This window comes from Dipteris shenzhenensis, chromosome 15, assembly GCF_047967505.1.
Source record: "Dipteris shenzhenensis isolate YYH24624 ecotype China chromosome 15, Dip_SZ_1.0, whole genome shotgun sequence".
In the NCBI taxonomy this organism is placed as follows: Eukaryota; Viridiplantae; Streptophyta; class Polypodiopsida; order Gleicheniales; family Dipteridaceae; genus Dipteris; species Dipteris shenzhenensis.
The window spans coordinates 2,042,532-2,186,710 of NC_141610.1; the positions used below are offsets into that span (position 1 = coordinate 2,042,532).

The 144,179-nt window shown below is 41.9% G+C and overlaps 2 protein-coding genes and 1 pseudogene across 4 annotated transcripts; 1 reads left to right on the forward strand and 2 right to left on the reverse strand.

Moving 5' to 3' along the window:
- Positions 1–14,924: 14,924 nt before the first annotated feature.
- On the forward strand, positions 14,925–67,399 carry LOC147893202 (GPI transamidase component Gpi16 subunit family protein). 3 transcript variants are annotated; one of them, XM_087385751.1, is made up of 6 exons: positions 14,925–15,630; positions 15,780–16,224; positions 16,399–17,949; positions 37,363–37,524; positions 65,956–66,136; positions 66,335–67,399. In XM_087385751.1, the coding sequence occupies exons 2-6, from the start codon at positions 16,009–16,011 to the stop codon at positions 66,496–66,498; spliced, it is 2,274 nt and encodes a 757-aa protein (XP_087241877.1). In that variant the 5' UTR covers positions 14,925–15,630; positions 15,780–16,008; the 3' UTR covers positions 66,499–67,399. The 3 variants fall into 3 exon arrangements, with proteins under 3 accessions (XP_087241877.1, XP_087241876.1, XP_087241875.1); XM_087385750.1 differs by having other exon boundaries at positions 15,857–16,224; XM_087385749.1 differs by having other exon boundaries at positions 15,934–16,224.
- A 24,979-nt stretch (positions 67,400–92,378) lies between these two features.
- On the reverse strand, positions 92,379–92,487 carry LOC147893203 (U6 spliceosomal RNA; annotated as a pseudogene).
- A 6,889-nt stretch (positions 92,488–99,376) lies between these two features.
- LOC147893204 (uncharacterized) lies at positions 99,377–102,785 on the reverse strand. The gene has a single exon (XM_087385522.1). It carries the CDS (start codon positions 102,570–102,572, stop codon positions 100,482–100,484), a length of 2,091 nt encoding a protein of 696 aa, XP_087241648.1. The 5' UTR covers positions 102,573–102,785; the 3' UTR covers positions 99,377–100,481.
- Between the last annotated feature and the right edge of the window lie 41,394 nt (positions 102,786–144,179).

The following is a 144,179-nucleotide window of genomic DNA, read 5'->3' on the forward strand; positions in this document are numbered from 1 at the left end:
ATTTGTAAACAAAAACTATCTCCAAAAAAGACATTATCATGTATATGTTGAAGCAAAATGACTACTTCTCTGCGTTACTCTCACGAGTTTGTCACTCTCTTCATCATCGCTACGGGGGTCACTCGTGACCTGCTCTTGTACATCTTGTTGTATGTATTGGTACTCTTCTTGTACATCTAGTTGTATTTATTGGTACTCTTCTTGGATGATGTAATCATTGTCCATGAAGATATCCACACAAGCCATCATGTCCATGTGAAGCCCTTGCAGATGTTGGGCATGTATTGGTTTCTACAAAACTTCATTGGGTCCCTCAAGTTGGTTCTTGCTACTTTCAATGCATGCTCCTCCAAGCATTCTTTCTCTTGATCCCAACCATGTGCATGCACTTCCACATTAAACTTAGTCCATTGTTCATTGTGTTTCATTTTAGTCATGACATGGGACATAAGAGTATCCACATGCTATATGGTGGCAACATGAGAGAGATCGTTTGGGTTCATTGAAGACTACCAAGGGTTTGGGTAGTCTGTTAATCTAGTGGAAAACAACAAGCAAGTAGGGGACATATAAGACACATTACAAACCATGGCACTTCAACAAACCAACAATGCTAAAAATAAACCACTCATCACATATAATCGTACTCGAATTCACAAATGTAGAGACTATCAAGAGCAACCATACTCACAAGCATGATTGTAACTTCATATTCATATTTGTATGGGTAGTCATGTTTTCAATCTGATGGAAAAGAGGTAAAAAGTGAGGGAGTTGAATGAAAGGAGAGTAAATGAGGAAGGCAATGCAAAAAAGAGAGGGATATGTATAGAAAGAGAGGGGAAAGAGGGGGGAAAAGAAGAGCAAATGAGAGGACAAGAGATAAAAGAGAGGGAATGAAGGGAAAAGAGAGAAAAAGAGAAGGAAAAAGAGAGCAAATGAGAAGACAAGAGATAAAAGAGAGTGAATAACATAAAAGAGAGGGAAAGATAGGGGGAAGGAGAGGGAATGAAGGGAAAAGAAAGCAAAAAAGGAGAGGGAAACATGCAAAAAGGAGGTAGAAACAATAGGGGAAAAGGGAGGAAGAGAGTGAGGGGATGAAGGGAAAAGAGAGCAAATGAGAAGGCAAGAAGAGGAGAGAAGGAAGGAGAGAAAATGAGAAAGGCGATGCAAAAAGATGCAAAAAGAGAGGGGCAAAGAGAGGGAATGAAGGGAAAAGAGGGGGAAAAGAAAGGGGGGCAAAGGGGAAAAAGAGAGAAAAGAAGAGGGGAAAGAAAAGAAAAGGAGAGGGAGAGCAGAGGGAGATCCTACACCCATCTCATTTGCTAACACTTAAGGCATTGCAAATGGTCGATATAAAACACAACATGAGCAAAAAAGAGAGAAAGAGAAGAGTTTCTTACCTAGAGCTCAAATTGCCATAAAAAATTAGAGATTAGGATTCCCTGTGGGTGTTTACAAAAGGAAAAAAAACACACCATTTTTCATAAGATCTAGTGAGAAGAAAAGGAGAAACTAAAGGAGCAAAGCAAAAGAGAAAATAGAGCAAGGAGCAAAGCAAATCAAGGCAAAGGAGGAGCAAAGGAGCAACGCAAAGGCCAAAACAAAGCAAAAGGGAAACAACAAAGCAAGAGGTATTCTTCTTCTTGTTTTAAATTGGAAGATGAGCATTGGGTTTCTTAAAAATCTTTTTTTTACCTTGATGAATGCTAAAAACTAGAGGGAATAATGTTAGACACAAAAAATGAAATTTAACACTTAGAATACAAAGTGGGATGAAAGAAGCACTATCTTTAAAGAACTTGGAGAAAAAGCTTGGTGAAAAGCAAACAAGGTAGAGAGGGAGCTTGGGGTAGAGGGAACAAGGAGGAGGAGGGTGCATAAGGGAGGAAATGCAAAGATGAAAAGAGCCAATTTCTTCAGAATGAAGTGGCGAAATGTGATTTGGGTTATTCTTGGGTTCCTAGACCGTCACTATTTTTGTTGGTATTTTTGTTGAAAATTAGAAATCTGTAAGTGTCGATAAATTCCTAGTAGGCATTTTTGTTGGAAAACAATGATGGATAGACCGACCAAAATAGGGATTTTTAATCATAGTTAGTCTAATTTTTCCTCTTTAAGGGCTTTAATTTTGATCTTTGGCATGGTTTTGAATGTGAGCATATAGATAGGATCAATGGGACCTAATTGGATGAAGAGCTAATGCCTGGAAACTCAGGGTGGCTTGACTAGAAGTTTCATTAGTTTTGCACATGTTGAGTTTCCATGAGAGGCTTGACTAGAAGTTGCATTAGTTTTGCACATGTTGCAAGCAGCAAATTTGAGTTTCCATGAGAGCATTTCAAATTCTAGATGTTACTTATGCTAGATCATCAGTGAGTTGATGGTGCTTAAGTCATGGTTGCATGCATATTGCACATGTGTCACATTATTTATATAGGATGAGGAGAGCGAGAGGGGACCTGCACGTCCCATGGTGGTCCTCGACCTAGCCATGGAGTCGAGCAGATTCAAGAGAGCTTCAAGGCATGCAAGAGAGAGACATGGATCATGCTTGCAACCTAAGGATAGTCTCCCAGGTGTGCAAGATGATGATAGTGTCCCTAATGTGCGAGATGATGAGGAGGAGGGTGTGGTCAACATGATTTTAATGCAATTTTCATAGGCATGATGCCACATGTCCATGTGATATTCAAGTTTGAGACCATCATGCAAGAGATACAATCAACACCCTTGTATAACGGTGCTTGGACATTAGAATTGCAAGCTTGCCTATCAATCTTAAATTTGCAAGCAATGTATGGTTGGTCAGACACGAGTGTCATGACCTTACTGAATTTAGTGCATTTATACATTGTTGATTTTTTATCTTATTTCAATAATTATTATTATCATGTTCTTAATGTTCCTTGCATATGGCAATTGCAACAGGTTGCTCCAAAATGTGTTGCCTACCCCAAATATCTTGCTTGCATCAAGGGCTGAAACAAAAAAGATGTTGACAAGTGTTGGGATGGATTATAACACTATCCATGCTTGTCCTAATGATTGAATTCCCTTTCGTCATGCACATGAGGATTTAGGTAATTGTCCTCCAGAGTGTGGGGCACAGTGTTATGGAAGGACTTGCAAGGTGAGACCATCCAACTAGTAAAGATGTTGAGACACTTCCCAATCATCACGAGAATATAGCATATGTTCAAATGCAAGTCTTGATGATATGGCATGCTACACATCAGTTCAATGATGATACTTTTTGGATTCCTTTAGATTGTGTTTATTGGAAGCACATAGATAACATGTGGTTGGACTTTATAGTGGGCCATGTCATTTACATCTTGAGCTTGCAATGGACGACGTGAATCCTTTTGGATTATGCTCAATATTTTGATCAACATTGCCTTTAGTTTTTGTGAATTACAACATCCCACCATGGCTGACAATAAAGAAATGGCACCTCATGCTTGCCCTCCTCATGCCAAGGAAGTACAAAGAAAAGAATATGGATGTGTACATGGCACCTTTGATAGAGGATCTCTAGACGCTATGGAGAGGCATTTGTGTTTAGACATTTGTAGAGCTCTGATGCATACGGTATGAAGAGGCATTCACATTACAAAAAATTTGGACTCAAAAAGGGCCTTGTAAGGGAGCCCTTGGGCTGGTGACATGGAAGAATAAGGTGAATAAAACCCAATAGAATATTGGCTGGTGGAGGGCAATAGAATATTGGAAGCAGCCTAACTTCTCTATTTCTTTATTCAATGGCCCAAACAATGAGGTGGAGCACCCACTTGCTACCTCAACTCTCCCATCACGTTTTTTAACTGTAACCAAACTGAGAAACCTAGTTTCTCAACCAAACTTGTACCATTTGACCTGAAACCAAATCCTCCCATCCAACTACCACACTCCTTTCATTGTCTCTCATTCCTCTTGCTTCCCCCTCATTTCTAAGCACCATTTTGAATTTTTCTTTGCTCTAGCCATCTTTTCAAATTTCCTGTTGGCTCCTGAGTGGAAGCTTCTTTCTCTATTCTCCCTCTCATGGAATGGACTCTTATGCTAAAATCTCATCACTTCTCTTCTCTACCTACATTTCCCTCCCATTTCACTCTCATTCTTTCAAAATGTTCAAGATTTTTGAATGAGATTCAACCTACCTTCTTCTTTCTCTATTTTGGGCACTTCTCCTTCAAATCTTGCCACTTCCTCTCTCATCTAAGATTCTCCCATGATCTGAAATCATTTCAATCAGAAAGGCAAGGCAATCAATGTTCTGAGCAAGCCATGAATGATGCAAGGTGTTTGGAGCTTAGAAGGAGCTATTGGACGAGATTCTTTGAGAAAGGATTAAAGAAGATTGACTTTCAAGCATTGCAATTGCTGATGCATGAGAATCAATCTTTCTTTTGCCCATCTCTCAATGCTAGTTATACTTTCCCTACTGCAATCTCTAATGGTGCATGATTTTGAACCATTTGTGAAGGTTTGGGGTCCATCCAGACAACTTGTATGGAGGTTCAGTTGAGATAATCTTTGGAACAATGCAACACAGTGATTATGACAAGATTTGTTTGTTAATGATGTAACTTTGAAGAAACAGTTAGTTCATAGTTCATTTTGTGTAGTTGTGTTGTTTTGTTTATTTCATGGTTTGAAAACGTTGAAAATTTTGTTTGTTTTGTAAGAAATTCCATGAGAAATGAGTCTTTTTCACTCTTACTATCAATGGTTTTTTATAGAATATTGCTTGAAATGGATTTCGAGATGTTTGGGAGCATATAATTTGTTTTGAAGCAAGAACCATCAACTTCATCAATCCTAGAACACATTTGGGACCACTGGGAGGGACAAGTTTGAACACATTTTTATTTCAAAGAACCTTGCTCCAAGAATCAAGTACTGTTCATTCATGTAGTTTTAGAATGTTTTTAGTTTTCAACTCAAATCAGGGTCTATCATAGCAACTTGCATGGAGATTCGGGTGAGAAAACCTTTAGAACAATGCAAGACAATGAAAATAACGAGATTTTATGATGCAACTTTGAAGAAGCAGTTAATTTGTAGTTTGTTTTGGTAATTTTGTTGTTTTCTTTTAATACATGATTTAAAGGGAAATCATGCAAGCCACTCGGAATTCAAAAAAGGTGGATATCCATTTTCAAATAGATGCAGAGAATGCACCATTTTTAAAGAGGAATGAATCCTCCTTAGCAAGTGAAAGTGATTTAGTAGCTCTTCGAAATCAAGGAAAAGCACATATGGATTTGTGGTTAGAAGGGAAAATATATCTAGTAGATCCACAAACTTGTCAGACTCCTCAATTCCATGGATTGACTAGCTTAATAAAGTTCCTATGTAAGGGTGAGAATGGTTTGTTAGGATATTGTCGAAGGTTGATTGGTCATGGAGCAAGTAGCCTTCACAGCCAATATTGAAAGAGACCAAAGGATCGCAATGTTGGAGGCTTAGAATCAACATTTGGTAACATCTGTGCAAGCTACAAGTGTTCAAATGTCTGCATATGATGGCATAGAGAAGAAAACTCAGGAATTATAGGTAAAGGTTCAAACGTTAGATGCTCAATTGGGAGAGAGCACTATAAATGCAATTCACTTACAGATGCAAAACACTGCTCTGAAGGATGAGATCAAGAAGTTAGAAAAAACATTATCATTCATGAAGGATACTCCAATGGATCCAAGACTACGTAAGAGGAAATCGCATCCAATGGATGAAATATCAAAGAAAAGTGGTCATTGGAAGCATCGAGTGAGAGCTTGTAGGACTATTTCAAAACTCATGTCTATCCATGATGAACACTATGGTGCTATGGGTGAAGTGTCTACAAAAAAAATATTGGAGTTTGCTGTACAACATCCGAAATTCAAAAGTCTAGAATCAGAGATGACATCTGAGTCAATGAACAAAGTTGTGGAGCATTTCAATGCAACTAGTGCACAGGGATTGATACTGCAGGGATAAGTACAAGGGCATATTAGCTCATATTTAAGAGCTTAAAAATAGCATGTCTTTCTGCGGAAGCAAAAGTTAAAGCCCCACTTCCTAAACCGACTGATGATAAGGCCAGGCATGCACTCAATTTGGGCGTACTTGATTTAGTCAGTGAGCCCTAGCATGTATGTAGTACACTAACTTCGAAAACAAAGGCTGGAGACTCTAAAGAATTGGAATTGATAGTCAACAATAACTTTGTGATGGATGTTTGAAGAGTTCTACAAGCCATGGTGAAGTTTTATGATATGCCTATGGAGGAATGCAATGGTACTCTGAAGATTGTACTAAAGCTTGATGAAAGTGAGGTGGCAAAGGTCAAAAATTAGAAAGAGTTAGTTTGACAATGATGAATAGAATACTAGACCTTGAAGTTGAGCTTGATAATGCAAGACAGTTCAATGTGCAATCAGAACAGGAGATTTGGTGGTTGGCTACCTTTGAGGTATGATGGAAATTTGAATTTTAATGCAATAATGCAAAAAGATTTAGAATATTTTGAAATAACATGTGAGTTTTTTTTTCAGGAACCGAAAGTCACATTCAATTTTGAAGTGGTTGACCAAACCGATATCCCAAGTGTGATCAAAGGTCATAACAATGGTGAGCTACTTGAAGTTGAGGGCTATTAATCGTATTGTGTAGAATGGCATCTAGTTGCTGACCTCAAGACTATTAAATGTATGTTTAATGTGGCACATGTAGCAAGTACAAGCCATCCTTGTCCACTGTGCATTCAAACAAGAGTACTTGCAAAGGGTGGTAAAAAGAATCAAAAGCAATGGGCCTCTAAACTTGTAGAGATAGATCAAACTAAGGCACCAGATAGGGATGCTCTAGGGAAAGATCCATCATGGAGCCCAATTCTTGAAATTCCTCTTGAGCGAGTACACATTTGTACGCTTCATGCTATTGTGAGAATAATTGAAAAGTTGGTGCATCTGTACATCATTCATGCATATAACTTAACGCCCCAACAATAGAGTGAGAGGATGATTGCAAGAATTGAAAAGGTTCTTTCAGATATGGGACTAGACTCTAGGAAAGTAAAGATTACAAAAGATGAGAAAAGATAAACAAGCAATGCTCCTTATAAGCCAAGCCTTGGTGGTGTCAAGGCTTTAAAATTCCTTTCTATAAAGAAGAAGAATGACAAGCTTAAACGTGCTAATGAGTTTGATGTATGGAGAAAGTTACACGATGCCGGTTGTGAATGAGGGGGGAAGGGAAAAAAAAGACTGGAAAAGGCACGAGTGTGGTTAGCTCTTGATAGCTTGGTACCTTTACTAACAAAAGAAAAGATTCAAAGAAGATGATGCATAGTGTTTCATCAATGCTGTGAATGACTTTAGCCGGAATATGGAGATATCTTGGGGAAAGAATCATTTCACACAGTACATGGTAATCTCTAACTTGGACATTGAGACGTGCATATTGAATGGTCCTATATTTACTGATTTGTTTTTCCATATGGTAGCACATTTTATATGCTCATGCACCATACATGGCATGGAATTATGGAAGCATCGAAGTGTGTTCCACTCAGAGCATGGAAAGATCGCATTGGCAATCATGTTGTGCATATAATAGAGTGACCCAACACGGGGCTGGTAGAACTAAAGTCAAGCCCAATGGTTCAATTGGTTCGATGGTCGTACAGGCGTATCAAAATAAGAGCAGTTGCAACACTAGCATTCAAAGAGTCCTTAGTGTCCCATGCAGTGCAACATGTTAACGCGGAATGTCAAAGAAGAATATACAACTCATTGAATGCAAGACAGAGTCATGCAAGGTGGCATGCAACCCGTCATAGACAAGGGCGGATATAGGTGGAGACAGATGAAAATGATGGTGTAGACTCTTCCAATGTGGATGCCCATGCATAAGTTTCAAAATTTCTTTGTAATTTTAGTTATGTGATATGTAGTAAAGCCAACATATAATGGACATGAGTTGCAATATAAATGAGAAATTTTGTGTTATTGGATGTTAATTATAAGTATGTAGCTCAAGGTAGCACTAATTTTACTTTTTTTAGGGTTTTTATTGAAACAAGTATTTTTTAAAATTAGGGTTTTGGGCCCTATATAAAAGAATGGGCCCTCATTTTCATTTCATTGTTTAAAGAGCTTTCCACTCCCACACCACCTCCCACTTGCCCCTGACATGGCCACCCTATCTCTCGCACCTTTCTCTCGCACACTCTCTCATCCCCCATGGGCCAGGCCCAAGATCAAGGCACCATGGAGATTGGCACAGCCAGACCCACCTCCAAACTCAGAGACAGAGAGTGATAGCCTCCCCCCCTCTCCCCCCGATGATCCCCGTTGACGGGAGAAACTACCAATTCGGAAGCCAGACAGAGAGCAAGAGGGATAGAGGAAGGCACAAGAGGAGGGACAGAGGAAGTAACAAGAAGATCCTCATGTAGAGACAGATGACTCAAAGAGCACAAAGGAGGAGCATGAGTAAGAGGAACAATGAAGGACAAAGCAGAGGACCAAGAGCGCTCCACATCAAGGGAAAATAGGCCCTCATCTAGTGAGGCAATACAGATTCAAGCCAGGGACGATGACACTTCAGGAGATCAAAAAGTTTCAGAAGTCCATCAATTTGCTCATCCCGATGGCGAGCTTCGCAAGGGTGGTATGCGAGGTCATGTAGGACCTCAACCTTAGCCCAACGTCCCAGTTTTATAAGCATGGAGTTGTGGAGGCTCCTTGGCATATTTCTAAAGATGCCTTGCTTGCTATGTAGCATGTAGTTAAGGCCTACCTAATAGACCTCATGGATGACACCCAGTTGGTTGCCATCCATAGGAAAAGGGTCACGGTGACCGCCGTAGACATGCAGTTTATTGTACGTTTTAGGAAGCCCAAGGGCACTTAGGGATTTTGTATGCTCCGCCTTGTACTCTACCTACGGGCATCTATCTTGTACTCTACCTATGGGCATCTATCTTGTACTTTGCCTACGGGCATCTATCTTGTATCAGCCTCTTTTCAATGGAATAAAATGTCTTTTTTAGAATTGTCTTTGTATGTGCAGTCTCAAATTTATTTTCAAATGTATTTGCAATCTATTAATTTGCTTACATGCAATCTCAATTTACTTATACGAAAGACTTTCTGATGACGTATACAATAGCAAAATGAAATAATAAACATCAAATCTCAATAGAACATGCAAAAGGAAATAATATTCAATTTTACTTAACATGGAAAAGGAAACAATGTTCTGTAGCGGGAAGAGAAAATAATTCGAAAATGGTATTCTTTATTGGCATAGAGTAGTATCACAAAGATCACCCACTTGAATGCATAAGCTACTCTAGTCTACGCTTCTTACTACTTGGCTCAGATCCCTTTTTTGATTGCTGAAGCAGAGAGGGCTGCACAATTTCATTCTCTATAGCCTAGGGATCTATAATGCCAGCTAGCCCTGCAATAGCTATAATACTATGGAGAGGATCGAATCATGTATCCGAGAACAAAAATAAAGCTACACTATGCCTAATTAGAACAACACGATCTGCAGTAGGATGGATGGGCCTCATCTTCACCATCCGACTGAGGACCCTGAACTTCATGATGTTCATCTTTCCATCTAGCAATAATTGTCGATGGAACACTTAAATGTGTTGAGCCACTCTGTTGATGTAGTGGTCGATCGAAGCCATCCCCCCACCAGAAGACCCTCTGGTTCCACCCTTGCGTCCGGTATATTCATCAACCCATAAGATATCCTACAACCAACATATAACATCAAAACCCAAAGATTATATAAATTAATAAAATATTATTTTTCAAGAATTAATAAGAATAAGGGTTTTCACAGAAACTAGGGGCTCTAGTCGCACGATGTCAGATTTTGGGCTTGCAAGGGTTTTTTTTGCATAAAATTGATGCACATCGCTGCTAGGGTCTCAGTGACCTCCCAAATATGATTTTTTAAAGATATTATTTTTCATCTGTGAAAAAACCATAACCCTAATTGTTTCCACAAATGGAGTGGGAGGGGCAAGTGGCAGGGGCATGTGTTAGGGGCAAGTGGCATTGGCAAGATGTCCTGGGTTTAAAATCATAAAACTTTGTTGGGTATTGTACTCTAAACCCTAAACCCTAATTTTGATTCCCTAAAACTAATTGTATTCCATGTGGCCTGAATAAAAACCACAAACCTGTTATTTTCCCTATGTTTCAAAACCATAACTTTTTTCCACAAATGGAGTGGCAAGGGCAAGTGGCAGGGGCAAGTGATAGTGGCAGGATGTCCTAGGTTTAAAATCATAACATTTGGTTGGGTTTTGTACCCTAAACCCTTAACCTTATTTTTTATTCCCTAAATCAAATTTGGGAGGCCACTGAGACCCTAGCAACCACGTGCATTATTTTGCAGGGCTCTGGTCGCATGATGTCAGATTTAGGGTTTTTTGCTAGGGTCTCAATGGCCTCCTAAATTTGGCTTTTTATTTATATTTTTTTCCTAAATTACAAAACCATAACCCTAATTGTTGTCTACAGGGGCAAGTGGCAGTGGTAGGATGTCCTGCGTTTAAAATAATAAAATTTGGTTGGGTTTTGTACTCTAAACCCTAAACCCTATTAGCTCAAAATATCCAATGAAACCCATTGGTGAGGGGAGTTAGCAATCGCGACAGATTGCTCATGGATAAGTCCATCAAAAATTTAAAGAGAGGGATTATCAACAGGAAGGAGAGCTCTCAAGTGTGACTCAAGATGAAATGCCTTGCAGAAGATAGGATAAAGCTGATTTGCTGATGAGGCACGGGAATCAGTGGATGAAATCCACTAGTCAAAAGCCTCTCTAGGGGAAGCCATGAGTGTAGGAGGATGCTTAGGAAGACGAAAGAGGCTATGGAATGCAAGGTTACTCAAGAGTGGGAAACTGAAAATGTGAAAATGACCTTAGAAGTGTGCTTTATAAAGGGGCATTGCCCTTAAAAATGCTCTTAAATACAATATTTTTATATTTATTGTTTTTTCTTTGGAAAGTCTCTCTCTCTCTCTCTCTCTCTCTCTCTCTCTCTCTCTCTTGCTCTCTCTCTCTCTATCTCCCTCCCTTTGTGTCCCTATTTGCTCTCTCTCTCTCTCTCTCTCTCTCTCTCTCTCTCTCTCTCACCCGATGATCATCTTTTCCCTTGTTGCCCTTAGCCATCTATGTCATGGACATTGATTTTACATATACAGTTTTTGTATTTCGTTAGTGGCTCTACCCTTTGGATCAATTGTATTTGGGTTTTTTTTCAATCTCATAGTCTCTCAAAGACCTTAATTAACTTTCTTATTTTTTTCTTTCTCAACTTGAAGGTGCAAATGAATAAATGCAATCTCAACTCTCTCTCTTTTCCCATTCTCTACCTCTCTCTCTTTATATCCCACTCTCCATCTCCCTTTTTTTGTCCTCGTCTCCATTGTCATGGACATTGATTTTACATATACACTTTTTGTATTTTGTTAGTGGCTCCACCCTTTGGATTAGTTGTATTTGGGGTTTTTTCAATCTCATAGTCTCTCAAAGACCTTAATTAACTTTCGTATATTTCTCTTTCTTAACTTAGAGGTGCAAATGAATAAATGCAATCTTAACTCTCTTTGTCTCTCTTTGTGTCCCTCCCCCTCCCTCTATCTCTTTCCCTCCCTTTGTGTCCCTGACTACTCTCTCTCTCTCTCTCTCATAGTATATTGCTCTCTCTATTCATACATCTAACAATGTCTCATGGGGCCAGGTGTATTATTTGTCCCTGACTGCTCTCTCTCTCTCTCTTGCACACTCTAATTGCTATCTCGCTCTCACACTCTCACTCTTGCACAATACAGATATACAAATATCCACAGATTTAAAATTACAAATATTTATCGCTTTATCATTCATAGACCATAGAGAGCCATCAATCTAGAGGTGCAAGTGAGAGAGTGGTGAGAGATTGAGAGTTCTCAAGTGATTGTGAGTTCATTTCATTCACTTCTGTTGAGTGAAATTTTCCATTCATGTGAGAGATTTCCATCCATTCAGTGTTCTTTATTCCATTCATTGTTCCATGAGAGAGTGAGTTGTTCTTGTACTCTATTGTGAGATAGAGTAATAGTTATTTATTCCGTTCATTCTTCTTTAGGAGTGAAAGTTATTCATTGTGTTCATTCTTCTCTCCTTTGTGTGAGAAATAGAGTCAGATTGAGGGAGAGAGATAGGGAGAGACTACTTTGGGTCTACTCTTAGAGTTTTCACACAGAGAGCAAAGACGAATCACACACCCTTCACTTCAATTAGTAGAGGTGCAAGTATGAGCATAGACTTGGATGACACACAATAGACTTGAGCATCATGAGCCTAGTATCTTACAACAAGCTCATAAGACGAGTCAAGCACATCTAATGCGACATCTCTATTTGAGCCGATTGAGTAGCTAATTAGTCTCCAACTACATCAATGACCCAGACATAAAAGCAAAGGAACATAAACAAAGGCATTACATGGACTATGACACCTAAGCTTTACTCAAGCTTGAGACAAGGCCATCTACAAGCACATGGCTAGACAACATCAAGTAGTGAGGCAACTAGCTGTTAACTCAAAAAGCATACAATGGAGACTAGGAATACATAAATTCAAGATCTAGACTAGCAAAACTAGAAGCAAGAATTGATGGTCCTAAAATATGGTAACTCATGAGGATTCCTTATCTATATACAAATTTCTTATTAAAAACTCATTAATAACTTTATTCATAAAGGAAAATATAGCAATTCTTATATATATATATATATATATATAAGGTCAATCCAATATTATAAGCTAACTTTGGACCCAAACCCACTCTCTTGGGATTTGAAAATTAGGTCCATCAATGCCCAAAACCCAAATTAGAGGATCCCAAATCTAAGGACCTGAAATTAGAGGACTCAAAATCTAAGTTCCATAAGGATTTCTATATAGATGTATAACTATGCCAACAGAAACTATAATGAAACCATATAAGGACAAGGGTAAGGGCATCAATAGCATCTTATACATTACCTCATCCTTTTCTATCTTCATTCGAATGTTGAGTGTAGACCAACTCACCTATGATTATCCCACACCGGATCAAATTAGAGATTATAATGCCATTCAAGGGAAGACTGGCTTCAATGCTAGTCTATAATCATTATTCAATTCATCAACATATCATAGATCTCATAAGGACAAAGCTACTTTAGGTACTGAGATAGAATAGACAGAGGAGGGCATATTTCGAGTAAAACATGATATATTGACTCAATATTGGAGTAGTTGCCATCCTTGTGAGTACACCTAGTGAGATCATGCATAAGATGCTAAAGTTGCAGAGTGTAGATTTTTCAAATCCTATGCTTTACCAATAGGCACTTGGTAATATCATTTACTTGATGGCATTAACATGGCATAATATGTGCTATGAAGAGATACTTTTGAGTTAGTTCATGGCAATGGGGTGATGTAGATTTCTAGATACCTTAGTGGGACAGCCAATCATAGGATGGCATATCTAAAAGAGAGCCCATATGCAGAACCACAACTGGAAGGGTTCTATGATGAAGATTGGGGAGGCAACCCCAAATCTAAGTCTATTTCAAATACACATTCATGTTGAATGCTCATTCTGTATCTTGGTCTAGCAAGAAGCAAACCACTATGGCATTGTCTACAATAGAGGAGGCTGAGTCTATAGCTTGCATGACGTGCATGTGGCTTCACAGGCTCTTGGAGGATCTTGGTGTACTCCAATATGGTACTAACATGATCTTTTGTGATAGCCAAAGTGCCATTGGGTTGGCGAAGAATCCAAAAGATCATGGGTAGTCAAAGCACATCGATGTCCACTACCATTTCATATGACAGGATGGAATTGTCTAGCTACTTCAGTGTTTCTCTGAGGACAATGCAATAGATTTGTCCTGCAGTTTGAGAAGTTTAAATATTGCTTATCTCTTTGTGACATAGAGGCCATCCACCAATGACACAGGAGTGTTGAAGTATATGGGTCATTGGGCTGGTCACCATCCATGTACATATGTGTAACATGTGTTCATATGGTGTATACATGGATAGATAGATAGGAGGATAGAGGACTCTAGAAGGGATCTTAAATCCCTGTGTGAATAGTCCTTATGGACAAGTTAGGCCAACCCATTTAGGGTTCAATATATATTGTATCATTTTCATCTTTTTGCCTATGTGAGAGTCTACATTTTTGTATAGCCAACTATGTGTGATCTCTCTCATTCTCTTTTTGTTGTATGCATTGAATGTTGGATTGTGTGTCCTCATTTAAAGTTGTGCTCTTTCACACTAACAATTGCCAAGAAACACACACACATATATGAGAGAGAGAGAGAGAGAGGGAGAGAGAGAGAGAGAGAGAGAGAGAGAGAGAGAGAGAGAGAGAGAGAGAGAGAGAGAGAGAGAGAGAGAGAGAGAGAAGTTACCATGGAAAACAAAAACATGACTTTGCTTTTCAAAAGACTCCTTGAAAAATGAAGATGTGAAGTGAAGTACTTGTGCTCTTTTCCCATCCACATAATTGGCTAAAATTTACCTATGCAAACTTATGTTTGGCTTGGTTGCTGGGCTCCCCATTTACGAAAGGGTTACTCACTAGTGTGCGATATAACTTTTGGCTCCCTCTTGTTGAATATAGCTTAACATGTGCGCCCTTTAAAGATAAATTGAATGTTAAATTAAAAGGCTAACTAAAGTGCTAATGAGATGGGGGGAAAAGGGTTAAAAACTAATTCCCCATGTTGAATATTGTAATGTTTGGTGAAAATGTGGATTTTATGTCTCATATGCTTCACACAATCTTTTTTCCCAGTTAAACATTGAGCCTAGGAGCTCCCTAGTTTTGTGGGGAAAACATGGGAGACAAGATGCCAACTTGGCATTAAATTTCTAAAAACTACCTCATTGTCATAAGGCCTTGACATAGGGTTTCTTGATTGTGTAGGAAGAAGAAATAGCAATAATGGTGCACTTTTTGCAAGCAAGGCAGGCTAATTTGCTGCACTGAGCTAGTTTTTCTCACATGATTCAAGCCAAGAGTTCAAATCTGCACATCTTTGACACTCCAAATCTGTGGAAAACTCGATTCAATCAAGGCAAAGTCGTTGATCATCTGTTGGTTTGGTCATAGGAGGTCTGTTTTTGTAACAGTGATCAGTGATTGATGATTCATGAGACTCTCAATTGTCGCCGAGAAGCTGGTGGACATAGGAATGTAGTATTTGATGCGAAGTTTGGACGGCATGAGAGACATGGAACGCCGTTTTGCAATGACCACGAACCAGAGAGGAGATCTACGTACTGGCTCCTTGAGAGGATGGGAGGTGGAAAGTAGCGCAAAATCATAGAAATGCAGCACTCGTAGTAACCGTACCTTAGATCTCCTATTTGTTCGAATCAGAGCGCCATTGTCCCACTTCGATCTTCGGATGCTGCCTGAGCGGAACACGCACTTGGACTCGATCGCCTCTAATGTACTTCGAGCTTACAGAGCGTTGGGTGCTGAGATTCTCCAAGTCAACAAGGAGCTGCGAAGCTGTTTCGCCAACCTGAATGTTTCTCTTAGAAGAGGTGGACTGCTTTTCATGCGCTTTTCTTGCATTCCAATTTGCCATGTGTACTCGTTGATTCTTAGCCCGTCTTACGTGAAAGACGGTATAATTTTGGTAGCCTCTTCTTGACAATCCACTAGTATTTATTTCAGCCTATATTTTCCGTAGGATCTTCCGTCTTAGGATTGAAGCAATGCGTGAAGGTAGTTTTTGTGTTTGTAAGTGGGTTTCTACATGACTCACAGAGACCTGGTCTACATAGCTCATACGGAGCTCCAGATTTTCAGCAAGATGTTAAAGTACCCTTTTTCAAGGGTGGCAGGAAGCGGTGGCAGCGGCTTACTGGGAGGCAAATGACGGGCAATCCCTCATTTCCAGTCTTCTCGGGAAAAGAACGATGATGCATTTGCCTCTGTACGTTCTTTTGCTCACATGTTGTGGAACGTGGACCTTGTCATTAACTCAGAGTGTAGAGGAGTTTTCAGAAGAGCTGCTCTTAAGGCCTTTGCCTGATGGCAAAGTGCTGACGCATTTCCACTTTACCAATAAGTTGCCACCGACTAACACATATGGACAACACCATCGGCTTTTCCCAAAAACAATTTATCAGCTGGTGAGTGATTGTACAAGGGGACCTTTTTACATTAATGTCTTTTGGGATTTCGAGTTTAAAGGTGGCAACAATTTTGTCCAATAGATGTAAGAGCACTACTTGTCTGCTTGTTTATGTTGTGTTATAGTATTGGCAGAGGTGTTTCCCATATGCTCCTTGCCTTCATTTCTGCAGGTTCGAAAATTTCAGATACAGGAAATGGAGATTTCTTTTACACAGGGAAGGTGGAACTATGATCGGTGGGGAGGTATGGATCCTTTGGCGAGTTCAAATGCTAAACCGTCCGGTGTTGAACTGTGGGCTGTGTTTGGGGTGCCAGATGAGCTGATCGATGCAACTTGGCGAAATCTCACTCATGCCTTGTCTGGACTTTTTTGTGCCTCTCTCAACTTCTTGGAGTCACCTGCAATGATTGCAAACCCAGTTCGCACATTTAGGCCTGATCTTGGCAACTGTGGGCCTTGTAATTTGGGCACAGGAACTTCTGAAACAGCTGTAAATTGTTGTCAGCAGCCAACAGGTCCAGCTTGCATTCCAGGTCAAACAGCAAAACAGAGGTTAGATATTGGGGGTAGGAAGAGAGAACTTCTGGGGCGCATGAGATACGGGGCATTGCCTCGAGAGGCAGTCTGCACAGAGAATCTAACACCATGGCTAAAATTGCTGCCATGTAGGGACAAGGCTGGACTAGCCACACTCCTTGACAGACCTGTGATTTACAAGGGCTGGTATCATTCATTGCGCCTGTATGTTAGATCTGATGAATTTGAGTTACAAGCAGTGGGTGGTCATCAGGGGACCCTTTTACAACAAACTTTGACCCTTGTCATTCAACCTTCTCAGACAACATCTTCAAGACCTGGGACGAAGACTACAAGGATGCAACCTGATTGGTCGCTTTCATCACTTTTTGGAAGAGATTTATCAGCAGGCTGTCCTCTTGCTAAGTCTAGTGTTGTTTACTTGGAGTTGGAAGGGCCGCTTGTTGAGAAGCTTGAGCAGTCTGGTGCTGCTGGAGGATGGAAGGAAAGGAGTGCCACACATGTGGCACATTGTAAAGGTGGGCTTTCTACTCATTTGGAGGAAGCACAGGAAGACTTGACAAAGCCACAGAGAGAATGCCCAATGGATGGACAGGGTTCTGCATTACTCAACGAGCTTGTTGAAAACAATGCATATGTTTTACATGGATTACCAGAAAATGTTTTCTGGGATGCCAAATTTGTTGGAGATATTGGAGAAAACAAAGTCCTTTCAAATTTGCTACTTTCTTTTGCAGTTCCAAAACATGCAAACGTTCATTCTCTGGATGTAGGGATATCATGGAAGGTTCCATTTGCATGGACTCCAACTCGAGGCCCTTTCCGAGCAACTCGCTTCTTAGTTGGAAGTGGCAATGCAAGGGGTGCCATTGCAATAGTTTTAAAATCCAATCAACCCCAGGCAAACAGTTCAGTAGATATGGGAGGACAGACTGTGAGCAAAAGTGCATCCCCACACTCTGTAACAGATGTGATGATCTTTCAAGTTGTTCCATGGTACATCCGTTTATATCTTCACACCTTGCAGGTTTTGGTAGATGAACAACCACAGCCATTTCAGGAAGTTGTTAAATGGATGCAAGTTATTCCTTCAGAGGATAGAAGATCACCAGGAGTAATAGAAATGGAGCTCAGAATTCCTTCCAATGCTTATATGATCACACTCATCGTGGATTTCGATAAGGTTCTCCTCTTTGTCTGTTTTTCTCAGTATTCCATAATTTGTTCAAATTAGGGTTAAAGGCTGATTGTCAGATGCAGAACTTTTTGGACTGCTAGGTTCTAATATGTAAAATCCTTGTAAGTGATGCTGTCAAGACTTCAAAGGAATCTACCTTGTTCGATTTCTTATGTATATTGGGCCTCCTCTCCTGTTTTGTGATTCCTTTTATATCCCTTTTTCTTATTCTTCTTAAAGTACCCTTTATGTTTTCCTCTTGGGATGTTAGCTTTCTTGTGTATATTGGGCCTCCCCTTTATTGTTAGCTTTCCTGTGTATATTGCCTTCTCTCCTTGTTTTGTAATTCCTGTTTTCTTTTACTTCTTAAAGTACCCCTTTATGTTTTCCTCTTGGGGATTTCATGGCAGCTCTCTATCCCACTCGGCTTGTTACGATTGAGAAAAAATGCCTAATGATTAATTGAAATTACTTCAACCATAGAAATATCTCACCTGCCCTTCCAACTGCCACTACTTTCGGCATCAACTTATTTGTTAAGGCCAGGCATAGAGTACATTGAGATATGCTAGATATGATTGTGCTGTTAGATTTGGAGCAATGCCTTACGTGCAAGTCCTTAGGAGGCATCAAAGCTTGCATCCTTCTAAGGTGGGTGTCTGAAGGCATCAGCTAGGCTGTGATTGCTCTGTTACATTTGGAGCAATGCCCTATGTGTGAGCCCTGAGGAGGCATCAGAGCTTCTATCTGTCTTAGGTGTCTGTCTGAGGCATCAGCTACGTTGGGCTCTGATATTCTGATACGCCTCTCGATGATGAGCAGTTGTGATCCCGTAGCCCACCCCTTGAAGAACGTGCTCCACGGCTCCTTAAGAAGAGCGCTTAGGAACACGTTGAAGATGTCCTCCATGTAGAGTCCAAACACCTGTAGATCATACTCCAGCATCTGCTCTTTGATGGTGTGGTCCAAGGCATATGCAAACCCCCTCTGCATGATCACATTTTACCTGAGGTATCTGCCCTCCAAGTTGTAGCAACTGTTTTACAAATCTCTCTGTGGAAATCTCCATCCAGGATCAATGTTCCCTGTGAGCAATCCTCAAGTTTGGATCTCGAGCCTTCCAAGGCTCCATCCGTACTCTCCCTCACCCTTGACACAAAGTGTTTGACAAAAGTTTGCTCCATGAATCTCCAGCATTCTGCAACTAGATCTCTTTGGCAAGAGTTCTTTGACAACTGACCTTGCCAGCGTAAAAGCCTCCAAGATGTCTGTGTTGCTAACTCACTGCCAAGCAGGAGGCCTTACATGTATGTGCTATGAAGCTGCCCCTTCTGGCTGTGCTGGCTGTGTGGCAAGTCTTTAACCTTCCAACCATACACTCCAAGCAGCTTATTGAATTCAACAATAAATAAATGAGAATACATACTCATACTGCTGCCTGTTATTGCAGCAATCCCGACACACCTCTTGGGCACCATCTTCGTGTGACTCTAGAGCGGTCATTTTGTTCTTAAAGTCTCCACTCAGTGTATTGTGAATTGTCCAAAAAGACCAATGTAATTGTGATTAATCTCAATGGGCACAATATTAAGTGGCATGCATTGTATAAAATAAAAGCGCCAAGGACCCATGGTTGGCAACTTACTTATGTGCCAACCTTTCATGCAGATGGCCCCATGTGTGCATTGAATAGTGTGGTTGTGCATAATCCAAGCATATAGTATATTATAAGAGGGAAGTAAGATGAGGTGGCAAGCATCTTTGAGCTAACCCTCCACTTGTTCTTATAGATGCTTGTATGCATATTAAAAGAGGTGAGTCATCCATCTTTACTTACGGGATAGGATCTTGATTTATGAAAATTACGAGGCTAAGGGTCGTCGCATTCTTGTCGTCCTAGATGCTTTGTGTGCATCTTAAATTAGGGGAAGAGTGTAGGCTAGGACAAGCAATGGAAGCTCAAAAATGAAGGAGAGAAGACAAAAACGAGCTGCTGTAATGAATTGCTGCAAAACTGAGTGGAACCTCAAGAGAGAGCCAATATAACAAAACCTTAGGGCTAAGTGCCCTAACTTGACTAAGTGTCCTAATTGTTCTAAGTGGTGCATGTACTAAATGTACCAACTGACCTAACTAACTATAACTAGGCCTACAAGGCACATACAAAGGAATGAGTGGCACTTATGGATAGCCCATAGAATGGCCTACAAACCCCCCTCCATGGTATGGGCTGAAGTATCCTGGACATGGGTCAGGATACCTAAATATCTAATGTCATGGTTGTACATGTTCATCTTGTAGGGATATAGCAACCTACGATTGTACAGAGTACAACAGATCAAGTCACAAAAGGTACTAAGGTTGCAGCTTGCCGAAAAGCTTCAAACTTAGGTCGAGGTAGAGCCTTCGTAAAAAGACCTGCCAAGTTGTCTTCACAGTGGGAACATAAGACAACTGAATATCACCTACTGATAATCTCTCTCTGACATAGTGATAGTGAACCTCAATATGCTTTGTGCGAGCATGGAAAATAGGATTCTGTGCAACAACCAAAGCATTTGACTATCAATGAAGATGACGGTAGGAGCAGTCTGACATGCATGAAGATCTGCAAGTAACTTCCGGAGCCAAACACACTCCACAGTAGCTGAAAAAGCTGCTCTGTACTAAGCTTCACAGCTAGAAGTAGCAACTGTAGTCTGCTTCTTGCTGAACCAAGAGATGCTTGAAGTACCAAGCATGAAATAGTTGCCACTGTGACACACGGGTTTCCGAACAGCAGCCCAATCACTGTCAGTGAATCCATGCATAACAAGTGAAGAATCAGCCTCATAAAGGAGGCCCAAATGTTGAGTGCCTTTGAGATACGTGAAGACACGCTTCACGGCCTGCCAATAGTGCTTAGAGGGCCTGTGCATATATCTGCTCAACTGTGAAACATCATACTGAAGATTGGGTCTCGTATGGCATAAGTAAATCAAACAACCAACTGCCTGCTGATAGAGAGTGACATCACATGCACTGCTGCCATCCTCAGAAGATAAGTGAAAACTAGGCTGTAATGGTGTGGATACCGGCTTGCAATCTTCAAACCAAAACATTGCAAAAGCTGTCCAATATACTTAGATTGTGACATCAAAATGCCCCCCTCACTGCTAGCAAATTGAATGCCCAGATAGTAATGCAAAAGACCAAGATCAGACATAGCAAATGACTTGTGCAAGTCAAGCTTAAAAGCTGCAATTTTCTCAGCATGTGTCCTAGTCACAAGCATGTCATCCACATAGAGTACTAAAATCAGCAAATCTGTCCCACTCTTGCGGATGTAAAGGGTAGCCTCAGTAGGGCTGTTCTGAAAGCCAAGGGTAGGCAAACGAGCATGTATCCTGGAATACCAAGCCCGGGATGCCTGCTTCAATCCATATAGGGATTTCTTTAAGCGACATACCTTATTTTCAGAACCTTCAACCTCAAAGCCAGGAGGTTGGAAACATGGACCTCTTCCTGAAAATCCCATGAAGGAAAGTTGTCTTGACAATGAAAGTGGGCAGCAAAGGCAATAACAATAAAAGTGGGGGCAAAAGTCTTCTCAAAGTCAATGCCTTACTGCTAAGCATAGCCCTTTTTAGGCTCCTGTGCACAATATCGTGATCAAGGTGAGGCATATCAGGCTGTAAATGGGGCTGAATATTATGCTACACGTGTGGCTGCAAATGACCAACACATTTAGGAGGAGCAATCTTAGATGTGACATCATCATGAGCATTTGATGGAAACAAAGGCCTTAAGCTGTCAAAGAGATATGGGGCATCAACAACGGGCTGTTTTTGACAGTCCAGGAAAGGCATAGTGGAGGATTCATCAAATACAACATCCCTACTGACAAACACTTGCCCATGGGCTGGTAGAGCTTATAGCCCTTGCTCTGTGAGCTATACCCAATAAAAATGCATTTGACAGCTTTATCATCCAACTTGGTGCGTGTCTGAGAAGGCACATGGGCATATGCCAAGCATCCAAAAGTCCTCTCGTGAGAAATCCTGGGCTTATGGTTTGCAATGCCTTTGTGGGACATGTGTTCAAAATGTCATTAGCACACATAACGGCGTCCAACCACAACTTGTTAGGCAAGTGCTTGCCTTTTAACATACACTTGTCCAGCTCCATCACTGATCTATCACTGATCTATTCTTTCTTTTAGCCACGGAATTCTGTTGAGGAGTGTAAGGCACCGTGCATTGATGATGAATGCCACGTGAGGTCAAAAAGACAGCAAACTCCTTTGACATATATTCACCACCCCTGTCTGTATTAAGGTGAGCAATTTTTAGCCTCTCATTCTCAGCCAAGGCAATAAAATGCCTGAAGCATGGAGAAACTTCAGATTTGGATTTCAATGCGAAAATCCAAGTATACTTGGTGAAGTCATCAATGAATGTGACAAAATAATAGAATCCCCCAAGAGCTCAACCCGCATGGGTCCACAAACATCACTATGAACTAAATAAAGCTTGCGTGAGGCACCATCCTTGGGAAATGCAAAACGGTGCATCTTACCAAGCAAACATGGTTCACAAACATGCTTTGAAGGTATATGAATTTTTGGAAGATCAATAACCATACCATCCTTATGTAGCTTCACCAAAGCCCCAAGGTTGAGGTGTCCAAACCTCTCATGCCACAAATGGGTATCTGCCATGGTAGAGGAATCAACAACAAAGGCATCTGCATTTGCAAGTGCAGCATCATTCAAGCATCTGTCATAGGCATCAAGTCTAGACAGCCCTCTAGTCAATGTGCCATTCAAAACCATGGTAAAGGCATGTGTAGCATCATAAACCGCACACTGAACACCATGAAAGAGAACCCGATAGCCACAAGTAGCTATGGCTGAAATAGAGATGAGGTTCTTGCGAATGCCTGGAACATAAAGCACATTCTCTAGAGTGACTAGACCACCACAAACAGAAGTAAGAGCAACTTGCCCAATGCCTCTCACTGTATATGATGCATTATTGGCACATGTGACTGTCCCCCCCTTAGATGCATGCTCAAGGGAGCTGAATAACTTCCTGCAAGAAGTAACTTCTTCTCAGATGCAATTCTCTTCATACATTCAGAAATATCATGCCCAGGTTTCCTGCAATAGTTGCATCTCTTCTTCTTCTTCTTATCCCCCGAAGAAGCAGCATCATGGGAGTGACCAGCATGTGAATGAGGGGGTTTACCAGTTGAAACCTTGCCTTTGCCTTTGTTTTTATGTTGGGGAGAGTTACAGCAAGAGAAACTGCTCCACGAGGAGGAGAGCACTTGGAAATGAGAGGAGAGTGATCCAATGGAGAGAAACTCGTAGCCCGAGGCAAAGGGAAGCCAAATGCGAAGGAATGGGCCGAAGGAGAGACCTCCGGATCAATTCAGCAAGCTCCAAATGTCTTCTAGCACTGGCATGCACCACGAGAAAGCACGGAAAGATCTTCGGAATGTTGGCACGAGCTTCGAGGCAGGTCAAGAAGGTAGAAATGCACTGGAACTGCTTGGAAACTGTCAGTACAGATGATACCCTCAATAAATGAGTCCCTACAGCATTAAATGATGATCCCCAAGTCCGTACAGCCTCCATAAATGCATTAAATACTGGCACACTATTCCATACAACGTCAAAACTGCATCAAGTGCTGTCGCTGTGTTCCGTACAGCATCAAATGCTGCGTTGTCAGATCCATACAGTCCGTACGGCTGTACGGAACTGCATGTGTGAGGTAAATACAACAAAAAATGCTCCGTTATGCGACTCCCTTCGTGGTAGCTGCTCCAAAAATGCGGTCTTCCCGTGTCAAATCGTGACAGAAGTGCTTGGAGAGGCCACAAACGCTCACGGGTGTGAAGAAAACCAGTAAACCAGCAGAAAAGAGAGGTCCAGTGGCTGCCAAACAGCTTGAATAAGCTGCCAATGGCCGTAGGAATGAATCCCCAACCTACTCTAATACCATTGTAGGCTAGGGCAAGCAATGGAAGCTAAAAAATGAAGGAGAGAAGACAAAAACGAGCTGCTGTAATGAATTGCTGCAAAACTGAGTGGAGGCTCAAGAGGGAGCCAATATAACAAAACCCTAGGGCTAATTGCCCTAACTGGACTAAGTGTCCTAACTATCCTAAGTGGTACATGTACTAACTGTACCAACTAACCTAACTGACTGTAACTAGGCCTACAAGGCACATACCAAGGAATGAGTGGCACCTATGGATAGCCCATAGAATGGCCTACAAAGCTTCCAAGGAGGCAAGTCATCCACTCTTGACTTGGGGATAGGATCTTGATTTATGTAAAAAATGAGGCTAAGGGTTGTCGCACCCAATTGAGAGATATTAGCAAAGATGCTCACATGGAAAATATCCCCATCCGCCTTGTAGGTGGGATGTCAATTAATGAGGGAAGAATTGGCTATAAAATGGGGGCCTCTTGCTTGATGCGACACACACTCACATTCATACTCTCCCACGGTTCCATCTATTATGCGTTCTTGTAATGGTTGGCCTTAATGCAGTAGCTCTTCACAACTTTACCCCATGGAGCCGCTCTCACCCCCTTCCCCATGGTGTCTCTTTCTTTCCTTGTATATTCCCCCACATCATCCCTCTTTCCTTTTACCCCTTCCCCTTCGTAATCACACACTCTCTTTACATGCATTTCCACACTCCCATGTCCATATTGTATCCCTCTTCTCACTTGCGGTGCTCATAACGTACCACCATTACAAACGCCGGCAAAGAAGCAGCCATGCCATGGTGCCCTCCAAAAATCTCTCACAATTTTGGTGTGGCTGTTGGGATGCAGAGCATGATGTCATGCATGTCCTTATGGAGGCAGAGATAGTCTTTATTTGTTCCTCCACATGATGCATATTTCTTTTTTGTAGGCTAAGTGTTTTATTGGAGGGGAATTAAGCCTCCTCAAATCAATTCCATCCCCCCCCCCCCCTTCTCTCTCTCTCACTCCTTGCCCCTCTCAAATCCCTCTCCATTCCTGTTCTTTTCTTTTCCCCGTGTCTTCCCTCTACTCTCCTCTCTTTCATTCTCTCTCTCTCTCTCTCTCTCTCTGCCAACCTCCGCTAGCCTGCTCCCTCACCCCCGCGAGCTACTTCCCTTACCTTTGCAGGCTGCGTCCTCACCCCCGTGTCCTGCCTCACCCCCGTGGCCTGCTCTTCTTCGCTTCCGGTACCCGCTGCTGCTGCGCGACCTGCCCCCATGGCCTGCTCTTCATTCCCTGCCCGACTCTGCTGCTACGCCTTCAATGGCACCTTTGTTGGCACCACGGGCCTCTCCTAGGCCCCATGGAATGAGCTACGCCTATTGCGTGGCTGCTCACTAGGCCACGTGACTGCTAGGAGCAGTCACTAGTTTGGTGTGGCCAAGCAAGGCTGCTCAGCGCAGCCCCTAAAGCCTTAGGCATTGCCTAGGCCCAATCAAAGTCTGCACAAAACAGTGCACACAAGGCGCACTGCCCTACACACCCTCGACCTGCTCCAGGCTCCAAGGCTCCATCCAAAACATCTTGGGCCTGCAAAAAAAAAAAAACAAAAAAAAAAACAGTGGAGCAGAGAGGTCAGTTTTCACACAATTGACAGCTCATGACCAGAAAACAAGAGGCAAGAAAGACATAAAACACAGTGGTGAGCCAGTTGAGACAGAGGACCATGCCTACAAGAGCGGGAATAGAAGACACATGGGGCAAACTAGCTTTGGAGACAGCCATGGCAGCCCTCTCTACAGGGACAGCTCACAAAGGCATTACAGAAGTGCTCACATGCCTTAACAAAATCTGCCTTGTGTTGATAGAGAAAATAGATAGCTTGGAGGCCACCAATGTGGCCCTATTGGCTGAAAAAGCACGTGGACAAAACACTGGCTGAGATTCGGAAACAAGGTGGGAAGGTACAAGAGGAATGGAGAAAGGAGAAAGCCAAGAAAGAAGAATGGGAGAAGGAGAGAACAGAATGGGAAAATGAGAAGACCAAGCTACAAGACCAATTATACACATTGGGGACTGAGTTACAACAAATGAAGGGCAAACAAACAACATCAGATGGTGGCTTCAAAGCTATAAATGAGCTCAAAGCAGAAAATGCAGCTCTTAAGAAAGAGATGGAGGCCATGCAGACTACCATGAATGGTAAGCATGCTGAATTTACACAACAGCTCAACAAGGGGAAAGCAGTAATGCTTGAATGGACAGAAGTTGTTAAAAAGGGATCAGCAGGCCCCAAAAAAGAATTCATTTCTGAGACACTAGAGGAAGAGAAGAGATGGGCCAGTAAAGTAATGAATGTGCTAGTTAGAGGTTTCATAGTGGGAGACACCCCAATGGCAGATGCTCAAGCCCTTTTTGCAAAGATGGGAGTCAACCTCACATGTGAGGCAGCTTGGAGGGTCGGGAAGATGGAGATGCAAACAAGACCGTTAGTGCTGAAACTTCGGATTGCAATTGATAGGTCCAACCTCATGAGCATGCGAGCATCCTTGAAGGGGACCAAGATCTACTTGGATGATGACCTCACCCTTTTACAGCAGGAACATAGAAGGGAAGGCATGACATGGGTCATGGCAGCAAGGGAAGCGGGGAAATGGGCTGCCTATAGGGATGGCAAAGTGATTATTCGAGAAAGAGCTGACAAAGGGACGGGAGAAGCGGCGAAGGAAGAGGGTGAACTATGACGGTGTCAGAGCCGGGAGAGGAGTGCACATAACAAGCTGAGTATGGCTGTATGGAACTGTAATGGTACACTTTGGTCTGACCCAGGTGGCTTCTCGGAGACGTACACAGGCAGAGACATCATCTTCTACACTGAGACACATGAGAGCCGAGAGAGAGGGCTGCCCACAGTGACAGGGTACATTTGGGAGTTTGCTCATAGGAGAGAAATGTGGAGAGAGAGTGGAGTACGAGGCTCTGGAGGTGTAGCTGTCGTTTTCAAAACACACTTGAGACCACTCATATTTGTGGTACAGAGAGAGGAACATGCACGTCACATGTGGATACGAGTATAGCTACTAGATGCCCGACTGATCTTCATTGCAATATGCTATTTTCCTCCACACACGTCCTCATATGCCCATGATGTCACGATAGAGGGGCACAGTCCTTATGAGACAATACATGATGATATCAGAGCTCTCCAGACAAGGAGACGCCCTCCTTCTGGGGGATTTCGATGCAAGGACGAGGGATAGGCAAGTGGACTTACTTGACTTCACGTATGAGAGAGACCCCAACATGGTGCCAGAGTTAGATGCAGGAGAACTTGGGATTCGGAGACTTTCTGCAGAACTTCACATGTGACAGCATACATGCGACACGTGCTTGAGTTGGGAGCTGTCCACGACCTCATCATCTACAATGGCCTTTAGAGATGGCCATCATCTGAGGGTTTCACATGCTTTCCACATGGAGGCGGAACTAGCACAGTGGACTACCTATTGGGCCCATTGGCTTTTGTCTCATGGGTACATGACCTCACCATCCCCCCCCCCGCCCACCACTGGGAGCCGACCACTCATATCTGGCCTTCGATGTTCTTGCTACTACAACAGGCACAGGGAGAGTTCCTACCGCTACCCATACCCAGTTCCACTTTGACCATGCCCTTGATCCAGTGTATGTGTGTGTTCACTTAGCTAGAGAGCTTCTAGCCTTATTGGAGGCTGATTTAGACCTTGCCCATGCCTCAGCCACCCTTGTCACAGTGATACACGATGCTGCCACCAGATCCTTTCCTACGACCCGATCTTCACGGGTACAAGATGGGAAGTGCCTCAAAACCCTTGGTTTGATGATGAGTGCAGAGAGATGCGGGTCCACCTCACACGAGAGCGAGCCTTGGGTCAGTTGACGTCACATGGGGCACACAAGATCTTTCAGTGGTTGACACGTCATAAGAGACGAGCCTTCCTCTCACATTTGATGGATGAGATCATCAGATCATTTCGAGGGGGAGACCCAACCATTGGGTGGGGATTCCTCTCGGAGGGGAAGCCACCCATCCCCATCACCGATCCGGGCGATAGTCTCTCTCTTTATCAAGCCATGGCCTCCCAGCCTCTCCTCGCAGGCCGCGTTGCCATCGTTACGAGTGGCTCTTGTGGTATCGGCTGCTCCGTTTGCCTTGCCCTTTCCCGCTATGGCGCCTCCGTTGTTGTCTGCTACCAAGAGCTGCACTGGTGATGGTGAGAGGCGTTGGAGGTTCTTTGTCACCACTTGATATGGCGGCTCCCAGCCAGGAATCGGAGGCCCAGCAGGATCCCCCTACATGCAAAGCCTATCGAGTCATTTTGAAAGAGCAACAGACCACCTGGATGGGGCAGGACGGGCGGTGCTAGATTTGTCAGCAGGACGAGGAGTCCCTGAAGCACTGCCTTTGGGGTTGTACACATGCCCAGGCAGTGTGGAAGGGAGCCATGGGGATCCTAGCGCGGGCTGCACCTGAGCTAGGACCGATCACCTGGGGAGCCTTCTGTTGGTGCAGCACAGAGATGGGGCATCACCTGGCCTACGAGTTCTCACCACAGGACCCGGTTTTCCTCATTACCCAGGGTACATGGGCACGCATGGAGAGCTTCCCCTGGTAGCTGACAGAGAGAGATGCAGGTGCGATGACCCGACACCTTGTTTGGGAGATCATCAGGAGCATTGTGGGTTGGCACATTTGGACCTCCCGATGCTCACAGATACTGGGAGACCAGGCACCATCTGCGACACAAATCCTGGCTGACACCTGGAGCACGATCATTCATACGCTCAAGGGTCAGTGGGATCAGATCCAAGGAGACTCTCGGGCAAGGAAGGAAAAGGATGTCGTTTCCTTCGAGACTGGGATCATCAGGAGCTCTTCTTCCAGCACACCGCTTAGAGTCTTTAGTGGCGATACTCGCCCCCACTTTGGCTGTTTGTCCACACCCAACTGATTACGCCCTGAGAGGCTTGTACATCTGTTTTTGAGTTTCTCCAGGGCTTTATCCGTTTGGTGATAGCAGCCCACCGGCGGTAAGGCCTTCTTGTATTCCCGTCTTCAAAGTAATATAATTAGCACTACTTTTTGCAAAAAAAAAATCATTGATCTGGGCACGTGGCACACTTATGCATGCTCCTTATATAATGTCCCGAGGTAGACACCGCTAGACATGTCCTCTATTCCCAGGCCCACTACCTGTCATCTAGTCACTACGCAGAATGTGTGGGCTACACTTCACCGACTCCACAACTGGAAAGCACATGATCACGAAGGGCCTCGGACAGCAGAGCACTTCACACATGGGCAGGAGGTCCTAGCACCGATCGTTGCACATATGTTTAACGTTGCAGTTTGTTACGGTTCCCACTAGCATGGAGCACCACTACTATTGTACCGATACACAAGGCAGGAGACCTCATGGACAACGGGAACTATCGCACCCTCATGATTGGCCACACCCTGGCCAAGATCTATGGATCGGTACTAGAGAGAGAGATCAGCAGTCATACAGTGGCACGGGGGCAGCGAGCACTAGGGCAGGCAAGATTCAGGAGGCAACACTCTACTCTAGACCACATTTTCACTCCGAGGGCTATCGTTGAGGAGGCGAGATCTAGACATCAAAGAGTCTACACATGCTTCGTAGACTTTTGAAAGGTCTTCGGCACTGTTCCACGATCCTGCACGATCAGGAGACTATAGGAGATGCAGATCCCAGAGATGCTGATTTGGGGTGTGATGAGCTTATATGAGTCAGTCAGAGGCAGGGTCCGTGCCCCAGCGGTCTATCGGATTGGGTCGAGAGCACCATTGGGGTGAAGCAGGGCTGCCCTCTCTCACTGACTCTTTTTGGATTGATGAGATCACATCTTTCATAGATCGTCTAGGTGGCGAGGGCTCATTACTAGGGGATCTCCTCATACAGATATTGTTATATGCTGATGATATAGTCCTCATATCCTCTTGAGTGGAGGGGCTGCAGAGAGACTTGGAGGCATTAGAGGTGTTTTGTAGAGAGAGAGAGAGATGACGGTCAACCTTGGGAAAACTAAGGTTATGATCTTCAACACCTCACGAGCAGTGACTCACCGACTTGGTTTCACCTATCTTGGTGAGCTAGTGGAGATAGTGCAGTCATACACATATTTGGGAGCAGTCTTCACAGGACCCATCTTCACGATGAAACATGCAGCCCAGGCACGGCTCACATGAGGGCATAGTGCTTTGGCTAGACTAGAGCGGCAATGTTTCCAGGCGCACTTCCAGGATCCACCGACGAAGGGTTGGCTTTTGGACACACTGGTGCGGCCGACTGTCATGTATGCAACACCTTTCTGGGGGTGCGATCTTCCGAGGACAGATTGGAGGAGCTTTGAGCGGCTACAGGTGACGTTGGGATCCAGGATGATCCGATGTAAGCCCTCAGTTCCACATGAGATAGTACAGGCAGAGTTCGCCATGACCCTTCTCCAGGTTGATGCCATCTTTTAGACAGTGACTTTCATCCACAGAGTCTAGGACTTACCCCATTGGAGACTTCTGAGGTTGGCCCTAGAGTCATCTAGACGACTCGCAGAGAGTGGGGCAGACACATGGTATGCACGCGTATCTACATGGCTTGCCAAGCACGGTATCTAGATGGACAGGCTCCCCCCCTTTTAGTATAGCATGGATGCACCTCCTGAGTCGATCCCGCGAGATGAGTTCAATTGTATCATACGGCTAGACCTTCTCCAGCTTCACACATCCCAGACTTAGGGAGGGGACCAGGAGCTCCCCACCAAGACCCAGTTTTATCGCGACCACTTCCTGAGAATATCAGAGGAGGGATTCATTATCAGACCCCAATATCTGGAGGATAGAGGAGCCTCTCATGCACTGAGGATTGCCATTGGTCAGATGTGGGTTTCGTCCCATCAGCTGAGGATCGAGGCAGGGAGAGAAGCGGGTATACCTAGAGAGCAATGGATCTGCACGCTACGGTTGAGACAAAGGAGCATTTTCTTTGTGTTTGCTCGGCCTACTACAAGATTTGGGGACGTTGCCACTGTCTCTACCGAGAGGGGAGTGGTTTCGATCCTTTGTCACGACTGATCCATTTCCATGACTAGGTCTGTATCGGGCTTTATCTGATGGAGATGCGGCGACACAGGGAGACGCTTCTACGACAAATCAGAGAGCAGCAGGGGATGGACAGACCGCTACAGGACATAGAGGGTGACCGGGCACAGCGGCACATCACAGACTTCTATACATTTGAGTCAGCTCCCGGACACAACGGAGTTGAGGAAGAGGAGCTAGCCGATCTGAGAGCAGTCTGGATGAGCAACTGGCACAATACCACTGGGAGAGGGCGTAGAGGCCACATGTGCGACAGAGAGCCCCCAGAGTACACTCTATTGAGGTCCGACCTATCACAGCTTTCCTCAGGGGAGACCGATAGAGACGAGGGGTCACTCTAGACACAGCCCAGAGAGTCCAGAGAGTGAGGAGACCGCGTCCCCCCCCGCAACGCGAGACAGCTCGACAGACGTAGATACGAGACATCTTCGCAGCCCACCAAAGAGCCATCACTGTACCAGGCTTTAGTCTCGTCCCAGCGCGTGGATAGATTGATTGATATGGCCCACTCTGCAGCCGTAGTTGACTTTTTTTTTTGTCTATGATTATAATGATGTTAGCATAAATAGTACTCAACAAGGGTCCTAGCATACCCTTTGCTTCAGCCCACTGAGGCTTGTATGAGTTTGCTTTTTTGTGCACTTTGTCCCATAGGCCCGTGAGGTCTCCCGTGGACGTTAATATATCTTTCTTTCTTTCTAAACCCTCCTCATAGGAGACGCCAGAGACGAGGCGTCACCCTTGACGTAGCCCATTGGATACAGAGATCAAGGAGACCACACCCTTTGCCACCTCGAGAGACAACTCAACAAACATATATTTGAGAGCTCCTCACTTCCCATTAGAGAGCCACCAGGGTACTTGGATATATGGAGCCTGGTCGTGTACTAGGAGTGTTAGCTCTGAGCACTTGATTCTATTTTGCTATTTTACTCTCTAGTTTAGCACTTTAGCTTCAGCAAGGGCCTTAGTGTAACGGAGTTTAGGGATTACACCTCTGGGCATAGCAGGCTCCCTTCCAATATAGCATGGATGCTCCGTTTTCTCCCCTCCTATCACACGAGGTCAACCAGGTTATCCACAAGGATCTATTACAGCTACATACATTTCAGACTTGGTTGGGACCGAGTGAACTCCCAATGAAGCTTAGCTTCTACAGAGATCAGTTCATACATATCACAGCGGAGGGTTTCATTGACCCACCAGGATACACACAGATTTACTTACCCCACTCACTGAGGATCTCTCTTGGGTAGTTCCGGGTCTCTTCACATAGACTTCGTATCGAGAGCGGCAGAGCACATCGACTACCCAGGGAGAGGCGCATATGCACTTTGTATGACATGCAGGAGGTGGAGACAGAGGAGCACTTTATCTTCAGGTGTCTTGTTTACTATGAGATCCGCGGACGTTTCTACTGCCTCTTCAAAGACAACTATGGGATTTTGGCTCGATTCATCTCCTACCTAGACCAACGATGTTTGGCAGGTTTCGTTCATGAGGCTCTCAGACACCGCAAGAGGATACATCGGGCACGGAGACAGGAGTAGACTTCTTCCTTGGTTGATCCCTCTCAGAGCTCTATCATGAAGTTTTTTCAACCAGATCACATGGACCCCCGCGAGACGAGGCCTTGACATGACCGTGACCGAGAGCCTGTGACCCGACAGCACAGACAGAGGGTTGACACACAGATCACACTTGGGGACATCCCCTCCTTGTTTAGAGTTGGAGGTACGACTAGGAGACATACCAGAGCTACACCTCTAGGTGGCCGACAACACTCTATCACCGATTTCATGCCCCCATTGCCTCATCCACCCTGATGTCCTGATGATGATGATGATGATGATGATGATGATGATCATGGTTGACACATATGATCACGTTCGATGCGTACTGTTTGATATTAGTGCGGTACTAAACGAACTAAAAAATATTAGGCGTACGTCCGATGGTACGTTTGATACAAAAAAATAAGAGACATATTTTAGAGTTTTGGAGTAGGTACTTATACAAGCTTTAAAACTTGTACAAACATGTAATATAGGTGCTTGATGGAGATAAAGAGGGAGAGAGGTGAAGATGCTTGATGCAGCTTGAGCCTCGTCACTTGTTGGAGATGGAGAAGCGAGAGTCGAAACTCAAAGTCGGAGGTAGATGCTTAGTGTGAGATCATAGTGAGGAGAGAGGGGGTTTATATGAAACCTTGCCATTTGGGAGGCCCAAAATCAGTTTGGTAGAACCACCACCAATAACAAAACCAATCATCCAAAACAAATGAACGAAAAAAAAAAGTACGGATCGTAGGGAACGTTCTGTACGTTGAACGAAGGCAACCATGCATTGATGATGATGAGATTGATATATAGTCGACCACTGACATGACTATGTTGTACTTCGGACTTTTGCATTCTTTGCATTCCTCTCCACCTTCTCACGCCCTTCCCCTTTTTCACGCTCTCTTGTTCAGTCTGCCCAGCTCCCTAATCCTCTCTCTCTCTCTCACCTCTCTCTCCCTTGTGGTTGCCTAGCATCTCCACATGGTGCATATTTCTTCTTTGCAAGCTAAGTGTTTTATTGGGGGGGAGTTTAGCCTCCTCAAATCAATTCCATTTCCCCCCTCCCCCTTTCTCTCTTTCACTCCTTGCCCCCTATCAAATCCTGTTCTTTTCTTTCCCCTGTGTCTTCCGTGTGAAGCTCCAAGCTTTTCAAGAATGCAAATGTGTGCAATGCATGCAAAATTCGAATGCCAATTGGCCCTCCAATAGGAAAGAGCGCCCTCGTGAGAGTACTCGTCCTACATGTAAGGTGGGAGAGAGATGGCGGATGAATGCTAGGTGAATATAGAATGCTACGTGAGATTGAAACTGCACTATGTTGTGTTTTTAGAGGATGAGTTTGGGAATGTTCCTGGATTCATCTAGGTATATAAATGCTACGTGAGATTCATAATGAAAGGTGATACCCTTTCATTAATGTCCCTTGAGATCACTCAAGTTCCATCTTCCCATTTACACCTACCCTTATCCTATGACCCATGCATCTACCATTCAATGCACCTTAATGCACCCTTCCCTTCCTCTTGCCCCTAGGACCTAGACACGTGTGTGCACATTTTTATTAATAGAATAAGTGTCACATGTTCAAATTTGATGCCATTTGAAGCAGTGGCTCCAGCTCGACTAGTTCTATCTATTGAGATGATCCACCGCAATAACAAATTGGTCGGTATCCATCATAAACACAAATACATGTGTCACCATTGGTGTATAATAAATAATAATCTTCTAATGTCTACTAATCACGGATTAGTGATTTCTCTTGTCATGACACTCCCTCCTACTTGAATGGGGAAGTCTTCTTCTTGATCCTCTCTCGTCTCTTTCTCTTATGTACGCTTTTCTCTTGTACTTCTACATTTGCATCTCCTCTTGGTAGTACACGATCTCTTGTGAATCAAAACTTAAATTTCATCTTTAAGTTATGGTTCCTCTTGATGCTGAATATTCAAAATCCACAAGTACCACTGCAGTGCCTCTTCAGCATCTCTTCATGCTCAGAATCCTCTTGTGAATACTAAGTTGCTGAAATCTCTTTATAGTAACTTGTTCAATAAGCTGAAACATATTCTCAACAAGCTGGTCAGTATTAAAACGATTCTCTCATCCAAATGTTTCATTGAGCTGGGTAGACCTTGGTTATAGATGATTTTGCAATGGAGAACTAATTAGTCTTTAGAAATTATAAACCTTCAATCTTAAAAATAAAAATAAAAATAACTCTTCCATTTCAGCCCTATTCATCCTATATGGCGCTCTACATGGAGGAGAAAATTCTTTATTCTCTGTCCATACTCTACAATGAATATGCTTACTCTCTATTTAGCTCACACATCCATACACTAGTATTGGCTGAATGGATAGCATTTACTCTTGGTTCGATGTTCACCGTAGAGTCTTGGGATGAAGGGGTAGAAACCTCACCCTCCTTTGCCTTTCCCTGTTACAGAATTGGTCTGCTGAATTTTGGCTAATAGAGTTTCGAAACATTTACCCTCCTTAATTAGCCTTTTCTTCTCATCCTCAATCATGGAAGGAAATGGTATCCATCCAGGACGTGATTGGCTGTTAACATGACTTCAGTGTAAGGATTGCATGACCTCTATAGTGCAAAATAGAAGCTGGCTTGGAGTCATCATCATCCTGCTCATCATCATTCACCCATTCGATGTTGGGCAAACTTGATTTGATCTTTGTCAATATTTCACTATATGTATCCTCCTCTTTGTACCAATCTTTTGGGAGCCCCCCTATTCTGATCTTCAGCGCATTATCACATCTAGCTTCATGTTCTTTAATCTCTGCTTGGATATCAGACTTACTTTCTTTGTTGTCCACTTTCACAAACACTTCCTTCCTAGCAGTTTGTACTTCAGTGTGAACAAGATCTTTGACTGTACAGACTAGTTGTGGGATAGGGGGGGAATCGTTACAAGATTTTACAGCCTCATCAATTACTGCCTGCTTACGAGGCCCTTCCAAGATGTGAAGTCGGGCCTTTACTTTTGCCAGCTCCAATCCTAGCTCTCTCACTACCTGTTGCAAATAAAAAATCTGATCCTGTTGCCCGAGGATGGGCCGTTTTGAGCCTTCTTGTTGGTAATTCAGTGCGTATGGAGAGGGTGTCATGGCTGCAACTGTAGAGTACCGAGTCCTGATGGATGTTGAAGGAGTTGAGGGGGTTGAGGGGGACTTGGAGGAGAGGGTAGGCCAATCCATAGTTGGCTGTATGATGAACCCCCTGGCTTAACCTAACCCCCGGGTTGGGTTGGGGGTTTAGCCCAACTCGGGGTTAGGAAGGATTAGAACTAGACTAGGATTAGACTAGACTAGACTAGGTACGGACGGGAGATATTGAGGATGGAAAGGTGTTGACGGGTAGAGGTACGGCTGTACGGCTGTATGGGAGGTACGGGAGAGGATGTACGAGAGATACGGTTGTACGGTTGTACGGATGTACGGGAGAGGCTGTACGGGGAGGTACAGCTATACGGAAGGTAAGGGAGAGGTTGTATGGAAGGTACGGTACAAAAGGTACGAAGGCTGTACAAGAGAGAGGTTGTACGGGAGAGGTACGGAAGATACAGGGAGGCTGTACGGAAGGGATGGTACTAGTGAGGCTGTACGGGAAGGTACGAAAGGTACGATGGGAGAGTTACGGAAGGTTACGTACGGAAGGTATGGGAGGTTACGGAAGGTATGGGAGGTATGGGAGGTTACGAAAGGTACGGGAGGTTACGTACGGAAGGTTAGGTACAATAGCGGCTACCCAAGGCCGCCTGGGTTACATTGTTTCAGTTGAAGGAATCCAACTAGATCTTGAGAAGGTAAAGACCTCCCTCCTTTGACCACGAAGTGTTAAGTAAATTTGTTGGAGGTTTAGTGCTCAGTATGCCGTGATGACTTGCCCTATGACATCACAATTGAAGGAGGGAAAGGAAGTTTCTTAGATGATGAATGTAAACAACGTTTTGAACAGATCAGCATTGCACTCTCTTCCTCCCCTATTCTTCGGAATCCGTATTGGTCCAAAACTTCTATCTCAATCCCAGTTTCAGAATTCAAACTTTTATAGGATTTCTTTGCAACAGGAAGACAACATGTTCATGTATTCAATAAGGTATGCTTTTAGGCAAATATTGGATGAGATATACTATGGCCGACAAGCATGCATCGCGAATTTTAAGAGTTATGTAATGGGCTGGTCTTTTATAATTATCACAAGTAATGATCATGCCAAACATGCATTGCAATATCCCAACCACATGGGAAGATTGGCTAAATGGTTACACTGCTCCAGGAGTATGATTTCACTTTTAAAATTGTAAAGGGAGGATGCTCTAATTTGAAGAATGCACTAATTGATCTAGTGGATAATCTAGAGGTGAACCTCTTGTCAGCCATAACCATTGATGATCACGGTATGGAGGGATTCTTCGGATTTTGGCAACCTTCTCTTTGCCTCCAGGTGCTGAACAATATTGCACAAGACTACTCAAATGTGCCTTAGACATCATGAAAGGTCGATTGTTTTCTTGCTGTGTGACAAGCTGTAGGTGAATCTGTCATTGCAGAGAATTATGCTTACAAAATAAAAATAAAAATTCTTTGGAATTTTCATGTTTTCCTGTTTTCTGAAAATTTTTGTATGTTGCTGAGTTAAGATAGAATACAGTAGCTTAAACGCTCTTTGGCCTTCAGGACCCTCTCAAATTGTGATAAAATTGCAGGGCTTTTTGCGAATTGATGAACATCCACCAGATGCTAATAGAGGCTTTGATCTCCCTTCTGCTTTGATAAGTTTCCCACATCAACGGAGTGAGAGACAATACCAGCTCGCTAGTTCTGAGAGTTCCAAAGCTCAAGATACTCCCTTGCTTCAAGATTTCTGGGTACGATGCTGACCTCTTCTTAAAAAGAAAGAAACTTTATGGGGTGTCGGACTTTGCCTTCAATAAACATTATTTTTTTTCTGATGTGTAGTCCACCTAAGTAAAGAATTGTCACAAAGTGCACCGTTAGCTACTGTCAATGGCAAAATCCTACTTGCTTAGCCCAGATTTAGCTGATGTAGATGCTATTTGGGAAGCTGCATAGGTAAATATATAATCTACGGAGGAGTGGGCTAATCCTGCTAATTATGCTTGCTGATTTTTTAATGCTTTTCCCCGGGCTGCTCATGATTCTTCAACTGACTATGCTAATTTGGGCTAGCACTGGATTTAAACAGCCTTTGGCAACCTAAGCAAACCTTTGCTTTTTTTGGTCTGTTAGTTGTCTCTTTGCAGCACAGGATTCATCTTATAGTACTTGCAACCAATTATAAAACTACACGTAGTCTTGATACACGTAGGCACCCAACCTTGAGGTCCAGGCCATCTCTGACAGTAGTGTGTGTATGTGTGTGATACTAGGGGCCCTCACCCTTCATGCAGAAAATAACGTCTTCATTGAAGCTTTTGTGAGGCTATGTGCTCAAAGATAGATACATGTCTCTTTCCTGGAGTTTCTCCATTCAAGGACGGCACCAATCTTAAGAGAAGCTATTGTGTGCCTACAACCATGCATCTAGCACACCACTGCCCCTACATCCATTGAGTGCCTATAAGATTGGTTGTTTTTCATTTTTTATTATCAATATAAAGATTTGGTTACTAATATGGGCATAACCAAAAGCTGCTATGTATTAGCAATTACATAGATTTCATATTTAACACATGCCACATATACTTTTAACTTTAGAGTCTCCGCACTTAGCGCACTATATATTCAAGATTTACATTAAAGACTATAGACTCTAGTCTCCAGAGCTTGCAAGTCACAACTCAGAATTGAATTTCCAAAATCTGAATAACAACATGACTAGCTGGCAACTACTACCAAAATGAACATGAATATTGAAGACGAAAAATTTATGATAGATCATCGTAGGTATCATAGTTGAAGTCTGCAAGATATTAAATCAAACATCGAGATGATAATTGAAATGGAAGTCTCAAGTCACATGTCAAGAGTGAGGTACACCCATTGAGTGCGAGGATTACCAACTAGCGAGTGACAAAACAAGCCAAAAAAAGCGAGCGCTACAAAAAATAAAAGATTTATAAATCCCCTATTTGAGTAGCAAAAAAATATAATTTATTTGAAAGTCCATATGTTTCCTCAATGCTAGAAGGTCAAATAAGCTTATAAATTTAAAGCCACTAACACTAATTTCACATTTTTTATAAGAGAGTTGATATTTTTTATTGCCAAGTCATCGTTAGTATCAAATGCAAACCCTATTGCACAATCAAGGTCTCTCTTTCCACCATAGTAATTGAGATCATCAATACAACCTTCCATACAAGTGGGGTGTTTCCAAGGACTCCTTGAATAGATTAGTCTAAATTCCATGCATATGTAAATGCTTAGCTTTTTTAACTCTATTCACTCTTGGAACAATTCTTTGTTACTGCAAAAACATCCCTTCCCAAATTTTCACTCTTACATCCCACTAATCCAACCCATGCAACAAATTAACCACAATTCATATTTTGGTGTATGCACTTTTACTAGATGGTGCAAAAAGGCATGATAATCATATAAATCACGCCTTGCCATTTGATTTGATATGTAACATGACAAAAGATACAAAGATGTGAAAATATCATCTTTTGGGCAAAAACAGGGAGCACATTAACATCCCTCTATCCTTGGAAGTTGTCAAAGTTTGGTTTTTTTGGCCCAAAAGTTGTTCTTTTAACATCCCTGCATCTTTTCATTGTAAAAAACAAATGGCATAATGTTACATATCAAATCAAATGACAAGGCATGATTTAAATGAATATCATGCCTTTTTGCACCATCTGAAAAAAATTGTGTGCATTAGAATATGATTTTTAAGTCAATTTATTGCACCGAATTCAAAGCAAGGCTTCCCATAATAGGGAGCGAGAAGACACTGTTTATTTTGGCAAAAAAAAAAAGCCAAATCTTAACATCCTCTACTTGCAGTCGGGGAGTTACTCTTCATAAACCCAAAAAGCATGTGTGAGCAAGCATGGGTTGAAAATTATCCCTATTCTTGCATTTTTACCTTTTCTCATGTTATTGATTAAACCCTTGTACATGTTTGCTTTTTCAATCTTAAAATTGTGATACTCCTTCATAAATCTACATATACAAATTACATCAAGTTGCTATTTTATAATCCCCTCATGCAGATAAATGGCTTGTAGGTCTCCCCCACTGCATGAAAGTGCTACGTTACATGTTTTTGAGTAACCCCCCGGGGTAATTCAAGAAATGTGACACATAACCCCCCTTTTGTATACTTTCTACCTCAAGCAATTATTTTATGGGATACTTAGATCCGTTCTTTTCTTTGCTTGATTTTCCTATTAATTCAACAAATTGTCGCTCGCTTTTTTGGACTTGCTCGCTTTTTCCCGGTTGCTCTATCGACTGCCTCAAGCATGATAAGTGACAGTGGGCACAAGAAGATTAGAAAATGGTTTCAAAACACTAGCACAAGATTAATCTTTAAAAGATGAAAAAAATATTCCCCACTTAACTGCCATACAAGAAATTTATAAAAAAATTGGAAAAAAAAAAATCCACTCAATTGCCAAAGAAAGTTTATAAAAAATTTTCAAATAGATTACACACTTTTTTTTGAGGGTGAAATCCATGTATTTTGTATTACAAGAGGCGGTCCCCAAAGTAGAGACCACAAATACAAGGTCAGAAAATTTCATTGTAAGACAAGTAAACAACGTAATCTATTAGATGAATATACATGCAATCATAAAAGGATTGCCTGAGCAACATCTGGAAATAGTAGTACATGGAAGAAGTAGGTTCTCCAAAGACTCAATGATTCCGGTCTTTCCACAGAGTCCAGAGTGCCCAATATCAAACCCAGGTGGAAAAAATATCAAACTACGCTCTCCGTGGAACAAAAACACACACACACACACACACACACACACACACATGTATATGTATGTATGTACAGAGAGAGAGAGAGAGAGAGAGAGAGAGAGAGAGAAAGAGAGAGAGAGCACACGCAAGCACATGTATGCGTGTATATGTACATATGCATACATACATACACACAAACATGTGTGTGTGTGTGTGCGCGCGCGTGATCCAATGCTTCAATCCATGGATCATCTGGTGGCAACAGACATGCTGCATGGTCTGGAGATTCTTGGAAGTCGCACTATGGTTGCTCAAGCTTATGTAGATGATTCCTTTTTATGCCACAGAATATCTTTCTTCCCTTATGCATGCTCTATCTTTATACGGTTTGGCTTCTAGACTTCATGAGAATTTTCAGAAGTCTAGGTTGTTGCCATTGCATCCTAAAGATTGGCATAGTCTTTTATGGCCGGGAGAAATTGTCTCGCCTACTCAGCTGGTTCACCATCTCAGTTATCCTTTGGGTTGGATGATTACTCGTTGCCAAAAGTGTTAGAAACATGGCGAAGGGAGAGAGAGAGAGAGAGAGAGAGTTAGGGTGTGAGGAAATAATGCTCAAATGAAGACATGAAGAAGGCTTTCATTCATTCATCAAGTGTAACAAGACAAGTGAAGTACAAGCCTTATATAGGCTACTCACTCACACACTAGCACCTAGTACATATGGGATATGTCCCATGATGACACGTGGCACTCACACAAGACTCACTCAGATAGACTAGTACTAGATCACCTAGTACTTCACACTAACACATCACATCACACCACTCTTTGGCTATGATATCTCCAACACCCCCCTTCAGAGCAAAGAGTGTGAGACCCAACACGCAAAGAGTAGACCGATCCCCCCCCACCCAACTATCCAACACCTCTCGTGTGATAGTGACTTCTCAGTCGCTTGCGACCGGCAAGGGTAAACCATCACTCGTCATCCCCCCTTACTCTGAACTGGGTGGTCAATACCATCAACTAAAGTAAAAGGCAATACATTCATTTTTAGGGCAACCCAGGGCAGAGTACCTCTTATTGACTCCAAATACATTCAATTGAGAGGGACAACTCAAGGCTGAGAACCTTTATGTGACTCAACACAAACACACATAGAACTAAGCATCATCTACCTCCTCAAAGAGGAATAGATCATGCAACATAGTAGATGAAGCTTCCTGCTTAGGTCCAGTAGATGTAGCGTATAGATTCTTGAGCTTGTCCAGTGTCTCCTTGGCTGAAGTAGTGAGGTCAAGATGATGAAGTAGTTTGTTAGCCAACCTCAAACCAATAAGCGTAAGACTGAGTTTGCCCTTCACCTCCGGAGTGCCGACAGAAACTCAGTACGAAGACTTTGTATAAATGGATGCTCAAGTATGTGTGGGTGTGTGGATTTGTATGTGTGAGAGCATACTTTTATACTATGGTCTACACCCACTGTTGGCACTGTTGGGCGCTGATGATGTTAGTGGGGATGTCATAGTAGCTAGTCCCTCCTATGTGTGATGGAGTTTATGGTTTTCAATCTTATGAGTGACTCTCGTGAGATTGAAACTGCACTATGTTGTGTTTTTAGAGGATGAGTTTGGGAATGTTCCTGGATTCATCTAGGTATATGAGGATGAGGCTCCATGTGGGCAAACTCAGGTAAGAACTTGGCAGCACCAGATGAAGAACCAGCAAGTATGGTGGCTAGTCTAGGACTCCAAAACGCAAAAGTAGACTCCACGTATGCAAAAGTATGGTGGCTGGCGGTGCTCCAAATACCAACCCTAATCAAAACATAGCAAGAATATGCTCCAAAATGTAGAACTGAACCACGAAAGGCCCTTGTGGTCGAGATAACTTCTCGAAATGCTGCAGGTGTGTAGGTGTTCCAAAGCACAACAGAAGGTCTGAAATCTGCAAAGCGGCTCATTAGGGCACTCCAAAGTGCTGCAGCAGGTCACTGATTCAAAAAATCGGCTGATGTAGATGTACTAGAGGCCAAGAAACAGCCCCGAAATGGCTCTGTTATAGGTGGTTATGCAGTAGCTGCTCAGAAATCACTAGATTCGACGATGAAATGTTCCAAAAGATCCTCGAATGACCACACGTGCAGGAAACACTTTGGGAAGTGAGCCGACTGTAAGAAATCCTAGATTTACTATATTTAGAACTGTGCTAAGGAACAGAAAGGAGACTGAGATAGCAGAGAACAAGGAATAACTGTATTGCTTTAATGTCTGTAGGGTGGATGTGATTGTGTCATGCATACAATTTGGCCTCTCTTATATAGAGAGTGAAGAGTCACACATGAAAAGGTGTGTACTCCAAAGGGTATGTGCATAAAGAGGTGTGTACCCCTTGTGAAGGGTGTGACCCTTGATGAGAGGGTACATTACAATAGGAATGTCTCTTCATTAGAATGTCTCTTCATTAGAATGCCTCTTGTGAAGGGTTATGCCTCATTAGGAAGTGTCCCGTCGAAAGGGCAAGTGTCCCGTCGAAAGGTCATACCCTTCCATAAGTGTCCATTCATTAAACCATCCATAAGGCTAGAAAGAGAAAGGAATACGTCACAGATCGTGACATCCCCTCCCACTCAAAAGAAGACCCTGGTGGAGATAATGAACTGATGTAGAAAATATCATGGTAAATTCTGAAAATACTGCTGTAAAAGATCAGGGTACTGCTGTAAGTCTTCATCGGACTGCCAAGAAGCGTCGGAGTCGTCCAGATCTCGCCAAAGAACAAGGAATTCCGTGATAAGTCAATGTCGAGTCTCTCGCTGTCGATGGTCCAGAATACGCTCAGGAATAAGGAGAACATAATCGTCTTCGATTTCTGGGACATAATCACCTGCAGGAGGAACTGCTTCATCGCCTGGAATGTACGTTTTTAGCCAAGAAATATGAAATGTTGGATGGATTTTACCCCATGATGGTGGTAATTCCAATTTGTAACTTAAAGGTGAATTTTTCTTGACGATCCGGAAAGGTCCATAGTATCTTGGTCGCAACTTAGGAAACACAGACTTAACCGTCTTATAGCGATGTGGGGCTACAAATAATAGCACCATGTCACCAGTGTTAAATTCCAGGTGACGTCTATGTTTGTTGGCAGACCGTTGATACCGCTCTTGCGCTTTTCGCATATGATCCCTGACTTGCAGTAAAATGTCTTGCATTTCTTGAACCAGTTGATCAGCTAGGGCCACTCGATGTTGAAGTACAAAATTTGTTGGTACAATCGGAGTGTGTCCATAAGCTGCTTGGAATGGAGTCATGCTGATGGCACTATGGAAAGAGTTATTATAAGCAAACTCAAGGAGTGGTAGATACTCTTCCCAGGCTGCGAGGCGTGACTGAACATAATGTCGAAGCATTTCTTCCAGAACTTGGTTGACTCTTTCAGTCTGGCCATCTGATTCTGGGTGGTAAGCTGAACTGAACAGTAGAGTTGTACCCAAAGATTCGAACAGTGAAATCCAAAAGTGACTGGTAAACTTAGGATCTCTGTCGGATATGATATTCTTGGGTAATCCATGGTGTCGGAAGATGTGTTGTATAAAGAGTTTGGCTATGTCCGGGGCCTGTGCACTGCTTTTGCAAGCAACAAAGTGTGCCAATTTGGACAAGCGATCAACAATTACCATAATCTGAGTGTTACCTCAGGAAGATCGTGGTAGTGTTGTAATGAAATCCATGGAAATACTTTCCCACCTTTCAGTTGGAACTGGAAGAGGCTGAAGAAGTCCTGTTGGAAGTCGTCGACTTGCTTTCATTTGTTGACAGGATAAGCAAGATGTAACCATTTTGATGACATCTCTTTTCATCTGAGGCCAGTAGTATGTTGCACTGAGTAACCGATAAGTCTTATTGATGCGTGGATGGGCAGCATAAGGAACTACATGATGCTCTTTTAACAAAAGACGTCGAACATCCTTGTCATGTGGTACACAGACGCGATCTTGATAATACAGAAGGTCGTCCGTATAGGAATAGGATGAGAAAATCTTTTGTTCGGAAGTCGAAGGTTGATCTTTGGAAAGAACCTGTACTGCTGTGCCGAAGTCTTTATCATTGAAATACTTTCCTTTGAATGAATTCGGAACATCCACAGATAATGTAGAGATTACCATGGCTGATGCGAGAGGTAACCTGCTGAGAGCATCTGCAACTACATTGCGTAGTCCTGGTATGTACTCAATGGTCATGTGAAAGCTGGCCAGAAACTCAACCCAGCGTGCTTGTCGAGCGTTCATGACTGGCTGAGTAAAGATGTACTTTAAAAAGTGATGGTCTGTTTTGACCACAGAGTCGGCACCCATGAGATAATGTTTTCAAGAGCGATAAGCATGTACAACAGCAAGAAACTCCTTATCATAGACTGGATATCGGGTTTGGATATCAGAATGTTTATGGCTGTCAAAAGCAATAACTCTGCCTTCTTGCATCAAGACTGCTCCAGTAGCGATGTCGGAAGCGTCGGTCATGACTTCAAATGGAAGATTTGGGTCAGCAATAGCCATAACTGGTGTGGTAGTGAGTGCTTGCTTGAGTTGTTGGAAACTATACTCTGTTTCGGGAAGCCACTGAAAAATTGCTGTGCTTTTCAATAATTTGGACATAGGAGCTGCGATTTCGGAAAACTGATAGACCTTTGTATGGTAAAAGTTTGCCAATCCGAGAAAAGAGCGGACATCATGAACATTCTTAGGAGTAGGCCAGTTTCGGATTACCTCGACCTTCTTGGGATCCACAGAGATACCTTGAGCAGAAATAACATGTCCCAAATATTCGAGTTGGGTCTTGAAGAACTCACTCTTCTCAATGTTGATGTAGAGAGAATTTGCACGGAGAACTTCAAAAACTTGGTGAAGATGTTGTTTGTGCTCATGTAGTGATTTGCTGAAAACGAGGATGTCATCGAGGTAAACGATGACGAACTTATCGAGGAAAGGCCTGAAGATGTCGTTCATTAATGTCATGAATGTGGCCGGGGCATTGTTTAACCCAAAAGGCATGACCAAACATTCATAGTGTCCATACTTTGTTCGAAAAGCTGTCTTGTATTCATCACCTTCTCGTATACGAATTTGATGATAACCTGAACGAAGATCAATCTTGGAGAATTGTGTTGCATGTAGAAGTTGATCGAAAAGGTCATCAATGCGAGGCAATGGATACTTGTTTTTGATAGTGAGCTTGTTGAGGGCTCGGTAGTCGATGCAGAGGCACATAGACTTGTTCTTTTTTTCCACAAGTAGTACAGGAGATCCGAAAGGGCTGCGACTGGGCCGAATGTGACCTTTGTCGAGTAGTTCAGTGACCTGTCTTTGGATTTCTTCATTTTGAGTATGAGAAACCCGATAAGGAGGTTTCGACGGTGGATTACTGCCGGGAATAAGCTCGATTGGGTGATCCACTGGTCGTCGAGGTGGTAACTACTTTGGCAATTCCTGTGGAAAAAGATCCAGGTAAGGCTGGAAAAAAGGTTGGTTGAGGTACTCAGGAGGATCCGTTGTTGGTGTCTCCTCTACTGCCGTAACCAACAGAAGTGAAGTCTTTGCTTGGCGTTTACGAACCCACTTCTTTACTTGTAGGGCAGAGGCAATTGGGGTTGAAGGAGAGTCCCTAGAACCAGTTAGCTCAATAAGTTGTCCCTGGTGGACAAACTGGATAGTATGGCTGCGAAAATTGATTGATGGATCATAGTCGTAGAGCCATTGTTGTCCGAGTATGACATCGTACCGAGAAAGAGGCATAATGTCAAAGTTCAACTTGTCCGTATAATGTTGGATGCGAAAAGACAAGTTTTTGATCCTGGTATTGCACAAGAAAGTTGTTCCATTTGCGAGTTCAATCTGATAGTCCACGAGGCTAGGACTAGTGGTCAACCGAAGTTTATCGACCACAGAACTGGCTAGGAAATTATGAGAACAGCCACTGTCGATGAGGATGGTGAACGTTGTTCCACGAATCGATCCTTAAACACAAAGTACTTGAGTGGCCAGGGAAGGTTCGGGGTTGTTGGCAAGGCTCAGGTGGATGGTATTCGCCATTCGAACAGCTTTGCCTTTCTTGTCTTGTGCTGAGGTAGCATCTTCTTTTTGGGAAGTGCTAGGTTCCATATTAGAATTTTGCTTTGGTCGCTTGGGACAATCGAACCATCTATGGTCGCCTGTACAGATGGTACAAAGTCCTTTTGTGCTGGAGTTGTTCTTCTTGTCAGTGGCCGCACCTTTATGTTGGGGATGTCGGTAATGACTTTGTGAAGAAGAAGAAACACGATCCTTGGGGGAGTGCTTCTGTTGGAATCCAGCAAATGATTTCTGAGGCTTCTGGGGATCTTGAGACTGTCGCTGACCTTGATTACCGAAGTTTTTTCGAAACCTGGTGTTATCTTGAGGGCGAGCACCTTTGGCCATCGGAGAGTTCTGTGTGCGATTAGCACTTTGCTTCCCTGTGTTTAGGAAATCTGTAATGCGCTCTGCGTAAGCAATAGCGCCATCTGTGGTGGTGATATTTGCTTTAAGAACATCAATGCGTAACGAGGGATGTAGGCCTGAGATGAAAGCATGAAGGCGATCATCCTCAGTTAAACCATCAATCTCTAGCACCAATGTGGTGAACTGAGAGATATAAGAAGACAGGGAACCCGTTTGCTCCAACTGTCGGAGTTTTGAACGTGCTTGGAAGTCCGCATTGGCAGGTACAAACTGCTTACGGAGCACGTGTTCAAAACGTTTCCATGTTAACACACTTTTTCCGTCTTTTAAGCATCTTTGCCACCATAGAAATGCTGTATCCTTCAGGAGGGAGGCTGCCAAGGCGATCTTTTTGCCTTCCGTGAGGTCAACAGTGTCAAAATACATGCGCATTTTAGCGAGCCATTGGTCAACTGTTCGGCGATTACGTTGACCAGTGTAGGCTTCCGGAAGTTTGACGTCAAGTCGTTTAGTTTTGGAAGCTTGAAGTAATCGGTAGAGAGCACGCAGTTCAGTGTTTTCTACCTCTGGTGGGATAGAGTCCGCATCGTCGTCGGGTTGCGTCACGTCGTCCTCTGTATGTGCTGGACTTCGAGAATCTTGGAGTTGTTGAACTTTTTGAACCAGGTCGGAGATGCTGTCTTGAAGCTGAGATATTTGAAGTTGCAATAGAGATTCACTTTGGACGTTGCCTTCAGGGGTCTTTTTGGGACTTGATTCTTTAATCTCTGGAGAGGCTTCACGCGAGTGGTGCGACATGTCGGAAATCCCTGTGAGAAAAGCGCGAACTTGCGCTCTAGTTTGTACCATCCCTGAAAGAGGATTCGGGCTGCTCCCTGAGGTTGCTCATATTGGAGGGGGCAGGCGAGGCAGGATGGAACCACCCGTGGAAATCTGGTCAGGGAGGTCCTGTCGGAGGTAACACTGGAGATTCTGAAAAAGGTGTTACTGCTTGTGATAAGACAGGGGTAGGTAGCAGAGTCCACGGATCTGAAAAAGGGTAAGGAGCTGCTGTCGGCAGAGGAGGATATCCAGGAGAGGGAGTGCCTTCAGAATGTAAATACTGACTTGGAGAAGGTACAACCTGTAGAGGAGGATATCTGGGAGCTGAAGGAGGTGGAGAGTACCTTGGGGATGCCGAAGGTGAAGGGTAAAACTCTCTCCAAAAATGAACAGCAAACTCCTGAGGAATATCGTGTTCCGGATATCTTCGTGTCTCGTGGAACACAACCTGTACTGTGCTGAGGAAATAATGTAACTGAGGTGCCTCACGCAGAAGGTAGAGGATGTGATCCAAGTCACTTGGAGGGCACGTGACACAGAAGACCCAAGATGCAAAGGCTCCAAAATGGGCTGGCTGTGCAATTTGAACACGATATTGTGTAGTAGCAGGTGCCTGAGGTGTCCTTGAATGGCCGGGTGAATTACCAGGGGTTTCCATGCTTTAATGTGGATTCTTTCATTTGCTGTAATTTGTTAAAGAGAATCCGTAAAAAGTAGATTGGAAAGACTCCACCTGGCAATACTTTAATCTGCCAAGTGATTGCGTAGAAGAAGGCTGCAAATCGTTGTCCAGAGGTCCATGTTGCAGTGTTTTGCAGAAGTGCTCGAGGCTTGTCTGGTCCGGGCTGTCAACGGGCTGTCTTCATCGCGAGAATAGTTGCAACTGGTGCTGAAATGGCAGGGTGAAAATGGCGAAACAAGGAGAGGGCAGCAGGCTGTCAGGAAAAGTGGTATCCAGGGCTGCAAATAGTGAGTGGACTGTCAGCGAAAATGGCGAGGCAAGGGCTGGCAGTAATCAGGGACTGGCAGCGCAGGGAACAGGGACTGGCAGCGCAGGCTGATGAAGAGCGGTGCTGACCGTACGGCTGTACGGTACAGGCTGTACGGTACAGGCTGGCGGCCTGTACGGCCTGTACGGCAGACTGGCGGGAGTACTGTACGGACTGTACGGTCGAAATTTCGCAGGCTGGTGGCGAGGAATGGCGCAAGTACCGTACGGACTGTACGGCGAGGAGTGGCGCAGGCTGGTGGCTGGCCGTACGGCTGGTTGTACGGTTGGCTTGTACGGCTGGCTGCGCAGGGGGGTACGTAAAGATGGCGCAGGGCTGTACGGCTGGCTGCGCAGAAGGTACGGAAGTCTGTACAGTTTTTTTTTTTGTAGAAGGAGAGGCTGCGTCTTTTCGCTAGGGCTGCCTAATGGGTTAGTTGCCCCAAAAATCAAATGGGGAGTTTAGTTAACCCTAGGTAGCTAGGGTAAACCTAGGGGTAGGGGATGGGTTTAATTTTTGTCCCTTTTTACCCCTCTAGGTACCCTTTTGTAGGTACTTGGGGCCTAGGAGGTGTGCCTATTCGAAGGGGTGTGACCCTTGGAATAGGTGCACCTGTTCATGAGGGGATGTGTCCCTATTGTTAAAAAGGGTGTGACCCTGCATGAATAGGTATGTCCCTTTGCCCACGATGGGGTATGTCCCATGAGTGAGGAGTCGAGACTCGTCACCAAAAGGTGTGTCCCATGGTGGAAAAGGTGCGTCCCTTGGTTTTGGGACAGCCCAAGCACCTGAAAGGACACGATTTTGGTCGTGTCCATTCACATCAACTTGTGATGTGAGGGAGATGGAGAGGCCAGGATGACTTTAGGCCGGGTAGGCGTTAAAAAATTTTACGCTCATCCTCTCCATCTCTTCCATGCACAAAGTGCACGGGTGTCCTTCTAGCGGCAAAAATGTATCAGATCAGCGCTAGAAGGTGGGGGGCATTTCCTACAGGCAGGAGCGAATTTTGCTCTGATACCACTGTAAGAAATCCTAGATTTACTATATTTAGAACTGTGCTAAGGAACAGAAAGGAGACTGAGATAGCAGAGAACAAGGAATAACTGTATTGCTTTAATGTCTGTAGGGTGGATGTGATTGTGTCATCCATACAATTTGGCCTCTCTTATATAGAGAGTGAAGAGTCACACATGAAAAGGTGTGTACTCCAAAGGGTATGTGCATAAAGAGGTGTGTACCCCTTGTGAAGGGTGTGACCCTTGATGAGAGGGTACATTACAATAGGAATGTCTCTTCATTAGAATGTCTCTTCATTAGAATGCCTCTTGTGAAGGGTTATGCCTCATTAGGAAGTGTCTCGTCGAAAGGGCAAGTGTCCCGTCGAAAGGTCATACCCTTCCACAAGTGTCCATTCATTAAACCATCCATAAGTCTAGAAAGAGAAAGGAATACGTCACAGATCGTGACACCGACCAGCAAGCAGGGAGGCTGCCAAGACAACGTAGAGCACTCGGGACAGCTCCTAGGCAATCCAGATGGAGGTGGCTGGCTGTGAAGACTCTAAGCTGATGCAAATGGGTGCAAGGAGGAGATGAATAGAGGCGAGATAAGCTGAAAGGAAGAGATAGCTAGAGGCAGAAATGAACAAGGGGTCTAATCGGGTGAAAGCAACAAGAAAATGGGGGTAAAAACAAGGCGAAATGGAGCAAGGCTGAGGCGGCTGCAGTCTGCAGGAAGAAAAGCTGAAGCAGAATTAGGGCTAGGGCTGGAGAGGGTGATGATGTGGCAGGTCAGCTATGGCTAGGTCAGGCCAACGTGGCTTTGATACCATGTTAGAAACATGGTGAAGAGAGAGAGAGAGAGAGTTAGGGTGTGAGGAAATAATGCTCAAATGAAGAGATGAAGAAGGCTTTCATTCATTCATCAAGTGTAACAAGACAAGTGAAGTACAAGCCTTATATAGGCTACTCACTCACACACTAGCACCTAGTGCATATGGGATAAGTCCCATGATGACACGTGGCACTCACACAAGACTCACTCACATAGACTAGTACTAGATCACCTAGTACTTCACACTAACACATCACATCACCACACTCTTTGGCTATGATATCTCCAACAAAAAGTGACTGGGTAGTTGCAAAATTGAAGAAAAAGCTTGAATCTTGGAAGTTAGCAACTTGGCCGTTGCATGTTCGGCTATGTGTTGTCCAATCTATTTTGGTGGCATACATTCAGTTCTACTTACCTTTGATCATGTTTGGCAAGATAGATCTTACATCCTTTATGTCGACCATTATGGAAACTTTTTGGCATTCAAAACATGGCCAGAAAAGTTTGAGGTTGCTTTCAGTGCAACAGGTTTGAATATTCTCAATATTCATATGCATATTCTTTCCCATAAGGGAAAATTGATGCTGTAATTCATGCAAGGTGATCAACCTTGGGCTGCCATGATGCGTTATTTGCTCTTACAAATCACCACCCTTGCTATTGGTTACTGGTAGCTCACTCAGTGGGACTTTCGTATGTGCCTTGTAGGCATAAATAAAGACACTTATAGTGTTAGTGTCTTTTAGGCCACATAGGACACTTAGTCCTATGTGACACCTAGGACACTTAGTCCTAGGTGTAGGTTCTTCTACCTTATACTCTTTAGTTTTGGATAATTCAAGTTTGACGTGATGGGTGTTCTTCTACGACCTTTTGCTATCTACACTCTTTCCTCTTTTGTACGCTCCTTCAGTGGTATCAGAGCTCAGGGCTTGACTCGTCTTCCTGCTGTAACTATCCGTACTTCTTCCGTACATATGCCCGTACATTTGACATCGTACAACAGCACCTGCGCCATCGTACGTCCGTACCTTCACTCGTACATGAATGTACCTGCATCGTCGTACGTATGTACCTGCGTACGGAAGGTGCTGCATCTGGTTCGTACAAGGCTGTACCTACGTCGTACAGTGGGTATTGTACCTGCGACGTACAGTCACGTATCTGCATCGCCGTACAGCAGAACAACAGACGTACGGTGACTCTGTACTTTTTCATACAGTCGTATGTTGTTCATCGTAATTGCCCCGTACCATATACGTACTTGTTTTGTACCTGCGTTGCACTGCGCTCCGTACAACCACGTACTTGTGCCGTACCTACGTTGTACTTGCGTCGTACTTCCGTACAATCGTACTTACATCTGTTCCGTACAAGATACCTACTGTATTCTGTACGGGTATTTGCAGTGTTGAGGCTTTTGCAAGACATTGGCAGATTTGGGGTTTTCAATACCTTTAATTTCCTCTAGTTGCAACTTCTTGCAAGAACACTAGAGTTTTGGGATTTGGTGTGCAATCTCTTTTTGATCGCAGTACATTGGGTCAAGTTGCAGGACATTGAGTCACATTTGCAGGACATTGGGTCATTTTGTAGGACATTGGGGCATTTTGTAGGGCATTGGGTCATTTTTGCAGGACATTGAGTCAGATTTGCATACATTGAGTCACATTTGCAAAAATTTCAGCAAAATTTGGGGCTTTTCTGCATTTGCCCTCTTTTTGGCCTATTTGCCCTCAATAAATTTGGGGCTTTTGCCAGATTTGCTATTTTTTGCAGTGAGCATTGCCTGTCACAGTCACATTTGTGTCAAATCGGCATTTGCCCTTTGATTTGGGTCAGAAATTTGCAGATATTTGCTGTCATTTTTTGGACAGCCAGCTTTTTGCAGTGATAGCCTTGAGGCTTTTGGGTTTTCAGGTCTTTTTCAGGGTATCACATTTGCTATGGCTGGGAACAATCAAGATTTATTTGGAGTTCTTCGTGAAGATGATAAGTTGGATGGCACCAACTATCTGATGTGGTCTTATCTCATGAAACATATTCTTGTTGCAAAGCATTTGTGGAATATTGTTTCTGGGGCTGATCTGAGGCCAGCCAATGCTACAGTGGTTGCCTCTACTGCTGGTCCTTCTGCAGGGGGTACTCCTCCTGATGCCTCTTCCTCTAGCACTCCTGCTGCTGCGCTTCCAACTCAAGAACAGTTAAGATGGGATGCAAGAGATGCAAATGCACATTCATGCATTGCTTTATCATGCAAGAGAATCATTATTCCACACATCCGGTCTTGCAGGACAGCAAAGGATGCTTGGGATAAATTGGCTTCTCTCTATTAGATTCGCAATGAAGCTCGTGTTGCATATTTGAGAAGGCAATTACAGGAAGTCAGTATGAATGAAGGTGAGTCAATGGATGCATACTTGACAAAGGTCAAGGACCTCATGGAACAGCTTGCCAACATTGATGAGGTGGTGCCAAATTCACAGCTTGTTAGTACCACATTGAATGGACTGCCAGATACATATCAAGGGCTTGCTACAGCCCTTCGATTAGTGGCCATGGGTAATCTAGACCACTATTCTTTTGATCAGCTAGTTACTTTGCTTTTGCAGGAAGAGCAAAGTAGAGCTAATAGACAAGCCATTATTCCTGATCATGCATTTGCTTCACAGCAGATAGGAAGAGGCAAGGCTTCCAAGCCTATGGGCAAGCCAAAATCTGTGCATAGCAGCTGCAATCCCTCCCATGCATCTAAAAATACAGCAGATAAGGCAAAGAAGAAAAGATGCAACTATTGTCGCAAGCCTGGACATGACATTTCAGAATGCAGGAAGCGCATTGCTTCAGAGAAAAAGAAAGCAGGATTGATAGTTAATGCCTCTCATGCTATTGAATCCCATGAGCCAGAAGATGCAGAAAGGTCATCGAAGAAGCTTCGAAACGGAGCCAAAATGGCTCCAAATGGGCTCTAAAAGGCCCCTAAAAGAGGCTGAAAGTGAACTATTTACCCTCTTTTTTTTTTTTTTGGGATTTTTGGGAGGCCTAAGTCACCTAGGACAGTTAGGACAGTTCTAGCCTAAGATGTTTAGGACTGTTAGGACACTGTCTTAGATCAACGTAACCTAGCCTTTAACCTTAGTTAGTACTAACCTAACTTAGAGCCAAACTAACTAAACCTACCCTAACCTAACCCAATCTACTAACTTAACCCACTCCACTAACTAAACCTAACCACGCTAGCCAAACCGAACCCGACTCAACTAACCGTGGCTACTCAACCTTAGGAAGCTAAGGCTTTTTATTTGCAGGTAAAGGCGACGGTGCGGCGTAGTGGGGCAAGGCGTGGTTGGTGGCGGGGGGGGAAGCAGGGACGCGTGAAGGATGGACGTAGAGGATGGATGTGGAGGGGATGGGTGACTAAAACTATTGGGGGGGGAGCAGAGCAGCGACGACGGGGGAGCGGAGGTCATCCGACGGGGAGCATAGGTGGGACGACGGGGAGCAGGGACAGCCTACGCAATTTCTTGTACGGGATTTTGGATGGGCGTCGTTAATGGCGCACAAGGATTGGTCTCATTGATGGCGCACGTCCATGTTGTTTGTTGCTGGTGTCCTAGATTTCGTTGATGGCGCACTTTGTCATGCTTGCTGGCAGCCCATGCTTGTTTGCAATGGTCACGATTTCCTTGACGTAGCTTGCCCGAAGGCGTGCTAGTATTTCCCCTCAGCTTGAAACGCTGGCAAACCACGATTGATAGTAAGACTGAGCGAGGGTTAGGTGCCAGGAGCTTGGGCTCTGATACCAATGTAGAGAAGGGGGAAGGGGCACATTTGGAGATGGGAGAAAGAAAGAAAGAAATTTTATTAGAGTCTTCGGAAGACCGATGGGTCTATGAGACTGAAAGAAAACCTGATACAAATCACCGTAAGGGTGGAGCTACTGAAACGAGCATCATCACCCGTGCTGAATAGCAGAAAGAAGGGAGGAGAAGAGAGGAGAAGGGGAAGGAGAGAGGAAGAGAGAGAAGGGTGAGGGGATAGAGAGGGAGAGATTGAGAGGGAGTAGGGAAGAGAGAGAGATAGAGAGAGTAAGTGAGCATAGGCAGGAAGGAGGAAGGGAGAGTAGATAGGATTAGATGTCACATCAAAAAGTACATAGTAGGGGGTGGATCGAGACTTATATAGTCCCTCCACATTTTCCACCAAAAGGGCCTCTAACTTGGCCTCTTTTTCCCCTTCATTACAATCAAAGGCTCACTACCATAAAACTCCATAAAGAGTAATTGGTACCATCCAACTTATCCTCCTGCGTGAGGACGCCAAACACTTCATTGGGATTGTTCTGAGCCATAACTGCCAAAGAAAACAAAATGCAGCAAATGTGACCCTTCCTGGGATTTATAGGTGCACAAAATAAATCCCTTCCGGGATATAGATGCAAGCTGCCCATTGCTAAAAAAAACAGCCAATCAAAGGCTCAAAATGCAATAGCCCAGAAGCATAAGACCAACTGAAATTCTACCAAATTTGCCTGCAAAACACCTGCAGGCAGCACGTATGGCAGATGAGCTGCAGGAGCACAAGTGCAGGTGTACGGCCTACAGGCTGGAGCGGGTATGGTCTGCAAATAGTACGGGATTCCGTACAGTCTGTACGGACTGTACAGGCAGAATGGCCTGTTGCAAGTACGATTGGTGGTATGGAATGCCTCGCGACAAATGTGAGCTGGAGCTAAGCTGAACGAACTGGTAGAGCTGAGCTGATGCGGGAGCTTGCAGGAAGTACACGGGCTCTGATACCAAATGTGAGAGAAAAGAGAGCAAGAGCACACCACACTGTATTGAAAAGATAAGAAACAAGATACAAGACTAAGGTTTTGTCTTAGTGACAAAACCTTATCTTAACTAGTAACTGTAGTTAGGGGGAAAAAACTCTAATGAGGGGAAAGTGCTCCTAACCCACCTATTGGTCATACATTGGTCACTACCATGGGGAAAAAACTCTAATGAGGGAAAGTGCTCTTGACCCATTTATTGGTCATACATTGGTCACTGCCATGAATGATGGCGATAATTCCAACAGAAAAGAGGCCTTTTGAGTTGAGAAAGGAAAAATTTCGGCCTTGTGTGTGATTTGAGTGCATAGCCCGGGTGTGAACCTGTCCACTGCAAGCTCATAAGGCAATCCTTCTTTCCATGCCCAGCAATGTGGTGGCAATGGAAACAACAGTGCTCCACGTGGTACCTTGCTTCTGTTCGTGGGGCTGTAAGAATCGTCCCGTAATGCCGCCTTAGCTTTTTCATCTGAACTAATCTTAGCTTAGACTCCTTTTTTTGACCAGCTGATTGCTGGTTGTTCTTCTGAAAGCTATTGTCCTTTGACTGAGGGCCTTTACCCGCTGGAGTTGTGGACTACTGAGGGGCTTTTGCTCCTGGTTGGACCTGCTTAGGCTTTCCCCCATTCAGCATCTTGATTCTGAGCCAAGGTAAGCGCACGCTCGTAAGTGAGCGGATCGAAATTCTGGACAGAGAATTGAATTTTAGAGTCCAACCCCCTAATGAACTGCTTGAGCGTATTGGTCTTGGACACACCTAACTGCTGGGCTAGGGTAATCACCTTATTACTATAGGTTGATACCGGTAGACCATTCTGGGCTAGATGAGAAAACTCATCTTCCAGATTCAGCAAGTACCGAGGCGGAAGAAACCGAGCTTTGAGGTCGGTCACAAATGTATCCCACTTAAGACTAGTGGCTGTGTGGTCAGATTCATACAAGTTTTAGACCGATCCTACCACCAGGTCACTGCTTCACCGGTCAGATGAGAGGCGGCTAGGTGGACTTTGTCTTGTTCGTCCTGAATACGAGCTAACGGAAAATGATGAATAAACTGCAAAATGGTTGAGTGGCCGCACTTACTGTCGTATTTTGTGAAATTCGAAGTGGACCGGGTGAGTAGAGTAACCTTTGGTGCGGTCGAACCCGAGGAGGAAGTAGTGCTCTTGCTAGTGTGCATAATAGCTAACATCTATTTGTGCTGGAGCAACATGGCTTCCCGGTCGAGTCGGTGCTACTTCTCAGCTTGGGCCATCTGGTCACGCCGAAGTGCCACCTCTTGTTTGCGCTCCTCACGCATCAGCAAGAGCAGTTTTTCGCATTCTGAGAGTCCCTTTCCTTCTTCAGGTTTGTCCTCCTCTGTAGTTTTTTTTCTTGGAGTTGTTTATGCGTTTTCTCCAGCTGCTCGTCTTATTCACCGAATTGCCATGAAGTTCTTCAAGCTGGGCAAGGAGGGGTTTGTTCTGATGCATGAGCTTTTCTAACACCGCTTGAGTGCTTGGTAGAAGCATACTTTTTTTTCTTCCTCGTAGTCAAAGCTCTGCTCTTCTTCTCTTTGCTACTCCATGATGCCGGTGTGTGTATCCTTTCTAGATCTCAACAAGACCATGCACTCGCGACAGACCGAAGCTCTAATAGCAATATAATGGTGAATGATCGTGTAATGCGCAACAAGACCTTCTTTAAACCTTTGTGCGAGGCGTATGCGTATGCACCATGAGAATGAGAGAGAGAGAGAGAGAGAGAGAGAGAGTAGGGTTAGAGAGAGAATGTAGATGACACCAGATTTGGTCCCTGTACCCATTGAGGGCCCCCCTCCCCAAATGGGGAAGAATTTACTTTATACTTGGAGAACTGCATAAGAATACAATTGACTCTCCTTCAGAGAGCTCGGGAGGCAACTTTGAGGATGACCCTTCGATATGGATAGCTGCCCCATAAATGCCTGAGAAGCAACCCAAATTTCGACCAAGACCATGCTGCCCACATGGAAGATGTGGACCACTATGCAAGGCTATTGAAGAGGCTTGTGCTGTCCCCGGGCATACAGCGGAGCTGCGTGAGTGAGAGAGATGAAGGGGAGACGGAATTCTGAGCTATGGAGCTCGAGAGATCTATATGAAAGATGAGAAAGATGGAGCTAAAGAGAGCTGTGAAAGAACTGAGAAAAGAGCTGAAAATTGTAAAGAAAGCGGCTGAAATATGAACCCCAAACCTCAACTCTGAGCCGGGCTATGGTGCTGCATGGACACCTTCCTGGATCACCCTTAGGGACTGCTGAGCTGATTGCTGTCTTGCAGGGGATGTTTGGAAGGGATGAGGGCTGCACTAGGCTGGAGAACTGGAGGCTTTTGCTGGGGAGCTGGATGAGAAATGAGGCCAGCACGCCCCCCTTTAAATAGGGGTCTGTGGGGCTGGTAGGGAGTGAGCCAACCAGCGTGAAATAGGCCGACCAGCCAGTCAGCTGGTTGGCTGGCTGGATGGGCTCACTTCCCAAGCCTTTTGCTGCCTAGCGAGGGGCATAGGGCAGCCTGTAAAGGCAGCCCTTCCCCAGCCCATTCTCCATTGATGGGGAGCTCACTTGGTCCAGCCCTTTTGGGGCCCTTCTGGGCTCCTAACCTAGGCTAAGACCTAGACCTGTATAGAACCCTAAGACGGAAACATAAACCAACCGTTCTCCAGTGGGTACTAGTGAACAAGGACTTTATTTCTACCTTGACCTAAGGCTGAGGGACTGACCTATGTAGATCGTGCCTGACTGTCCCTGAACAAGGGCTCACAATGGGGTCACGGCATACAACAAAATATCCTATCATAGGAACTATTTGCACTTTGTCGATGAAGTCAGTTGTCACCTTGCTCCTTAGGGGTGCATGTGACAGTATTTCATGAACAATATAGGGATGAAAGGTGCAGATGCAAACTAAAGACCTAGTATGGATCAAAGATTTTTTGGTAGGCAAGTTGGAGAGGTGCACTAATCAAGTTCTTGACAGTCTAAAGAGAAGAGGAGAGAGGCCATCCTTGCTTGTAGATTTTTGCATTGGAAGCGAACTTTACACCTCAAGAACGTCGGTGTTTGTGAATGGGTCCTCTGATCGACTCATCACGGTCTCCAAGACCAAGCCAACATGTGGCCTCTATCTTAGGGGTATGCTCACTGCTCTAAATAACTGGGTTATAGTTGAAGGTGCTCAATTCTAGGACCTTCTCCTAGTGAACACGTCTCCTTGTTGCCAAGGCCTTGAAGCTATGTCTGTGTTGGTCTATGCCTCGTGGTCTAGAAAATTGCATGACACCCTATGAGCTCTCCTTAGTTAAATACCTTAGGCCCCATAGATTGGCCAATTGGAAATGCACACCCTCCCATTTCGACCCATTGTTGGAGATCAAATCTTGGGACGATGCTGTGAAAGTATTGCACGTGTGGAAGCATGCGAAGAGAGAGAGAGAGAGAGAGAGAGAGAGAGAGAGGGGGGGGGGGATGGAGGGAAGGAGAATTGATAGGAGATTAGGCAATAGTAATTGTATATATCTGGAATACCACCTCAGCCAAGGGAGGCAAGTAGGGAGTGAGGATCCACGCGACCACGTACAAGTGTGAGAGGGGGACCTATATATAGGCCCCATTCTAGTCTGGTTGGCCCACTCTTGCTAGCCCACTGGCCGACCAAGTGGTTGGCATGGCCTGAGCACGAAGTCGGGCTGACTCACCTGAAACAGGGTTGGGTTGTCCCAACTAGGCAAGTTAGGTGACCCGACTTGGTTGGATGCCCAAACTGGGCCCCAACCCTACCCTAACTATGGGCTTGACTGCTCTTTACCAGCTAGCCTCAAACAGGCCACCACTCCCCTAACCTTGGCAAATATGCCCTGGTATCTAGCCCCCCAAGCTTACTCGAGGAAGAAAGTTTTACAGACTCCTCTCAGGGGCAGGTAGACCCACAAAGCAAGCCCTCTCACATGAGATGCCATAAACTCTTAACGCCCTCTTTGCAGCTCATGGTGTACAAATGACGTGAAGAAGCAAGCTGATGAAGATGCAACCATGGACCCTCGAGTACTGCCAATACTAGATTCACCTAAGAGAGTAATTGATAGCCTAGATCCTCGAAACATAATGCCACCTCGAAATACGAAGAGATTTTCTCGGCTTTGATCTGCCATACTAGTGTGCACTGAGTTCCAAATGGAGAATGATGATCTATGGAACAAGCTATGCCCAATATCCTATGGAATAGATCATGTCCAGGGACCTCGAACAATGAACTCCGTAACACACCATGTCCATAGCCTCTGCTACGACGTAAAGCTATGAACCTCGAACATATTTGGTCCATAGTGTGCCTGTTAGAGTTTCAAATGAAAGGAGCTGCAATCATTCACCCACAAACATGTGAGGGAAGTTGTTCCTTACTATCAGAAAGTGTGTGCCTTGAGCAATTGGTCTGAAGATGAATCTGACTTCGTGTTGTCGGCCTAAGACTTGTTCTTGTTCTTGGACCGACAATTCTTGGCCAAATGCCCTCTCTTCCCACACGCATAGCACCTCTGCCTTCCCTTCTATACTATTGAGGATGCCTCACCACCATCAAGAGACTTCTTCAGGTTACCCTGAGATAGGAGGACCGATTCCTCCTCTAAAGAAAGGAGCACGGGCCATCGAAATCCAGCGGACTTGTCATGACCTAGCACCACAGCACTCGAGCAACCATCTCATACTCTGGTGGGAGCCTGTTGAGGATCTGAGCAGCCAAGTGAGTAAAATGATAATGAAGCACCCATTGCCAGAAGCTGGTTATGGATGAGCTTCACCTGCATTAGGAATGGCTGCATAAGGCTACCTTTAGGAAATTCAAGACTGTAGAGTTGCCCTTACAAAGTGACAGTCCTCATGGATGAATCCTTGGCATAGAGGTCCTCCAGTTTGGACCACACCTCCAAAGCACTTGTCAAGGTCTGCATTGCTGGAGGACCTCTTTCTAAATGGTCCGTACCATCGCAGAATGCGCCTTGGAATCACGCTTCTCCCAATCCTGTAACGCTTCAAGAAAATTATCTCGATGGTCTGCATCCTAATGGATCAAGCTCCTGGATGATCGGACTTTCTCTTGAATCCCTGGACGATCTCCGAAAAGCCCTTGTGGATGAACCAAAGTTTCATGTTCAGCTTCCAATGGGCATAATTGATGCCTCTGAGCTTGTCTCCTTACTCATACATGGGGGTCCCATGGAACCACTCTAACCTCACACACCTCTGCTGATCCTTGAAGAAAATGACCTCTGGCCAGAGAAGAAGAGAGGGAAGGCTGGATGGGGGGGTGGGAAAGAGGAAGAGGCTGCCTTGCTGCCATCTCCAACAAAATGCCGACCCCTATGCTATCCATGCCTTTGGCAGGCTGCTCCAAACAGCCTCCTTTGACATTTGCCTCAAATTGCCTTGTAATTGGAGTCGAAAGACATAGCCAAGTGCCATAGTAGCTCTCCTAATTGACACAAGATTAGCAATAGCAACTGTATATTGTTCGAATAGGGTTGTGCACCTCCCCATTTGTAGCCCAGCCCCCAACTTAGGAGAGAATTGGGGGAAGGGGGGTTGTATACCGAGGTTTGAGGGACTGCCACATGTGCAGCATAGTGGCTGCCATGTGGGCAGCATCCAGACACGGAAAAGCAGAAAGAGGGGGCTGCCACATGGCCATGTGAGCAGCATAACAAAGAAGCAATTACCTGGCAGTTGGAGGCCACCATGGTGGGCAGAACTGGTACGGAAGTGCCTCGTGGCTGTCCACGATTGGAGAGGACAGATCTGCAGAGAGTTTACAGGCAGGAAAGGCCGCGGTGAGGTGGCAATGATGCCAGCAGCTGTACGGAGGCTGTCAGCAGTCTGTATGGAGCTGTCTGGACAGGCTTGAGGGGACACCTTGTTTGGAGTGATTTTGGGCCTGATATGGGGCGAGGAACAGGTCAGGTTTGGGCAGGCCTGCCTTGGGCCAGTGGCAGCCTGCCACGTGGCCGGGCAGGGCCAGCCAACCCTCTACAAATGTGTCCCTGCCAGGGGGGGATCTACAGACAATCAAGTCGTGTGGGAGGGGTTATTGTGGTCGGCAAAATCCCCCCTACCAGGTCGGTTTTGTGGAGGGTCTTCCAGCCCTATATAAGGGGGCCATTGGGTCCTCGTCATTCATCCACCAGAGCAGCAGTTAGCCCTGTAGATTGGAGCAGCAGATCAGTGGCAATAGGGTCCACTTCAGGAGGTCTAGAGCAGGCTGAAGAGCTGCTGACAAAGAGCTTGGTAGGGCTGCACACCTAGGCTGACATTGAGGGCAGCAAGGTGCAGGGATTGGCACACGGTGACTAAGTCTACAGAAGGTCAGGGAGGACGATGCGGGTTAGGGAGCTAGAGGTGCCAAGGTGATAGTAGTACAAGTTTTGATAAGGTCAGAGGAGCACGCTCTTTTGTATTGTGTCCATTTAAGGACGGAATTATATCTTTTGTTGGTACTATATCTCTCTTGGTTCACAGTCTATTTACTGGCTTGCGCGTGCACACACACGGTTGTGAAGTACACATAAGTAAAGAAGTTTTGGATTCCGTAGTTAAACACTTCTGCGTGTAATTCTTGTTATGCTCTATCAGTCTACTGCTATGGGATACGCTCTGTATAGGTTCATTTCTAACATATATATTCTGGAATACAACATCAGCCAAGGGAGGTAAGTGGGGAGTGAGCATCCAAGTGACCACTTACAAGTCTGAGAGGAGGGATCTATATACAGGCCCTGTTCTAGTCTGGTTGGCCCTGCTATTGCTAGCCCACTAGCCGACCAAGTGGTTGGCCTGGTCTGACCACCAAGTTGGGCTGACCCGAATTAAACAGGGTTGGGTTAGGTCGGGGTGTCACGACCAGGCAGGTCGAGTGACCTGATTTGGTTGGGTGCCCAAACTGGGCCCCAACCCTGCTCTAACTATGGGTTTGACTGGCCTATATCAGCCAGCCTCAAACATGCCACCAACCAACCTTTAATCTGTCCTAACCTGGCAAAGATGCCCTGGTATCTGGCCCCCAAGCTCACGGGAGGAGGAAATTTCTACCTACTACTCTCTGTGAGCGGGTGCACCCACAAAGAAGCCCTCTCTCACCACACATGAGATGCGATGAACTCTAACATATGCCTAGGAAGAAAGTGCTCAGTCCTATGGATTTCTGTCATCGAGTATATATGCTTTTTGAAGCATGAGAATGTCCATCAGGCTGCCAACATTGGCCTTATGGAGCTTGTGTCTAATTTTCAATCTCTTTGTTTGTTCACATTCCAAGTGGCTATTGTCCAACTCATGGGGAGGAAGGTGGGTGGCGAACAAGGTCTTTTGGAGCTCAAGGCCTGTTCACACTTTTTCAATATAATAGCCTTTGATGGGTTTTGGAGGGTGAGTAACATGCACTGATGGCTCCACTCCTACTATATAGGCTCTTTTTGTCAGGGTCCCCTAGTTCAATGGCCAATACACGGCACCCCACAACTGCAAATCTTCAATGGCCAATACACGGCACCCCACAACTGCAAATCTACATCCAGGCAGAATGCATATCAGAAACAAAGGAAAGCTCCATGCTTGGAAGACTAAACTTGTTGTCGTAGGACTCTTCGAAATTGTGCCAAATTGGGTACCTATCAGCAAGATTTCCCTATACTCCCTAGGAAGCCTTTGAAATCGCAAGGTGGCCGCAACTCGAGGCACACAATGCTTGGTCTCGATGTCCTCCACAGTGAAACCATGGCACTATGGGATCACAAAAACCAGGTGGGAATCCAATTACTCATGGCTCCACTCAAGAAGAAACTGCATAGTTTCTGTCACATTGAACTAAAGCACAAATACCCCTACCCCCCCACCCCCTTTGCCCTCCTAGCTGTAGTCTCCAGCTAGAGCAAGGATTGCATGGACGTTATACTATAGTTGAGGCAACATGGCCTTGGAAGGGTCAGTCGATATTCTCCTTTAGAGGATCGTCGTGTATAATATATTTATTGTGCTTCATGTATATTGGTCAAAGGAGTCAATGTCAAGGTCCTTGATGAGGGTGGTTTGGCACTGACTAGGTGGTTCCAAGGCTAGGAGCCCAAATGCACCTACTTAAGAAAAATGCCTAGGGGCAATTGGTTTAGAGGGGATCCCAAGAGAGGGGTTAAATGGTGCATTTAGAGAAGGCTCAAATTTGTGACATGTGGGAGGAACCATCTAGGGATCTGAGGGCTCTGGAAAAGCTGCATGAGGAAAAATGGATGTGTGAATTTTGAGAAGCAGCTTGACCAGGGATTTGGCTGGGTGGATAGACGTAGTGCCTATTTGTTTCTGTTTGGTTTTCCATTTGTGTCAGAGGAAGTGGTCTTGAACTGGTCATCTCGTAGGAGTGACACCAGCTATGCGACCCATGATTAATTCGTCGTATAATGCCCAGTTGGACTGCCTGCTGAACCTGCTGTTTGTGGTTGGTGGATAGGGCTATTTGGACGGCAGAGCGGGTGAAGGATGTTGCCGTAAGGGCTCTTTTGGACAGACCTACAGGTCCCTGCAAGAATAGGTTCTTGAGAGTGAAATGGGGTTCTGAGACTAACCCTTGTAAGAAAGGATGTGCAAAAAGTGGCACAAAAGTGAGGCTGAGAGAGCGTTAGCCTAGGACAAGTAGCTGGGTAAAAATGGGGTGGACCGTGGATGGGAGAGGAATTACGGAGGAGAGAGGAGGAAAGGAAGCCCACAGGCTGCCCAACGGACAGCCGGGGCTGAGAGGAGACAAAACCCAAGGAACAGGTAAATGCCTTGGCCTTAATGAGGTGGAAAAAGGAAAGCCCAAAGGCTGAGGGTGGAAAGAGTGGCAGGGTGCCATGAGCAGAATATGGGCTGTTTGCAGGTGGCAGGTGAAGAAGTTGTCATCACAAAGGAGGACGAAATCAGAAGCACATGGGCTTATGTACAAATAATTTTTCGAAGTCTGCATTTTCATCAGTGCGTATGAATGATTGAAATGTTAACTCGGAAAATAGAGATGGAGGTTGCTACCCTCCTGCAGTGGAAGAATATAGTCCAGGAATCACACAATGCTAACTCAAATCACACTTACTCTTGTGCACACAGAATATAGGGACACTTCAAATGATGTACAGCCATGAGGACAATCTATTGATATAGAAACCAAGTACAAAATCTGGTACAAAGTCTACGACCACTTGGAGCAGCATGTGTGGAACCACAAGCTGGCCCGGTATGCTGTACCCTCTGTTGTAGGAACTCTTCCTGTTCACTGCATGCCTCCAAAGGCTTCAATAGCTCCGAAGTTGAGTCCACTTATCCACTCTCCTTTGCACCTCAGTAGGCTCTTCTGGTGTGTAGATCTGCCCTACTCAGTTCTCGTGGAGGTGCAAGAATGCGACAATGCTGAACTGTCTGACAATGCTCCAAATGGGCCTGTGTGGCTGATCAGACTGATGCCTCAGCGGACCAGAACTCACAGACTGGGCCGACCCAGTCTGTGTATTTATGCCTCGTACTGGCCTGTCAGGTGACCAGTACCTGCCAGTACTGCCTATAAAGAGGTCGTACTCTCCTGTGGACTGCACGTTGTACCATGTGCCCGCTGCAGCCATCTGTATTTGCTGCTGCCGACTGGTCAGCAGCCTCTGAATGGCCCTATACTTTCTGTCCTGCAGCCATACAGCTGCTGTACTTATATGCTGCCCACTGCAGGGCCTGTTGCAGCCAGCTGTGCTGCTGTCTCTGCTGCCCACGTGGCAGCTCTCTTCTCTCTGAGATCTGCCCCTGTGGCAGTCTTCTCATCTGCCCACGTTGCATCCCTCTGAGCCCTTATCCTACTGCAGGTTACCTTTCCCATATCCTCATTTGGAGGCTCACAGGTGGGGAGGTGACTCCTATATTCCAACCTGAAAGTCAAAGGTCTAGTTTCAAGGCATGTGCAATTTGTATTCCCATACCCCATAGGGGGAAGAAGAACCATGCAAAAGTACAAGAAAATTGTACGAAGAACTCTCACAGAGTACTTGTAGAACGATAACCAGATCATTTGTTCTGGCTAAACTAAGTTCATACATAAGATGAAATTTTGATGTTCTTTATTTTAACCGAATGCATAATTGTGGAGTTCCATTTCCTGCAGTGGCCTCTACAAATTTCACATGTTGGTTTTATTAACGATGCTAAACATGTTCTTACTGTTTTTCGCCCATATGTTTACCCTTCCAATTTTATTGTATAAAAAAGTGATTGCCCACTTAAAATATATGTACAGTTTATTGAAAGGTATGTGCTTGGCAAAGGCTCTGCATTGGTACTGGGGGGTTTTCCCCATTATATGGTTCTGCTACTCTGTTAGTCTGCTTGCTAGACATCCGGTCCAGAATCGTCTCCTGAGTCTTTATTGCAATCCCTGTGCAGAAAGAGAAGCCAGTGCAAGTTTATACAGAAGTGCTTTTGGTTCCTCTGGCTACTCCAGACTTCAGTATGCCATATAATGTTATAACCTTAACCTGCACTGTCCTGGCGTTATATTTTGGATCCTTGCTTAATATTTTACGGCGTCGAATCGGTGAGGAAGAAAGACTGGCAAATAGCGGAGGTAACACTAATATTTCAGATCTTTCTAGTACTTGCCAGTCTTTCTTAGTGTGACAAATAGCAGTGCCCTGTGACAAATAGCGGAGCAAAGTACTTGAAAGATAGCCTCAGATGTGCTTGCAGCAGCTGCAGTTTGAGATCACTCCAATGCTGTTTGAATTCTACAGGACCTTAAATTTGTCTTGAATCTTTTCTACAGGAGCTTCACCTTTACGCAAGCTGGAGCGTTTATTCTGCAAGATCGTTGGTCGGCGTGATGGAAGGAACATAGAGGCTTCTTCTTCCAAGGTTACACGGCTTTTCAAAATCCTTTTTGTTGTGATAGTTGCTGTGGTTGTAAATTACTTTCTCACAAAGAGGTAGTGAAAAAAACATCTCCATTAATTTGATCCTGCATCCATCCTTGGGTTCGTTTTGATTTCCTGAACAATGAACAGGGATCAGTACTCCTAAAAAGCACATATTTGTTTTGATCTTTCTGTTCTTGTTTAGAAAGAGATATTGACAGTATCTGCAATAGTTTCAAGTCAATGAGGCTATGCTTTGAGTGGTTTTGACCAAGGTCGCGAGTCTGCATCTGCAGAACTTTCCCTAGTAGTTCTGTAGAATGTCTTTCAGCCTTTGATTTGGAAAGTCTGAGGTATAGAAAATGATATGATGCGAAGCTCACCGACTTGTTGAAACGGGCACTCATCATTGGTGTTGCTGAAGATGCGAGACACTCATCAGTATGTCATGACTGTCTTAAAGTTTCTGGAGCCGAAATCTGTTAAGCAAAAAAATGCAGCTCTCAGAGCCACATGTGATGTATATCATGAACTACTACTGGAACATCACAAGAAGGTGAGTCAAGTGGGATTGTGAGTTGGGAGGGCAGATAGACAGGCCAAGCCTCCTGTGGTTTATTTCAATTTGGTTTGGCTTTTGGGTAAACTAAAAATATCGTTGTTTGTCTGCTGTTATTTTAATAGGTTTCCTTTTTAAAAGAAAAATATGGATAGGTATGTCCTATTTACTCAAAGTGGGGTACCGTCTTACCCGAAAGAAGACAACAGGGATACTTCTGATTATTTCATAGGCAAATTTTACATCAGGCATGAAGCATGATGAGAGCATCCTTGTCTAGAGCATAGTGTTTTTGAGGATTCTGGATTGAAACTTGTTGCTCCTTTTTCAACAACAGAATGAGCATTGTAATTGTCAAAGGGCACTGCTTTTCGCCTCTGCAGAAGTATTAAATATCACATCAATCCTTAAGCCAACTGAAAGCCATCTGAGAAGATAAAAGGAAACAGGGTACATACATAACCTGCAGTACACTTTAAATGTGAACTAAAGATTGTGAATAGACCCTGGCTCTTCAAAGTTTGCAATGTGAAATGTGGAAATTTGAACCTGATCTTCTTTCACTTAGGTCTGGAAGGTGAAGTTATACCCATGAAATGCTCAGAAAGTTTTCCAGTGATGAGTAAGGTAATGCTAGCATTAGAGCTTCAAGTTCATGAAGGAGACTATAGCTTTTGGACCCCTATTCAAAAGCTCACATCATTCAGGATTTTAAACTTGACGACTAGCAACCAGTACGATGCTTTGCTTATTTTTAAAAACCTCTACTATGACAATGAATTTTCTCGATGTACTCTGAGGTTCTGGTATTGAGCAAAAAATACTGTAATTTGTGGCAAAATTTGGTGGTGAAGAAGCAAAGCTTATGGCAGTGTACATGTACGAATGCCTTTGGAGTTGCTACAATCTGCATTAACATATGGAGTGAAAACATCCGAACCCATGCAGCACTGTTACAAAACCAGAGCATTACCTGTTAGTTTGAACTATTATCATACCATAAGTCACGTCTCTTAGTCCTTTTGTGGATGCCATACTTTCCCTTAGCTGCTTTTGCGGTGATACACTATAACTTAGTATACATCTTAAGGTGATCCTCTACGAAGTCAAGTGTCGATGCAAACTAAAATATACGTTCCCATATGTTGGCAAGGTGACCCATCTCTGTGGTAGCCATAGTTACTTAGAGCAATGGGAATTCAATTCCTTTTGGAACAGGAATGGGAACACAAAGGGAATGAAAATGGGATCAAACTGCCACAGCATCATACATGTCATCATACACATACACCATTTTAGAGAAACACGTAATTACACAACTACACATTTACTTTTAGATTACTATGGCTCCTATGTCATGCAAAACATGCAAATTCTTGTTAATAAGTCATGTGAGGGCAAGAGGGATGCGAGGGAAGGTGAAGAAGAGGTTAATTTGGGGAGAGAGAGAGAGAGAGAGAGAGAGAGAAGAGTGAGACTTGGGGAGACGGAAGGGGCTATGAGATTGTGAAAAAACTTGATATAAATTTAGCTAGAGTGGTGGAGCTACTAACTGAGCATCCACACCCATACAAAAATGTATCATACATAGTCATGTCAAGCAATAATAGTAATCATCTACAGCAAAACCATCCTCCACTACTATCATAAGACAATGAAGTGTGCTCCAGGACAATGTGGCCCCTCCCCTCGTCAAGAGTGAGGGAGCGATGCATGAAATCAGATATGGAGTGTTGGTTGTCCCTAGTGAGTGTAACCCTACGTTGTCTCCTGGTCATAACTATGTGTTTGACGAGGGCGATCGTCACACCTGTCGATCTGGCTCGTACTTTGAACATGGAGGGAATGTCCCCAATTGTTATCTGTGCATAAACCCTCTGTCTGAGCTGTCATGTCATTGGCTGTTGGTCACAATAATGTCTGAGACCTGTAGAGCGGGCATTCGTGTGATCCGGTTGAAAGAACTCAGTGATCATGCGAGGATCATGCTTTGAGATGAGTTCAATTGGGTCTGCTCCTCATGTCTGAGAGATTGGAGTAGGTGCTCATTATGCGTAACCGACTCATGAATGAGTGCAGTTAAGCATATTTGATTTGGATAAGAGAGAAATCGGGATAACACCTCAGAACTATCTTTGAATAGGCAATAGAATCGCCCCTTGATCTCATAGTAAACAAGGCATCCGAAGATGAAATGTTCCTCTGACTCAACCTCCTGTACGCTACATGGAGTACAAAAGCATCCCTCCCTAGGTAGACCCTTTGCTTGGCCACTATTAATGCGAAGCCTATGTGAAGAGGCCCGAAGCTTTCCAATGGAGATCCTCAATGAATGGGGTAAGTAAACCCATGTATACCTTGGTAGGTTGATAAACCTCTCAATCTGTGCCTCAACAACGGGTGTGCTTCTTGGGACTAGATGGATAGAGGTAAACTCCTCCCTGAGCTATGAAATATCATGTCTGAGTCTCTAGATAAGGCGGCCAGCTTGCTCTCTAATACAATGGGCCTGCTCTTATACAACACGAGCCAGGTCCGGAGTATATCAAGCTTGCTTTTGTGCATAGGGAGTCAGCTCCGCCTCACGTGCTCGTAAACTATGTACCTCTGTGAATAAGGCCTCCCCTCCCATGTGTTTGGTGGGTCAGCTAGTTCATGTCCTAGTTGAAATTGAAAGGGCCGAGGTACAACGGTAGGAGGGTGCGGCAAGATGGTGGACGGTGATCGAGCGAGTTAAGTGAGAAAGGCAAATGGTTGAGATATGGATGAGAAGAGACCAGTGGGGTATGAGAGAGCTAAGTGAGGCATGGATGGTGTAATCCTAGTGGGATGTGGAAGAGATGGTTGACTGAGAGGAAGTGGTGAAAGAAAGTTCGAGTAATGTGGGATTGTGTGTATCGCCTATGGTGAAGGTGACTTTATTAATGAGTTATATAAAGAGGTCGAAGACAGACCCCCCTGTCATGGATGTAGGTGTAACTCTAGCAGTAGGTGTAACCCCAGATGTAGGTGTGACTGTAGCAGTGGGTATAAGTCCAGATGTGATAGTGGCTGAAGTAGACCTTGTTAGTGTGGTTGAAGCTAACCCTATCAATGTGGCTATAGCTGGGGCTGAAATGGATCCCATAAGTGAAGATGTAGATGTGATTGTGGCTAAAACTGAGGCTGTAATAACCCTAGTCGATGCGGATGTTGAAGTGACTGTCTTGTGGACCGCCCTACTATCCACTTCGATTGAAGCGCTTGTTGACATCTTTGAGTTTAAGCTGCACTTGTTGAGGTTTGTCTTCCTTCTTAGGCTTTTCTTTGTCACTATCCCTCTCCCTTTCGCCTTTTCCCATTGCAACTACTAACTCTTGATCTTTGTCTTTTTGCAAGTGAAAGAAAGGGGCCCTTATGTGGGCCAGGTCATAGAGCAGTCCCATTGTGGGGTGGGAAGGTTGTCGGTGGTGGAGGAGGTGGAAAGGCTGTCGATGGTGAAGGGGGGCTGCAAGCAGAGGGGCTACAAGAGCTTGTATTGACGTGGCGACGGGGGTTGCATTGACGTGGGGCGAGGAGCTGCACTGATGTGACGAGTGTTGCGCTAACGTGACGGGGATAGGGCTATGCTGACATGGTGATGTTGATGTGGCATTGCATTGATGTGGCAAGGGTAGGGCACGCTCATGTGGTGGGGGGGTAGGGCTGTGCTAACAAGGGGGGGAGCTTCACTGAGCGCTAATGTGGCAGGGGATGCGTTGATGTGGTGTGAGTATAGAGAGTAGTGTACGGAGCGTAGAGCCGGAATGGTAGCGTAGGTGAGGCGGAGGAGGAGCATAGGCTAGCGTGGGTGAGGTGCGGGGAGCGTAGGCTAACGTAGGTGAGGCGGGGGGGCAACATAGGTGAACAAAAAGGCTAATGGAGAGAGCAACGTAGGTGAGCGGGGGGGAGGGCAGATGAGTGGAGAGGTTAGCGAGAAGGCAATGTAGGCTAGCGGGGGGCAGTGTATGTGAGTGGAGAGACTAGCAGAGAACTAGAGTAGGTGAGTGGAAGCGCAACGTAGGTGATGCAAAGAGGTAGAGGGTAGATGAGTGGAGAGGTTAGCGAGAAGGCAATGTAGGCTAGCTGGGGGCAGTGTCTGTGAGTGGAGAGACTAGCAGAGAAGTAGAGTAGGTGAGTGGAGGCGCAACGTAGGTGAGGCAAAGAGGTAGCGTATGTAGGAATCGGAATTGGGGGGGAGAGAGAGAGAGAGAGAGAGAGAGAGAGAGAGAGAGAGATGTTTACGTCCGCGGAAAAGCCTCATGGGCCTATGGGACAAAGTGCGAAAAACACCAAAATGGAATGAGAGAGAGAGAGAGAGAGAGAGAGAGAGAGAGAGAGAGAGAGAGAGAGATGTTTATGTCCACAGAAAAGCCTCACAGGCCTATGGGACAAAGTGCGAAAAACACCAAAAGGGAAAGAATACTTATATATGCCACAAGGGGCTGGAGCAAAGGGCACGTTGAAGCCCTTGCTGAGTACTGTGCTAAAATGAAGAGCTCGATAGCTCAAGCAAAATCAATTACAAAACATATCGTATCATATCATATCATGTCATGTCATTCCATGTCATGTATTGTCTGAAAGTAGGGAACTGGGATTAGAACTCAAAATCCAAAATCCGGTAAGTAGCAAAAATGTCTCATCTGCGTCTGTCTGGCCATCTCACACTATGATGGCGGAGAGGGACATGGCCTCCTCGATTTTTGAACCCGCCAAGCTATGTTCAGAGTGACCCCTCATCTCGCGCGGTATCCTTTGAGGAAAGTTGTGATAGGTCTGAGCGTGCTCTGGTCGCTCTCCGTGTCACGGGTCGCCTCTGCAGTTCTCTCTCGACAATCCATACTGCTCGCATATCAGCTAGCTTCTCCTCCTCCACCCCACTGTGTTTTGGAGCTGACTCAAATGCATAGAAATATGTGATGACTGATCGAGTCAGCCTTTGTATCGTGTGGTCTAGTCCCCTCCTGCTGCTTCTTGAAATGTTGTAGCAGGGTCTCCCTATGTTGGCGCATAGCCCAATGCATACCTAGTCATGGAATTGAATGAGTTGCAACAGTGGGCCAAACCGACTCCCATCCTGATAGAGACAGTGGTATCGCCCTCGAATCACGTAGTAGGCTAGCATACACAAAGAAAGTGCTCCTGTGTCTCAATCTCTCCTAGCGTGCATAGCACATGCAAATCTGCTGCTCTCTGGGTATATGTGCTTCTCTCCTTGTCTCAACCTCAGCTGATGGGATGAAACCTGCATCTGCCCAATGGCGATCCTCAATGCATGCGAGACTCCTCTATCCTTTAGATACTGGGGTCTGATGACGAATCCCACCTCCGAGACTCTCAAGAAATGGTCACAGTAGAACTGGGTCTTGGTAGGGAGTTGTTGATCTCCCCCCCCCAAGCCCGAGATGTGTGGAGCTAGAGGAGGTCTAATTGTATGGTATGGTTAATGTCATCTCATGGGATCGACTTAGGGGGTGCATCCGTACTGTACTGAAAGGGAGGGAGCATGTTCATCTGAATCCCATGTCTCGCAAACCATGTGGATATACATGCATACCATGTGTCCGCCCCGCTCTCAGCTAATTGCATGGATGACTCCAGAGCTAGCCTTGATAGTCTCCAGGGGACGAGCATTTTCTGAGCGAAATCTTCCAAGCGAAGGAAAAAAAAAGCTTCCAACTATGCAAAAATATGGCAAAAATGTATCGGAAGAAAACATAGTTTCACTTGGAAATATGCAAAGTATTATATCAATGCCTATTTTATACACGAATATTTACGTGAATCTTTGGGAATGGTGAGAACATAATGGGATGGCTCTTGAAGAAACCCACATGTAGAGTAGACTTCTCTATGAAAATTCCTTTATGATCCTTCTTACAACTTTTACCTAATAGGAGGTGACATTGAAAAACCTCTCTCAACCTATCTTCATGAAAGGGTTTTTCCAAAGAAAACTTATTGAAGCAAACCATCAAGGTAGTTTCGCCAGCGAAACCCCTTCGAAGTAGGTCTTCCAAGGTAGTTTCGTTGGCGAAACTACCTTCGACAGCACTTTTAAAAGTGACATAACTTTCACATCCAATGTCCAAGTATAGTTATTCAACCACTCAAATTGATCGGAAAACCCCATTTAAGCACATCAATGGGGTTATATTTTAGAAAATTTTGCATATATAGTATTAAACATTACATGTATTTTATGAGAGTGATATAGAAGCCCAAGTTAATACTTATTTATAGTAATTTAAACTTCTTTAGAAAGATGTCCATAAATATCTTGTTATTTATGCTATAAAAACAATAGAAAGATATTGCCATATGATATAAAAGTGTTTAATAAGTAATTATATATGTATAATATTATTACATTGAGAGTGATTATGAGGGATCTTTCTTAAAGGAGTTATTTTTCAACACTTTTTTAAGGTGATAACAGGGGTACAAAAGAATGTCTATGAATAAGAAAATTTATGTTATGTAAAAATGAATGAGTGACTAGTCTATATATTTTTATGATAAAGGGATCTAGTTTCTAGTAAAATAAAAGTGTAAAAACCATGTTTCCTAAAGAAATACAATTTTTTAAATCTCTTGAAAAACACGCTTGGATAAACCTGCTCATAGGTTTTTGCTCATAAAATGGACGCATCCATAGTCTCCATTGGGGTAAGTCGTAGTCTGTATGAATGAATGTCACTATCTGGAAGATGGCATCAATCTGTAATGGTGTCATCGAAAACCCTGTTTGGACTATCTTATGCGGGACTCAGGGCTTGCTCTGAATCATCCTAGATCCCATAGTCACATGTAGGCGCTTGAATCTCCTCCACTTTGCTATCGGTAGGTCACAACCCTAGAAGGGTGCTACATACATGGCAGTGGATTGCACTAGCGTATCGAAGAGCTAGCACTTCGTCGGTGAATCCTGAAAGTGTGCCTGGAAGCAGTCTCTCCACAATAGGGCTAGAGCACCTCACCCTATGTGAGTCGTGCATGGGTTACATGTGTCATAGTGAAAGTGAAGACTGCTCCTAGATAGGTGTAGGACTACACTATCTCCACTAGCTCGTCTCGATAAGTGAAGCTCAGTCGACGGAGCACTGCATGTGAGGTGTTGAAGACCATAACCTTGGTAGTCCCAAGGTTGACTGCTGTCAGGTCTCTCTCTCTCTATAGAACACGTCTAAGGCCTCCAAATGTCTCTGCCGCCCCTCCGCTAAGGATGAGATAAGGATTATGTCATTGAGGTATAGCAATATCTCTATCATGAGATCGGCCAGTAGTGATCCTTCGCCTCCCAGGCGGTCTATGAAGGAAGTGATCCCGTGAATGTAAAGCCCAAAGAGGGTCGGTGAGAGGGGGTAGCCCTGCTTCACTCTAATCGTACTCTCAACTCAATTCGATAGGCTACCTGGAGCACGAAATATGCCTCTAATTGACTCATCGTGGGACAGTGTCAAAAGCACGAAAAAAGTCTAGAAAGCATGGGTAGACCTTCTAGTGTATGGACCTCGTCTCCTCAATGATAGCCCTCAGAGTGAAAATGTGATCTAGGGTAGAGTGTTGTCTCCGGAATATTGCCTGCCCTTGTGCCCGTTGTCCTCGAGCCTCTGTGTGGCTCCTGAGCTCCCTCTCTAAAACTGATCCATAAATCTTAGCTAGACTATGGCCAATCATGAGGGTATGGTAGTTCCTCGTCTCCATAGGATCTCCTGCTTTGTGTATTGGTATAATAGTGGTAATGCACCAAGCATGTGGGACATTGTGGCACACAACCCGATTGAACATCTGTACTAGGACTGGAGCTAGGACCTCCTGTCCATGTGCAAAGTGCTTACTCCGTAGTCCCTCATGGTCCTGCACTCTCCAATTGTGTAATCTGCGAAGTGCAGCCTGCACATTTTGTGTGGTGAACAAGTGGCAAGTAGTGGGCCTAGGCATAGCAGACATATTCGGTGAGAGAGAGAGAGAGAGAGAGAGAGAGAGAGAGAGAGAGAGGCCCTACCTTTAGAAGATCAAGAGAGCCTATGAGACAAAGTGCAAAGTACAACTACGAGAGAGAGAGAGAGAGAGAGAGAGAGAGAGAGAGAGAGAGAAAGATATATTAACGTCCACACGAGGCCTCATGGGCCTTGGGACAAAGTACACAGAAAGCGAACTCATACAAGCCTCAGTGGGCTGAAGCAAAGGGCACGCTAGGACCCTTGCTGAGTACTAATCTATGCTAACAAAGTCATATTCATAGAAATAGTCAACTACAACTACATAGTGGGCCAGATCAATCAATCTATCTAGTATCAGGAACATAATGAAAAACAAGTCAGTCTTGGTGTTGGAACTCAAAAACAAGATCAGAAACCGAAACCTGATACAGTGATGGCTCTCTGGTGGGTTGCAAAGATGTCTCGTATCTGTCTGTCGAGCTGTCTCGTGCTACGGTGCGGGACACGATCTCCTCACTCTCTGGACCCTCTGGGCTATGTCCAAAGTGACCCCTTGTCTTTGTTGATCGCCCCTAAGGAAAGCTGTGATAAGTCACCTCAATAGAGTGTACTCTGGGGACTCTCTAGCGCGCATGTGGTCTCTGTGCCCCTCTCTCGAATGGTACTACGCCGGCTGCTCATCCACATTGCTCTCATGTCAGCTAGCTCCTCCTCCTCCACTCCATTGTGTTCGGGGGCTGACTCAAATGTATAGAAGTCTGCGACGTGTCGCTATGCCCAGTCATCCTCTATGTCTTGTGGTGGCCTGGCCATCCCCTGCTGCTCTCTGATCTGTCGCAAAAGTGTCTCTCTGTGCCGATGTAAGCAGAGGCAGACTCCGGGAAAAGAGTCCAATTATGCAATGACACCCATGTTTTGAGGCATCTCAGGTTTTATTATCACTAGCGATCATTGCCGTGGGGCCATGAGTTTTGGATATATCTTATGTAGATCACTCTACTTGCACTCTGAGCCGTGTGCGCTCATTTGTAGTTTGCATTGGGTTGCAGTGGATGCTTTACATGCCACTTGGATGCATTGTGATCCTTGTTGGATGCGTTGATACGCCTAGATTGCCTTGTGGGATGCTTTATTGATGATGGACGTTTAGCATAAAGATGCTATTTTATGCTGAGGGATAGCTTTGACATATTGCAGTGGATGCACATGTTGTGCTATGATCTCTTGGATAAGATTTTTTTGATGCATATGCTCATGGACAACATTTATGCTTGAGGCATTTTGGCACTTATTGGCATTGGGATTGCCATTGTTTTGCCATTGCAGTTGGCATTTTCTTTTGGGCCAGATCTGCTCATATGGATGAATAGTATATGCACATGAGTCAGATGCATTTTGATGCTTTGAGCCTTTAAGGTTTGGTGATATTACCTTCCATTTTGGCATACACATTTGGGTGCACCTGGTATTTGGTGTGATTTCTCTCTTGCAGGTGCTAGCATTTGGGATTTTGTTTCATTTGCATCATGGCATCCTCTTCCATGTTTAAAAAGGAGTTTTTCAGCATTAAACAGTTTGAGGGGACAAACTTTTCTTTGTGAAAAGAATAGATAAGGGATGTGCTTATTCAAAAGAAGCAGATTAAACCCTTGGCAGGGATTGAAACTAAGCCTACAGATATGTTTGATGATGATTAAAATGAGTTGGATGCATTAGCAAAGTCTATTATTAGAATTCATATTGTAGAGTCAGTTTATTTCACACTAGTAAATGAGTAGATTACGGAAGAAATATGGAAGAAATCATCTGCCACTTATAAGAAGGAAACTGCCTCTAATAAAGTTTACCTCATGATGAAGAGGTTGTTTGAGCTACAGATGTCTCCATTGCTTCTTACTTGAATGAATTCAATATTATTTTTAGCTAGCTTTAGGCTCAAAAGATGAATTTTGAAGCAGAGACTAAGGCAATATTCCTTTTATGTTCATTCCCATCCTCATGGGATACCTTTCGTATAGCTATCAGTAACTCTGCATCTGGTGGAGTAGTGAAGTTTGATGATTTTATGGTGGGTAGCTTGTTGCGGAGAAGATTAGATGGAAGTCTATGGATGGCAACAAGCAGGATGCAGCCTTAAATGTGCAAAGGGGCAGATCACAATTCAGGGAGAAGTCCCAAGAAAGAGGGAAGTCTCATAGTAAATCTACGGCACAAAACGTTAAGTGTTACCATTGTGGCAAGAAGGGCCACAGGAAAAATGATTGCTATGAGCTGAAAAGAGAGCAAAAGAATAAGAAAAAGAATGCAAATTGGGGTGCAAATAAGAAGGAAGAGAGTCCAAGGGAGGACAAAGGATCAAGGAGATCAATGTAGTCACTTATAATAGTAACAATAACATTCTCTTCATGTCTAGTCTACCTACAGACTTGCTTACAACTTTAAATGATGTATATTCCCATGATTGGAATTTGTATTCTGGTTCTTCATTCCATGATACTCCCCATAGGGAATGGTTCTCCACTTATAACAATGGAAAGACAGGTTGTGTGCATCTTGAAAATAACTATGCATGTGACATAGTGGGAACAAGTGACAAAGTTTTCTTTTGCAAATGGGTCTGAATTTGTTTTGAAAAATGTGAGACATGTGCCTAAGTTGACCAAGAGTCTCATTTCAGTAGGCCAGCTAGATGATGCTGGTTTTCAGACCACTTTTGGCTTTCAAAGTTGGAAAATTCAGAAGGGCTCTGTTTTGGCAACGGGTGCCAAGTGTGAAACATTCTATCCCTTACATGTATCAGGGGTGCCTGATCATGTTGTTGCAATAACCGAGAAGCCAAGTACTTCTTTGTGGCATTGTCGATTGGGGTACATATGCCAGAATGGAATGAAACTCTTATGCTGTTTAGGTTATGTACCGTATTTGAGTTTTTCTGACTTTGAATTTTGTGAGCATTGTGTCTATGGAAAGAAGAATAAATTAGCCCATAAAAGAAGGGAAAGAAAGAGCTTGAAAGGCTTGATTTGGTGCATTCAGACGAATGTGGTTCCATGCCTACACGGTCATTAGGCAGGGTTGAATACTATGTAACATTCATTGTTGGTGCAACTAGGAAAGTGAGGGCTTATGCTATAGCTCAGAAGAGTGATGTGTTCCAAGTATTTCAAAAATGGCTGGCTTTGGTTGAAAATTAGTCAAGTAGAATGCTTAAATGCCTATGGACTGATAATGGTCGAGAGTATCTCTCTCATGACTTTTAACATTTCTATGATGATACACCTGGGATCAAGAGTGAGCTCACATCCCCTCTTACTCCAGAGCATAATCCAATTGTAAAAAAGATGAACTGCACCATTCAAGAAAAATTGCAATGTATGTTTTCCAATGTAAGTCTTTCTGGTGGTTTTTGGGCTGAGACAATGAAAACTATAGTGGCATGTGATCACCTAGTTAGAGTTTGGATGGTGGTATTCTTGAAGTGGCAAGAAGCCCTCTTACTCTCATTTGCTTATATTTAGGTGTGAGGCATATGCACATGTGCTAAAAGAGCTTCAGAAGAAGCTAGATCCTAATTCTAGGAAATACATCTTTCTAGGTTAAGTTATAGTGAAAGTGGAGAGATGGGCTATCGTCTCTAGGATCCAAAAGCAAAGAAGATCATACGAAGCCATGATGTGGTATTCAATGAGGAGAAGATGCATAAGAAATCCATGAGGGATGTGGAAATGAGGAGAATCACTTTTCAGGATGTGAATCCACCCACATATGTTGATAGACAACAAGTTGTCCGTGCACCAAATGTGTAAGAAATGGTGCCACCAGGTACTCCCATAGGTACACAATCAAGGAAAGATGATGGATCATCTATTGGTGGAAATGATGAGCCAAATGTGACTGATATGCAGGTGGGACAGCAAGCTGAAATGCCCTTCAAAAGATCAGCTAGAGTGTCTAGACCATGTGAGAGATTTGTTCCAGGGGAAGATCATGTGATGCTTACTGATTGCGGGGAGCCTTCTTGCTACAGAGAGAAGCTGAAGGCAAGAAGAACTGAGAATAATTTATAGGCAAACGCAAGTGCAGGAACAAAGTGCATAAACTATCCACTACAACTACACATTAACAGTGAAGAATCTAGAAGAGCATCATGTCCTTCTTGTCTAGGTAAGCATATTAATGTGACAATTTACAAATATTTGCATGATGATTGGATCGATTGGATTCTAGAATATAGGGTGAAAACTAATAGAAAGGGGTTGACGGTAACAAATGTCATAGGTTTCTAAGAAAGGGATATTGCTTATTTTTGTTTGAAAAGTCTCAAAGAAGTTTGATTTTAGATAGGGGAGTAGTATTTTTGAAAGAAATACTTCTATAAGATGAATCAAATTTCAAATAAGGTATATGGATAAGAGTTAGGGCTCATTCTCAATTTGGATGAATACTCAAGGAATAGGAACACATGAGATTGCTCAACCTTTAATGAATGATGGACAAAGTGAGATCTGAACAACAGAAGTGGAGCAAAAGAAGGTGAGAAGGAGGGAGAGCCACACAAGTTTTTGGCGGGTACAGAACACCCTAATCTTCTATGCCATTCATATATATATGTGTTTGAGTATTGTACATAACTAAGGTTAAGGCACAGTGGACTTTAACCCCCACTTAAAGGCCAATGTGCCTTTAAGGGAGAACAACCAATCGACATACTATGCAATGCCCATCAATACACGACAATACTCAAACCGCTGACTAGGTAGACTCTTCGTCAATATATCTACAGGGTTATCATTTGTATTAACCTTGACAAGATCTATGTGCTTGTCCTCAAGTACCTCCCTGATAAAATGGTACTTGACCTCAATGTGTTTGGTCTTTGCATGAAAGAACGGATTCTGTGCTAGCTGAATAGCACTCATGGAATCACTATGCAATGTCGGTACACCTGTATGAATCTACAAATCTCCCACTAGCTGATCAAGCCATATAGCCTCCTTGCAACCCTTTGTGGCCGCAACATTCTTAGCCTCTGTGGTAGACAAAGCAATGCACTTTTGTGTGCAAGACATCCATGATAGTGCACCACCTACAAAGGTGAACACATAATCGAAAGTGGATCTCCTACTATCCACATGCCCTGCATAGTCTGAATCTATGTACCCAAGTACACGCATCTCTCCTCTACCAAAGCAAACACACATCTCCTTGGTACCCTTCATGTACCTCATGATGCACATAACTGCAAAGGTGAACACATAATCGGAAGTGGATCTCCTGCTATCCACATGCCCTATATAGTCTGAATCTGTGTACCCAAGTACATGCATCTCTCCTCTACCAAAGCAGATACACATCTCCTTGGTACCCTTCATGTAGCTCATGATGCGTGGGTTCATCAGGGCCCTGGTATCTTCTCCGCTCTCTAAGGTGTATTGATTGCCAGAGGGTCCACACTTAAGGTGGCGCCGAATAAATAAGGTGGGGGGAAAGAGTTCTCCACGAGATGTCTGGTGGGTGCAAGCCCAACATAGCAAAGCTGGCTCTCAAAATAAAATAAAACTGCCTCCCAATGCCTCTTTCCTAGATTAGCCATATACTGGCTAACAACTCCCATTACAAATGCAATGTCCGGTCTAGTAGCTATCATAGCATACATAAGATTCCCAACCGCTGATGCATAAGAAACCTTGGCCATCATGGCCCTCTCCTCATCTGATTTGGGACTATCTGCCTGACTCAATTTCACATATGGAGGCAATGGGCTACTTACGACCTTCCCCCCCTCCATATTGAAATGCTACAACACTTTTGTGACATACTCCTTTTGTGAAAGCCAAAGGAGTTTCCTACTTCGGTCACACAGGATGCGCATACTAAGAATATGACCTACAGATCCCAAATCCTTCATGTCAAAAGGCCTCATACAACTTGGCCTTCAATGCATCTAGCTCATAAGTGTTCTTGCTAGCCAATCATCCACATAAAGTGCCAAGAGTATTAGGCTATTATCCTTAGCCATTTTAGTGTAGAGGCAATGATCAATCTCACTTCTTTTGAAACCTTGGAACTGAATGAAAGCATCAAACTTCTGATACCATTCTCTAGGCGCTTGCTTAAGGCCATAGAGACTCTTTCTTAGCTTGCAAACCAAATTCTCTTTGCCCCTTTCTTCAAAGCCTTCCGGCTGTACCATGTAAATTTCCTCATGCAAATCCCATGCAAGAAAGCTGTCTTGACATCCATCTGCATAAGCTCCATATCCTCTGCTACCACAAGTCCAAGTACACATCTAAGTGTGGTCATCTTCATAACTAGAGAAAAGATCTCATTAAAGTCCACACCCCTCTCTTGCTTGAACCCTTTAGCAACCAAATGGGCCTTTTACTTAGGCACATCATTACCTATGGCCTTCATCTTGTAGATCCATTTACATGGCAATGCTTTCTTTCCATGTGGAAAAGAAACCAAGTCCCAAGTCTTATTCTTCATGAGTGAACTCATCTCTGATTGCATAGCATACTCCCACTTGCACTAATCCTCGCGCATCATAGCAGTTGGGTGCCTCCTTTATTAATTTTGATCAAGAGGGCCAAGGAATAGAGTTGGTTGCATAAGCTAGCTATTGTTAGGATCCATGTGGCCAAGGCATTTGAGCATCACTGATAGGGACCTTCTTGTCAGGAAGCGGTATAAAGGTTTAATAATTGTCTAGTCGGTAAGGCTAAAATTTCAACAAACAGTTTGTTTCACAGAGTAGTTAAGCTATCATATTAGGGTCTGCAATTGCAATTCACATGCAGTTTTGATAGTGCTAATTTTGTATTATTTACTACTAATTATAGTAGCGATAGTTAAAGTGAATTTTAGTACCAATAATAGTAGGTATAGTTAAATCCTATGTATTTAGCTCTAATTTAGTGTTATTTAGTACTAGTTATAATAGCTACTGTTAAGGTGCATTTAGTACTAGTAATAGTTGGTATAGTTAAACTCTATGTATTTAGTTCTAGTTTAGAGTTATTTAGCACTAGCTAGTACTAGCTATAGTAGCTATAATTATTTGAAAAAGCCCATATGTCTACTAGTATTTTTTAGTAGTTATAGATAGCTATTTATTTTTTAGAAAAAGCTATTAGAGACACTATATGGTATTGCTAAAAGATCATGTGAAGTGCTCATAAAGTGTAAATTTATTAATAATCTTCTCAATATTGACTAATAGTACTACTTAACTATTAAGTAGAAGTCAAGATAGATTTATTTGTACCCTTGTGTAGGAAAAACTATTAGAAACACAATTCAAATAGAAACAATTAAAGATTGTTTAGTAGAAGTTAAAATAACTTTATTTGTACCCTTGTGTAGGAAAACTAATAGAAACACGATTCAATACTCTTAGCCTAATACTTTAGTACTACTATGAGTGTTGTGCAATACAAAATAGTACTGTTTAATAAGACTAAAGAATTTGAAGATAGTACTAAATAGTTTCTTAGTGGTATGAAAAAATTCTTAGTCTTACTTCTAAATAATCATCCATAGTAGTATTAATAATTGCTATTTAGTTTCTCTAAATAGTACTATGTAAGATTCATAAGTCGTTTTTCCTCTTCCTTGCACTAACCCTTTCTTGATGATCAACTATAGAGGTAGAAATTTTCATGAATGTTAAAATATTAAGCCCTATTTCATTAAAAAATAAAGGAAAGGAATACTTGATCTTGTATTTATCATACAAGAATAGATTTGTTGTGACTAGAAGTGAATTCCATGAGATAGGATATGGTATCAATGCATGGGGCTATGGGTGATTACTTATGCAAGGTTTGTAGGCCATAGGGGAAAGAAATGTGTATTTCCAACACTATTATGTTAAAAAAAAGAGGATGTTTAATGTCACAAGCTTTAGTACCTACGTCGAAAACACCATTATTGTTCAAAACATTTATTTTTACCACGTGAGGTGGAAGACCTGGCATTGAAAATCAAAAGAGAGAATCAAACTTATTTACAAAGGAATAGATTCACCACCATCAACTCATAATTATTTCACCACTTTGTGGCTTTTATTACCCATAACTGTTGTAGTTACTGGTAGCACGCAATTTATAGAGTGCATCAAAATTCTTTTAGATGATGTGGTGGTGTGAGTTGTTGATTTTTATAAAGAACTATACTTTAAGAGTGCAAATTGATGCATTGGCATAATAACCAATGTACCGTCATGGTTCAGATGCTATTATTTACAAATGGGAGAGATAAAAAAGGAATCCATCTTTTACATTTTAGATGACAAATAGTATGACACACTCTTTGTGTAGCATTGCTTTATGCTCCACTACCAATGGATACTATCCAAAGGTGTAAAGTTAAAAGACATTAGGTTTGGTCAGATGGGGCATCATCTCACTTCAAGGCAACACACTCATTTTACTTCATTTCTAGGCAAGTGATTTGCTACAATTCAATGCTATTTCTACATAACTTTGAAGATATCGCATGTTTTAAAGTGTTCTATTTTTTAAAAAATCATCTTTTTGCTATGCTAGGTACTTCTCTTTGGATAGCATTCAATTGATGTGGATATTTTTTTTAGTTTCATAACAAGGGAAAACATGATGGTGCTAATGTGATCATTAAGCATGCACTGATTATAGAGAAATTGGGTGCAAGTGGTGCAAAGCTACAAAATGCACACGAGGCTATAGAGTAGTTGACTTGGAAGATGGAACATGATGTGAAGGAAAGGCTCTTTGTGTAAGTAAAGGTGGGTAATTTTTGACGAGTACAATGCATGGGATTGCTAGATCATCAAAGGAACTTGCTCAAGGCAATGCCTATTAGGTTGCAAGAAAGATCCTAGACAATGCCTATTCGGTTGCACTGCTTAGAGGCTTATGGTGATTTTGTTTATTTTGCATGGATTAAACATGGGGATAAGTGCACCAATTTATCTCATGCAAGTTTGTGAACTTTGCACATGCTACATCCAAGCAATGGAAAGAATGCAACAACCTTAGGGGATGATACAACATACTCAATGGTTGAAGACTATCTAGTTGAGATGCTTGAAATGGGTGACCATTTTGCCAATTCTCACATCCCATATGGGAGAAAATGTTGAGGAATCTTATGTTGTGCTATGCAAGCAATCCAAAATAGTCCTCGAAGAGTAAGTCAAGGATGTTTGGGATAATGTGTTCAACATTGGAGATGAAGTGGTGTATGGGCGTCTACTATGCAAAACTCCCTCCTAAAAAAGAGCAATTATTTTCTATGTAATAAGTCACAACTTGTTATACAAAAGTGATATGAATCAACACACAACTAAAGAGGGAAATATGGAGGAAGCCTTTTTCTTATTCTTCTAAAACAAGCATCTTCCAAAATACAACATAGACTAAGTGTGCCACGTATACGTGGGCATTAAGAACACACAAAAAAACTACATTTAGAATGCAAGATAAGATAAGTTGTGTGTCATGTTAGATATCAATGCTCCACTCTCGTGTAACTATGCGGGAACCAGCTAACTCTACTTGTAAGCCCCCCATATGAGGAGAAGGCATTTGAGTAGCTTGGTTATCTGGTAGGTCCTGGTTTGGACACTAGATGGGGGCCATGTGTGGCCTGATGGCTGGACGGCTTCAGATAGAGTTGGCACATTGCCAACTAGGCTACATGCAAGTGCGGGAAGACATCCCATGACAGACCGCACTGAGGGTAGACGGAGCATTTCCCGGGGTAGCCCACTCTCGGGTTGCGGGGCCCGCCGTTCCGTTTGGAGCCCCAGATGATCCCGGATGGGGCCGAACGGTGATCATAGGTTAGTTGCTCTATTCTATGCCACGGTTCTATCGTGTGGTTGGTGGCCTATTTCAGGACCGACCTCCAGTTGACCGGTGTGGGCAGACTGGGTCGGTGTCCCAATTGAGTCTAACCGACTACGACTGGTGGCTATATACGAGCAAGCCCGTGAAGCCCATAATCATCACTGGCTACAGCAACCCTGATTCCTTAGCATCCAGCCTTTGTCCTCTATTGTTTCCAGCATGCCATCGAAGCTCCTCACACAGGAGCGCACGACTGGGAGGCATCGCCATCTATTGTATCAGTTTTACAGTAATCAAATTTTTGATTCTCCATACTATCTGCTTTTCTCTCTTGCATACAAGATCCTGTTATCTGTTGAGCATATATGTTGTATTGTTTTCTTACATGTCCTGCTTATTGGTCACCAATGTGCTCTGCCTTATAGTAGTGATGAGTAGGAAGATAGCTTTAGCCTATATATCACCTTCCACAATCAACATACTCTATGTGGATATCTAGCACCGTCATAACTGGGTGGCTACTACATATAAACCTCTTTCAATAACTCTCTATTCAAGAATGCATTCTTGGCATCCATCTGATGCATTTTCTAGCCAATAGTTGTAGCTATCGCAACCACCATCCAAATTGTTACCATATTCGCCTAGCACAGGGCTGAAAGTATCTTCATAGATTGATGCCATATTGTTGATACCCTTTAGCAACCAAATCGACCTTGTACCTACTCACACTACCATTTGCATTATGCTTCACTTTGTAAACCCATTTGCAACCTATGACATTCTTGCCCTTAGGCATCAACAAGTGATCATGTCTCCTACTACTCTAAGGCATGCATCTCCTCATCCATGGCTTGTATCCATTGTGTCTACTTGATGGCATCCTCAAACTTTTCAAAATATTTATCTTGTAACACATTTGTCATGTAGGCATGGTGCACTGCCACAAACCCATCGTAAGCCTGCCTATCGGGTATCTCACCCAAGTAGACCTACGAGGTAAAGTGCTTTCTGATGTACGTTCAGCATGAGGTCAATTTGTCTCTAAAAAATAACAGCCCCTGATGTCACACTTGGGCTGAAAAATTCAGCATCATGTGGCTGAACATTAGTGCTTCATTGAGCATGAGAATGTGGACTATTTGGTGCTGACCTGGAGCCTGTAAACTCATGACTTTGGGGCTGGGCTGATTTTTGGTTGTAACATTAGCCATACTTCTGACATTCCGAAGCATTCTTGTATTTCTTGCATTTGCCCTTAGTCAGCCTAACCACAGAATCACTGTTTCTATGGTAGTGACTCCACTTCTTGACCTGAATACAACCTCTCCATGTGGTTGTCCTTGCACTTGATTTCCAGCCATATCCATGAATGTATTTGACATGGCAGCCACCGGATTATACCAACTACTAAGCTCATCCAAAACATCTCTACTAACAGTAACTCGTATGTGATCGAATTGTAGCATTTGTATCCCTTAGACGAGCCTTAGACTCTAATGCCTAACCAACAAAGATGCATTTTTCAACCTTTGGATCTAACTTCTTTCTCTTTTCATTTGGTATATGCACATAAGAAATACACCCAAAGAATTTCATATGGCATAAAATTGGTTTTCTTCATAAATAGACTTCCTCCAGTGTCTTATTATGCACTACTGTTGTGGGCATTCTATTCATAATATAAACTGCACATTGTACTACTTCTGCCCAATAGTACCTACTGAGTCACTCTTTTACATGAAAAGATTTGGCTTTGAAAGTATGTAAAATATGTCTTGTGGTATTCATGAGAATCTATGTATGCATTAACTCAATTTCCACAACTGAAGCAGACTATTAGCATAACACTATATTCTTTCCAATAATACATACATCGTAGCATGCTCAGACCTAGTGCTATAGTTTCACATGAAATTTTTCTAGTACATACACTGTAGCATGTTTAGAACCAGTGTTATAGTTTCACAAGTAATTTTTCTAAAAAGCTAATTAAATTCAGATTCTCTAAATCTTTTTTTTTTGCTTTTTTTTGAAATATATCCCTTGGCACACGAAATAATTGAGTATGTATTCAATCTTTCCTTAAGGTAAATAATATACTATTGCAAAGTCAATGGAACAATAGTTTGAATACAATTTCTCCAAATCCTTCTACCAATTTTCTCTTAGATGTAGTCTTCAGTCACAAGGTGTACTACTTCTTGGATTGGTCTAGTGGTTACAATCAAGTTTGGATGGCACCTAAAGATAAAGAGAAGACAATCCTCAAATCACAAAGTGGGAAGCATTTGCTTCCAATGTTCTAAATCTTGGTCTTACAAATCCTTGCAACCTTTTAAAATACCAAGATTTTTCAATAACCTTTGGAAAACATTCTTGAATGTTTTCATCAGTGATCTGAGTGTCTCTATTACCAAGAATCAGAGCTAAGGCATTTAAGTCTATGTCTCATTATTGATGGTTATGTCTACTTACTCCCTCTAATTCTTAACCCAATGTAGTGACATGCTTTTTATCTGAAGATAATGTGCTCTTAGGTCACATCATCTCAATAAAAAGTATAACAGTTGATCTAGCTAGGATGATTGTCATTATATTGGCAAACAAAACATAGCATTTATTTGAAAATTTTAATATTTATATGTTTCTTGGGAAATCTTAAGCTACAATACATTTATATTTAATCTTGGGGGTTTATGTGTCTAGTTGTAGTTGGCTGGTTGTAGCGGTGTTATGCATGGCTAGTTTTGACCATCATGGTGGCTGACATGGCCCATTGTGCCTACATTATACTTTTATCCATTTTTGTGGTTGCTATATGCCACTTTTTTGTGCATATAGTGCAACATATTATGCATCACCAACCAGCATGGCAATTGTAGTAATGCATAAGTCAACATGGCCATTAGGGGAATTTTGGACTAAAAAAGAGCCTCTTGCATTGGGCCCTTATGAAAGAAAGATTAGGGGTTGAGGATTTATAGAATGGAGGTTTTTAAAACTCTTCTTATTGGTGGGACGACTAACAACAACCCACTTTACCTCTATTTGCTTTGGTAAATGTGGAAGCATGGCCATTGTATCATCAAAAAATATAAAAGGTGGAGGCTTCACCAATAAATTAAGGTGATCCTTGCCCTTGAGAGTGTGCTATGTGTCACTGTCCCCTTAAATCCTGATTTGGTGAATTCTTACTCATGGTGTCCACCTCTATGTTGAGTAAATGCATTGGTGGCCACCAAATATGCCCATTAGATCTAGTACATATCCAATGGTTGCAAATAGGCATATCATGTGAGCCCTTGGGTAGAGGAGTGATATCTAACGATAAGGGAAAGGCACATCACGTAGGAGCCCTTGGATGGGCTTTAGATCAAACGGAGGACACTACGCAAATTGAGTGAGCCATTGGATGGGATTTTGTATCAAATATCTAAATCCACTTGGAGATGGCAATGTCCACATCATCAAATATGGGTCTCTCATGGCATGTGAGTCCTTAGATTGAGTGTTTTATCCAAAGTTGAGGACTAGCACCCCACTAGGGATGTTTTTATCGAAGCTATGCTTATATATTAATATAAAATCTTGGCAAAAATTTTCAAGCTCACTTTTTTAGTTTCACAATATTGGTAGAGTGTAGTACTTTTTTATATTTTTTCTTTTGAATTTTGAAGGAAAAAATGTAAATCCTGTGGTTTTGTTGCATAAAAGTTTCAAATCCTAGCGAATGTTTCAAACATTTATTTTTATTAAAGCATACAAACTTTCGACACCAATATACAAATTTATCTTCTTAACGAAACTAACTTGAAAAAATCATCCATGCACCCCACATGTGCCCTTTAATGGGAGAGGGTGGAGAAAAGGTGCTTCATGTAGGCCATTATATTCACAAGGCTGATCCAATGGATCACAATCCATATCAATATGGACCATTAGATTAAGTATTAATGCATATAAACATCCAAAGATACATGACACGTTACTCCTATCTTTAATACCTTCCATTAATTGCATCTTACCATGTCCTTTTAACTTGAGGATTAGAGAATACACAATTTCCTTAATCAAATCCTTATGAGGCCCTTTTGAGTCCAAAATCTCCCTAATTCCATGGTCACGATTGATTTGGTCATGCAAGTTATTCCAGTAAGCGCGATTGGTTGGCATGGTCTTCTGTCCTACACCAAGGATCTTGTTCATGGCCTCAAAGATGTGCAAGCAATTCCATGTGCAAGAACCGACATGGTGGTCATAGTAATCATCTCAGTCCATGTGGAATGCCTTCCTTGTACAATAGATCTATTGATACTAGCAACATTCGTACAATAAAGGAGTCTACAATGAGATGGCAACTAGTAAAACTTGGTTGTAGTGAGAACTAGGGCCCTTCCTTTCATGCCACCAAAAAATTCTGGTGAGCACATGGGGTATTCCACAACATTGTGACCCACCCTTCGATTTCATATTCCCCCCACAACTGCACGTTGTGCTGTACCCACAAGCGATTTTATGACTGGCTTGACCCAAACTGTGGTGGAAATTTTTTTTCCCTCTGAATGTGGATAACCTCTTTACCAAATGAAAGTAGGTTAATGAAAATAAGGAATTGAAGTTTAAAATAATTCTAGTGTCAAAGGTTAATGCAAAATGAAAGCATGAGATTGCATGAGAGGGTATAGGAGTGTGGAGAGGATCATTCGAGATCTACATGCAAGTAAAAAGAGAGTGAAGGGATGACCACACATTCGAAATTCAATTATATAGAAGTTATGTCTCTTGTATTTCAATGCATTAAATAAAAGGCTCTTGTATGCCTTTTGATATAGGCCAATGTTCCATCCTTGTGGGTTGGGAGACCCACATACTTGTTCACATCTGCCACCATGTTGTTGTTTACATCCACAACCACAATAGTCAATGAACCATGTGCATCCTTCCATGAGAACCATGTTCCTTCACTCACCTTTAGTCATGGAGTGTTCTTATGACCATGATTCTTAATACCCCCATAAAATATGACCATTGGAGAGTGTTACATTGGCTATAGATAGAATCATGCTAACCTAGATTACAAAGAGTGGTGCTTGTATATCTTAGGCATGTACAAGGTAGGATTTTTACAAGAATGATTATATAATGGCTAGAAAATATTATCACTCAATTGATTATCACATTAATTTCTTTCTTACCACCATGTTTTGCAAGATAGGTGACCCAAATTCCCCTCACTTGCCACAACACTTCTTCTTCTGATCCTTCATGTAGCACTTTGACTCAAATGTGTCCTCTCTTAAGGAGCACGTTAGAGATTGTAGCAATCAAGTCTAAGCTTGAGATTGAAGTAGATGCTCCATTGTCTTCCTTGATCCTCTTCTTCTTGTCCAATAACAAAGAAATAATATTCTCAAATGAAAACTAAGAACATTTTGAGGGAGAGAGACATGCTTCCTCGATTGTTTCCTTCTATTATAGGGAGCCAACTAGCTAGATACAATAGTGCTCTAGCTACACTCACATACACACATGTAGCCTTAGTTGCAAGATTCATGGACCTTAGAGACTTATACTCTCTATCATCTTATACTAACTAACTACTTGACATTTGCAATGCATGCTACCCACTATATTTACAAAGCTTATCCTACTCATGTTAGGCAAGAAAGTGTCCTTAACTTCCTATTATATCTTGAGGCCAATCAACCAATCAAATATTTAGCTAAGAGGAATTTTAATATGGGCTATGCACAATAATCTTGGGTTGTTTTTCCACTCTTGGATTGTAGTTGTTTAATAATGAGTCATGTTTTTCATTTTCAGGCTTCACTATCTCAAAGTATTCTACTTGTCCTTCATGTGGAGATAGTTTGTGACAATTGCGACTCAAAGCTAGGCAAGGTTGTGTATGAAAAGTACATGAGATCTATTCCCATGGATCACCCATATGGTGTGCATCCAAGATTTAGCCTTCTTAGGGAGTTTAATATTCCTCTTCATGAAATATAAGGGTTGGTTGCAACTTTGGATGGATATTGGCATCTCAGCTTCACCTCCGCATCTTATAGTATTCCTTATTAGAAAAATTAGAATGTTGTATCTTTTGGATCCAATGCATGTATTCAAGAATATGGCTGAAAGTATATGGAGTCATATGATTGGTAAATAAGGGAACATTGAAAGCCTGTGAAGACTTGAAGAAGGTGGGAATGAAGAGGATCTTGTAGCCAAGAACAAAAACCGGCAAGGTGATGCTATTGAAGGCACCAAGGGTGCTTACCAAATTAGAGGAGAAATAAGTGAAACACATTATCCTAGTATGAAAACCCCAGCAAGGTATTTGCATTTCTTGAAAGGTGCCTTTACTGTAGAGAGAAAACCTAGTGTCCTTAAGCCACGTGATTGGCACAAGCTATTACAAGTTTCAATACTTTATTTTAGGCTTCTACTTGCAGTTGAAATTACGTTGAGACCATAATGTTAATATTGAATAAAGTGCTCATGGAAAACGTTATTTAATCCCAATTTCTTTACAAGGCTATTTAATTGAAAATGTAAGAAATATCATCAATTCATTAAGTTCATCTATGAGTTATGACGTCAAAGGTATGTGAAAGTATAATATTACCCATGTAGAGGTCTCTTTCCACCTACATTAGCTACCCATTTCTTTTGAATAAAGGTGAATATCCTCAAAATAAATTACAAAATCATCCATTGAGCTAATAGGGAAGTGATAGTTTTATTAAAAAGGCATCCCCGCCCCCCCCCCCCCCCCCCCCCCCCAAAAAAAAAAAGGCATTTCCAACAAGTGCTATGGATATCCAATTGCATTTAATCATGCAATAGTGAACTTGCTTATGCAACGACTATGCATAGTTTATGGTTGTCTCTTTTGGAAATATTCATGAAGGTATTGAAATGGTATGTAAGGTAAAACTCAAAACGAGAGGGTAGCATGGAAGAAGGATAGCTTGAGCAAGAGTCATTGTTATATGTTACTGAGATTTTAAGCAATCGATTCCATCCATGCTAGTGCAAACAATCTAGTCATCAAAACTTGGTGGTCAAGACCAATGGAGAATGTTGGCAAGGTACTATAGATGGGGACTCTTGACACTTGGGGGCCAGCCACCACTGATGTTGAAGGGGAATGAGTGGAAAATAAGGTGGAGGAGCTATGAAGGAAAATAAGGTGGGGGAGCTATGGAGGAACTGGTGCATTAGTTGGACCTTACAAAATGTAGGGCCCAATTGGGTCCCCACCCTGTGATGCTAGTGTGAGAGTCCAATGATAAAGGGCATTGATGCCCATAGGAAACTCGTTTTGGGTGTAGCTGCCATTTCTCTTTCCATTGCTCAACCAACTTTATATTTGTGTGAGGTGCTAGTTGTGGTTGATGCTAAGCATAATCCACCATGCGGGGCCTTTCCATGTCTTGACCGGATTTTCACCTCTTGGATTGGTAAAACATGGTCCATGTTTCATGCATCAAACCATGGGTGATAAACTACTTGTATGACACTTTTGTAGCTTGCTTTCAAGACACTCTAGGGGGTGAGATTAGTGCCCAACCAAAGAGTTCATGAGACTAAAAATTTGGTTCAATCCTTGATCTCTGTGTATCATACTTGCATAGGGTCCATGCTAATATTATCTATACAATTCCAATTCTACCTTTTTTTTCACCGTATGCTATCAATGCAAGAGCATAATAGTAACTCGATATCGACATGAGAAATATGCAAAGCTAATCTCGAGGATCAGATTGCCCATAGGATTCATGTGCAATTGTTTGAAAGGGATTTTATCCTTATGAGTTATGTGAAACTCCACTCACACCTAATCCTTGGATCAAGTTTCCATGGCACCTCGTATTAATTCTATCCTTGGGATCGTATACAAGGTAGTTTTCCTTTTAGTTTTCTCATTGTTATCAGTAGAATTTTTGGCATTTTTGCCTTTTTTTTAAAAATTATGTATAGAAACCCAGTTTCTTTCCTTGAGAAAGTTCATTTTCTGTTGTATTTAGAGTTCTGCTCAATTTCTTCAATGGATATTTTATTCAATTTCCAAACTACTTTCTTTCCTTTATGCATACCATTGAAGTTGAAGATTGTGAACAAGAAGGAGAGTTCTTTTGAGAATGCTGCATTGAAGCTGAAGATTGTACTCAAGAAGGGAGTACTTCTGATTGTGATCCATTAGTTTCTTCACTAGAACCTACAGTTCCCAAGGTTGTAATGAAAAGTAGGACCAAGTAGACCTCTCCAATTGCCAAGACCAAGTTATTTGCTTCTTGTGGTCAGCAAAGCTTAGGGGTTTATTAACCCTAAATTACCTTCACAGAGGCTCCTAGCAGTAGATGATTACCTAGATGATGAACCCCTAGTGCAGACTGCCCACCAATACCCTCATCACAAATTGTTACTTGAGTTTTTAAATAAGATTTTACTCTTCTATTTGTCTAGGGGTTCCATTCGATAGGGAGATGAGAAGTATTACAAATGTTGTGGCACATTGAGGTTTGTCACCTATAATGAGGCTAAAAGTTCTTCTGTGACCTTCATATAATACACCAAAGTTGACTCTCCATAGATATAGATTTCAGTTCTTGAAATTAAAAGTGAATCGTGATTTTGATAGAATCAAGATCTTTTCTCTCAAGGAAGAAGTCAAAGAGTTTGTTAGGGCAAACACCAATCTCCTACCCAAGCTTATCCCTTACATACTTACAATTCAAGATGCATCTAGGGAATCAGATACCGCAAGTCTTCGAAGGGGGAGAAAAAGAGGCCACAACTAGGAAGTGATGAAGGATCAAAGAAGGGAACAAAAATGACAAGCCTAGATTCTTCAAAGAAGAGACAAGAGGAGATGCCCCAAGAGGTGGAGGTTGCCTCATCATCGTCTTTTTAGATGACCATTAGCAACAAGTTGCAGAGATTACGTGCAAACAATACAATGGAATAGTTTGAATCTCTGCATTTTAAAAGAACAGAATGTAAATTCATGCATAGATTACAAAAGAAGAAGCCACTCTTCTTGCTTGGGACTAATACAGTGACAGTGACTACCATCTCAAGGTATGCTATTTATCAGAGGACCTGATTTTTTCCATAATGAGTGCCCGGTTTTCATGAGGACTAACAACAAGGTCACTCTAGCATTCAACATTTGATGTTGCAAGGAGACTAGACTTGTTTTTTATAAGACAAAGTGTTTAATAGATGCAATGCGGAGTTATGACCATTTTTCCAGCTAGATTGCAAACAATTGAAGGCAAAGGATGATCCCAACATCCTTTTAAAAGGAAAGAGCAGAATTTTAGATGTTTCCTTGAAGTATCCATCTACAAAATTGAAGATAACCTCATGGAGCACAATGACAGGCATAAAAGATAGCAATTTCATTATTTATGCATTGACTGGGGTGAAGGCAAGAGATTTTAGGATGAGATGTTGCAACATTTTGAAGATTAAGATCCTATTCTATCATGAAGTGTAAGGTAATTTTGTTATGAATTGTTTTTTGGGCCATTGTATAAGATGTATGGGAATAATTATGTGTGCCTTTTTTGTGTAGGCATAAGGCATATATGACAGTCCAAGGGCACATGATGTTTAGACTCAATGTACAATCCTAGGTCATATTGTTTCTAATTATCCCATCTCAAGTGTCCATGAGTCTTTGAGGCCATTCTTTGCTTCCTTTAAAAAAATTGTAAGTATGATTCTAAATCATGTTACACTCTTCAAATGTGATACCTCCTACTTAAACAACTATTGATCTGTGAAAAATGATAACCAAGATTATATGAAGTACAAAGATACCAATGGATAAGCATTCTTATTTTAGAAATTTATAATAAACTAAATTAAACTTTGTTCACTTATATATTAATGGATAAAAATTCCAATTCTATATATTAAAACTGTTAAAAACGAACTAAAACATAACAATTAACCAAGTATTGCAAAAACTTACCTTGTAATGGCACATAAAAGGAATGAAGGAGAACTCATATTAATAAAATATATTTAGAATTTTTTTGTCAATACATCTAATAGAGCAACATAGCTCTAAACATGTAGCAACTATTCATCAGTAGCACACTACTCACCATTGTCTATCCTGTTGCTCCTCACTTCAAGGGGAGACCAATTTAGGCTATGTTGGTTCTTCCAGCTCTGCCACCTCAGATTCAATCATCCTTTCAGGAAGGTTGGGGCTCTATGGATGCCCGCCACACTTTATTAGTATCTAATCTAAACATTGCTTCCACCTCTTGCTCAATAGCAGACACATCATTGATAGCACACACCCATTGTAAGATGAATGATGCTTGCAATTAATATTTCTTGGCCACTACACAATGCATAGTCGTCCTTGTCCCGACAAAAAATTCATAGACCCAAAGCTTAAAAATATCCAAAATCTTGTTTGATTAGTAGCCTTTCACTTGGCATCTGAGTGTCATTGATTATCCCACATACTAATTTTCTTTTCTTGTTCATATATGTATATATATATATATAATTGTCATCTTTGTCATGATACTCCATAAGTGGAGTAAAGAGGTCGTAGTATCATCAATGCAATTGCATGACGTTGACATCTGTAAAGATCATTTTCATAAATGTGAAGCAGAACATGCAATTTTAAAAAGATAAAATAAAATAATATTATCTACCTCATGCCTTGGTCTATATATTTCAATTCATACAAGGAAAATGAGATGAAAGTAGTGTACTATAAATTCTACGAAAGTCATTGAGGGCACGTCTAGTGCTTCTTATCTCAATAGAGTCTCCGTCTAAATTTTGCATATTTGCTTTTAATATAGTTGATAACATTCTATATTCAATAAAGTGTTTTTGCTAGCTTGTCATGAATTCCATGAAAATAAGTATTTATCAAGTAAATAATCGTTACCATCTACCCATAATCACAAATATTAATCTACAGCACACAAATATGTATCACAAAGTGCATCTTATCCATATTATGGTCTCTAAATCATGAAGGAGTATACAATTAGCTATTTCTTTTTTAGGATCCAAAACATAAAAGCAATAATTTTTCCTATATTACGATGTCTAAAATTAGCTCCAAGAAATATTTAGCATCAAATTATTATGTTTTTTATACAAATTTAACCTTAGTTTTAAAAATCAAGTAAAATCATCTTAAAATTAGCTAGCAAGCAATAGTTCTCACTTAATTTGAAGTAGTTTTAGGTATGGGCATTATCAATTTAAAGTAATGCCATTTGGTTTAACCTCCAGCAATATTTATGACAATTATGAATAGTGTCTTCAAGCCATAATTAGGAAAATTTGTTGTAGCATTTTTAGATAATGTTCTTATCTATGGTAACACAAGAAAGAAGCATATGGAACATTTGAGACAAGTGTTCCAATTTCTTAGAGAAAGAAAACTCTCTTTTTGCTAATGAATCCAAGTGTCAATTATTTGCAAAAGAAGCACGATACTTGTGAGGTATCATATCCAAAGCAGGAATTTGTATGCATCCTAAAAAGCTAAGGGAAAATATTGGAATGGTTATATCTGACAAACTAGGAAAATTACAAATATTCTTAGGTTTGTTTGGATTATAAAGAGTATGCTAAAATAACTTTTTTGATTATGGATTAGCTTTCGGGGAAGAGAAGTACCGTCTTTTGGGATGAACCTCAAAGGAAGAGTTGTGAGAAGCAAAAAACACCTATAGCTATTCAAAGGTAGTGGAATGAAATTTGAAATGATCCATACGTTTTGGAAATATGGAAAGTAATTATTGAGAGGCATTTGGCAAGTTGAGGAGCTTTCATTGAGGAGTCACATGATAATGGTGGCACACAACAGGTTGGTGATAAAGCACTCAAGTGGAAAAACATAATATTAAAATTGGCTACCTACTCTAGAAAGTAGAGTATGTGTCCCAGATAACATTGATATACGGTGCCAAATTCTTTTTAAGTGTCATGATAGTCCTAGTACAAGACATGGGAAAATTCAGAAGATGTATGCACTTCTGAAAAGACAATTCTTTTGGTTTACAATAAACAAGGATGTCCGAGTTTATGTGTTGAAGTTCCAAAAAATGCTAGGTCAATAAAGTTAAACACCTTAATGTAGGTAATCTACATCTGGCAAATGGAAAAGCATCCCCAAGGATTTTATTGTTGGACTACCTAGGACATAGAGGGGGCATGAGTCTGTGTGGGTTATTGTGGATCGATTGGCCAACGAAGAGGTTAAAGCCCTTGAATTAGTGTGGATCATACTTATAGATTGCATGGGCTACCAGCCCTTGGTAGTCTTAGTTATCAGGATAGTCATTTTTGGAAGGTTGGAAAAAACTTAGAGTATGAGCACTATGGGCTATCTAGAGATTGATGGTCAAACTAAAAGGCTCAATCATATCATTGAGAATATACTTCGAGCATATGTGAGTAAAAGATAAACTAATTGAGGATATACTTCGGGCATATGTGATGAAAAGATAGACTAATTGAGAAGAATATTAACCCATATCAGAAGTTGCATATAATAGTGCCAAACATTCAATAAGTTTTAGTCCATTCATGATGTTGTAAGGATTTCAACCTAGGCCTCTAATTGTGGTGGGACTCAAGAAAGAGAAGGTTCAAAGATATGAATCAAATGCTTGAGCTTGACGAGGATAACATTAGAAAGGTTCGAGATAGCATGAGAAATTATGCAAATTCACATCATAGAAAGTTGGAATTGGAAAAAAACCAGAATCTTCACAAACCTGAAAAATGAACAAATCTATCTCCTAAGTATTTTAGCATTCTTGATACTTAACGAGAATTGGAGAATTTGCTCACAAGCTGGCTTTACTAGAACGATGTAGAGTACATCCATTTTTTCACAAGTCGACTAAAAAAGAAGCTAAAAGATTATGATAAACTATGTGTATTTGAATTCAACCACCCACATCTTTACCACATGAAGTAGGAAAAATTTTAGATAAAGAAAAAAAGGAACAAGATGAGCAATGGTTAAGCGAAAAGATAGACCCATAGTTCAACATGGGAAAGGGTAAGCAATATCCAAAAGAGGTTTCCCCAAAAAAAAATTTGAAGGACAAAAACATTTCCAAAGTGAAGGGAATGTTACAAGTTTTAAAGAATGCATAAGACCAAATGGATAATATTTGAAGTTCAAAAATGATGTTTCTCCTTGTAGACCAATGTCATGGAGATGATGCACCATATCACATTTTATTTTTTTACAAATTTGTACTCTATGCTTGATATGCACGTGTTATGATGCCATATGTTACAATCATGGTACAATATAATCATTAGGTCACATACAAATGGAGACATCAATCCACAAGCATTGGTGCAAGATTCATCTCTTTAAGGACGACGTAGCTTCCTCCCTATCACAACCAAGCTTACCTTTGAGATTCTCTGTGTGAAAGAAAAAAGTAGTGAAAGTAAAAAACATATTGAAAGAAAAAGATTAATAAAAGGGATGTCGAGCCAAGGTGAAACAAGGAAAGGACCAATAAATATAGGGGGACTATGGAATGAAACTCATCCATATAGTTTTAAAAACCTAAATGAATCTACAACTAGTCTAAACCATTTTTGATAGGATAACTTTGACAAAATACTCATGAACAAGGGCCAATGAGCTTGACCACATGGAAAAGGGCCACAAGGCCCTAGTTAGTGGCTAAGCAAAATTGCTTACAAGGACAAAAAACATTTAAAAGTTTAAAAAACAAGAAAAAAGGAAAACAATGTGATTTTAAGTAGAATTTGGTGTTTAGCAATGGAGTTTTTAAAATAAAGAGTAAACCCACCTGCGCACTCCGCGCCCTATAAAACATCCAAGGGTCATGGAGTGAGGGCAACGACTCAAAAGAAAGGGATCCAAGTCAACACCCAAGCCACTTGAGGTTTCCCTAGGCTTGTATACTATGCTAGCCTTGTATATACTAACATGCTTCTCAATCATTTTCCTAGGTCACAAAATCATCAAAAGTTTATAATTAATTAATTTGCCCGTACATAATGTCATCTGAATTTTCAAATCTACCCGTGACTGTTTTCTAGGTCATAAATCATCAAAATCTAAATTTATTAATTGAATTAATTGTTTAATTTTCCACCCCCCTCTCTTTCTCTCCCTCGTCTCTCTTTTTATATCTCTCTCTCACACGCGCACATTAAAAAATATATATATATATATATGAAGTGATATCTCTACATTCGTAGCCGTAGAAGTCATGTCCATAGTTCTTCCTCGTTTGTCGAACAGCGAAATTTGAGGAGCATAAACGGAGCTACAGAAGAAACCAAGGATAAAACAGCTCGGAACTTCATCCAATGGTGATCCAACTCTCAGAGAATTTCTAGCAGAAACAACACAAAGCGCTCTTTAAGCTATCGGAAACACTGCTATGATAGAATGCTGCTTGCATAAATCAGAAGCAATTGGCGTAACATGCCCATATCAGAGATTCATACTGCTTGGAGAACACTCTCCAAATTACAAATTTGAGCTTCATCCGCTCATTGATGAGAAACAATGACTCACAAACCTGTTAGATTTTCAGAAACATGAAGCATTTATATAGAAGAAGAGGTGTCATTACAATAGATTTCTCCGTATTCCTCCAAACAATTCTGCTTGTTTTGGGGAGGGAAATCATAGTAAATATCCGCTTCAAACAGCAGAAAAGCAACAAGAATGGAAACACTAACAGAGCTGCTGCATGCAACAAGCCATGTCCCCCCCCCCCTAAAGAGTCGTTGGACCCCTCGAGAGGACAAGCCAACTCAAATCTTACATTGTTGTGTACAAAAATTGAGGAACAATCAAAAATCGAATGATGCTTACAATTGAGGACAACAGAAATCCTTTGCTGCGTCTTCGGAAAAAATGTTTCGACAGCTACCAATGTTGTTGGGAGTAGCCATATTCTAAAAGCTTGCTCGAGATGTACTCTCTTGTTGCTTGCTTCACTCGACTGCCAAGATTGCAATCTGCCTTCCCAAGCAGGAGCATCTCCAGCAAATGCCATGACAAGCAAGCTCCGTTTGAACGATATACTTCATTCCTTTCTGATAAGGATTCCTACCGCTCATCAACTTCTCCTTCCTTTCAGGTAAGGATTACTACCGCTGATCAGCTCAGAAATCAAGATACTGGAATTTTCAAGAAACACGTTCTTGTAAGGATCACTGCCGCTGAGCGACTCAGAAATCAGAAATCAAGATACTGGGTTTCAAGAAACGCTTTTCCAATCTCCCAAACGCTTTGCCAAACATTCACAAGAAGCCCTATGAAATGGCATGAAACAGGAGCCGTTAGCAAGGATGTACAAAAGCTCCTGATAATCACCACTGCTCACCTCGGACATCGAGATACTCCGGTTCAAGAAATGTTTTCCAATCTCCAAACTTTTACAAATTCTCCACTCTCGGAAGTCCTAATCTTCCAAGAAAAACACTGAAAATCTCCTCTCCTAAAAAAATCAGCAACCCTCTAGCCCGACTTCGATAGAAAGACCAGCTATCAGACAGCAAAGAGAACACCCCCTGTACATCTCTCGAAAGGAATCCCTGCGTAGAATGCAGGCTAGCTAGCTGCAGAAGAAAGAACTAATCGTTGCGTTTAGGACGGGGGGAGGAAAAGAAGCGTTGTTGCTCAACGGCACTCCTCTTGCACAAGGTCGTTCACCCAGTTCACATCCGGATCATCGGTTCTTCCTTGTGACCCTTTCATCAAGCTTTCGAAAATCTTCGCACGCAGACCCCTCCCGGATTCTACACGTTCCAAAGCAGGTTCCCACTCTTTCTCGTTCAGATTCCACAAATCAGCATCTACACCTTTCCATTTCGGCTTCGTTGGAGTGCTTGGAACGCTCTGGGAACTCCGCCTGAGCGGGGAAGGCCCGGAAGAAAACCGGGGTTGTACCATCGCCGCACCCTGCGCAGCTTGTGCTTGTTGAAGCCAGTAAGGTTCATGGCCAGTCATTTCCAATTTTTGGAGGAGATCAGCCAAGTCTTCGACTCCAGTCGAAGACTGCACATGACATGCAGAAGTCGGGGAAGGCAATGCAGAGAAATATCCCCCCTGATCAACAGGAATGGATAGCGATAGCGAAGAATTGAGCCTATCCCGGTGCCTTCGATGAGCAGGAACACCTGCCTGGCTCTGAAGCGCATGCAAAGATTGCCCGAAAGACGCATGCAACTGCGAAAGGTTACAATTGCGGGCGAGGGGGCTTGGGGGGGTCCCGGGCAAGGGAGGAGCTAAGCAAGAGGGGCTGTGAGCGAAGCGGCTGGACCAGTCGACAGGGGAACCAGGGGGGGAGACGGAAGGGGAGAGAGGAGGAGAGAGGGAAGGAGGGGAGACGGAGAGGCCGATCAAGGTGGAGGTGGGGGAAGAGACGTAGGAACGATTGTTGCTACCATTGTTGGAGCTCCCGAAAGCTCCGAATCGATGGAAGGAAGAAGCTGCTCCATCGCCGGAAGGGATGTGAGAGCTGTCGATAAAAGCTGCTGCTGCGGAAGACGATCCTCCTCCTCCTCCTCCTGCGGCTGCTGCTGCTGCTGCTGCTCCTGCTGCCATGGCGCAGCGGAGAGGAGATCCATCATAGGAAGCAAGCTTTGATTTGAGGGGAGGAGACGACGGATTGATTCGAGGAGATGAGCCATTGGCAGCTTGAGCTGAGGGGAGAAGACGGAGCTGTTCGGGGCTGTGAGCGAAGAAGCAGACTCTGCGCTTGCAATTCCGTCCGTCTTTGCACGGCTGAGTCCGGTATCGAGCAGGATGAAGCCAGCATTCGAAGACGCCATGCGCGAACTCGCAAGCATCCCCTCGCTTGCAATTGCCCTTCCGGAAATCTGGACATGCAGTGCCGGAATAGTGGAACCGCCGTGGATCCCTCCGTCGAGCTTTCTCTCCCGGATGTGCGAACGGACATTCCGTCCAGTCGTGGCTCCTCCCCCTCATGCACCTCCTCACCTTGAATTCGAACATCCGGAACTCGTCGCATGAGTACACGTCCACCGCAGGCCATGCCTCTTCATCCTCCAAATTCGACGGAAGAAACTTCTGCAGCGCTAGCATCGCTTCCGGTAGCGTCGGAGATCCTACCACAGCTCCATTGCTGTTGCTGCCCCATAGCGTTGCTCCTCCTGATGAGAATGGCGATCCCATCCCCTGCTCTTCCACCTCGTTGCCACTGCCGTACTTGCTTCCTCCATTCATCGACGCGAATTGAGCTTCCAGAGAGCTTCCGGCCGTAGTGAGAGCCCCCGCTTTGCATCCTCCATTCATTGACGCAAATTGAGCTACTGCCGCCGCTGTTTCACCGGGGAGCCCTCCGAAGAGCAATTCCGTGCTAGAGTTGTTGCATGCTTGATCGTTACCGAAATGATCCATGGAGAAGTCTTCTGCGGCTGCTACTGCTCCGAATTCACCCATAGCAGCAGAGCGCTTGAGGGATTCGAGGCGCTGATCGAAACCGTCACGAGGCTGGAAGAAGGGGGAGAGCTGAGGGAAGGCGACGTCACCGGAGGAGGTACTGGAGAAGCATCGAGAGAAAGCAGGGATACAATGTGCGAAGGGCGATCGGAGGTGGGGAGGGGAGGAAGAAGAGGGAAGGGCAGGAGAGGCGGAATCGAAGGAATGGTGGGAGGAAAGGCTAGAGCAAGAGAGCGATTCGAGCAAGAAGGCATGGGAGAGGGGGTCGAGGGGGAAGGACTGATCATCAACGAGAACGCCAGGCATTGTGAAAGACGACGGAGAAGACGACGGAAAGGACGATGACGGAGAAGACGACGGAAGGGAGCGCTCAAACCGGTTGGGAGTGGAGAAAGAGGGGGCAAAGTATGGGAAAGGCGACGGAGAGGCGAGGGTGCAGGGACGGAAATATGGACGTAGAAATTCGTTCCGTCGACAGAGCCATGGACGAAAAAAAGCTTCAAGAGAAAGAAAAAGCTTCGGGCGGGCAGATGGCAAAAGCTGCCCGGTCTCTTCTTATTCTCCTCCGCCCCCAGGATTCCGGCAGCCGGTTTTTCTAACCGGTCGCCGGTAATCCGCCCTTCATCCCATCCACGTGGCCCCCATACCTCTGGATAAGGCACGCGGATCTTTACCCTCCGTATTTTTTAAATATCGTATATCTTATACCCGTATTTTGTCGCGTACCTCATCATCATCCTTGATGCCCCATGATCCCCCATCCTTCATGCATCCATTTCCGCCGCTCGCCGACAGCCTCCACGTCAGCCTAGATCCTCCCTTGGCCCACCTTAGCCACCCCCCTCTGCCGCTGTATTTGGATCCCCTTAGCTATATTTGGCCCCGCCTATCATCGTATTATTCTAACCCACAATTAAGTTGATTGTTAATCATCCGGCCCGCCCCCCGACACACGCCCGCAACCGCCTCGCTCCCTCTTGCTAAATTTAGCCGCCCCCTCCTTACAAATCAAAATCCCCTTCTTTAATGAGCTTTCAAAACATCATTCTTATGTGTGAGCTCTTCTCGTAGGTTCCAACTTCCTAACGCTACAAATGCAAATGAAGCCTCAAGTCACACAGCAAGGAAGGCCCATTTCATTAGAAATCATCAAGTGTAGTAGAGCTCACATCTCCTCTTAAAGTTGATCCCTGCGTGAAGGTGGTCGACGTGGAAAACATAGCTCGTTCACAAATTTCCCCTAGCCTAAAGAGCCTCCTCTTCCCCAACTTCTTCCTCATTTTTGTTGATTCCAACTCCAACTTACAAGACCAAAAGGCAAACTCTAGTGTAGGGTGTTTGGTATGCATCTTAATTGGACCTAATCTTGCACTCTCTATATGATTATGCATACTATTCTAATCATGATCATAGTTTCACCCTCATGCTTCTAAAGAACATAAGGTGACTAGAGCATTGGATGTCCAATGCTCTCATTCATTCTTATAGGAAACATTACGTCCAACTAGCAATGCAATGTCCTTTACTCTATGTGCAACACCAAACCTTGATCAATAACAAAACAAGCCTTCCATGACTCTAATGCTTGAAAGATTTGTCAACATGGTGGCACCTTCCTTAGACCTCATGACAAGCCCCACCACATTTACATGTGGTATAAGGTTGAGTTAATAATGAGTGCCCTATTTGAAAACCTTTTGTGTTAGTCCTTCTCGATTTTATCCACTCTTTCTTCTTTGTCTCATTCTCCAACTTTGTCCTTTTCTTAGAATCCATTTGTCTTGCAATAACAACGTGGGAAAACCATTAGTTTCTTTTATTTGATTGCTCTTTTTGTATAGATCATGGCAAAAGGAGAGTATTTTTTTGTAAAGAGAGCCCGTCATCTTTAAAAACTCATCACAAAAAAACTCCATAACAATGACAAGAGCAAGATGTGAATAAATTTGATTAAATACATTTAAATAGTATCTCCTAGTAGTACACGTGCTTGAGATTTATCCTAGCACTGAATTTGAGGTATTCCTAGCATGCATTTCTTTTCTTTTCCTACATATCTTAGTATTCGTATTTGAGAATATGCATGCACTCTGCACTCTTGATGGATCTATAATTGTTATATTCAAGAGTGGCTTCTTGGGAATATGTTTGAGATTCGTTTCTCTATGAAAAAAGAGACAAGAACTAGATTGTGATGAAATTCTACATTGTTATAACAGTTAGTAAAATGCACTTCCTAGCTCATACGTCCTAATTGGACCAACATTGATCCATATACTTGCATATAATCCGTTTCCCTTCCAGCTATTATATACTTAGCCAATGCGCATGTGTGGTCTCTTTCTCTTATACACTCTACTTCTCTCACCCCATCTCTAACAAGACAAGGTTGCTCCATCTCTTTTAATGAGTTTTCAAGCACTCTTGCTCTAAAGCATCCTTCCATTTCATTAGTTATCTTTGACGTCAAAGTTATTCTCTTCTTTAAGAGATATTGGTTTCAAGCTCTCAAGCTCAAGTATCACTCTTTAAATGTTCAAATATTTTTGGTCATGTGTGAGGTTCCATGAGAGTTTTGGATTAGAGAGAGAGAGAGAGAGAGAGAGAGAGAGAGAGGATGACATTCAAAAATAGAATTGTTCATATGATTACTGCATATTGTTAGTACGTGGGATTTCCTATAAAAAGAATAACGTGGTTGTTTTTGTGAGTATTCTTGCCCAAATCTGCCCACTTGTGACTCATTTATTTTAGCATTTTGTGCGAGTTGCTTTGCAAGTTTCATTACTCATGAGCATGTAAACAAATCTTGCAAGTATAAAATTTTGTGAGTTTCTCAGTCAACTCTGGGGATCTTTACAACATCATTATGAACTAAGCTCAAGTTATACCTCAACTAAGGCTATTTTGACACACTCAAGGGTCTTCCAAAAGAAAATCTAAGCTCCAACCCTAGCTCCAATTTGGTTATCCTAACTTTTTTTGGTCAAGAATACAAGGCCAAGGTCAACCTTAAAATTTATTTAGATCTAAACTTAAAAGCTCTTACATAAACCCTAAGATTAATTTTGACCCTTTCTTTCAAAGCTCATATCTTGCTCATTTGGAATCCAACTTGGACACACTCTAGACTATGTCTTTACCCACGGCAAAGTGTTTCTCTTCTAGAAGTTTATTTGATCATCATTGGCCATGTTTACTTATCTCATCATAGCACCAATTATAATAACATTTAAGAAATTGCACCCATATCTTGCTTATTTGGATTGTATTGGTACTATAATTGTGGAAACATGACATGATGACATGATCGTTTTGAACGACAGTAGAAAATTGGATGACAACAAGAAATTATATTGTCAACATCTTCCAAATGAATAAATCGTATACCTTTATCACACAAAAGGAACCATACTAGAAGAACCAACATAGGCATTAGCAACAATATCAATCCTGAAAGCTATTATTAGGATGGATGATGATGTCTTGGATCTAACCAACAATCTTCATTAAGTATGGATTATATACTATAAACATAAGTGCATGGTAGAATATTGAGGTTCCCAAGGTTGCTCTATGGCCATTCTTGATAATGTCCCTTGCGTGTGAAGGATTGCATTGATGTGTAAATGCCTCATGCTGAGGAATGATGTGCTGATAATAAGTGTTGGTGATAATTGAATCCAAGCCAATGTTTGGTAGCATTCTAATGACTAATCTATTGATCACAAATGATGGTGGAAATTAAGTCCAAGAGGCATGATATGCTCCATGTAAGAGGTGCAAGCATTAGTGATGGATGCTAGAGTGAAATCACTTAAGGAGCTACATGCACTAAGGCATGTTGTCGGAGATGTGAGGGACTCATGCTAAGCGTAGCTATATGCTCGATGTTGAACTCATGTTGTGTATTGGCATCATATCACTACTAAGTAGATGAAATTGGATCAGTGCATACATATCATGGGATGAACATCATTAAAGTCGGGCTATGCTGAAGTAGATGGAAGAGCCCCATGCAAAGGGCTTACTTGCAAATGTGTATGATTAGAATGTGGAGGTTGATCTATCCTTGCGTATGATACATTTATTTTCTCTCTCTCAAGACCTATGAATTCATGATTGGTATATGTTTGATTTGAATAGTTCCATGTTGGAGATTGTCTAATGCTTCATGCTAGAGGCTATCTTGTGTATCGATGAGAGTGCATGCCCACGAGAACACTATGAGTTCCCCCATTGTAGGGCCTATGCTTAAAGTTGCTATTGTGGGGCTTATGGTAATTCTAATGAGAACACTATGAGTTCCCCCATTGAGAGTGCATACCCATGAGAACACTATGAGTTCCCCCATTGTAGGGCTTATGTTTAAAGTTGCTATAGTGGGGCTTATGGTAATTCTATCAATTTGTTTTACTCCTCTCAAAACAATGTGTTTGGTAAACATGATCTAACTTGTGTGTATGTGAGGAATACTCAGAAAATGTGAGAGCCAAGTCATGATGGAAAGACTACCAAATATGCCAAAGATCAAACCTATAATCTGATAATGACAACCATGTGTCGGGAACATTTAAGAGACTTTACAAGGCACGCAAGAACCTGAATCCAAGAGAGAGATCACTCTACTAATTGGATCAATGATGTGATGAATTGCCCACTACCAAATAGACTAAGGTGGTATGTCGGATGTATGAATGTGAACATCAATGATAGATATGAGGGGATTGATGTTGGTGGAAATTAATTGGGTGTTTCAAGCAATGGCTTCTTGGATTGGTGGAGTTCGATTTCTAAGGCTAAGATTTTTATAACTAGACTACATGTCGATGCAACAAAAGATATTATCTTCATTCGTTTTTGAGTTGGTTTGAAGAGGCTACAATCGATCAAGAGGTGGATCCAAGGATGAGTTTGAACTTCGAAAAATTTGACTTGATATGATCATTCCCTAGAGCATGATTATAAATTGCTTAAGGATCAAAAGTTATGGCCATTTGAAAATTTACTGAACTTTGTCTAAGGAGGAAGGTTAGAAGTGAAGATGCGGTATGCATGATGATGATGTGGAATATGTGTGTGCACATGATGCATACAAAAGTGGTCTTGTGAAGTAGAAAGTTCTTAGATGGCACATGATGATGTGGCATTTATGATGCATGATAACATGACCTTGATGGCATGGTAGTGTTGACTGCACTATTGATGTAGCACTGCCACATGGCTGCTAATGTGGCAGGTGATTGGGCAAGCTGACATAGATTTTTTTCCGTGTGGCACCTAACTGTTGACTTTGCAAGACAAGGTGATATGGAAATTTGCCATGATCACCCTATGCCCCATCTACCATGTGGCATTGTCATGTGGCCTAGGTCTATGATGTCATGTTCTATAAGTCATGGCTTTTGTGTCATTGATGCTTGGCCTTGTTTTTTGAATTGCTGCTAGCTCACTAGACAGTGTGTTCTATTCACCGCTTTTGTGTCATTGATGCTTGGACTAGTTTCTATTTTCACTACTTGTTCTTTTATTTTTGAGCCTTTGTATACTACATTGGTTGTCATAGGTTGATGGTTTTTGAGTCATGTTTATGTGAAGAGAGTGGGAGAGAAGGAAGGAGTCTCACTTGCATCTTTCTCACATACACAATGGGGGAATATACATAAAGGTGGAGGTTGAAAACAGTTTTCCTCTTCTTAGTTGTGAAAGCCAAAAGAACTCTCTTAGTACAAAAGAATAGGTAAACCCTATATGGGGGTCTCAAACCAAACTCAGCTAACTAAGGTGGCATACTAACTGAGCCACTAACTAGAGTACATAAAGATAGCTGTCATCCAGCCATTATTCATGGGCGATGTACCAACCGCATTTGCAGCTAACAAGTCGGTGACATAAATGCACAACGGTCACCTTGGCATATCACGAGCGGAGCTCGATATCTCAACACTCCCCCTCGAGCTCAATCTTAATTCCTGCACACCAAGCAGGTCTCTGAACTTGCGCAACTTCTCTGCACCCAATGCCTTCGTGAATATGTCAACTACCTAATCCTTTGTGATGACATAAACTAGATCAATAAAACCTACTAGAACCTCTCCTGCACATAGTCATAATGCACCTCAATGTGCTTTGTTCTAGCATGATAGACTAGGTTATTTGCCAAGTGTATACTGCTCATGTTGTCATAATAATTGACAACTGGCCCATCTGTAGACTGATGCATATCATAAAGTAGCTTATGCAACCAAGCTGCCTCACATGCAGCCATTGCTGCACCCCTGTACTCAGCCTCTGTGCTCGACAAGGCAACTGTAGGCTGTTTCTTGCTACTCCAAGTGATTGCAGCACTCCCAAAAGAGAACATATATCCACTTGTAGATTATATATCAGAAATACTACCAACCCAATCAGCATCAGTGTATCCATGCAACTGTATCTAAACCCCACTCTCATAAAATAGTCCATACTGCAATGTGGACTTCACATACCTCAGTATGCGTCTAGCCGCATCTAAATGCGGTTTCCTTGGAGGCTTCATAAACTGACTTACCAAACCAATAGCATAGCTCAAATTTGGCCTGGTAATAGTCATATAAATCAAACTTCCTACTATGCGTCTGTACATAGTAGGGTCTTCGAGAAGCTCACTTGCATCTACGCTCAGCTTCACATTCTGCTCCAAAGGAACTGAAATAGGCTTACAGCCTGTCATCCCATATTTGGACAGCATGTCCAATCCATACTGCCTCTGCAAGAGCCATATCCCACTTGTGGATCTAATCACCTCAATACCCAAGAAGTAACGCAGCTCTCCCAAATCCTTCATCTCAAACTTCTGCTTCAATAGCATTTTCACATGAAGGATATCTTCATCACTATCACTTGTGATGATTAAATCATCAACATAAATGACAAGCAGCATAATGCCTTTCTCTGTCTTTCTCACATAAAGTGAGAAATCTGCCTTGGAAATTTGAAAGCCAATAGTGACAAGATATTGTCCTATCTTGTCAGACCATGCTCTGGGTGCTTGCTTCAAGCCATGCAAGGCTTTCTTCAACTTGCAAACAAACTCAGGATGAACTGCATGAACATAACCTGGTGGTTGCTCCATATAGACCTCTTCTTGCAAATCACCATGCAAGAAAGCATTCTTTACATCCATCTGATGTAAAGACCATCCCTTTGATGCAGCCATAGCAATGACTACTCTTATGGTTGCCATCCTTGCAACCAGAGTGAATGTTTCTTCATAATCAATGCCATATGTCTGTGCATACCCCTTGACAACTAATCTTGCCTTGTATCTATTCACAGAACCATCTGCATTATGCTTCACCTTATAAACCCACTTGCAGCCAACTCTTGTCTTTAGGCAAAGGCACCAATTCCCATGTAGCATTTGCTTCCAAGGCATCCATTACTTCATCCATGACTTTCTCCCATTTTTCTTTTCCCATGGCTTGCTCAAAAGAAGTGGGTTTTGGTTCATGTATCACTTTGACCATATAGGCATAGTGAATGGCTATAAATCCATCATATTTCAACCTATCCATAGGATACCTAGCTCTGGTAGACCTGTGCAAAATAGGCTCACTACCAGGTGCTCTCAAAACATCCCTTGTCTTCCTTACTTCAGGTGTAACAACAAAAGGAATACCCAACTCATCATCAAGGCTCTGTTCTGAGCCACTGGATTCATCATCCACATAAGAGTGACCTGCATTCACATCAACCATGGGCTGATCTACTTTCTCTTTTCCTTTTCATGATACTTGCATACCACTATCTACATTGCTTTGAGGAGATCCTTTTGTTCTCAATCTACCTGTCCATGGCAAAGTATGTGAACCACTACTAGAGGACACTACATGTCCACTAATATTTTGTGATTGCTGCTATGAATTCTGTGCAACATTACCATTTTGTGCATCTACATCATCAATCACATTTACTGGTTTATACCAGCTACTCATCTCATCAAAAACAACATCTCTGCTCAATGTAAACTTACGAGTAGATGGGTTATAGCATCTATGCCCTTTCTGGTGGGTTATAGCATCTATACCCTTTCTGGTGCAGAGAATAACCAATAAACATGCACTTCACAGCTTTTGGATCCAACTTGGATCTCAACTCATCTGGCACATGAACATAGGCAATGCAACCAAAAAACTTCAAATGAGAAATATCTGGTTTCCTACCAATATACTTCTCCTCTGGCGTCATGCCATGTATTTCTACAGTAGGAGTCCTGTTCATTATGTAGACTACTATAGCAACTACTTCAGCTCGATAATAATCTAGCAGGCCTTTTTTATTGAGCATGGCATGAGACACCTCTCCAATATGCCTGTTTTTCCTTTCTACAAGTCCATTTTGCTGTGGGGTATGACTGCATGAATATTGCTACTTTATGCCATGCTCCTGCAGGAAACTTGCAAACTCATTTGAGAGGTACTCTCCCCCTCCATCTGACCTTAGGCATTTTATTTGCAAGCCTGTTTCTTTTTCAACCATAGCTTTAAAAGCTTTGAAATACCCAAGCACTTCATTTTTTTTTTCATAAAATACACCCAAAGTTTTCTATTGTAGTCATCAATAAAAGTGACAAAATAATGATAGCCTCCGATAGATGCAGCTTTAGTAGTCCACACATTAGAGTGGATTAGTTCCAATGGCCTCTTACTCTCTTGAACATGTCTAGGAAATGGTTTCCTTGCCTGTTTTCCAAATTGATAGGCTTCACATAACTTATGCATTTCTGCAACCTTGAACTTAGGCAATCCTGTAACAATATTTTGGGCTTGCATTAATTTAAGTCGTTGTACATTAACATGACCAATGCGTTTATGCCAGATATCAATATTTGCAACTACACCGGTCCCATGTGCAAACATTGCTGCACTCAATTCAGGCATGTGTGCATCCAATGTAAACATCCTGCCCTTCTTCTTCCCTTTTGCTATCAAGCGACCTTTATTTTTCATATCCTCAACAAAGCATCCATGAGGATTAAATTAGACCTGCAAGCCCTACTCAACCATTTGATGAACAGGAACCAGGTTCTTGGTGATATTCAGGACATGAAATACATCAGACAAATATTTCTTTTTTCCATCCTGCATAGACAAAGGAATTTTACCAATCTGCACAATAGGATGTGCAGTATCATCACCAGTCTCCAAAAATCCTGGTCTTTCCATTTTCCTTGCATCTTGCATCCATTCTGCATGACCTGTCATGTGGTTTGACGCACTTGAGTCAACATACCACACATCATTGCTTTCTTCTGCACTTGCCACAGAATTGGTCATGTGCTGTACCATAAACAGATGCTTATTTCTGTCATCACCCTGTCTACTAGAGGATGCATAATTGCCTTGCTGTAATTTTCCAGTCATGATGTCATTCTGCTTTTTATAGCAGTCTTTAACCATATGACCCATTTTACCATAGTAGTAGCATTTAACATTGTTGTTTGCATTTTGGCCTCTTTGCCATCCACCACGACCTCTATGGCTCCCCCTGCCTTTAAAGTTACCACATCCTCCTCCATAAGACTGGTTTTCTTGAATTTGTTGCATATTCTGATTTCTGCCACGGCCTCCAAATCAGCCTGCTCTACCTCTGCATCTACCTCTTCTAGCATTTGAGTAGAAGACAACTTCTTTTGAAGTTTCTCTTGAAGAAGATGCACCACCATTTCTCTGCTCTTTAGAAATTAGAAGAGCAATCAACTCCTCAAAATCAAGAAAATTCTCATGGACGGCAATGGATGTCCGGAATTGTGCATAATCCTTTCCTAGACCATTCAAGGTCACATAAACTAAATCATCATCTTCCACTAGCGACCAAATAGAAGCAATTGCATCTGCAATCTTCTTCACCTTCATGTGGTAGTCATTGATGCTCATATTTTCTCTCTGCACATTATGCAACTCCTTCTTGAGCTACATTTTCCTGGCTTGCGTATTTGTGCTATACATTTTTGTCAACGTATCCCATGCCTCCTTCAGCGTGCTTGCATCTTGAATATGCACAATCAGAGAATCTGAAATACTGATAGACAGCCAGTACATAACTTTTCTAGCTCTCTCATGCTAGCCTTTAAATGCCTGCAACTCCTGTTGATTGGGAACATTAGGAATAACTGGTTCTTGTTCAGCTCCAATAATGAACTCCCAATAGCCTTTTCCCTTAAGGAAATTCGTCATTCTAAACTTCCATGCTTGGAAGTTGTCCTTGTCAAGCTTTTCAGTGACAATCTGTGAAAGAGCATTAGACGCCATTACAGAACACTCAAAATATTCTATCACTGCAAAAAAACACTACTTCTGCCTCACAAGGGCAAATCTGCAAAACTGATAAAAGTGGTATTTGACCACACAGTCACTTCCTAGTGATGATTATGCATCAACATGCAATAAGAATGATTCTATCACTCCTAATATCTCTGCACACATGCATACAATGTAATTTCTGCGATAACTTTTCACCGATCTGCAGAACAGTGGTCGCACAACAAAAACAGGGCACTTTCCTGAGTGTCTACGAAAAACTTCCGCCACCAAAACAGGCCCCAAAATGGCCTCGAATCAAAAAAATAATTTCACCAAGGGATTTGCCCTTACCCGTAGCATATATTGCCCTCTTGCCACACTACGAAGGGCATCCCAATCTGAGAAAGTGCACTCTTGCACTTTCCTGCTGTGCTACCTATAGAGATTTGCTCCCAAACTCGAAAAAAAAAGGAAAGCACACTGGTCCTCTTACTAGGACACCGCAAACTTGGTTTGCTTTCTTAAGCTCCTTACCACGAACCGAGCTCTGATACCATGTGAAGAGAGTGGGAGAGAAGGAAGGAGTCTCACTTGCAGCTTTCTCACAAACACAATGGGGGAATATACACAAAGGTGGAGGCTGAAAACAATTTTCCTCTTCTTAGTTGTGAAAGCTAAAAGAACTCTCTTAGTACAAAAGAATAGGTGAACCCTATATGGGGATCTCAAACCAAACTCAGCTAACTAAGGTGGCATACTAACTGAGCCAGTAACTAGAATACATAAAGATAGCTGTCACCCAGCCATTATTCATGGGTGGTGTACCAACCGCATCCGTAGCTAACAAGTCAGTGACATAAATACACAACGGTCACCTTGGCATATCACGAGTGGAGCTTGATATCTCAACAGTTTAAGATTTAGATAATCATTTTTCTTCTTGCATTATATACTTCATTCTAGCTATAGGCATCCCTTCGTAAATGCCTTGTTTGCTTGCCAAATTGAGCCCTTTGCTATGAACCTTGCAATAAGTCCTTACCTTTTATGCTTGCCTTCAGTCTTCTTTTGTAGCCACATTGAATAGTTATTGTACAAGGTTCTTGTGGACTAGGCACAAGCAAGGTTTGAGGAGTTTAGTGGGAGGTTTGAGCACAAGTACAGAGAGAATAAAAATATGTTCACACTTATAAACCTTAGAAATTCTGAAATGAAGAAGCTTACTCAGAATGAACACTCATATAAGGGACCTCACAAAACATATGAACACTCAAAGGAGGATAACTTAAGCTTTATGATGCAAAATGGAGAGATTTCTATCTTAAATCAAAGATGAAGATGATCTCAAGAAAGATGAAGACGCCTCAAGATGCCTTGATGAAATAAATGGATCACACCTTGATGAAGCAAGGGCTCCTGCTCTCTCACAATGTGTAGAGCATGAGTGGCTCTGATACTATCGGAGAATCAAGGGAAGAGAGTGGAGCAAGTGCACAAGATAACTGGCTATACACTATGTAGTATTGAACAAAAAGGTGAACCCCCTTAGGGTTGGGTTTTAACCTATGCCCTTATGGTATGATGCAACTTATATCATGCTTAATAGAGTCATCATCACCATCAAAATACTACCGATTAGAAAGGGACATAAAATTCTTTAAAAAAGAGTTCTAATAGAGGAGGTTACCAAAATAATAATGATCCAAAAAGAATGAAAAGAAGGCGCAAAATTCTAGATCTTTGCAAACCAAAATGTAGGAATAAATAAAGAGACATTTGCAAATGGATAGTACAATTGAGTGGTTCATGAACAACAATGATAAAATCAACATCAAAACTAGATTAATACTACATACAATCTACATAATATGTAAATGAGCATGATCAAAATCCATGAAGTTTGCATGAAACAAACTTCAACATGAAGTTTTGATTTCTCAGTATGCAACAATTAGAAAGTTCAATTAAAGCAAACAATAAAGATGAAAATATTTAGTGGTTTGATTTTTGTACAAGCAATAATATGATTCATTAGAGAGATTGGTTCGGATGATTGCATATGAAGAGTAATTCCAACGAAAATATCACATGTTCTAGAGAAACTTAGGAACATAATTGATCATAAGTCAATCAAATGTGCCATTACCTTATATATTAAAGATTCCAAGGAATACAGACTTCATGTTTGAGTGAAGAGAAGGCTATTTATCTCTAGAGATACTAATAGAAGAATGGCTCCTTAATTTAATTAGCCAATAATCAATTCAGTGCCAACATCATCTTTTACTCTAGTTAGTCATTGAATCTCATTACCATCTACTAATTCACAAATTCTTTAGTGCTTTTGATAAGAAATTATGGATATTATAGCTACTATGCCTGTAGAAGAATATTGTAAGAAGACCTCCCATAATATTCTACTACTCAGGTGTGAGAAAATCTTCTTGTGAAATAGAGGAACCAAAAAATGGACTTATAGAAAAGGCTTTGCAATTCATGAATAAAGTCTTGGAAATCGAAGCACTGACAACTTGCTGAGAAACAATTGAAGTTTTGAACAACTTGCTATGCATGAAGGGTATCATGCACCTATAAAAAAGAAATTCTAGAAACATAACCCATTGCAAATGGTTTTACAAAGTCAAAGTTGATCAAAGTTAAATAGTTCACAACTTCAATGTAAGGTTAGTTCCAAAGGATATTCCAAAGAATCTAGCATAGAATATGAAGACACCTTTTCACTAATTGCAAACATGACTATAGGTTGCATTCTCAAATGGTTATGTGGAAGAGAAATCTTGATTCAACCTGAAGAGTATGTTGGTAAAGTCCACAAAAATAAATCTTATAGGCTATACAAATCCTTATATGAATTGAAAAACAAGTGCCCAGAGGCATGAACCTCTAGAAAACCTAAAGGGTATGTTGTGAAAGGCCAAAACATGAAAGTCTATAGGGTATGCAAATCCTTATCTAAGTTGAAAGACAAGAGCCCAGTGCCGTGAACTTCTAGAATACATAATGATTTTTACATATTGGTCTTTAACCATCAGACTCTAATTTACCACTTTACATTAAGCATTGAGAATATAGCAAATGACGCACTATGACATAGTTTTTATTATGCTCTATGTTAATGACTTAAGCAAGGAGAAAGTTAGGGGTGAATGTTAGCCTATGGCGAATCTAGTGGCTTCCAAGTTGCCTAGGCTAATATTTACAGCTTTAAATTTGATAAAATTTCCCAAAAGTCAACATAACTTCTCGTAGGTTAGATTTTTCAAATTGTATCTTATAAAATTTTAACCTTTGACCATTGTGCATTGACTTTTTACCTTTGACCTTCATCGTTCTTCTTTTTTGTTTTTATGTGGGGAATTTTGGTTCTCGTATTTTGTCGCATAAATCAAATTCAACATGGTGAATATACAAAAAAAGTGTAGGCCCTCCACTTTGCTCCTATCACATCCTTTGGTTTATTGCTTCCATTTTTTGGAATGTAGTTTGTGATCTTTATCTTTTCCAAAACTCCTCCTTTGCTTTGCTACCACCTTGGATCTCTTAGCATGATTGGATAGTTTTGCCATCAGCAATGCCCTTTGGCTCCTTCTTGAGCATATAATTCATCCTTGGAAATGATCAATTCAATAGATATTGTGAGTTAGTGTATCTTTTCACTTTTTGGTATCTTTAATGGCTTTATCTTTGAGTTTTCTCACCTGTCTTCTTGTTGTTGTGCCACTCTATGAATGACTTGCACCCTTTGGCTACTTGACTTGCCTTGGAACTGCTTCATCTCTACCGTATTCCTTTGGCTATGTCAGGGTCCTCATTCCCTCTCCTCTCACTTCCAAGATCTATTCCTACTCTCACGGCTAAGTGAAAAAACTCAAATTCTATTTAAAAAAATAAGGAAAACATGGTGAATAATTTGAGGGGGGAAAAAAAGAGCAAAAAATTGCAACCACATCATGTTTTTTTTCACAATGCACCATGTCATCAAGAAATATACGTATGAATGAAAAGTATTTGTATGAATAGGTATTTGTACAAATAACTTATTCATACAAATGAATTAAGTTAATTATTTTGAATCATAGATGATACCATTGAATAGATCATAAAAAACCACACAATTTCACTTTTTATAGCTCCTCAATCCAAGCAACGGATCTCAAGTTTGGCCATGGGGATCTCCATGGCCATAACATGTCATCTATAGCTCAAATCTGAGGATCTATAAAGAGAAACAGTGTGATAACTCCTTCCACACTTTTATTTTTATAGCTCCTCAATCTAAGCTATAGATCACATGTTATGTCCATGGAGATCTCCATGGCCATAACTTGAGATCCGCAGCTCGGATTGAGGAACTGTATACTGTGAAATTGTGTGGTCTTTAATGATCTATTAAATGGTACCATCTATGATTTTTAAAAATAGCTTAAGTTATCCGTATGAATAGAATTTATTTGTCCTAATAAAGTACAAATAAGTTATTCATACAAGTAAATTGGGAAAATTCATTCGATTCATTTTGAATTAGGAAATTTGTGATTTTTTACGTTTTTTAAATTATAAAAAATTTGAGTAAAATGCAACTTAGATCTATGGTGATTCTCTGAGGTCACTCTCTCCCTACCAAAGTAGAGCATTTGACTACCCAACCCTTGCAGGATCGCCAACCCAAAGTAGAGCATTTGACTACGCAAAGTAGAGCATTTGACTACCCAACCCTAGAAGGATGGCCAAGTGTTAATTAGGTTTCCTGCACTTTTCCCACGTTCTAGATTCATGGGCCAAGTATCATGATTGGCTAAGCTCAAAGACAAAGAGAAATGAGAGAAACACCAATCAAATGGCATTTTCCATTCAAGCTACGTATGACAAACAACAAACAAACATATGCACATTGGTTGTCTTCAAAACTTGTCTATTCTATTTCCCACAATTTGGTCAAAAATCTTTACAAACTAAGCTATGCGTGAGAGAGAGAGAGAGAGAGAGAGAGAGAGAGAGAGAGAGAGAGAGAGAGAGAGAGAGAGAGAGAGAGAGGGGGGGGGGGGGGAGGAGGGAGGGAGGAGAGAGAGAGAGAGAGAGAGAGAGAGAGAGAGAGAGAGGGGGGGAGAGAGAGAGAGAGAGAGAGAGGAGAGGAGAGAGAGAGAGAGAGAGAGAGAGAGGGTGGTAGGGGGGAGGTACACATCAAATGGAGAGAGAGAGAGAGAGAGAGAGAGAGAGAGAGAGAGAGAGAGGGGTAGGGGGAGGTACACAATAAATGGAAGAGAGAGAGAGAGAGAGAGAGAGAGAGAGGGGGGGGGGGGGTAGGGGGAGGTACACAATAAATGGAAGAGAGAGAGAGAGAGAGAGAGAGAGAGAGAGAGAGAGAGAGAGAGAGAGAGAGAGAGAGAGAGAGAGAGAGAGAGGGTGGGGGCAGGGGGAGGTACACAGCAAATGGAAAAGAGAGAGAGAGAGAGAGAGAGAGAGAGAGAGAGAGCATGTGCCACATACCTATCTAGATGCATTGAAGGATGAAAACTAGGATCTCTACGTCAGCTTCCATCAAGCTCTACCACATCATTGTCCATCAACCTCTACCACCTATACCCATGCAAGGGGAAGAGAGAGCTCATGATCAGATGGCATTATTCTTTTGTATCTTTTTGGCCATTCCTTCTCACCCCCACTTGTTCAACCACTTGCTCTCATGATTCCCCATGTTGCTAGTCTCCTTATCATGACAACCCCACTAACTTTTATCATGGTTGTAGGTCTCGATTGTGATGCCCTATTGCGATTGTCAAGCAATAGAATATCAAGGAACCAACATTTTGGCCCATGATTTCATCCTTTGCATTCACTTTTTGCCCTTTGTACTTGACTTTTCCTTTTTTCCTTCATCCTTTCCTTTGGCTTGATCCAGCCATTAATTCTTTTGGTTCTGGAGCCTTAGGCTTGATCCTGCCATTCGTTCTTTTGGTTATGGATCTTGTCGTTTATCTTTGGGCTTGCCCTCATTGTTGGGACTTTGGCTTTCCTTTTTCTTCGTCCTCCTTTGTCCCTTAGTGTTAACACCACACCACTTTTCTTCTATGTTAAGATAGACTCGGATGCATACATCTTGGGCACAATAGGACAATGCCACAACCAATTCTTTAGACTAGGAATTCATCTCCCCATTTTTTTGGTGGAGGCATGATTGGGAAACCTCTCCCATCTGAGAGGGATAGGCACGTCGGATGTTAGACATAGAATCTGCAACTCCTGATCCTTGGTGGGCTAGATTTCATAGGCCTTTCGAGTAGGACGATGTCATGATGGCACCTCTAGTTGTGGAGGTCCATTCCCTTTCGGAGGTATAGTGGGACTCAAGGCATGATTTTGCCTCTCTAGAGTAGGGCACTCAAAGAGAGTGGGGGAGGTCCCATTTTTCTCATTCACGACATGTATCATGCATTTCCTAAACTTGGAGGTGGCCTTCTTGAACTCCCTTAATAGAGAGGCACTAGATCAAGAAATAGCTTCCTGTAAAAGTCATCTCCAAATTTTTTGACTCTAGATGATTTATAAGGTTAAGAAGAAGCTATGAAGTCTTAAGGGGAACACCCAATCTGACTTGGTGAAAAACTTCTTAGTATTGGCACAATCTTTGAATGGTATGAAACCATTGGTGAATAGTTGTTGATGAGTGGAGTTCCTCATTATTTCATTCAAATTCAAATAAGGGATATTTTCATCCAATCCCAATATTTTAGGGTTATTGAGGAAACCTTCTATATCAAGGGCTATGAGGGCATATATTAAAAATTGTGAGAAATACCTTTGACCCTACAAGTGATGGTCTCACTAATTAGAAATAAATAGTTGTATATTTGATCTCAGATTGATATAATATAATATAAAACCCTTTTTTTTGGGAAAAAAAAGTATTGCCTGACTTGCTAGACCACAATGTAGAAAATGGTGGCCAATGTTTGCAAAAGACAACTTCAAACATGTTAATATTTATGATGCATGCCAACAAGCAAGTAGGCTAGATAACAAAACTCGACTCTTAATATCGAAATTGGTGCTTTCACCTTTCAAAAGGTGAGGGATTTACTTTTTGAGCCTATTGCCCCTAGCTCCTCCTCGTTTTAGGGTATATTATAGTTGTGACTATATACTTTACCATGTGGTTAGAAGCAATAGTGATGGCCAAGAATGATGCTGCTACTATAGTAATTCTTTTTATCGATCAAATTATTCCCAATTTGGATCACCTAAGGAAATAATTATGGTTCAAGCTAGTAGAATCAATTGTGTATAGACTGTCTATTATGCATTAAGTGTTAACTACTTATAATCCCAAGGCAAATGGTCAAGTAAAAATTACTATCTATTATGCATTAAGTGGTAACTACTTATGATCCCAAGGCAAGATCCCAAGGCAAATGGTCAAGTAAAAATTACTACTAAACTTTTGGGAGTCACCTTGTGAAAAAATGTTTATGTTTAGCATAAAGATTGGGACCAAAAGTTACCACAAGCTATTTGGGTGTAGAACATGACACATAAGACGAGAACAAGGCATGCTGCTTAGTTTTTGGTGTATGGTGTAGAATGCATTCTACCCCTTGAACAAAGGTGAAAGCATTAAGAACAACTTTAGAAGAAAGCCTAAGAGAGAATCCTCTAAGTTTCCTTCCTAGATGAATATAGGGAGTGTGCATAATTGAATGCACTTGCTTAGAAAAAATAATAGAAAAAGTACCATGATGAGAGGCTACAACTTTTGGATTCAAAGATGGTCTAGTTTTGTTCTTTGATTCTCACCATGAGTTGCCTAGGAAAGTTGTAGTACCTATGGCAAGGGCTAGTTAAGATTATGTGGGAAAAAATAATATTGTGCACTTTCCTAAACTCAAAGGTAATCTCTTTCCTAATCAAACAAACATGTCCAAAAGGTTAATATGCTATTGAAGTGCGCATGGAAAATATGGGATTATAAAGAGTTGGTCCTATGAAGAATAGATATGACACGGTAGGTGTGTGCACATGCAAGTTGCAATGTGGATGATGTGGTAGTGATGACATGGCATGGCCTACATGAGAATCTACCACATGTGAAATTTACTCACTTCCTTTATCTACCATGTGTCATCCACATGGCCTTACCTTGCATACTATGATGTTGTGGGTGGCTAGAAGCTATTTCTTTGTGTTTGTTCCATCGTCTTTGCATGTCACACCGTGTGAGATGTGTGCCTTGTTGGTTGAATCTATCATACCTATCTAAGTCTCTATGTGCTATTGCTACTATCATTTCTCTCCATTCTTTTATGCTTAAGTAGGATTGATTGTTCCCGGCTAGAATTGGAATCATTGAGCTTGTTTATGTTGAGTCTGAGTAGTCTAATTTAGTGATGCCATTTTGTTTTCAAAAGTGGGTGATGTAGGGCCCACAAGGGTGGATTTCATAGAATTTTAGCCTAAGCAATAGTTACATCTAATCAATATCTATGCATTCATCTATGTGCTCATGTAGGTTGCTTGCCTGAGCTTGTCATTACTGTTTTGTTCTAGATTGCATCTACTAGCTAGATACTTTGTGTGTCTTCTATCAAATTCTAAGTTTCTCATCTTTTCTTTTGTTGATGGCTATCAAGGAACCTTCTCCAAAGTTGTATGTCCAGCTTCTACCAAATGATCTCGCCAAGCTTGGTATGAAACTTTCCTTAGCTTGTGACATTTATGTCTCCTTCTTGACTAGCTCCCTCTACTTGTTTGATGAAAATGCACTTTGTTTTCTTTGCTTAGTGGGGTTAGAAATTTGTTGTTGTTCTGTCGAGGATTTAGCTTAGAATAGGCTAATTCTCTCTCACAAACACAAGAATGTGCAAACATTAGGGAAAGAAAGAAAGAAAAACCAAGCAAAAATACAAAAGACATCAAGAAATCTATCTCACACATAAGAGGGATTCTCTCAAAATTCTCAAAGGAACTCCAAAGAAATAACCATCACTCTTACAATCTCTCTCACACACTCGCAATGTCTTCTAGTTTAATCTTACATAGGAGAAGCTCAGAGGTTTTAAGAAAAGATTTAATACCAGTTAAAAACATGATTATCTTGGACCTATTGTTGAGATATCAAGCTCCACTCGTGATATGCCAGGGTGACCGTTGCACACTTATGTCACCGACTTGTTAGCTGCAGATGCAGTTAGTACACCACCCATGAATAATAGCTGGATGATAGCTATCTTTATGTACTCTAGTTCGTGGCTCAGTTAGTATGCCACCTTAGTTAGCTGAGTTTGGTTTGAGACCCACATATAGGGTTCTTCTATTTCTTTGTACTAGAGTTCTTTTGGCTTTCATAACTAAGAAGAGGAAAACTGTTTTCAACCTCCACCTTTGTGTGTATTCCCCCATTGTGTATGCGAGAAAGCCACAAGTGAGACTCCTTCCTTCTCTCTGACTATCTTCACATGGTATCAGAGCCTGGTTCATGGTAAGGAGCTCAAGAAGGCAAACCAAGTTCGCAGTGTCCTGGTAAGAGGATCAGTGTTACTTTCCTTTTTCGAGTTTGGGAGCAAATCTCTGCAGGTAGCACAGCCGGAAAGTGCAAGAGTGCATTGTCTCAGATTGAGACGCCCTTCGCGGTGTGGTGCAGTGTGACTTTATTTTTCTGATTCGAGGCCATTTTTGGAGGCAGAAGTTCCCCGCAAGCACTGAGAAAAAGGCCTTGTTTTTGTTGTGTGACCACTGCTCTGCAGGTCGGTGAAAAGTTACCGTAGAAATTGCATCGTATGCCTGTGCACAGAGATATTGGGAGTTACAGAATCATCCTTATTGCCTGTTGATGCAAAGTCGTCACTAGGAAGTCATTGTGTGGTCAAATACCACTTTTGTCAGTTTTGTAGATTTGCCCTTGTGAGGCAGAAGCTATGCTTTTTGCAATGACAGGAAATTTTGCAGTGTTCTATAATGGCATCTGATTCTCTTTCATAGACTGTCACTAAAAAGCTTGACAAGAACAACTTCCACGCATGGAAGTTTAGAATGACAAATTTCCTTATGGGAAAAGGCTATTGGGAGTTCATTACAGGAAATGAAGAAGAAGCAGTTCTTCCTAATGTTCCCAATCAATAGGAAATGTAGGCATTTAAAGGATGGCATGAGAGAGCCAGAAAAGTTACGTACTGGCTGTCCTATCAGTATTTCAGATTCTATGATTGTGCATATTCAGGATGCAAGTATGCTAAAGGAGGCATGGGATACTTTGGCAAAAATGTACAGCACAAATACACAAGCCAGGAAAATGCAGCTCAAGCAGGAGTTGCACAATGTGCAGAGAAAATATGAGCATCAATGACTACCACATGAAGGTGAAGAAAATTACAGATGCACTTGCTTCCATTGGGTTTCCAGTGGAAGATGATGATTTAGTTTCTGTGACCTTGAATGGTCTAGGAAAGGATTATGCACAGTTCCGGACATCCATTGCCGTCCGTGAAAAATTTCTTGATTTTGAGTTGTTTGCTCTTCTAATTTTTGAAGAGCAGAGAAATGGTGGTGCATCTTCTTCAGGAGGAACTTCAAAAGAAACTATCTTCTACTCAAATGCTGGAAGAGGTAGAGGCAGAGGTAGAGCAGGCCGATCTGGAGGCCATGGTAGAAATCAAAATATGCAGCAAACTCAAGAAAACTAGTCCTATGGAGGAGGACATGGTAACTCTAGAGGCAGGGGGAGCCAAAGAGGTCGTGGTGGATGGTAGAGAGGCCAAAATGCAAACAGCAATGTTGAATGCTACTATTGTGGTAAAATGGGTCATATGGCTAAAGACTGCTACAAAAAGCAGAATGACATTATGAATGGAAAATTGTAGCAAGGCAATTATGCATCCTCTAGTAGATAGGGTGATGATAGAAATGAGAATTTGTTTATGGTGCAGCACATGACCAATTCTGTGACAAATGCAGAAGAAAGCAATGATGTGTGGTATGTTGACTCAGGTGCATTAAACCACATGACAGGTCATGCAGAATGGATGCAGGATGCAAGGAAAATGGAAAAACTAGGATTTATGGAGACTGGTGATGATACTGCACATCCTATTGTGCAGATTGGTAAAATTCCTTTGTCTATGCAGGATGGGAAAAAGAAATACCTGTTTGATGTATTTCATGTCCCAAATATTACCAAGAACCTGGTTTCTGTTGGTCAAATGGTTGAGTAGGGCTTGCAGGTCAGATTTAATCCTCATGGATGCTTTGTTGAGGATATGAAAATAACGGTCGCTTGATTGCAAAAGGAAAGAAGAAGGACAAGATGTTTACGTTGGATGCGGACATGCCTGAATTGAGTGTAGCAATGTTTGCACATGGGACCGGTGTAGTTGCAGATATTGATATCTGGCATAAATGCATTGGTCATGTTAATGTACAGTGACTTAAATCAATGCAGGCCTAAAATATTGTTGTAGGATTGCCTAAATTCAAGGTTGCAGAAATGCATAAGGTATGTGAAGCCTGTCCATTTGGAAAATAGGCAAGGAAACCATTTCCTAGGCATGTTCAAGAGAGTAAGAAGCCATTGGAATTAATCCACTCTGATGTATGGACTACTAAAGCTGCATCTATTGGAGGTTGTCATTATTTCGTCACTTTTATTGATGACTACAGTAGAAAAATTTGGGTGTGTTTTATGAAAAAGAAAAGTGAAGTATTTGGGCATTTCAAAGCTTTTAAAGCTATGGTTGAAAAAGAAACAGGCCTATAAATAAAATGCCTAAGGTTAGATGGAGTGGGAGAGTACCTCTCAAATGAGTTTGCAAGGTTCCTACAGGAGCATGGCATAAAGTAGCAATATTCATGCAGTCATACCCCACAGCAAAATGGACTTGTAGAAAGGAAAAATAGGCATATTGGAGAGGTATCTCGAGCCATGCTAAATGAAAAAGACCTACCAGATTATTATTGGGCTGAAGCAGGTGCTACCGCAGTTTACATAATGAACAGGACTCCCACTGCAGCAATACATGGCATGATGCTAGAGGAGATGTATACTGGTAGGAAACCAGATATTTCTCATTTGAAAATTTTTGGTTGCATTGTCTATGTTCTTGTGCAAAATGAGTTGAGGTCCAAGTTGGATCCAAAAGCTGAGAAGTGCATCTTTATTGGTTATTCTCTGCAATAGAAAGGGTATAGATTCTATAACCCTTCTACTTGTAAGTTTACAGTGAACAGAGATGTTGATTTTGATGAGATGAGTAGCTGGTATAAACCAGTAAATGTGATTGATGATGTAGATGCACAAAATGGTAATGCTGCACAGAATTCACAGCAGCAATCACAAAATATTAGTGGACTTGTAGTGTTCTCTAGTAGTGGTTCACATACTTCACCATGGATAGGCAGAATGAGATCAGGAGAATCTCCTCAAAGCAATGCAAATAGTGGTATGCAGGTATCACAAAAAGGAAAAGAGAAGGTAGGTCAGCCCATGTTTGATGTGAATGCAGGTCACTCTTATGTGGATGGTGAATCCAGTGGCTCAGAACAGAGCATTGAAGATGAGTTGGGTATTCCTTCTATTGTTACACGTGGAGTAAGGAAGACCAAGGATGTTTTGAGAGCACCTGGAAGTGAGCCTATTTTGTGCAAGTCTACCAGAGCTAGGTATCCTATGGATAGGCTCAAATATGATGGATTTATAGCCATTCACTATGCCTATATGGTCAAAGTGATACAGAAACCAGATCCCACTTCTTTTGAGCAAGCCATGGGAAAAGAAAAATGGGAGAAAGACATGGATGAAGAAATGGATGCCTTGGAAGCAAATTCTACATGGGAATTGATGCCTTTGCCTAAAGACAAGAATGCGATTGGCTATAAGTGGGTTTATAAGGTGAAGCACAATGCAGATGGTTCTGTGAACAGATACAAGGCAAGATTAGTTGTCAAGGGGTATGCACAGACATATGGCATTGATTGTGAAGAAACATTCAATCTGGTTGCAAGGATGGCAACTGTAAGAGCAGTCGTTGCTATGGCTGCATCAAAGGGATGGTCTTTACATCAGATGGATGTAAAGAATGCCTTCTTGTATGGCAATTTGCAAGAAGAGGTCTTTATGGAGCAACCACTAGGTTATGTTCATGCTGTTCATCCTGAGTTTGTTTGCAGGTTGAAGAAAGCCTTGTATGGCTTGAAGCAAGCACCTAGAGCATGGTCTGACAAGATAGGATAGTATATTGTCACTATTGGCTTTCAGATTTCCAAGGCAGATTTCTCACTTTATGTGAGAAAAACAAAGAAAGGTATTATGCTGCTTGTCATTTATGTTGATGATTTGATCATCATAGGTGATAGTGATGAAGATATCCTTCATGTGAAAATGCTATTAAAGCAAAAGTTTGAGATGAAGGATTTGGGAGAGCTGCGTTATTTCTTGGGCATTGAGGTGATTAGATCACCAAGTGGGATACGGCTCTTGCAGAGGCAGTATGGATTGGACATGCTATCCAAATATGGGATGATAGGCTGTAAGCCTATTTCAATTCCTTTGTAGCAGAATGTGAAGCTGAGCACAGATGCAGGTGAGCTTTTGGAAGACCCTACTATGTACAGATGCATAGTAGGAAGTTTGATCTATATGACTATTACCAGGCCAGATTTGAGCTATGATGTTGGATTGGTAAGTCAGTTTATGTAGGCTCCAAGGAAACCGCATTTGGATGTGGCTAGATGCATACTCAGGTATGTGAAGTCCACATTGTAGTATGGACTATTTTATGAGGCTGGGGTTCATATACAGTTGCATGGATACACTGATGTTGATTGGGCTGGTAGTATTTCTGATAGACGATCTACTAGTGGATATGTGTTCTCTTTTGGGAGTGCTGCACTCACTTGGAGCATCAAGAAACAGCCTACAATTGCCTTGTCGAGCACAGAGGCTAAGTACAGGGGTGCAACAATGGCTGCATGTGAGGTAGCTTGGTTGCATAAGCTACTTTATGATATGCATAAGTCTACAGATGGGCCAATTGTCATTTATTGTGACAACATGAGCAGTATACACTCAGTAAATAACCTAGTCTATCATGCTAGAACAAAGCACATTATCATTATTTGTGGGAGAAGGTTTTAGTAGGTCTTATTGATCTAGTTTATGTTAGCACAGAGGATCAGGTAGCTGACATATTCACGAAGGCATTGGGCGCAGAGAAGCTGCGTAAGTTCAGAGAACTTCTTGGTGTGCAGGAATTGGGATTGAGCTCGAGGGTAAGTGTTGAGATATCGAGCTCCACTCGTGATATGCTAGGGTGACCGTTGTGCACTTATGTCACCACTTGTTAGCTATAGATGCGGTTGGTACACCGCCCATGAATAATAGCTGGATGACAGCTATCCTTATGTACTCTAGTTCGTGGCTCAGTTAGTATGCCACCTTAGTTAGCTGAGTTTGGTTTGAGACCCACATATAGGGTTCTTCTATTTCTTTGTAATAGAGTTCTTTTGGCTTTCACAACTAAGAAGAGAAAAACTGTTTTCAGCCTCCACCTTTGTGTGTATTCCCCCATTGTGTATGTAAGAAAGCCGCAAGTGAGACTCCTTCGCTCTCTCCCACTATCTTCACACCTATGTGTGCTTAAAATAATCTAATGTGGAGGAATTCTAAGTGCACACATGACAAAGAGTTAGAATAAATAAGCATAGGCTTAATTTCACAGGTTACAACATTGAAGACTTGTACTCATAAAGAGACTTGGGATCTTGCATATATTATTTCTTAAAAGTGACCCGTGTTATAAGAGTGAAGCACATTTTTGCATTTCTTGGTCACATGCTCCTCACACGTAGTATAAATTGCCTTGCACATGTAGCGGCATGCTCTTGCTTCCGATCTTCTACTCAAACCTTACCTCTTCTTCTTCCCAAAGCACCACATATCTCAATACTATGAAAATGGGTATAATGATATGCACTAAAATTTTATATACTTGTCATTATACCATTATCTTGTTCTACTTATCATTATACCATTATCTTGTTCTTAAACCAAGTGAATTTTGTAGCAAAATTCATCATGGATATTGTGTCTTAAGGAAACTAATAGGAATTTCTTGTCTTGCTAATGAGCTACTTGTGGAGCATACATTTTGCCATGATGAATTCAACTAAGTACTCTATACGCTCCCATGGTTGAGTGGTCTCATTTGACAAGAAACATCTCTATTTTCTTGAATCTTCAACCCTAAGTGGCACCACATTTAGGTAGGTAAAATTGTTTTCCTTTACAAGACATTTTCAACATTATGGGCCGTAATCTCCACCACTAGAATGAAGGAGAAATACTATCAAACCAAATGTGGTGCTGCTAGTCTCCCTTTGTACAAGTAATTCTCCCACATAGGCCTTAGGATATCAAACCTACTTACCCTTGAAAAAGAATCCAAGTGACTAAAAAATGAGGAATTGACCTCAGAGCCATGGAAATCTTAACAATGCTCTAACATGTCCACATCTCTGACAATGCTCTAGCATGGACACATCTCAGCTATTCAAAGCTTTCCAAATTGGGTCAAAGTCTATGTGTACTTACAATAGCACATGTTTTGGTCTTTTATTATCTTGAAATAATATGTTTCCAATTCTCAAATCTCTTCTACCCAATCAGGTTATCGACCACAAATCTAAGGTATAGTTTTGTTCACTCATTCAATAAGATGAGTAAAGTCATTTGTAGCATCTTCAAAAAACATTCATTCAAGTTGTAATCTATTGTTTCAAATTATGTGAAATACTAAGAAAAAGGAGATTTAATCCAACTAAGAACATTGACATTATGAGAAAGACATAGTGCAAATGGAATTTAATCTCAACTAGATATGTGGACTAGATGACTAATGACTTAGTTTGGCTATTTAGCTAGCCTAACTAGATTGGTTTTACAATGAATGGATATTTGAAACTAGTAAACTGGTTCCTAAACAATTGTGACATCTCGATAGGGCCATCAAGCTTGATATTTCAACTAGTGTGTGCTAGCTCCTAAATCTTTGCGCTATCCATCTTGGTATTTTAACTTTATTACCTTTTGTAAGTACCAAGGTGTGGTCACCTGTGTGTATTATGGACTCAAGTAGTGGATATGTTCATTATGTAGCATAGAGGCTCGTCATATTCCATTAAGAGGATTTGATATTCATTTTAAGTGGTCCTTTCAAAGATTTAGGATACTATACTTGAGGTACCAAATATTTCTACCTCCATGTAGTTTCAAGTCTTTATTTTCACATGTAAGTAAGAAATGCAAGGATATAATCCACTTCGATAAAAGGGAGGCCAATTTAAAGCAATAACATATGCAATATCTCCAGTCTCTCTAACTCTATGCTTATTTAGTCTAGCTCGTCATTATGTTTGTAGTTGAGGGAGTCACTATATGTAAAGCCTATGTATCACATGCCCTAAAGGCCTATATAAGAAGACAACTGCTCAAGCCTAAGGATCAAACACCAATCCACCTACCCTTAAGTCCTTAGCCATCTAGACTCTATCAAGATCACCATTGAAGATCTACTAGAGAGCACATAGGTGGACAACACCATTTGTTGTATCTTATTTGGTGATAAAAATATCTATTTCACTCCATTGTTTCTATTCATTTGATATTGTACATCTATCATTGTTTCTAAATGATGTTTTTGCTATGTCATATTTCTATATTGTCTAGATAAGATTTAATTTAAGAGGATAAGATATCAAATAAGTTATTTTTCATATATATAACCTTATAGCCATGAGCAACAAACACATGATTTTTTCACCTCATTGGCCCAAGTTATGGATTGGCTTCCTCACAAGTATTTGATGGATCAATGTGAATCTCCACATAGGAAAGTCCTTGTAGGAATCTGAAGAGAAGGTAGCCTGAGTTTGAAAGGTAGCCTATACCATTTGCACTATGGATTGGCCATGGATGTAAATCCAGTTGGGCATAGCACTCCATGTCTTCATCTGCATCAGCTTGATTAGTGATTGTGGTAAAATGTAACATTCTGTCATGGCTCACTATCAACAAGGGACACTTATGATTGGTTCTCATAGTAGTAAGAAAACATGGGTGTACATTTGTCACCACTGATGGAAGAGTTAAATAGCCACACATGGTTTGATTTCCTAGTAGTTGCATAGCCACACATGTTTGACTTCTTTGCCAGGGAACTCATGTGTGTATATTTTCATGTTTTAATGTGGAATCTATAGCAATTACTCTTACTACTTAAAGGTAGATTCCTAATGTGGTTCAATGGCAATGTAATATAACTTTTCACAATCTCTAAAATAAGAGATCTTACATTTTTAATGTTATAATTGTGATGTGTCTTATTGGGAAGCAAAAGAGAGCACAAGCCATGGGCCTAACCCATGGTACTTTGGAAGTCCATGAGAAGGTGGTGGAGTCTACATTACTCTTTAGATTCCCATTATGAAATAGGCACTTCAAGATATGCACAAAGGACATTGTAGGGTGCGGTGGACAGTTCCCTAAAGTAGCAAATGGCCAACACAAGAATTACGTTGAAAAACTAACACAAGGGTTACTTGAAGCTACATTGAAAAGTAGCAAATGGCCAACACAAGAATTAAATAGTCTTTGGGAGGCGGGGGGGATCACTATTTGAAAACCCTATATATCACACGCATTCAAGGTGTATTATTGAAATCCCTTATCTGTAAATCGTAAGGCCTTAAAAAGACCCCCTTTGAATCTATATGAATTTTTTCGATACACCAATAAAAAATCCTCTTATGTAAGTATATTTTTTGTAAAAATCCCTTTTACAAGCATATTTTTGTAAAAAGATGTTAATTCTTGCTATTAAAAAACACTTTTTATTAAACCCACATGCTATATTTACATATGACGAGTGACCCCCTTGAGTAAATTATTTCGTAAAGGAGCTAGCCCCACTATTTGACTTGCACTTGAGGAATCCATTGCATTAGGTCCTTTTGTTGTCAAATGTTCTGGTTTTTAAACACGAATTAGGAAGCATTAAAGAAAAGAAGCTATGGGTTCAAGTGACGAGCCAAAAGGAAGCAACAATATCCCTAAGCAATTCTCACCACAAGTAGCCAATATTCATAGATGAAAAAGCAAGATTATAGTCATCCAATAGTATGGCATGTATTCAAGTATGGTGGCATGTAGCAAGTTTTCCTTTTAATAGTTAGAAGGGTTATAGGGTCAATAGTTTTCATGGCAAGGTACCATTTGGAAAAATAGCTTGGTAGTAGATTCTCTATATACTTCTCTACCAATTGGGGCATAAGTATCCAATGTCAACCATTTAAGCTTTGATGGTATCTCTTGTAGTTTTGAATAGAGCTACACATGGACTCTATGGGTAGATGAACAAGAGCCTCCTAAGTCTAGATGGATATTTGAAACTGAGGTCTGCTTTCCTCCTTTTCTTGCTGTGATTGTCAAGGAGTGGTGCCTTCAATTGTATTGTCAAGGGGTGATGACTTCAATTGTTGATGATGCTTGGTGGTAGGAAAAGTGGGTAAGGGAATTCTCTTGGAGACAACTGCTTAGTATTCACTTGAGGGCAAGATGATGAGGGCAAGATGATAAGGTCATTCTCTTATGGTGATCTTTGATAGGAAAGAATGCACGATCACAAATGTCACTTTGGGATATGTCATGTGGAAAATATCTAAGACACTATCAAGGGAAGGCAAAATTCTTACAATTTTCTAGATAAAAGTAGTGGGCAAGGTAATTAGTTAACTCTCTTCGTGTTTTGCATATATGAACTCGTGTTTTCGTGAGATATTTTGGTGGGGGGGGGGGGACTTTTTCGTATTTGCGTATTGGAATATTTTGCACCAAAAGGAAATATCCACATCATGGATAAATTTTACAAGGATTAAACACAATACGGATGAAGGAATTTATGAAGAAAAGATGGAGAAGGGATTGGAAGGCGGGGAGATCGTAATCTGCCTTGACGCATGAAGCAGACATGAAAACCAATAGCGCTTAGTCGAGACCAGGAAAATCCTCTAGAGACTGCTCGCGATCATGAGATGGATACTAGAGGCTCAAGGTACATCAGAAGTTGGCTTCGCGGGTCGGCGCTCATGCACACAAGAGAAAGTTGATGAGCTTTGATTGAAAGAGGCAGCAGCGGAGGAGGAGGTGGGGGCGAGGAAGTGTCCGAATCGACGGAGGATGGACGTTGCGTTGTGGTGTGGGAGGTACTGGAAAAAGCAGCGATAGTGGTGGGAAAGCGTATCGTGCAGTGGAGGGGCAAAAGCGTTGGAAGTACCATCGGAAATTTTGATGGAGCGCAGTAGCTATCTGTGAAGTAATAAAGAAGGAAGCAAAAAGCGATGGAGAGAAGGTTCAAGGAACCAAATGCTGATGGATATGGAGGACCCGTTAAGCTCATCCATCCACGCGTCTTGGATGGAGAATTCGCAAAAGTCTATATGGGCGAACTTTGAAAAGATCTTTATCAAACAGGAGAAAGAAGTGCTTGCATGATGCAGATGTTGATCCGGCATCTAAACGTGGAAAACGGGCCCGAATTGCGGTAACATAGTCATGACGTATACTCTGATTATCTTCTCTATCTTGTCTGATTGCGAGCATAAACAATGCAACTCTCCATCTTTATTGTTTGATCGTCATCTAAATTTAAAAAAAAACGTTAAGGTTTTCTTTCAAACCAAGGACCCACGACTGCTTTCGAACCAATAATCCTGGTCTCGTCCAATGTCTGTTGCCAGCAGATTTTGCTTCACATGGGTAGTTTATCCAGAGCACAAGCTCTCTGGATCCCACCGCTCACAAAAGTCCTCGAGTTGATCTAATAAAAACGCGTGATCATGGGATGCATTTTCTTTTGTGTCGATGCTCCAAAAAAGCAAATGCCATCCGTAGAATCTAACAGCTCACGAGAGCCGTGCTGTGATGCCGGATGGCAACCATCTGTTGCAACATCCGCTAAAGGGCCTATCGCAGACCTACCTTCCGTTTTACGCCTTCTTCCTCCTCTCTCTCCTCCGGACCCTCCTCCTCTCTCTTTGTAGCACCCGCCTCTGGCTACCATCCAATTTTGTTGCTTCTCGCTTTAGCGGAGATGCGCAGGCCGCCGACTGTTGATCATCATCATCATCATCTCGTCCATGATTGCTTCTTATTAGCTTCTGTTTCCGTCAACCTGTGACATTTGCTAATATATATTCAGCCGTTAGGAGGTGATATATAATCATTCAAAGAGATTTTGTATCTTTGGCGGGCATTCGGCAACACAAGCTGGTGCTCTCGAAATGGGATGCCAAATCATTCGCTAACATTTACAGTTCTCCACTCGTGATTCTTTTGATGCGACCTTTTATCCTCATGCTCATTTCCATTTGGTTTCTCGAGCCTAGCGCCCCTACAAATACGCCTTTCTATCATAGCTAACCCTTTCAATCGATCACTTTCATGTCCTTAGAATATGGGATTTTCTTGGTTTTCTCGATCATTTCGTATAAAGTAAAGGCAAGCCCGAATCTCCTCTAATATTTGTTTAATTAAAATAGATATTTGAAGGTTGATATTTATCAAAATAGATTAAAGGACGATATTTGCAAGCATAACCCCTAGGAATCTTAGCCAAAGCTTGAAGTGTAACTCAAAAACTTCAAAGCCTCGAATTGGCTAATGCTTATAGTCATGGGTTTTTATTCATATTAACATCAATGCTTAGCAACCGATGCTTACAAACTTGAGGGATTAAGAAGGCACTCCTCTCCTCTTGAGAGGGTTTCTACCAATGGTGACTAGCTCCCACGTCCTTAGGTTAAATTGTACATACATCACATAGTTTTGCCTTCAAATATATGGGATGAGTTGTCTAATTCACATTCCGTCATTTAGACTATATGGGATCATTGAAGTATAGCTTAGCTATGCCACAGGATCCTCGAATGCTTGACTCATAAGAGAATTGAAAAAAAAGGGGTAAAAAATAGGTACCCCTAGTCAGTGAAAAATGGTATTAGCTAGTGGAGGACGGAGGGAAGGGGGGGAAAGGGGCAGAGGGGGAAGGATTAAGGAGATGCCACGTGCCCTCAACAGAATTCGGCAAACTTTGTCTTCAAATTATAGTACACATTCCAAAATTGAACATGAGAGCAAAAGATTATGGAATAAGGATTTGGAAAGAGACTGTTAAAGCATTAAAAGTGCTATGTTGCACGAAGCATGCATACTGAAGACTATAGGATATAGCAATTTATTCAAAAACATCAAAATTTTGTTCTATACATACATGCAACCAAGTAATCATTCAAAAGTACACTACGTGAGCTTCTCCCAACCCAAGGACATACCTAAATGAGAACACTAGGCATGGGTTAACGGGCCTCCAATGTTATGCTAAAGTGATGCATACCCATTTGAGGGCATGCTTCATAAATTTTTTTTGATTTGTTGGATTGAAAATTTGGAATTCAAACTAGTGGGACTACTGCATGGTGGTCTTAAAACATTGATCGTTGTTGGTATTGGTATCTAGATTCATTCTAAAATGGAAGAAGTTGAAAAAATGCAATTTGTGCATGTGTAAAGATCTTTTAATAAATCCAACACTATTTATAATTTTGAATTGTTTCTTTTTCCATGCACTTGCTTGCTATATGGCTCATAAGCATGCCAAAGGTCATTGCATTTCATAATACACAGCATCAAACCTGATAGTGTGCCCTTTGGCCTATTTGTGTTTTAAAGCATTTTAGGCCACATTGCACTTGTTTGGGATATCCAATTCTATTGACGTGTTTTGTCGGAGGGGAAAAAACCGCTGGCTAAAAATTTTGCTATTCTCGCAGATTTTGAATTTTCACACCTCCCGCCCATCAAATCTTGGAAGATTAAGTACTTGCAGCCTGCCCACGCCTTGCAAATGTCCTACAAGCTGCACGCACTCGACGTGACCTTACACAGACTTTGGTTTGCCATTGTCTTCTTTTGGGTAAGTTATCTTCTATTCTTTGCTTGCCTCACCAGCTAGGTTCTCTAGGTCTATTGTGGACTGATTGTGTCCATGGCATCAATGGCAACATGTAGCTTGCCATGGCTTGTAAGAGAAGCAGATAGAGGCTGTAGGCTGTGAGACAGGAAAGCTGAAAAGCCAAGTCAAGGCACAAGGAGTAGAGTGCAGGTCGAGAAAAGCACTGGCACAGTATTAAAATGGCAACGGAAGACACTTTTACAACATCTGCGAAGGGAGAAACAATGAGAAGAAAGAAGACTCCTTGTAGAGCAATAGCAAGAAGTAGTTGCAGATGCACGCATTCGATCATTGCCATCAGAGCGAAGAACATGAGCTGTGGTGTCACAATTGGTGGGAGCATTCGAGACAGCAACATCAGGCCATTCAAGTGATTACTAGCCTTCAGTCTTCATAAGCTTTAGCCTATACCCTAAAATTTATAGAGTAACAAGATTTCCTACCAATACCTCGGGAGACGCATGCCCAAGAGGCGATGCTCTCTAACCTGAGAAATGGCCTACAGAAAGTGAAAGGGGTGCACAGCTTAGACCAATAACTAGGTGCAAAGAGGGCGACATTAGCTATGTTGGCATTTCCTAAAAGAAAGGAGAAATGGCTTGGGTGCACAATGTCGAAGATGTTGTCAATTAGAAGGACCAACGTGGCTCCAGTGGGTTGAACATAAAGTAGAAGCAATGCACGATCATCCTGATCTAAGAAGTTTGTGGGCTTCAACAGAACGTAAGAAAAGGAGAGACAACCTAAGTGCGGATGTCATTGTACAATGACAATGTTTTGGCATGAAAATACGAGAGTTTATCCAAATAGAAAGAACATCTGTAAAAAGCGGATGGGACACAAGGTGTTTGAGGAGCACATCATACACATGCTAGATACAACGTAGGTCAGTGGTGCCTAAACCGACCCGGTGGTTGTTTGTGATTGAGCTTTGGGATAGTTTACTTGTATCATTTCTTAAACCAAGCTTGGATTAAATGTGATTGTCCTAAACCAGCCCAATAGTTGGAACATCATGCAACCAGCTCAATTGCCAGTTATGTGATTATCTTGAACTAGCGTGGTTGAATATACATTAGTTGTTGTCTAGCCCAGTGGTGTGGTTGAGCAAAAATTAACAGCAATATATTTCACAATAGAATAGCAATATATTGTTATTTTACTAAACCAACCCGATGGTTGGAACATCATGCAACCATGGCTGCTTTAGCTTAATCACCAGTTATGTGATTATCTTGAACCAATGTGGTTGAACATACATTAGTTATTGACCAGCCCGGTGGTTGAAATTATTGTGTTTCTTGGTACTTAAATTCGTTAAATTTAATTTCCTTCTATTCAGGCCATATACCACTATTTCTAGACCAGGATGGCTTGGGCTTCATGTGATTGTCCTAAACCAGCTCGGTGCTAGTTCAAGACAAACGGTTCACAACAAACATCAAGTAGTTACTGACATAAATTGTGAAATTCAAAAAGGAAAAGCAATATATTGTTATTTTCTAATTGTGAAATTTAGAAATGAAAAGCAATATACTTGTTATTGTCTAATATGTGAAGTTGAGACCGTCAGGCTAAACTAACCCGACAGTGTCCTAAACCATCCCGATGGTTGAAATTGTGACCGTCCTAAATGTGTCCTAAACTAGCCCGATGTGGTTGAGTGTCCTAAACGTGTTCTAAACTAGCTCGGTGGTTGGCTGTCCTAAACGTGTCCTAAACTAGCCCGATGATTGAAATTGTGACTATCCTAAACCAGCCCGATAGTTGAAATTATGATGAAATTGTGACTGTCCTAAACCAGCGCAGTGGTTGAAAATTGTTTTGCTTCATTATATACTTTAATTAGATTGTGTTTTGTCTTGTTTTAGTAGTGCAAAAAGGGGGCTCACTATTCCGTTTTTCTCGCATGTTGGGTCAATAGAGACGGAGTTTTATCTCAAGTTTATGGATAAGAATCTAGATATTTCAATTGGGTAGAGGAGCTTTGAGTAGTGTAATCCCTGGTATGTCAAGAAACTCAAAGACATGAACGTTTGATGTTGCAAAACACACAAAGACTTTGACTTGTCCTAGCAAGCTATGAATGACTTGGAGATCTGGTCATGTTGGAGCATTGCTCCATGGGGATCAATGCCCATGCCTCCCCGATGAATGCACTATTTATAGGCCACCTAGATCCTCATCATGTGTTGCAAGGGAGGGCAGGTTTTGTAGCCTAAGGTCTCTATGGGAGCTAGTGGTTTGTCTAAAGGGAGACCATGAGTGGCACCACAGTGAATGCATTCATGGCACATGCAAGCATTACAGTTTGAAGATGAAGAAGAAGACATTAAATGTCTGTCCAAATGAAATGAGGGAAGACAACCATGTTGCTCTAAAATGGAGGAGATTTGAAAGTGTCAATGTTGAAGGATCTGATAAAAAGAGATGGCTACTATCATATAAGAGCACTCAACCAAGGGAGCTTATAGGTCACGTGGTTCAATCCATCCCAAAATATGTGCTTCACAATCTCACGGCCAGCTGCTGGGTAGGATAAGCAGTTCAAGACGTGCCTTGCCAAATTTCCCCATGTCATATTGTCTCTATCATAGATTTTGCTAAAAGTTATTCATTTCAAGAACAAGATGAGATACAAAGTGCTCACTAGTAGTACAACAATAGATAACAATTCTTATGCATATCACGTACAATCATTTGCTTGATTCTTCCATGCCTGATGCCAATCTACTTGCTGACTCACATGAGTCCAAGTCAGTGCAATGCACATACCATTTCTACATTTCAGATGATAGGGAACATGACACCTTATTTGTGAAGCATGCTTTCCTATTGCATTGGAATGGTCGAAAAAGGAAAATCCCCATGCAGAAAATATAAAACAGCATTAGGTGTGGTTAGATTGTGAGAAGTCTACTCTACATGTGGGTTTCTTCAAAAGCCATCCCATTATGTTACGCACCATTCCCAAAGATTCATGTAAATATTTGTGTATAAAAAAGGCATTACTATAATACTTTGCATATTTCTAAGTGAAACTATGTTTTGCTTCGATCTATTTTTGCCATATGTTTACATAGTTGGAAGCTTTTTCTTTTCCTTCGCTCGTTCGCTCGGAAGAAAATGTTCGTCCTCGCTACAAGACCCTATAACAAGATTACAATAGGGCTCTGCACGAGCTTGCCGTGGCTTTCGATAGTTTTGAAAATAAGTCCATCATCTTGAGAGATTTCCAAACTAGAGTGGAAGTCTTGGATATAGCTCATGTTGATGTTTGTGAGCAATTTAAGCAGCTTCAATAGATGTTGAGGGATTCAGATGAAGGTGTTCCACAGAGTGAGCAAAGAGTGGAGGAGATGAAGGAGAACGTCCATAGCATTAGGATGTAATCTCCTTCAGATTACATCTCAAGAACGTCTACAACATTAGGAGAACGATAAGAAAGTAGATGCTACATCTCAATTTGCCATTTGGGAAAAAAATGCAAAAGACAAGGAGTTCAAATTGAAGAAGGCCAAGATCAAGCCTTGACTATGAGGAAAAGGAGCCTGAAGGGAGGAACCAAGGCCCCTTTAGGAAAGGGGCAAGAAGGGTCAAGCCTGCAACCAGGAAGCTCAAATCCAGGAAAGAGGAAGCGACACGAAGGGAGGGGCTGGGCCCCTGAAGGAAGGAATGAGCCTCATTCTAAAAAGGAGCAAGGAAAGAAGCAAGGAGGGCTGAGGTTGCAATCGGGGAGCTCAAAAAGGTGACCTGCTCAAAGCAATGTGGAACCAGCCCCCTAAAGGAAAGGAGTCCTTGAGATGTAATCTAAAGGAAAGGAGTCTTTGAGATGTAATCTATGCAATCTGTGTGTAATCTATTGAATTGTTAATCTTCTCCAGAGTTTACTTGGGCAATGTTTTCTTAGCTATGTGACTAGATAGTGTCCTTTGACACACCAAGGACCATAATGTGAGATGAAAGGTTTCAATTCGACAACTAACGTGAGACGAAAAATTTCGATTAGACAACTAATGTGACATTGAAAGATTTAGTCAACTAATGTGAGAAGAAAGATTTTGATTAGACAGCTAACATGAGACGGAATAATGGGAAGGTCGGGCTCAATGTACTCTCTTCCTTTTTAAGTGTAGTGCAGACACAACTAAGAGCCCATTATGAAATCTAGCCCCAAACATCGATCCACCTACTACAAATCTATGGCATGCCCAAAAGAATTTGGAATTCTTTTATTCTATCTGTACATGATGTTGGATGACCTTCTCGCAGAAATAGACCAGGAGAAGGAGGAAAATAGCTACAATTAGGACATGCTTCGATGGTGGGTGTATTATTTGGAGTTGATAAAGACGGTGAATATTAATTTCTCTAGCCATTGTTTTTCCTGCTCTTTTAAGGTACTTGTCAAGCTCATGATGTAGGCTTCTTTTGGCAGGACATGATGGAGGTGCAAAGTTGTATAGAGCGCAAAGACCAAGATGAAGAGGACCCCAAGTGAAAGGAGGAGTTACTATGGGCATACAAGTCGGTAGAGTCAGGCAAGCAGTGTGTGACAAGGTCTGTGATAGTATATTAGACTGGCCTAAAGAGTTAGGGAGATGCTTGCTATAGAGAGGTTGATAAGAGAGTTGGGAGTTTGTAATTTCCTTGAGCTGCAAAATGTCGTATTTTAAAAATGTAAAAATCTTACAGACATTTCTTGGGCTTGTGAACTTTCTCAGCCTGCCATCATTCATGATCTATGGTGCTCGTAATACCCGATTTTGTGTTGACCTACTTCCATATTAGTACTTAAATGTTTTAAGTAGCCTGTTGGTTGAAACCTGATGGTTAAAGATAACCAGTCTAAATGGGACTGTTTTAGTATAGCACTATGCAACAAATTTTAGGATAGCACATTAGTAGTGCAGGATAAGTGATCGCTAGCATGGTGGTTGGTTGCACTAGGATATTAACAGCCACCAATGCACTGGTTTGGTTCTATTATTACAAGATGAATGGATTTGTGGATTCGTTATGAGATTTAATAAAACCAGTGCAGTGGTTGTTGGGATATACTAAAAACAAGCATGGGATTTACCATTTGGGATCTACAAAAACAATTTAATAAAACCAGCATGGTGGTTGTTTGGGATATACTAAAAAGCATGGGATTTATTGTTTCAAATTTACAAAAACAAGTCTGGTGGTTAGTTTGGGATTTACTAAAAGAAGCATAGTCTCAAATACATTTTTCATTTTCTAGGATAAGTGGAATATTGTTTCCTTGGAACGAGACTACATTTTCTTAGTACTATCTTAGTTGTCCTCGTCCACCGCTCCAAGACACCCCAAGATGTGCTCATGCATGTCTAAACCCAATTTGAAGACACTCTTGCCTCTCTTTTGTTGTGGCATAGGCTGCATCTGGAACTTAATAGCTCTTACTAGATGAGAGTACACAAATGTTTGTGGATTCTTATGTAGTAGTTCGTAATTGTGGCCTCTCTTAGATGTTTTTTGGTACCAAAAAGCTCTGACTACTACATCCCACATCTCATAGGTTGTTCCCTAATTATCCTTAAATGCTTCCTCAACCTTGTGCTTAGGTTTTATGCACTACAACAGTCATCGTCCTTGTTCTCCCCAGATGCAATGACAATTGCAAAGTTATCCCCCTCTTCCAGACAGTAAGTGAGGTCATCGCAACTCTCCCCAAACTGTGGTGAGTTTTTTGTCTCTCCATTGTTTGTCACTCCATCTGAACGTAGAGGGAAAACTTGAACTCGCTCCTATATCTTCACAGTTGCAATGTTCTCACAATTGTCGTGATCCCTATGATGCACACACTGCAAAAACAAGAAAGTTTTCTTGTTTTAATCAGTTGGTTGTTTGGAATTTTATTTCTTGACCTCCTTTAATTTTCTTGCAATTGTGCCAGCTTCTCCTTTTCACTTCATCCACTTTCACTTCATGGAACACTCTATGTACTACAGTATTCTTAAGGCTTTGTTTATTGTATGTTGAATGCGCAGCTGTGGAGAGGTTAGCTGTAAACCATGTTACAGCATCATGGGCGTCATTGAGTTTTTCTTAAGGTCATATTAATTGGTGTTTAAATAGATCTTACTTAATAACATCACTGCATCCATCATGTTCACCGTTGCCATGGCTAGACTTAAAGAAATTCCATATCATGTCTAGACCGTGGTCAGGGATTTGAACCTTGAGACGAAGTAGAATCCACAAGCTGATTTAAATTGAGACCTCTTAACCTAGCTTCATGAAAGGGTTTCCTACAAAGAAACCTCATTGAAGTAAGCCATCAAGGTAGTTTCATGAGCGAAACCCCTTTGGAGTAGGTCTTCCAAGGTAGTTTCGCTAGCAAAACTACCATGGACATCACTTTTAAAAGTGGCATAACTTTCACATCCAATGTTCAAATATAGTAATTCAGCCACTCAAATTGATAAAAAAACCCCATTTGAGCACATCTATGGGGTTATATTTTGAAAAATATTGCATATATAGTATTAGATATTACATATATTTTATGAGAGTAAAATATAAGCCCAAATTAATACTTATTTATAGTACAATTTAAACTTCTTTAGAAACATATCCATAAATATCTTGTTATTCATGCTATTAAAAAACTAGAAAAGGCACTTGTCATAGGATATAAATGTATTTAATAAGTAATTATATATATATAATATCATCACATGAGAGTGATTATGAGGGATGTTTCTTAAAGGAATTATTTTTCAACACCTTTTTTAGGTAATAACAGGGGTACAGAGGATGTCTATGAATAAGAAAATTTATGTTATGTAAAATTGAATGAGTGACTATTTTGTATATTTCTATGATAAAGGGATCTAAATCTAGTGAAAATAAAAGTGTAAAGATCATGTTTCCTAAAGAAATACAAATTTTTAAATCTCTTGAAAAACACGCTTGGATAAACTTGCTCATAGGCTTTTGCCCCGTAAAATTGATGCATCCACGTCTCTGCATCTTTCTTGGCATGGAGAGCTGCCTCATTGTCTTCTCCACCCTCGGGGGGTGCACTACTAAGAAACCCTATGTATCATGTGCATTCAAAGGGTATTAAAAAAACCCCTCAACTGAAATTTCTCCCAGAATGAAAACACTCCTCTTTACTTATGAACTAAGTGAATTTTTTCAAAAATTGTATTAAAAAAAACCCTCTTGTTGTAATTTTATTAAAATTTTTCAAAATGTTGGATTGAAGTATCCCTCCTTTTGTTTGAATGCACGTGGTACACTAAATTTTTAAAGGTGAACCCCTTGAGTCTCCAACCCGACTGCTCTCTACCCCATCCTTCTTGGCCTTGAAGCTCTCTTGCACTTCCTACATCACCTTTCTGGTTTTTGAACATTTGTCAACACATCATCCTAGTAGGATCACCAAATGTCAATGGTCTTTTCCAATCTCTCTGACTTGTTGACAAACTAATTTCATGCCCAGCTCAATGTAGGTGTGTACATATTTCATAAAAGATGCCCTTTCTTGCAATCCTTGCTACTCATCCGATCTTCAATACATGGATCATCTCGTGGCTACAAGTAGCTTGCATGGTTTGGAGATACATGGAAGAAAGATGATGATTGTGCAAGTAGGTAAATGATTCCTTATTCATTCCTAAGAATATTGAGAAGATATTTTGTAACTCATGCATGCTTTATTGATGTATGGATTGTTTGTTGACTTACATGTAAACTTTCAAAAATCTAAGCTTTCTACCATTACATACAAAAGATTAGCATCATAATTGTCTCGCCTGTGCCGCTTGCCCATCATCTTGGTTATCCTCTTGGATGGATGGTCACTTACCATCATCAAATGGATTAGGTGCTCACCAAGTTGAGAAAGAAATTGGAATATTCGAAATTAGCTACTTGGCCACTACATGTTCTATTCCACATAGTCCACCCAATTTTGATTGCATATATACAGTTCTTTTTTCCTTTGATGCATAATTATGCTAAAACACATTTCAAGGGATAATTTACACCAAAACGTTTCTGTCTAGAAATATTCCCCCCTTTAAACATTTTTGAAGAGGGCCTGAAATGTTTCAGCAAGGTTGAGACGGGCCATTGTAGACTGGCCCTATTTCTTTAAATCACAATTTGCCACTGCCTATTTTGTTTCACCATTTTTCAGTTGTTGCTAGAGATGCTAGAGGACCTTGGAGCTTATCTCAACTTTGCTTGCACTTCCTCCACTCCTTCAGCCTCCAATCCTTGCACTCCTTCAGGTTCTTCAATCCTCCTTCAGCCCATCCACTTCTTCCACTCCTACAACCCTCCTTGAGCCTCCACTACTTGAATCTCTCCTTCAACCCTCCTTGAAAGTTCAGCCTCTAGTCCTTTTTCATTGATTTCAGATTTAATGCTAAGTGAATCTTCAATCATTTTAAAATTTGTAATATACACTATGCACGATATTTAGAATTATAAATGCGTGTGTGCTCATTGTGTTGAATGTAATATTTAAAACCCCTCGCTGAATGCAATCTTAAAACCCCTTTTTCTAAACCTCCTTGTTGATGCGACGTTTTCGTGTTTCAACCCTTCCAAAAATCCCAAAACATTTTCGCTTCCCCCTTTTCCATTATGCTTTGATGATGTCAAATCATGGCGTATCCCCCCGCTTTGTGACTTTGTGTTAGGTGGGAATAGATCCTGAAACTCAGAGAATCTTACATCCAAATGTTTCTTTGGATATTCTTCTTGTGCCTATGGGAATGAGAAAGCTTCTTGCATAGTGGATCTACTGAGGTAGATCTGTAAGGGCTTTTCATTATACATTATTGAGCCGTACTTATCCTTCTCCAACTCTTTGCTTTTATATGATGGTATGAATTGACAAATGTATTTTGTCATAGAAGGTGTTGGGGGTAAGAAGGATTTTAGCTTCTCAAAAAGGTTTCCTAGACCCTTTAACTGCAAGAAGTTGTATGCATCATTGACAGGGCGAATGTTGAGACTCATGGCTATACAAGCTGTATTGTTTCATCTATTTCCAGCTCTTTGTTGGCTTGGGCATCAAGCTATTCTGCACCTGTATCTTGCATAGTCAATTGCTCTACCTTGATTTCTCTTAGCTCTAGTGTCCTCAGGTTTTGTGGCATATCTCCTTGGCATTGTGCATTTATTTGCTCATCACTCCCAGTGTCCCTAGGACCATGAGTCATAGTCATTTTGGTGCTGACCTCTGGGTTGGTGATTTTGGATCTTGTCCTTCTTCAGGTTGGGTTGTTGAGGTTAAGGTTTTGGCTGTTTGGCATGTGTTACTTTGTCTATGATGTTGTAGGAATTATGTCCATCTTAATGGACTATCTTTACCTTGACATTCACACATGAATCAAGTCCTAGTTTGATAGTGCCAATATTGTGCAATGTGTTGAGAGCACCTATTTCTTTTGTAAGTGGATGATGCATTTCACTCTTTTTGTAATATGAGGGTACCATGTGCGTGGACCAAAGCAAGTATCTCTTAGGGCTTTTATTCATGCAATTTATTCATGGTGCTCAAAATGTGTGGG

Excerpts from the sequence above, each read along its gene's own strand:
- LOC147893202 (XM_087385749.1), top strand. Across the intron at positions 37,525-65,955 it reads CCTTGCTTCAAGATTTCTGG|AAAGAGAAGCCAGTGCAAGT; the intron begins GTACGATGCTGA and ends ATCCCTGTGCAG. Across the intron at positions 66,137-66,334 it reads AAGACTGGCAAATAGCGGAG|GAGCTTCACCTTTACGCAAG; the intron begins GTAACACTAATA and ends TCTTTTCTACAG.
- LOC147893204 (XM_087385522.1), bottom strand. The coding sequence starts at position 102,572 with ATGCCTGGCGTTCTCGTTGATGATCAGTCCTTCCCCCTCGACCCCCTC.